General features: G+C 38.1%; 1 protein-coding gene across 1 annotated transcript; it reads left to right on the forward strand.

Annotated features, from left to right (window-relative positions):
* The first annotated feature begins 29,783 nt into the window (after nucleotides 1-29,783).
* Nucleotides 29,784-117,520, forward strand: MPDZ (multiple PDZ domain crumbs cell polarity complex component). The gene is made up of 46 exons (XM_030466746.1): nucleotides 29,784-29,865; nucleotides 37,570-37,645; nucleotides 38,223-38,389; nucleotides 46,300-46,518; nucleotides 47,423-47,562; nucleotides 49,482-49,695; nucleotides 51,606-51,734; nucleotides 52,875-53,078; nucleotides 56,163-56,277; nucleotides 58,609-58,697; nucleotides 60,113-60,308; nucleotides 61,636-61,725; nucleotides 63,109-63,188; nucleotides 64,387-64,533; nucleotides 65,141-65,308; nucleotides 66,233-66,418; nucleotides 69,076-69,285; nucleotides 70,818-70,934; nucleotides 73,062-73,220; nucleotides 76,168-76,437; nucleotides 77,357-77,480; nucleotides 79,094-79,292; nucleotides 87,683-87,787; nucleotides 88,556-88,648; nucleotides 89,126-89,303; nucleotides 91,370-91,480; nucleotides 98,661-98,808; nucleotides 99,428-99,624; nucleotides 101,548-101,639; nucleotides 101,918-102,008; nucleotides 102,376-102,456; nucleotides 103,521-103,613; nucleotides 103,713-103,787; nucleotides 105,212-105,389; nucleotides 106,285-106,448; nucleotides 106,788-106,871; nucleotides 106,975-107,168; nucleotides 107,432-107,579; nucleotides 110,236-110,322; nucleotides 111,532-111,628; nucleotides 112,304-112,344; nucleotides 113,406-113,528; nucleotides 114,464-114,568; nucleotides 114,675-114,787; nucleotides 115,796-115,919; nucleotides 116,709-117,520. Exons 2-46 carry the CDS (start codon nucleotides 37,630-37,632, stop codon nucleotides 116,853-116,855), a joined length of 6,108 nt encoding a protein of 2,035 aa, XP_030322606.1. The 5' UTR covers nucleotides 29,784-29,865; nucleotides 37,570-37,629; the 3' UTR covers nucleotides 116,856-117,520.
* Nucleotides 117,521-144,179: the final 26,659 nt, after the last annotated feature.

The following is a 144,179-nucleotide window of genomic DNA, read 5'->3' on the forward strand; positions in this document are numbered from 1 at the left end:
GGACAATCAGAATTACACACTGCTAGAGCTAGAGTTCCAACTATATGCTGTCAGGTTAAGTGCAAAACAAAAATTAAATATAGGAAAAAATTGGGACAAAATTTCCCTGTAAGTTATGTGATTGCAGGAATATTATGAATGATCAAAATAAGAAATTTGCCAGACACATATTTTTCTGTAAAGTATTTTCTTGTTTCTAGTTAGTGCTATAATACTGGCAGGTTCTTGAGCACTTGCCTTTCAAGGTCATGATGCATTATGGACCTGTAAAATGACAGAAAATTACCATCTAGTTAAAGAGACAGATGGAGCACAGGGATTTTTTTTTTTTTCCTTTTCTTTTTATTTTTTCTTTTGTCAAGAAAATGGGTATCCAAATTAAGTGTTCAAATTACCATGACCAACTCACATATACTATTTTCATGACATGCTAACACTTTTGCACATTTCAGGAAATTCATTTGCCTTTAAAAACTGAGGCTGTAGTATTCAAATGAAGTGCCTACCCTTCAGCTCAGTAGGTGCCTGATGGAGCTGAGCAGCTGCAGCAGCTTGAAAAGAGTTGCTGTTGTGCACTGCTCATTATGGTCCTGAGAGCAAGAGCTGACTGCTGCCAGCCAGTGTCTCTCCACATTCACTGCTGATACGTACCTTCAAGTTGAGCAACTGATGCTGCTGAGTATTTTCCTCCGGCTTGTTTTCCCTTATGACATGATATGCAGAAAACTTCTCTCCTGTAGCTATCACCCTGAAGATATGAGAAGTGTAAGGGGTGTTGCTATGTGTGTTACAGATGGAAGACAAAGTGCTGACCTCATGCTTTGTCATTAGCTGTGTCCTTTCTGGTTGTAATTCCTCGGATAGGTAGCATTAAATACTCCTTATTTAGATGGCACTGCAGCCCAATGAGAAAGAGAAGGACAATATATTCCAAGTGCTTACTCATTTTGAATCCCAAATGTAGTATTGCTAGCCACACACACACACACAATATTTAAAAATGCTATATTCAAGTGTATGCCATGTACTCTTCCATATGTGTTCTTTAAGTCTTGCATTCTAACGAGACAGCAGGCTTGTATTTGATAATAACCAGTGCTGGCTTCTCACTCTGCTGCCTGGCAGGTGTAGGCAGTCCTGGGGAGGCAGCACAATTGGCCCCTGTGGCAGAAGGAGTCCTTCATACCACTCAGCAATATCTCCTGCCAGCTAAGGGGATTTGTAGATAAAATCCAAAGGGAATTGCAATCCCTTCGCCTTGGCTGGGAGAATGAAAGCTCTGGTCTGTACAGGCACTGCTGCAAGCAGGGAAAAAAGGAAAAAGCTCTTTGCAAACGGGTACCTACTGGGAGACACAGATGAACTGGACTTGAAAAAAAGCTATATTTTTGAAAGGACAAGGCGATGTTTTTTACCCTTTTTCTTGTGTGAAACTAATGGGCACTTGGGTCAAAGTATGGTGCAACATTTTTAAAGGCCTGTGCCCTGTTATTGTCAGTGAAACATCACTAAAAATTAATACCATTCAGTCACTCTTGCTCACAATGACAGCTTTGACATTCACAACACAAACAGTCTGGGACAAATGCATCACAAGGGGACTGGAAAGCATCAAAATGGATGTCTTGCATGGGAGAGGATGGAGGGAGCAGGGGGAAATCCCATCAGACTCAGGTTGCAGGGGCCTGCCTGCTGTACTTTCCACTATCTGACAGGAACAAATGAATGGGATATGCATGGGATATCAGCCAGAAAAGTTGCCAATAATATCTTCAGAACCACTCTTCTGCTTCTCAGTGGTAGAGGTGCAGCATTGTAGATCTTCTTGGGTAACATCTGGGGCTGAGTTAAACCCACTAGATAGAGAAGAAAGACTATCCCTGTCTAAAATCAGAAACCTTATCCCTCCTTCTTTTTTCAAGAGCCTGGGTTAGTCACACAAGGGAGGCTGTTCTGCAGTGCTGATCTGTGACAGATCAAATGGCATTACTATTTCATATTTTAGAGAAACCTGAGTTTTGAGACCATCAGCTCACAGCAGTCACAACAAAACGGGCATAAGCGTGGCCATTTTTCCATTAATTTTTTTTTTTTTTTGCTTTAAAAGACAGTAGGTAAGGCTCATTTATCATGAGTCGTTGTACCCACATAGGCCTTCCCTTATGCACAGCCCAGCCATCAAACTACTCTCTCTTGTTGTTAGAAAAAGTCAGTGTAAGAAATTAATGTGTCCATGGTAAAACGGTTCCTAAAGAACATGAAGTTGTTCTGTTGCTCATTGGCAACATTACCATGTGACTGCGAATGAAAGAAGTAAGGACATGACCTGTTAGTAGTATGCAGGTTAGTTCTACAGGAAGTGTTACCAAAATAACACTTCAGCATCTTTTCTGAACAGATTTAATTTTCACAGTGAGGAGTGGTGACATAAAAATAAAGTTTCAGAGAGTAAATCATACTCACATATCTCTGTTGCCTCCAGGCACTGGCAGAATTATGTCTTGTGTTATGCTTCTATAGTATTATCTCTTGGCTTCTAAGAAAAATTATAATTTGTATTTCTGCATTAAGAAATAGGATATCCTCATGCAGGACCTGTAAAAATCTCTGGACTGCTCGAGGATATGCCTGTACACAGCAATACTGCATAGTAAACACACATATTCAGTTCCCCAAAAATTCCTACACAGTGGTCTTTAAATGCTGCCCTCTTTCTTCACACCTCTATCCTCAAGTATGAGAAAACGAGCAGGAGTGGTTTTATTTTATTTTATTTTTTTAACATGGTGATGCAATGTTAATTACAGGATTATTCTGGCCATTTCAGGACATGTATCCAGCTGGTCTCACTTCTGTGTGCAGGTAATAAACACCATGCACATTTCCTGTTTCCTGATCTCACACTGAGTATATTTATATGTACGTAGATTTGATGGTTGATTTCAGTATTTATCACTGTTTACCAGATCATTTCCGGCTTTCCTTCTCCCCAAAGCACACTCCTTCCTGAACTGTATCAAAGCAAAGTACATTTCTGGATGGCAAACAGTTGTTTCCGGACAGGTAACACCCAGCAGAAGCAGATAACTCGAGAGGGATGATGTTTCAGCATGCAGACATGTTTTGCAGAGCTCCTAGATCCCAACACAGCTCCCGCACATCCTACTGAAGCTGGCAAAAAGCAGCTCTTTGCCAGCTGGTATGGATCATACTTTTCCTCACCCTTTATTTTACTTTGAGCTATGTACCATATGGCAGTTGGTGATATTCCTATATGTAAAGGAAGAATAGAGCTGAATCCAAACAGTGAAGTTAAATCTAGTCTCATATCTTTGCCTGTGTATATTTCCAGTGCTTCATCCAGTCTTATTTCATGCCTAGCATGCATGTGATGGCTGGCTGTTGAATATAAGATAATGTCTTTGGCATTAACAGGAGCTGAGAAGTTTTATTTCATAGACAACGTTGTTGTTATAAGGTCTGTATATTAGTTGCTGATTCTTTTATTCTTGTTTTGGATAGGCTATTTTATTGCTTTTCAGGCTTGTCTTAAGAAGTTCCTTATATTTAAAGGATTAAATGGTTATATTTTTTTCTAAATAACCTCCTGTTTCTGTTCAAAAATCTCAACGTCTGCAGAAGATGACATTTCGATGTAACATAAACAGAAATCTCCTCTTTCCCCAGTTAACTCTCCCAGCATTGCTGGGAGCCCGATCTGTGCAAATCCACTAGTTTGAGTTGGCAGGTGCAGCTCTCAGAAAGAACTTTGTCCTCACAACTGCTCACATTTGTTCTGGACCTTCTGCAGGGGTGCCATTTAAAACAGGTTTTTGATTATCTGGGAGAACTGAGAAAAGACCATTTCATGAAAGTTACTGATGCAACTTTTATTCAACACTGTATTCTGTTTTCAAAGATCTGTTTACCTCCACATAAAGGAGTTTTTAGGCCATTAGTTTTCTCATACCCTTAAACCAACATTCAGCCAACCTGTCTCCTTCCATTTTTCCCAAGAAAATCCTTTGTGTTTATGTAACTCTTAACTGTTCTCTCCAGAAATTACATAAGTAGCATAACAAATTTTTCTGTGGTGACTTTTCAATAAGTGATGTTGGGGTTTTGCCTCATGTTGCTTACTAAATGTTCTGAGCTATATGACTAACTCAGAAATTAATTTAAAGTTTAAGGAACAATTAGAATCAACAGATATGTATCAAGAGCAAAGAGAACTTATCCTAACTGGAAGGGTATTGGTCTGGGGCATATTTAAGTGAACTGGACATGCACTCGTGAAAGGCAGATCCTGTCTTTCTATGACAAAGTGAGACACTTAATGGATGAGGGAAAGGCTGTGAATGTTGTTTACCTGGGCCTTAGTAAAATTTCTGACACTTCTTCTCACAGCATTATCCTGGACAAACTGGCTACATATGGTGTACATCAGTGTACTCTTCATTTAGCAAAAAACTGTCTGGATGGGCAGGCCCAAACAGTTGCTGTGAATGGAGTTAAATCCAGCAGGTGAATGGTCACAAGTGGTGCTCACCATGGCTCAATTTTGGGGCCAGTAATCTTTAATATATTTATCAATGCTCATGGTGAGGGGATGGGGATCAAGTGTACCCTCAGGAGCTTTGGAGATGACACCAAGCTGGGAGGAAGTGTTGATCTTCCAGAGAGTAGAAAACAGAGGACCCTGGATACTCTGGGTTAATGTGCTGAAGTCAGCTTAACAAGGCCAAGTAACTAGGGTAACAATAATCCCATGCAATGCTACAAGCTTGGGGAAGAGTGTCTGGACCTGTGGCTGCTGAATATGTGCAATGTGCACAGGTTGTCAAGGCAGTCAACAGCATCCTGGTTTTTATCAGGATTATGCTATTCCTGATACAAGTCAGCCGGAAGAGGGAAGTGATTAGCCCCCCGTATGCAGCACTGGTGAGGCCTCATCTTGAATGCTGTACAGTTTTGGGTTCCCACTACAAAAAAGAAATTCAGGTGATGGAGCAAGTCAAAAGAAAGACAACAAAACCAGTGAAAGGTCTGGAGAGTAAGTCTCATAAGGACTGCGTGAGGGAACTAGGACTGATCAGTCTGGAGAAAATGGGGCTGAAGGGAGACCTTATCACTCTCTGCAACTCAGAGTGCTCTCTGCAACTACCTGAAAGGAGGTTGTGGGCAAGTGGATGTTGGCCTGACTAGTGAGTAGTTCTCACCAGTAGCAAACAACAGGACAAGAGGAAATGTTTTCTAGTTTTATCAGGAGAGGTTTAGATTATATATTAGGAAAAACTTCTTCACTGAAAGAGTTATCAGAGACTAGAACAGGCTGTCCAATGAGGTGGTTGAATCACCATCCCTGAAGGCGTTTGAAAGACATGTAGATTTAGTGCTTAGGAATATGGTTCAGCACTGGACTCAGAAGAGTTAGGTTAACAGTTGGACTTGATGATCTTAACGGTCTTTTTCCAACCGGAATGACTCTGTGATTATGTGATACATAAGCTCCCAGGACCTCACAGGATGCAGCTAAAAGGGCTGAGGTGGAAGGTCCAGGTAATTGTGAATTCATTCTTGGCTGTCTCTGAAAGGACACAGTGATCAGGGCAGATCACTGATGACTGGAAGGCAGCAAATGTCACTCCTGTCTTCACAAAGAGAAAGAGCATCTAGGGAACTACTGAATGATCAGGTGCACCTTAGTCCCTGGAAAAGCTGTGGAACAAATAATCCTAAAACAATTTTGGAACATACTGAGGAAAGGAAGGGGATTAGAAGAATTCAACTTCTGAAGAGAAGATCATGTCTGACCATTCTCATAGTCTTCTAAAATGGGGTAACTGGCTCAGTTGAATGGGGGGCAAGAAGTGGATGCTGTTTATCTTGACTTTAGCAAGGCTTTTGTCACTGTCTCCCATAATGTCATCATAGACAAACTGATGAGGTGTGGGCTAGGTAAGTGCACAGTGAGGTGGATCAAAAGATGTTGGAATACATGGCTGAGAACACAGTCCAGCCAAAGCCCAGTCACTATGGTTTAGAGCAGGGGTCAATATTGGGTCCAAAATAGTTTAAAGCCTTCTTGAATTGTATGAATGATTTGACAAAGTTCACCTTCAGCAAATTTGCTGACAGTACAAAACCAGGAGGAGTGTCTTTTATATTAGCTGGTGGTGTTGTCATTCAGAGGGACCTGGCCATGCTGGAGAAATGGGATTACAGGAACTCCAGGAAATTCATCAGATTGAAATTCAATGTCTCCATCTGATGAGGAATAATTCATGCACTCAGCACAGACTGGGGGAAAACTGGCTGGAAAGCAGCTTTGAAGAAGAAGTCTAAGATGTCCTAGTGGACACCAACTTGACTATGAGACAGTAATGTGCCCTTCCCACAGATAAGTTCAAGCATCACTGGGACTGAATTGGAAGTGATCCTTTCACAAAGCACAGGTGAGGCCATACCTGGTGTGCTGGTTCCAGTGCTGTCTCCAGTACAACAGGGACAGGAACATACTCCAGTGAGTCCAGAGAAGGATCATTTAAAAATGTTGAGAGGACTGGAACATCTGTCACACAAAGGCAGGTTGAGATTGCTGGGACTCTTTCACCTGGAGAAGACTCAGGAGGATCTTATCTAAGTATTGAATATCTGATGGGGCAACTGAAGACCAAGGAGTCAGACTCTACTAAGTGACAGGATTAGAAGCAAAGGATACAAACAGAAATGTAGTAGATGGGTTTTTAAACAATAGAAAAAACTTTCTTTTTTATTGCAATGGCAATCAAGCATTTGAGCAGAGCCCAGAGAGACTGTGGAGTTTCCATCCTTGAAAAAATCAAATCCAACTGGACATGTCCCTGAGCAACCTTCTGTAGATCACATTGCTCTGAGCAGAGGTGGTACCAGGCAATCTCAAGAGGTGCTGGCCAATCTCAGTTACACTGTGGTTCTATGATTCAGTGACTGAGACAATTAAATACAATGAAAAATATGTTTTCTTTATATTTCCATTAAACAAAAGACAATAAATTTTAAGGGATGGTGTAGCTGTGTAAAAAAATGATTTATGCAAGAGTTGGCATTCTTCTTCCATTTTGGAAGTTGTTCCAAAACAGATTAGCTTGAGTGAGACAGAGGGAAGTCAATAAATAGCAATACCAACTCCAAATGTGTATAGATTCTTATTGAACTGGTGAAAAATACTTCATTCCATAGAGAGTACTTCTTAAGACTTTGAAGTTTTTCATTTGAGACCAAAAGATATCACATACAAAATAGAAGAGTTATTGTATATCTTTTTAGCAACTCTTCCCAAGATGTTCACTGAATATGTTTAAAAACTAGATTACATGATACTGGTAGATTACACCTGGGCCAATGCCAGCAAGTTACACACTCCAAGAAAGGTGAAAATCTCCCTGAACTACAGTGAAATTAATGCTGCCAAAACTGGCTTGAACACTTTCCAGAAGTATTTCCAAATAAAACTCCTCTGTTACTCAGTTGGGTGCCAATAAACAGGTCAACTGTAAACTTTGCAACTTTAAATGTAGAGAAAGCCAAGAGCTCATTTACTACATTTTCTTGACAAGCAGGGTTTTGTTGTTTTTTTTTTTTTTTAATTTGATCTACTAGAGGACACTTTCTATATTAACAAACAATTGCTTGTCCTGGCTTTATTTAAGTTAGTGACTTTTTGTGATCTTACATGGAAGAAAAGAACTGCAAAAAAAGTTCTTAAATTAATTCCTTTTTCAATTCAACTGGTGCAAATAAAGAGTCATCATTTTCATCTGTATCACTGTAATTGAAGAGATGACACATGTGACATTTATTTATTGTGAGTTCTTAGCAATCTAGACATTCCTTCATGCAATTCTTCCTTCTTTTTTTAATAGTTAAAGTTGGTCTAATATTTAAATATCTAGCAAATTAACTCATTATACTTCCTGTATCAAATCCAAATTATCAGGCTCTCATTTTTGTAACTCCCTAATTCGAACATCCTACTGAGCAAGTGCAACAATAAAATATGAAAGTATAAACACAAATTAAATAATTAGAAAAAAGTATCCAGTTATGCATGTAATTATTTTTTATTTTCAACATTCACTATACTTTATATATTTAGAGCTCTTATGGGTCTTTCCTCTCTACCAGTGAGACTGGGGTCAGATTTCACATTTGTGTTACTCCAGTATCTGTTGTGCAGCTACATCAGTGATGCATTTGATTGTCTGTGTGGCCCCTTTGGGGACTGAGAGCAGCTGACTTTACAATCATGCACATTTAACTGGGAAATTTTCATGTATCCACCACTATGCCACATTATACAAAGTCATACATGTATACAAATACAGGTTTAATGTATCTGTGGGTGTTTATGGTATCTGCTGCAGACCATTAGATTTCTTATTGAAAGTTCTGTACACAGGGATTGATTTTATCTTTCCCTTTCAGTGTGTGTATATGCATTCTCTTCACTAAGTGATCTCTAGACAGGCATTTTAATGGTAAAAACTGTAAGACTTTGAAGACAACAATGGGGAAGGCAAAGAACAGAGACGAAACTGACTTGCTTTCAGAAACAGAATTGAAATGGGGAAAAGGTCTTTGCAGAAAAAAATAATTCTGTAAAATCTCAAAACACTTCAGAGAAAAGGCTAATGAAGCAAAATGATTCACCACTATTTAAGAAGTGAAAAAACAAAGTAGATTCAAACAAACAGGTATTAGGAACAGAAAAGTAGGATGAAGAATAATGTCCTTACTAAAATTAATTGCAAACAAAAATTGAATAAAAATTTCAGATAAGTAGCTAAAGGAAAGACACAGCAAAAAAAAAAAAAAGCAAACAAAAGCAAACAAAAAACCCCAAACAAAAACAAACCCAAAACCAAAACAAAAAAACAAAATAAAACAAAACCCCCAAAACAAACAAATAAAACTAAAAAGAACCCCACCAAAACAAAGGATTAAGCTTGTTATAGCACTCAGACACACATTCTACTATTGTTTTATAGCATGATCACAGAGAAAAAAACTGAATTTCACCTGTGCAGTGAACCCACCAGAGAGATTCCAGATCTAAATTTCATGTAAGATCCTAACTACAGAAAGATTTTATAAAATTTTCCTTCTACCTATTATATTCTTATTATATGCTGTACATCAAGTGGCATTTTAGATATGCAGGTACAAAGGGGGGAAAAAATCCTGAAGTATTGCTATTTTTTCCTTCCCCTTGCCCCTAGAAAATGCTGGTATAGCTTTTTGAATGGCTGAGATGATAGCTTATGATCAAGTTTACTGTCTTAGTTTAGCTGTGCTGCAAAAGAAAACTTCTCTGTGTTTTGGGGTAGAAACGGAAAAGTGTATGGTCTCAAGTTGTGCCAGGGGAGGTTTAGGTTGGATATTAGAAAGAATTTCTTTATGGAGAGGGTGATCAGACATTGGAATGGGCTGCCCAGGGAGGAGGTGGATTCTCCATCTCTGGAGGTTTTTAAGAAGAGACTGATGTGGCACTCAGTGCCATGGTCTGGGAACCACGGTGGGAGTGGATCAATGGTTGGACTTGATGATCTCAGAGGTCCCTTCCAACCCAGATGATTCTATAATTCTATGATTCTAAGAGTGTGAAGAAATGCACTTCCTACAGTGTTGAGCTGGAGAAGGTTTCAGGGTCATCAGAGACTAAACCCCAACAGCAGCAACCCCTCCTATATGGAGTCATCCATGTGCTCTACTGCTGGTTCATCTCTGCAGTCATGCCTGGTTTGGCACATCACTGTTCTTTCTGCTACCTGCACTCTGACTGAGAAATCCCCAACCTGATAGCAGAAAAGGCTCAATGCTCTCAGCTCCTGGCCTACCACCCACCTCTTGCTCTTTTCAAAACTCATGTGGAAACCTGCTTTTTGTAGCCCATATAGTTATTATAAAGAGGACATGAAGTCCTTGGTGTGATGCCAGCAAAACTGTAATGTACCCATGACAGCATCTGTAAACTGGAAGAGGATGGCTGTATGGCTGTAGGAGGAAGCAATGGCAGTGGGGTCAGAAGGATGTGGTAAATGGGGTGGGTAGAGTGTGAGAGATGTGATCAGCTGTGAATGGAAGACTAGGGACAGAAATGCTATATGCTCACAATACCTTCAGTAAATGCCATTTGGTACAAGTATTTTAATAACTGGGTTTTTTGGTGACAGTTTTCTGTTGCTTTTATAGGTGTATTTTGATTATAGATGTTGGGATATACACCCATGTGCTAAGGATACACAGATACATAAAAAGTAGGTTTTGAAATAAAGAGGTTGGTTTGTTTATTTTCTTGTTTTCCAATGTCTTTAAAGACTTCTCCAAATAATTGAGCTTGGTATTTCAAAATATCCCAGTGGACTGATTTACTTTTTACATAAAGATTTTTCTGACTCACATTCCAATCACATTGTCCCTGTTGGCTGTGTCTAAATGCTCACCTCTGCCAGTGCTAATAGTACTGTATATAACTTGGTCCTATGGAAGACAATGGGATATATAAGCAGCTTCTCGGGTCTTTCTTTACCAAGTCTGCCTTGTAAATTTGCCTTCTTCACAGCCCCAGGCTAAGAGAGGGAAAAAAACCACTTGCTTGCTCCCTGTATTGCTCACAGAAAAAAAGAGTAGCGAAGCAATTAATCTGAAAAAAAATTATTGTTGCTATCAGGGCTCTCACGGACAAGTTCTGACTATAGTAAAGATTTAATCGAAAGATCATTCAGCTATGCTGTGAAGTTCCACATACAGAAGAGCACTGAAAACAGAAAGCTAAGCTAAAAAAAGAGCTATCCTTGCAAACCCTTTGTGTTGCTGAAGCATCTGTCTCAGCCATACCAGCCAGTAGAGACCTCTAGAGGCAGCTCATGGCTAAATCACCCTGCACATTGGCATCCATCACGCAGGAGATCCATCTAAATACCCCACCATCTGTGGGACAGCCATTTGCTCCCATGGTGAGTACATGAAAGTCCCACAGCTTTCCCATTTCTGGACCATATGCTGCTCTCATTTATATCCCATGGATTTGGAACTGAGGCATAATGTAAATGGGGAAGCCTAGTTATTGGGATCTGCTGTTTAACTTATGCAAAACTGGGGTGTTGTCATTCTGCAAATCGTCACAACCGCACACAATTTAGGAATCCATAATTTACATAAAGATGGGGGTGTTCTTAAAAGTAGTATGGGTTTGAAGGCACATATCTGAATCACAGAATTCACACCCAGATTTCTATTACTACCTCATTTCTAGACTCTGTGATTATCATTTCTCACTTTTAGGCCAGACAATTGCAGACACAAAGACAAAATATGCATCTGGGCTATGTTTCCAAATGCCTTCAATATTTAGTTGCATTTGCAGTTTTCAGTCAGCCAATCACTATTTATAAAAAACCTAATTTTCCTCAAAACTCCATAAAGACTCTTATTTCTGTCTGTTAAATGCACTTTTTTACAAATTTAATCTTTGAATAACTTGGTCCCCTTGATATACTTTATTCAGTGTTTAGTGAGCTAAGTTACTGAGTTGGCTCTGCCATGGACATGAAATCTGAAAGCTGTGTAGCAAGTCAGATGATTTTTTAGAATTTTTTTTTTTTTTAATTTGCCTCATGGATCTGACAAGCATTAACAGTGGAACCCATCATATTTCCATCAATGCATACTCAAATGCAATTCTATTATTTTTGTGATACATACTTCTAGTATGTTGGATTCCAAGTATTTAGAAGTGTTGTGAGCCTTTAGTTGATGCCAAGCTTTTGGGGCCATGGCAGTCTTGAGGGTGTCAACAAGTAGTGCAAAAGAAAACTGAACTTTGACTAAGCTGATCCAGCTCACCCTTGTGTGTGCCAGTCGTGATTAGCTGGGCATCCAGTATTGCTTAGAAAAAGGAGTGGACAGATTACAGGGCAAAAGGGCAGATTATTCAAAGTGTTTCTACTAATTTGTATGCCCTTGTGCTTTTCTCAAGTGATGGGTTTTTTTCCATTGGCCTGACTGAAGGCCAGCTGCACAATTCTAAAAAGAGTTGAAGGTTTGGAGTCAGGTGCTTAAATGCTTTGTGGATTTGAACTTCACTGCCTTCCTTCTGGTACCATAAGACTGCTGCCTTTGCCATAAGCCACTGTACCACTGAGGAAAACCACTGAAAAACCACTGGTGACACCAGAGGGCTTTTTTATTTCTATGTTACTCTGAAGACATTTATTATGGTAAGCTACTTTTAAAGTTCCATATGTGAGTCTCTCTCATAACTCTCCCTAATGAAGACCCCCTTCAACAGAAGGAGCAGTCTAGTAGTCCTCAAAAGTGAGAAAAAGATGGGAGTGAAGAGCTTCTGCATTCCTTATGCTACTCATTTACCCTTCCATTACCTTTTGCAACACTACCATGCAGTATATAGGGTAGGAAAACACATGGTGTCCTCTCCAACTTAGCCACGGAGTTCTGTCAAGTATTCATGACAAAGCTACAGAAACTGGAGCATCTTGCTATCTTGTGGCAGTGCAGAACCAGTATACTGGGCTCAACTGGTACTTACCGAATTCCTGTAAAGAAGTAGGATGAAGGAGGGTTTAGCCAAGCTGCATATGTTGTTAAGTAATGCCACCATCTGGTGAGCTATCATTATTCACAGCAAATTGTCCTGACACCCTCCATCAGCTGAGCAGACACTTCAAAGGCTAGGGTTTGAACCCAGCTCACCTGTGTCTGGACAGATGTCTCTTTAGGGACAAGCTCAGGGTCGCTGTCTTAGGGTCAGCCAGAGTGTGTGAAGGAAAGCATTCACTACAGCAGTGAGCAGAGGAGATGTGTCACAGTGAGATTGTAGCTGGATATTCTCTGCATGTCCCTTGGACTTTATGATTTCCCCTCTAAGGGGAATTTTGTTAGCAAGCAACCTAAGGGTTATTAAAGCACTGAAAGCTCTTGCTTATGCTTGGAAGATCTTGCACCTCTTGTATGTCAAAAGTATGACAAAGTGAACACTCAGCCAGGAGATACTAGCAAGGTCTAAAAGATTATGTAGCCTGGAAATTTAAGACAAGCAGTCTCTTATGACTTTTGAAAGTTACTTTTAAGTTAAAGAAAAATGCAGCAGCACTTAACTAAATATAACGCCCTTTCCCAGAGAGTCTGCACTTACTATGTTTTATTGTCTGAAATTTATCTTCTGCCTGATGGTTATAGACCTTCATCTCTCTTTTCAATTGTAGCTACTGAGGTGATCAATGTTCACCAATTTTCCCTTGCATTTTGTCAAAATATGTGACTAATTTTAGATATTTGGATCTTCAGAGAGCAACCAGTGGGAATTTTATTTCTCTTTCACAAGTTCTTCTCAGGTACTACCTATTGCTATCTGATTGATAGAAGTACTGGAGAAATGGATGAAAGGCTTTGCAGTATTGCATGTTATTTTCCACTTGCTTTCAGTGATCTGTTGATCTGGGGAGGTTGATCCATCCTATAATACTGAGTATCTATTTTTCTCCCTCTTTGATCCTAAACGTATTTTCTAGCTTGCATGTTATGGACATTGCCCTGAGTTCCTGATTTGATCTCCCTTGCTTATCTCAAATATCTGGTCAGGGACTTTATTGTCACAGAGATGTATTCATCCCAAGCCCTGTAACCATCCTCCTGTACTGGGTAGTATGTACTTTATACATCTTAATGCCAGCTGTCCGGTAACAATCAGCAATGTGGAATGGATTATTGACTTTCAGAAGAACAGTGGAGGTTGTAAGTAATAGTGTGTTAAGTTTGACATAGAGATATTAAACTTTCTATAATTTGTGTAGCCAAGAAACATACTAGTCAAGAACAGACCTGTTGCTGATTACCCTGGCATCTTCAGAGAACAATGTGTGAAGTATTCCACCTAACTGTAGAAAGCTCACATTTGTGCATAGTCAAGACACAGATAACAGAAGTCAGAGGGAGGAGGAACATGTGCATTGATGAAATTCCTTTATTTCAATGTATTTTGATCTGCGTTCCAATTTGAGGGTTCTTCTATGAGTTTCAACAACTCTAAAGAAGTGGAGCATTTTGCCCATAATGACTTTGTTTAACTTGATAGGAGTATGTCCAAATTTCCTTAAAAATGTTCACTTACTTTTTTTTTCTTTGCTCTGTTTCTCCTTCTTTTGTTTCAGCTAAACGTATCAAGTGATTCAATTCTACATAATGGCCATGGACTTGGGGTTTTGGAATGAGTTTTGTGTTTCACTCTCAGTACTTAATGACATCGCTAACACCTAAATAATCACAGAGAATTTAACTTTCTGTTTTGCTTTAGATGTCAGGATTAACACTAACTAGTTCACAAAATATCACAGTCTTGGCATATGAAAACTTAAAATAAGGAAAACAGTATCATGAGCTATTTCAATTTTTCATGAGATTATAGATCTATCTATTCAACAAATCTGGTCCCATCAACATAACTGTCTATATAAACCACTGTATACACTCATATTTGTGAGAGAAAGATAGATGTGTATATAAGTATAACAAGAATGTGAAATATGTGTGTGGGGTTCAAACCAAAACAAATTCTTTCTGCTTAGCTTGGATCTCATGATTTGCATGAATAAAATGTCTCTGCAAATTCCTCCATGAGACAAAACAGGGCTTAACCATGACTTTGGTAGCATTTGTTTTTACCTCCAGTCTGTAAAATACTTTGCTACCTTCAGCTGACAAAGTAGCAGTAAGGCATATACCTGTCAGAGAAGTTCAAATCCAGAGACAGAAGCCAAGTCTTTGTATTTACAGTCTAATGTACTGTGGAGCATCTTGCTACCTGTGCGAGAACATCTAAAGAGTCAATGAAAGTGTATCTGCTGCACATGGAGGAACAAAGCAGAAAACCAGGGAACTGCCTCATGTTAAGTGCAAGTGTTCCTCTGGACAGATGTCCAAGGGTGCCCCAAAGCAAACAGTCATACATATAATACATGTCCCACTGCAGGGCAGTTAAAAGCAGGTACAATAAAAGTAGCCAGACTGGCACAAAAGAAGTCCATTACAACACTGCTGAATCAATATTCACCAGACAGGAGGAAGGATGGCACCAGCCCAAAACTGAGATCCTGTGCTATCTCCTTGGCTTCCTCGTCTTTCTTAATATCAGCCCACACTCTGCCTCAGGGTACTGTGTCAGGGAGACCCAGGCACCCACTACACTCTCCCCAACCTCTCCACATTCCTTCTGCTCCATTTTCAGGGCAAGGAAATGTCCTCTCAGGAAAGTGACCACGCCAAGAAACACCAAGGCACCAGGAAGTCAGCTTAGCCATGACTTTCATCTCTTTGGGCTTATTTCGGCATGTCTATGGAGGGAGATGAGAATAAGCACGTCAGTTGTAAAAGGAAAAATGTAAGACACATGAAACTGGAACTTGGCATTGTGTGAACTGATATCTGCTATCTCTGACCAGCCATCAGTTTGTCTAGGTGGCATTTGAAAGCCTTGAAAAAGAATTAACTGTTTGCAGCAGCTAAAACAGCTGGCTCTTCAAGAAGGTACAACTCATTTTTTATTTTTTATTTGTATGGATCATACAGCTTGTGTTAGCAAAACCAAGCTGTGCCAAGGATTCAGTTTTCGGAGTATAGACACTTGATAATGCTTGTACCCAGGATACAGACTGGTCTCATTAGCAGGGTCACATATGATTGAGTGTGTGTGCATTGTATACCTTGGGAAATATCCTTTTTCAGGGTCATATGCTGTTGTAGCTATTAGATTATCAGAACCGGTGGGGTGAGTATGGTATACTGTCCCAAATATAGACTTCTGGTTATTTTGGTTCTCCTCATGGTGTTAATTCTGCAGCTTCAGGATTCCTGGAAGATAGGGATTAGTCTGCATTTCATCCACAGAGGAAGGACATTGAAAAGGTAATGACAGCAGATGAAACAGCATCAAAAAATGTGGAAAAATAACCTAGATATAATAATATCAGACTAGATATGATCAATGAGTTTGCCATTCCACTGCACATAGATCTGATGTAGAGACAGTCAAGTTCTACACTTGTTAAGGTTATTATCATGTCATTCCTACCTCCTCTTTGCTTTGAGGGTTAACCAGTGCCAGGTTTCTTCTCACTGGTTACCTCAAACTCTATTCAGACTTTCCCATCCCCTTGAAAGTGAGAGGCAACTTTTGTATATCAGGCTTAATGGGATAAGAGTTGTGGTCCTCCCACCTCTGATCTTGTCCCAGAAAGTTCAGTGAAAACTACAGTATTCCTTGATAAGTTTTAGGCATGCCTTCAGATGGATTTCTGCCCCCAGGTTCTGTTTGGAAATAGCCAAGTCCCAATACCTGTATCTGTAAATGCTATGAATTAATCAGTGGATGAACAAATGGTGGTGGAAAGAAAATGGTAAATTAGATTTTATATTCAGCAAGTAAAGAAGGTGCCGAGAAAATACCATTGAAATTTTTAGCACTGAAAATCTCTTTGAGCTTTTGACACTATAAATTAATCAAAATAAAATTATGGATTCAATCTTTTCCAAAACTGTTGGGCTGCTTCATGATATACTAACTTTTATCAGTATACTTTAATTTTTCTGCAGATGTGATATGAAGAATATACTCTGCTATACTGTAGTTGAGTTCAGTGATTGTACTGACATCTACTGGTATAACAACATTTTTAACATTTATGTGTAATATGTGTGGTAATAAAATGGGAAGGTTTTTATCACTCCCTGCAGGTACCCATTTTACTTTTTTATTTTTGCATTAAAACAACTATGTTAATGTGTTCACAACTTACTAATAATGCAATATATTTTCAGGAACTGCATTTCCACTGAAATGAAATATATCATTACAAGGATTGCAATTCAAGTGATTTGGTTGGTATTTTGGTTGTTATATCAACCAATTTGGTGCTTGTTTTACCTCTCTTAGTGATGCATTGAAAGGAACTGGGGACACTACAAGCTTATTCAGTACTAAACAAATGTCAGTACAACTACATAAAAAGGACAGAACACATATTTAGCGGCAGGCACAGGTTCTCTATGTCAGAGTTTTAATAGCCCTAATATTGCTGAATTATCACTCTGACTGTGCAGATGTCCTGAAGTATGGCATCTGTCTGAGGGCAGAGAGACACACAACTCCCTCCTGCAGTCCAGTCAGCTCTGACTGAAATTACTTTGACACTTCTTGGAGGAGTGCTTAATTTATAGTTAGCCAACCACATCATGAAATAGAATGGAATCCCATTATAAATGAATGTGCTAAAAAAGCTAATGGGCAGGGAGCTGTATACGTATTATTGCTCTTCCTTCATGCCTTTAAAATACAAAAAGGCAAACAATCAAGAAATTTTAATGGTTCAGTAATAAATTAAAAATATAATTAAAGTAATAGCATTTTCAATGCAATATGCCCTCAGTCACTGAACACTTAAAGGAGGTAATGTCAGTCTTTTTTCACAAATCAGTCTGTAATCCTCAATAGATAACTTTTGCTGTATTTTAGATGTTTCTTTTCCTCAAAATCTGAGGAAGAAAAAGGTATGGTAAGATGCTACCTTTTAAACAATCTTTCATTGCTAGATTTCAAGTCATGTATCACAAAATGAGAATGTTCTCTTGAATTTTGGTTGTCTGGTTGCAGAGCAACATTTTTATCTTGACCAGAAGAGAAAGACACAATGCCAGTGGATAAATGGAAAAAACAAAGACTAGGAAATGAGATCCTCTGAGACCGAGCAAAAAACTTGTATGTTCTATCTTTCCAAGGATCTTTGAAATAGTCTGTAAAATTATTAATAAAGAAATAAAGAAATAATAATAATAATAAAGAAATTATCAGGGTATGTATAGCTGCTTTTGCTTGAGTTCTGTCTATGCGCATTATTGAATCTACTTCATTAACATGATGAGCAAAACACCAATGTAAGACACTTTAGGATGGTGCTAGGTTGAACAGAGCAACCCTTGAAAAGGTTGTTTTATATTTTACCTGCATTCAGATAGGAAGTACAGTTTTACTCACTTCTTAAATGTGATTATATTTTCTGTCTCAGGTTTTGAACTTACCAAAACAATAAGAAAATGCTAAGTTTAGGAGGGAGCAGCAGTATTCTTTGTAAGTGATTAAAAGCCTAATTTGGGAAGTGAAAATATTGGCAGTTATCTTGATTATCAGTAGCTTTGGATATGAGGATATTTTGTACGTGTTAAGATCTCATATTCTTTGTAAATTAAACATCTTAATTACCTTAGATAAATCCTTTTTTTGCTTCACTCATTATAACAATACATATCTCTCTACAGTTTGCTCAGAAAAATGGCTGATCAAGAACCATTTTAAATGCTTTCCCTCTACTAAGGTAAATCCCTCTAAAAATACAAAACCAATCTTGTTCTGAAAATATAACCAATCTTGCTCAATCTAATCATCTTGACATGACATGTTCCCTGTGTGGCATAAGTGTAAGGCATTAGGAATACAAAATAATTTACAACAAATGGTTATTATTTAAAAAGATATTTATAAGAGTATTTGAGAAGGTATTTTAAAGACAAATTTATTGTTACATACAAAAACAATATGAAAAGCAGCTTTTAGCTGGGCCTCTTCCAACTGAGTCTCGCACAAATATTAGGAAAAATCATATTTCTTTTGCAGTGTTGATTTCTGAGAATTACATTTCTTTTATATTTTTCAATACAAAATAATACTTGCATATCATTCAAGCCCTAAGGCTGTAGTAGTGGAAAATCTAAACTGATATTCAAGGCTACAAATAGTGAATTACTTAAGATATTAGGGAAATGCTGCTGAAACTAGAAAATATATGTATTTCAAAATAAGAATTCAGTGCTCCTAATCAGGCTTAGAGCTAACCTCTTATTTTCCAACTCTGAAAGCACAGCAGTAGTTTGCTCTGTTGTAAAAAGAGATGAAGGTTACGGTACTGGTAAGTTGCTACAGATGCTTTTAGAAACTTTTCATGTAATTAGACATCACACTTAAATGTCAGTATGACAACATTTTCCATCATATGCCTTCTGTATTGAAAAAATTTGAAAAAATCTATCATATACTTTGTGACAGCAGACTCAGCACCCGCCTTTGACTGTCACTGAGCAAAGCAAGGGTTCTAGCATGGACTTACCAATTCCCTGTTGCTGTGACGATGAAGGTAACCTTAGGCAATCCAGTGTAGCTTTCTCGTAGTCTGGGGCATCAGATTTTAGGTCAGTTAGAGTGAGTCCATAGTAAAGCCACAAAACTGATCAGAGAGCTGGAACACCTCTCCTGTGAAGACAGCCTGAGAGAGTTGGGGTAGTTTAGCCTGGAGAACAGAAGGTTCTTACTGCAGCCTTCCAGAAGTTAAAGTGGGGTTTATAATAAAGACTGAGAGAGACCTTTTTACCATGGCCTGTAGCAACAGGACAAGAGGAAACAGTTTTGAACTGGAAGAGGCTAAGTTTAGATTAGACAAAAGGAAGATATTATTTACAATGAGGATGGTGGAGCAAGTTACCTGGAGCAGTTGTGGATGTCCCATCCTTGGAAGTGTTCAAGACCAGGCTGGATGGGGCTTTGAGAAACCTGGTCTAGTAAAAGACATCTTTGTCCATGGCAGAGCGTAGGACTAGGTGATCTTCAAAAGTCCTTTCCAAAACAAACTGTTCCACAATTCTATGACTTTCCATAGGGCATTATTATTTTTTTAAAGAGTGTTGGTATAGAGGAGAATATACTTTCTAGCTAACCACTGCACTTCTTCTAGCAAGGCATCCAGGCACTATCTGACTGTTTCTAATGAAGAATATGAAAAAATTATGGTCATTGATATAATGAATATTTTGTATCTGTATTATTGTTCATGTCTTCATACTTAAGTCCTGAATAGGTTTTCTTTCATATTTTTTTTCTAAACTTGTACGGGTGCTATGCAAGCTTCTGTGGTATGGAGCTCCACATGTTTCACAAAGAATAGTACCCTTCTGCTTTAATTAGTAACTTTTAGTTTAATTTGAGGTATCCTAGTGCTTGCAGTGAAAGAAACAATTAGCTTTTATTTTTCCCTCTTTGTCCCATTTTTTGCTCCACGGTGTCCTTCAGTCAGTCTTGGATTCCTGTAAGCAAAGACTGCAGCAGATATTACATCATCTGTTGTGGAAAAATGTTTGATGTTGCACCAGTAGACTAATTTGTACATCATCAGTTGTAATCTTGTCCACTAAAAACCTTGCCTGTATTTTATTGAATTGTAAAACAGCAATAAATATTAATCATCTGCATGTGCTGTGGTTTGTTCATTCCCTGTAGCGTATATTTGATAATCATGTGTGTCTACATGATGCAGCCACAGGGGTACCATGAGCAGGATAGCAACATCAGCACAGTGTCCACTTGGGATAAAATGCTCTACTGCTCAGAACCAATTAGCTGAGTCAAGGTACTGAATTAATGTGTATCTAGTGTTTCTGGTATCCAAGTAACTTCTGAACACCTGAAGCTAGCTTGCCTATCTCTACAGCAGTGAATCATGCCACACGGGTGTATCTGAAGGGATGGAGAGTAACAAGAAGTCAGGGCTAGTCCCAGCTGCAGCTTGAACCACCCTAGGGTCCAGTTGTGCATAGAAGCTACTAGGGAAATTATGCCTTTCCTGCTTTTTGACCTTTTAATACATTCAGCAAGACGCAGTGATGGGTAACAGATTACAATATACATCTCTCCTCACCTGACATTTGGTAAATGTAGTCCTTGAATTTCTCTCAATTTCTCTTGTGTGTTCAGCTGATTTATTTACAATTTTGAAGAGAAATTAAGAAACCTTTTTTTTTTTGAGCCATCTGCCAAATTAATTTGAAGTGTAAACCTCTTGTCGATTCTCTCCAAGTTTCTGTGCTGAAAGTTGTCAGATTTATTATTTCACTCATTGGAGAAATACTTACTGAATTTAAACAGATGTTCAAATTCTTTCATTTCTACTGTTTGAGATTCCTGCCTGGTCTTAATGAGTGTCTTCAGTACCTCTGAGTTACAAGTTGTTTATGTTCCCACAGAAAATTTAGTTTTTCACATCTACCATCCAGGTTGAAAAATCACTTCCCCTTGCAGCCCTGCTACAATTGTAAGGCAAAAACTCCTGTAAGCAATGCATAACTGTCACTTCTGTACGTGGTACACACTCCTCTATCAAGCTGCTGGTGCTTATGGCTTAGTGAAAGCTTGTGGCTCTTGAAAGCCAGAAGGCAAAACCAGTATATAGATACATATTTTTTCAAAACTCTTTATAATTGAATATACACATACTGGTTTTGAATGAAACTGCAGAGGTCAAGTAAGTCTTATTGCATTATTTGGAAAATACGTTTTCCTGTTCAAAGTATTTCCTTTACAATTCATAAAATAGGATTAAAATAAAGACATTGCCAAAATTCACAGCTTTATATGGAGAAAGAGACCTGTCTGCAGGTTCCCATGAGACAAAAAGTAGAAGGAATTTGGACTGGGATCCAAAGCAACTGTGATTAGTCCAGCTTAGCATAGGTTTCCAAATACTTAGATGACTACGCCTTGTTATGGTTTTTAGGGCCTTCTTGGGAATACTGAGAAGAGAACTTTTGCCATCTTATGAAATCATGCTGTGCCAAAAGCTGCCTTAGCAAGGAAGACCATTGACAAAGGTACTCAAATCTTTCTCACTCCTGGCACTGAGGCACTTCCCATCACGTAAGGTTTACTCATCATGAAGTTCTCTGGTCAGATGATACTTGAAACAAAAACATTCTCACTTTCATGCAGTGTAGAGATGTCCACATTTAGTCAAAAGTTTGGTGGGCAGACTCTCCACCTGAAGCGAAGCAAATCTTGATTCTATTTTCATTCCTCCCTTTGTTTGGACTAAGGGCCTTCTTGATCAAGGACACTACTATGAATTTCCTGGAGTGAGCCAAGTTAGCAACTTCTGTTTTAAGTAACAATGATGCAATGTATGAGGGAAACAGTCCTGGGGCCAAATGCAGGGACTATGCCTAAATTAGCTGGGATAATCTAGGTTATTTTTGCAAGAAATGTGAGTATAAATCCATTCCAAGAGGGATCCCAATTAATTCTCAAATTCTTCCTTAAAAAAAATGAAGAAGCAGGGTACTCTTTGATCCTTGTGGTACCTGGACAGGAAGGTCTTTTCTAACATGGAGGTCTGTGTACAGTCCTTCAAATCAGATAGAAATTTATGCATTCTATCAAGGCTTACCTAAGGGTAGATGAAAAGTGCATCAGAAGATAAAGATGCAGTCATCTAGGTAAACTCATTGTCACAAACATATTGCTGATGGATCTCCAGGCATGAAAATCCAGGCAGCAGACATGGACAGAGCCGAGTGTTGGGAATAACAATACTGGTAGCATTCTCCAGGTATTTACACATTAAGAGTGTGGAGAATGTCTTTTTTACCTCTCCAGCTGGGGAAAATTCTGTAAGAACTGTTTCTCTCTAACTTTTCTGAGGATAGTTTCAAAACTCAGGTCCAACATCTATTCCTCTACAAAGGAATGAACAGTGGCATTATTAGAAAAAGAATCTGCAGATGTCTGCTGTGAGGATGTCACTGCAGGCACAGATGTCTAAAGGCACCAGCAGCGTCCCTGCAGTGTAGTCCATGTGAGCTGTCATGCATTAAGTCCCAGAAAAGAACACACACAGCAACCTGGAACAGGGAAGAAGGAAGGCTGCTTGTAGCCACAGGAGCAGGGATGATGGGCTCTGTGCTGCAGGGAAGAGGATTGTAAGCAAATTAGTGGTCTCAATTTGGGTACAGATAATTCCAGCTAGTTTATGGAAAGAGAAGTCCTAAAAACTACAAGGGTTGTTCTTCTGCTGGCTTCCTTTCTGTCTCTCCTGTCAAGTCTTTCCTACTGAAAAACATTCAGTTGGGGGATGTGGAAACATCTATTTTGCTGCCTGAAGCAGTTCCTTTCTTTTGTTCAAGTAGTATTTTAGAAAACAGATATTAATTTTGGAACTTTTTCATGTTCAAATGTCAGTGTATGTTGAGGTAATATATGGTTATGAGATTTAAAAAGTTCAAAATTTTTGTCCCCTTTATCTTCCCATGTTTTTGTATTTTCCTGGGCATTTACAATTCTGTTTTTTAAAGCTCAAATTCTCAAATTATTTGGACATGAGAGAGAAGAGGGTGGGAGGGAAAGAGTGATTTTTATTTAGCTAGGCTTTGTTTATTTTCTTAAAGGACATTATTCTTCATTCCTCCTGTACACAAATTAATTTCAGAGTTCAAATATTATTAAGAGCAGCTTTAAAATTCATCACTTTGCAGTTTTTAAAGCCATTTCCTCTTGGTTTGTCCTCTTGGCAACAAATAATAAAAGGCAACCACATTAAAAAAAAATTGCAGCTCATTTGAGCCTGTCTTTGCGTAACGCATTTTGATTCTGACTCGTTGTAGACTTGATGCTGTCTCAAGCCAGAAAACTAGATGAAATTTTTTGGTGCCTTGAGATCTTATCTGCAGCTTTGAACACTGCATGAATCCTTAAACGTTGGAGAGGGAAAAAAAAACACCTAAGACTATGACAGTGGCAACACCATCTAGCAAGAGAGTGACCTGTTTTCTGCATACAAAGTTGTGAGTACAGATGGCAACTATTTTACTGAAGTGAGGGTTTCAGCTTACTACAGCTCTGTGCCTTAATGTGGAATAGTTGTTTTTACTTGTGGTGGAACTTTCTGGCTCTTGTTGAACAGCTAAGGGCAATTTTTTACAATTCACACCAAAGTCTTTAAGAGCTCCTCATGGCAATACCATGATTAGAAGGAACCCTAACCTATAGAGAAGTAGTTGGCCTAAACCAAAGTGCACTTTTACAGAAAAAAGGGATTTAGTAAATTGGCTTCCTGCTCTAACTCATATCTTCAAGTCTTGGTGAGATTACAGTTGAAGTGGATTTGGTTTTTTTTTTGATGTGACAAAATGATTTTAGTGTTAAGCTTCTGTTTAAAAATGAAGTAAAATGGAGTTTTCAGTTGTTACATACTTCTATAAATGGGCTTATTTAAGAAACAAAACTCCTTTTAAGTTTTTAGCTAGTTCAAATCTCTTTCCTCGGTGTGGTTTTCTAGTACTTTCTTGGTGGCATGTAGGAATGGTGAACTCCTTTGCAGAGGCTGAGCACATACAAATCCAAGTCCAGCACCAGAAAAGCAAGTTGTAAGGCTTTTTACATCAGTGAACCTGCCCGAGACGTTTAAACTTGGACAGTTGCAGACATCCTCGCTCACATCTGGGCAAACAGTCTGTACCACAAAGCACCAGAGGTTTCATTTGTCCATCCAACTCACTGAATAGGAGATATTCTCAATAGGAGAAAGGTTCCCTCCACTCTTCCTATTTTTACAGGTGCTGATCTGCCCATACAAGGTAGCATTGTTATAGGATAACAAAGATAATGAAAAATGAAGCCTTTCTCCTGGGTAGTTACTTCAAGAGATTAGAGCTATTTCCACGGGAGATGTCACCTGCCACCTGCAAATGACTGGGATGATGTGAATGAGCAATGTGTAGATTCCAAGTTCGATGAAGACCATGAAGTGTCTGGATTTTAGAATCAAAACCTCCATACCAACACTAACACTGTGTTGGTAACTCCTTGTTTGTAATAGTCAGACATGCAACTCAACTGCACATTAGTGGTACTGACTACATCTCACAATGCTTGTAATACTAATAGTTTAGTTCTAAACAAAAGTGCAGCTTTGTCACAAATAAGGTTAAAGAAGGTCACAGATTGTACATTGTGGCCTCGTCCCTACACATCTTAAAACTGAGGGAGATAAGGAGAACCATGTGGAAACAGCCCCTTTGGAAAAGCATTTGTGGAAGGTCACAAAGGAGGGTTATTTGCAAGGTCTCTCTGTACACATGGTGACTTGGCAAAGTGATCTTCTGTAAATCTTGCCCTCTCAAACAGGCAAGTCTGATAATGGTCCTTCTCTGAGACTGGGAGATAGCATTTTGATGTGAATTGAAGACAACATATATGCTTAAAGGTAGTCTGTGTCACACGCTCTATAGGACAGGATCTCAGACACACTGATTAGCTAAATAGTGCATGCAGAGGAAAATAAAAGCTATTTGGACAGGGATAAATTGCAGAGTCATATGTCAAACTGATCTATACATACTGCTCTGCTTTACTTTAGTTTATCAATGCATCTCCAAGATAATTTATCCTGGAAATAAATCAAGCTGCCAGAGAAATATTTCCTTTTCTTCCTATAAACATGACTCTTTCCCATCTAATGTACTAAAGTTTATGGGCTGTAAAGCTGGTTAATCACATGGTATTTTTTTCAGATTAGTTTATACAACTGCTCTGATACTCCAACACTTATGGAAGAGGGGCTATCATTTTCAGTATATAACATTTAGATGAGCAGCTGCATACAAACTCCTGAACTAGTCAAGTCAGTCCCTCTCATCCTCAGTTTTTCAAAACTCATGAAAATCTCATGTATGACCTGCCCAATTTCCTAACACAGAATTCATTAATAAAATATTGTCTTGTCTCTTGAAATAGTGGAACAACTGTTGCATGGAAACTATCCCAAATTATATGTCACTCTGGACTGTGTTCCTTGAGGAACTTCTGAAAAAAAAAAGGCTTTTAAAACTGATTTTCTGGGAATGAGGTCTACCAAAGATGTGGCCACCTTTATCAAAAGACTCTGAAAAAAAAAAAAAAAAAAAAAGGAAGCCTTAATCTGACAAAACCAGACTCTCCTTCTTGTAGGTTTAATGAGTCTGAAAAATCTATGATAAGGTTAATATGTTTTGTTGCTTTTTTGACTTCACTGCTCTGCTATGAGCAAGGCCTGTGGTTTTAAGCAATCCTGTTTGTGTGTAAATAAATGCCCTTTCAATTTGCCATAATTTCAAGTATTTTGTTTTGTAGTTATAAAAAATTAACATACCTTTTATGATTTTTTCCTCTCTTTTACCTTGCGGGGCATTCCTTCTTGTCGACGCACATGTGTATCCTCCAATAGCAATAATAACAGTTATGAAGTATGTGCCCAGGGGAGACAATTTCCCTAAAAACCTTTAAAATGTAAATCTATGCAACATTCTTGCCAACATGTATGGTCCAGTAACTGAAACTAATATTCTCTACTTGCCAGCATAACAACCCAAAAATTGAATAAATTCCAAGCACCAAAGTTAAGAAAAAGTTCCTAATTTTCAGCAGTGCATAACATGCTTGGTGTTAACTCCAACTGAATAGTTACTTCTTGCCATCTGCCTTTTAAAGCATAACTTTTATGTCGAGGTGATGGAGAAGAAGAGTGTTATATTTAATTTGACTGTATGCTTCTACTGGTATAACTTCTGAAAAATGTAGTACAAAATACTACAGAGATAGACTTTTTCAAGCATAAAGAAAAAAAATATATATTTCCAAGTCCTTCCTGGGTCCCTAAAATACATATTCTGCATTAGGGTATGTAATACCCATGTCCATATTAAACCAGAATAGCCACAGTTATATAACTAAACAATTACTGTTGTCAATACATCTTTTTTGTTAGAAAATAAATTGACTTGTGCCATAAATGTTGTCAAATATGTTTCAGAGGCAATGTCCTTCTCACAGTGAAGTCAATGTTTGTGGCTCAGATAGAGCAGGATTGGACTCTCATTTCATTTGTTAGATCCTGTTCCCATTACTATTTTAAAAGACTGCATTCCCAGCAGTGGTCTAATGAATGATTTAATAGACACAGAGCCTTGTTTTCATGGCCCTGATATTTTTGTGAAGACACTTTTTCAAAGTAAACATCTCCCTCATGTTTTCTAACAAATCTAAGCAGTACATCATTAATACTAATTGCTGATATTTTACCAGCAGTAGCTCAATCAGGAAGGCAGATATCTCATCCAATATTGATACTTCTACCATGATCATGTTATAAATTCGCCTGAAAAATGAAATATTACTGGTGACTAATACTGAGAACATAAAACTAGTACTTTTTTGTTCCCCTTCATCTCCTCATTATGAGTCCTTTTTGCTGGAAAACAGTATTTTGTGGTCACAATAAGCCTTTTGAAGAAAGCCTAAATTTGACAAAACTCCTTGCAGTTTTTATTTAAAATCAAATGGATAAATTAATGTAAATGTATCAATTATTTTTTAGTTTGTAAACCCATTTAGACATGAAATACAAAGCAGATTCACTTTCCTCGTATTTTAAGAACATTTTAAGGGCAGCATCTCCCAAACTTGCAAAACATTAATGGCCATACTACTTATGCTAATGAAGCCATGCCATAATTTAAACAATGTGTGTCACTGTCCATCACCTAATCCACTCTAGGAAATCATTAATACTTTGAGACCTTCCTTTTCTGGGAAAGGGCTGCTGAGCCAACATGGTTTCCTCATTGTAGCATCAGTGAAATTACTACATTCTTGTCATATTATATAACACTTCCATCAAAAAGAATAAATGAGTATACACTAATTGCTGATGTCTTTCTAGTTATCTTTCTAAACCTATCAGCAGCTGTATCTACAAGACCACTTGAGCAGTTTGCTCCACTTGCTAGAACCATGTTTGCATGATGCTTCCTAAGACTCATCAGCTACTGTACATGGGAGCTCACTATGCTACTGTGATGTAAATTCCCCTTACAGATGTGTTGCACCTTTAGCTGTTTGTGGGTACAGCTATTTTAGCATAATTAAAACATGCAAATATTTTTAACACAGGCATGTAGAATGATGTTTTGAACTTCAGCAGGTATAATCTACGTAATGTATACTTCAAGGGACTTGATAAAACTTGAATATAATTGGAAATGCAAGTAGACTTTAGAATACCAGCTTGCATGTTAAAAATTATCTGAAATATATGCAGTATAAATACAAGTTGCCATGGGAAGAGATGTTACACAGATGATGTTGTTATACTTCAGGAATAAAGTAGCATTGCACCTAATTTTGACCTATGTTTAGCTTGAAATAAATTTAGATTAGAAATAAGATAGATTATTTCAATGGGATGTCATGCCTAAGACTGAACAACAGAAAAATGACAACAGCTGTCTGATTTTGAACTTATCTACTGTGGCCTATTTATTGAACAATGAGACATGCAAACTCGTTGTGCCTTATTTTTAAGAGTTCATTCTGGATTTAAAAAAGGCTCTTGTAACACAGAATGCTGGTGGAACAGTTTATAGAGCTTGTGATGTTCTATCTGTAGCAAACAGAGCCTCTGTATTTGATATAAAAAAGTGAAATAGTCACCAGTGCATGCTGGATGTAACCTGAAAATAAAAACCTTGTTTTCACTCAGTGAAGAAGTGGGAGAATAATTGTTAAGTTTAACTACATGTCTATTCTAACATAAAACAGAGTAAAAAAGGTAGCTAATAATTTGGAGTTCTTCAATCTGTCAACAGTAATAAGCAAGAGAAATATTGTTTGAAGGGTCAGCTTTTTTCAGAAGTTTCAGGGTTTGTACCAGGAATACTCCGGTCTATCTCCAGAACAGTACCTTTCTTTAAATCGTTCGTGGGACAAAAACAAAACCAAAACCCACCCCAACCATCTATCACTTCATTATGATGATGCTCCCAGTTAAAATCCATTTGGCACCTAAGGCAGAGAACCAAGCCCTAAAGCAAACCGGAATAGAGCGGGCCGAGCCCCGGAGGGCTGGGGATGTGGGGTGCTCGCAGGGCAGCCCGGGGTCCCCTCCCTGAGCGGTCATCTACAGCGAAGAGTGATCTCCTGACAAGGAGAAGGAGAAACCGTGATCCCGGCAATGTTTCCAGGGTGAAACAAAGTCAACAAACAGCAAAATACTTCCATTTCTTCCAGAACTAGATTTTTTTTTTTTTTTACGGCCGTTGCAAACTCTCCTGCGTCACACGCGTTATTCCTACGGTGGCTATCGAGACGTGAACACAGTACACGACACCTTCCTTCACTGGTGGGTGAGGCACTAGCCAGCTGTTGCTTAGCGGTAAAATCATCCTTTCATTAGCCTTATGACTTTCTTAATCATTTTGTCTAACTTCATCGTGGGATGTTCGCTGTCCTAAGCGTTTCTTTTTAACATTTCCAAGCACTTCCCTTTTCATCCCTACCAGCCCAGGCTTATGTCGCTGAAGCCGAGGGGGGAAAGGAGGCTGGGGGCAGCGGGGAAGCACGAATGGGCAGCCCCTGGCCTCACGGCAGGGTCCGGCCCAGCCGGGGAGGCAGAGGCGAGCCCGACTGTCAAGAACGAACCGTCGGCCCGGGAAGCCGAGGAGGGAGAACCAGGGTAGCCGGGCTCCGCGGAGACATTCCCGCCAAGCCGTGCGATCTGCCCCATCTGCCTCCTCGGCCGCAGCCGGAGGGACAAAAACTTTCCTGGGAGAGCAGCGACGCGACAGGCCGGGAAGGAGCGGGCCAGGATTCCCTCAAGCGAGCCCCCCAGCCTGCCTCATACTCCCGCCCCTTGTCCCAAGATGCGCCCGCAGTCCCGCTCCGCACTGCGGGCGGCCGCCCGAGCCAGCCCACGGGGGGGCTCGGCACCCGGAGTCCTTCCACCGGAGTAGCCGCGCCGAGCCGGGCCGGGCCGGGCTGGGCTGGGCGGGGGGGGGCTGCAGGGCCCAGGATTAGGTTTCAGGCCGCCGGGGCGTGCCTGAGTGCGCTTCCCCCGCGGCGCGGCTCGGCGCCGTTACTTGGGGGCGGGAAGGGCGAAGACGGAGAGCGGGGCCCGCTGAGCCGCTGGGGTAAGCGGGGCGCCGGGGTGGGCCTCGGGGAGCGGGACAAGCCTGCCGGTGTCGTCGTCTGGGGATGCGGGAAAGGCAGGGAGGGGCCCGCGGTGCCACAGGAGTTTCTGAGCTGCCTTTTAAAACGTGTTTATCTCTAGAAGTTGTTTTTATTATTGTTGTGTTGATCCGGTGTGTTTTGCGGGGGCCGGGGAGGCGGCTGGAGGAGGTGAGGACCGTGGAACCGGAGGAGGGAGGGGAGTGAGAGGTGAGGGGGGGCATAAGCCTGTTGCTTGTTCCACGTCCATCTCGACCCGAGCGGAGATGTCCGCGGGCGGCGGAGAGCGACGCTGGGGGCCGGGCCGGGCCGCGGCTCCGGCCTGCGGCAGGGGAGCGGTCCGCGGGCTCGGGCGGCCTGGCGGGGAGTCGTCCTCATGTAAACAAAAGCCGAGCCTTGCCCGGCTGCCGCAGGGAGCCCCGCTCGCCGCCTCTGCTCCCCCCCCCGCGTTTTGTTTGTCACCCTAGCGGGAGTGTTTAGTGCCTCACCTGCTGCCGCCTCGGCTCCCCGGTCGGCCGCAGCCCGGTCCTCGCCCAGCGCTTGCAGTCGGCGGCGGTGAGACTCGCTGGGAGACACGGCTGGCCCGAAGGCCCGGGTGAGACCGGCGCTTTCCGCCACGGCGGTGTACAGGCTCCTGGCGAAGCCGTCATCCGAGTCCTCGAGTGCCCGTGTCGGTACCTGTTGCAGTGCTGGTGTTGGCTATTCTGGCAGGTCCGGACCCAGCTGCGGTTGTCTGGCATCCCTGGGTCCGCATGACAGCGTGAGCCTTCTGGCACGGTGGAAGTAGAGGGGCGAGGCGCAAGCTTCGGTTGTGCCCTTTGGCGGGTCTGGCTGTGCAATAGAAAGGGTCTGCTTGTTGCGGGGATTGTTTCTCGTGTGGTGTTCCCTCTTGCTGCCCGTACCTCCCTACGTTACTGGAAAGAGTAATAGTAAGAGAGAAGGTAAAAGAAAAAAAAAATAAAAAAGCCCACCACTTGAACTCCCTGTACCACATTTAGGGGATTTGATTTGCCATTTGGCTGAAGAATACTCTATTTTTTCCTTTTCTTTCTCTTTTCTAAAAAATGCCTCCTCCCTTTGTAGTTATACTTCTTAACACGTGCAGAAGATTTTGTTTTTATAAGCTGTTGAACAGAAAACGTCATTACTCGCTGTGGTGCCAGAAAGGGTAGCAGGAGTCTTCTGCCGTAGCAGAGCAGTGATTTACTGTGATCAAGCTTGAAGGGGCTGAACTGTGCCGTTGCAGAAGTCTGTCGTGTATGCCTTGTGGGTTTCCCTGTCAGCACTGCATTTTCCAAGATAACAGCAACAATCTAGGAGGGAATTACCTAAACTGGAAAAGAAGGAAGTGGTGAAGTATTTTTGGGAAATGTTATTTGGTGCTCCTGTGGGAAAGGATGTTAATGTAATATTACCAGAAAACAATATGGAATGAAAATATCTGAGGACATATCCGGCTTAAGTAGCAACATTATATGAGACGGAGTACTTCACCTTCATTTTTTTTTCGCCTTCAAAACTGTTACCCATTTTTAGTATACAGATTTTTTTATCTTCTATCTTGTTAACAGTATCGCACATGTAACCTGTAGTGATTAGCAAGGGTGTTTCCAGTGGCTTCCTTTTTGCTTTCAAGAAGTTTCTCCATCTGTGACTACACAATCTCCCCTCTGCGTAAAAGTGCACTGGGAAAGTTAGATCAGTACTAGGGAAGGGAGAAGTGCATTACTTACATACTGATAGGTGATGTTTATAGTCCATCTGGTCCTGTCTCTGTGAATTCTTCAGAGAGGAATGTCCAGTGCAACTTCTTATTTGTGCAAATTTCTGTAAATCGTTTTGTTTTAATAGGTAAGACTTCAATCATTGGGAACCATTATAAAGAGCTTTTAAATCATCTGCTCCATGTTTCATGTAAGGAAATTAAAAATTCTGTGTTGTGTATTCAGTAAATTTTCTTTTAAATTTGCTTTCTATTTTGGCACCCTGCTGAAGCATTTTAAGCCAATCCAATGCCATGATGTACTGTATAAACACTTGTAAGGATGATTTTCCTTTACCAGTGGCATTCCCAGCGGGTCAATATATAAATATGCCATTTTGTTTTCAGTGCCTTCTTTTCATGTATAAATTGCTTTGGCAGAGGGTTTGTTGCTGATTATTGAATAATTAGAGTATTGCAGACCTGGTCTTTGCATCTGAGACACCTTGCAGTTGTGTCACATGCTGTTAAATGTTCTTTTACTCGCTTGTTGCTATCAAAAAACACCGAAGTTTGGGTTTTCAGTTTTTAAGGAAAATGGTGACTCTGTGTTGAAGCTTGCTGTTCAGTGGGGCATCTTACATATTTCTGTACACTGTTGTCACCTTTGTGAAGAATCCAGTAGACATGGAGGTGCAACTGTTTTCAGAATGTATTTCATCAAGTTTGTGTTTAATGATTCTGGCAATCAGTTGCCAGTGCTGAAAACATGAAGAGACAATGTTAATCATGCCTGGTTTTGTACATTAATTCGGTTTATATATTCTGCATATACTAAGATTTTCTTTTTGATTGCTTTTTTTCTGAAGCTAATCCTGTATTTCAGAAGCTAGATGATAGCAATTACATTTAATCTCAGTTTAAAATATTTACTGAGGTTTTTTTTTTTTTTTGTAAACAAATGATTTAGTTAGTTTCCTTAACCAAAAACAAAAAACAAACAAAAAAAAAAACCCCAAAACCACCCCACTATAAAAAGTTCCTGTAATGTGTTGTTTTTGCAGAACTTATTACAAATTACTTTTGAATATCCTGGATCATAGACATTTCATAGGTAAAAGTAGAATTTAGGCACATTTCCAAGTAACCATTATAAGCTTCAGGTCAGCTAACATGGATACTACTCTCATGTTCGGCCCTTTACTGTATTACAAAACATTAATTAAACACATGGAAACAGATTGCTTTTTCTATAGAAAAGCACTTTGAATTTTTTAATAAATTTGTGTGGTGTATGCAGAAGCTTAAGAATAAGCTGAATGTTCAAAATCCTATTTTCATAATTTTTCCAAAATACATAATGCTGCAGCTGTATCACAGTACTTTTCTCTAACGTAGATATTGCTTTCATCTTTTTACATCTTTTTGATGCATTCTGAATTATGCTAGATTTCAGGAGGCTACTTATGTCACTTTTCAAACAACACTTATTTTAATACAGGCTATTTCTGAACTGCCTTTTTATTCCTGCATTTAATGTTTCAGGACAGTTTCTCATTAGCATAGCTTTTAAATGTAAATGTTAGGATTCTTGTGCTGGTTACATTTTCTGTTCCCTTCCCTTCCTTTCCTTTCCTTTCCCTTCACTTCTCTTCCTTTCCCTTCTCCCTTTCCTCAACACCAGACAGTCTACAGTTCTTGTAATAGTTCCTATTATCTAGAAAGTGCTGCATACAACAGAAAAATCCCATTTGTGACAGAGGAAGAATACATCAAAAAGTGTAAGATCGTTCACTTTGCTATGAATGGTTTCAGCTGCATTTATACTGACAGAAATCACGACTTTACTTTTCTTTGTGGAGTTGGTAGCCAGTGTGGGTGAGGTAACTTCGTGAAGCAGTAGAGCTCTTGGAAATAGCATGCAAAGTGTATGATTTAGCAGCTATTGGTATCTTCCTGCGTGGTTTGGTTTCCATTCTGGTGACAAGCAGTGCCAGCACAATATGCTTATTTGAGTGATAGAAAGTAGGGGGGAGAAATGATGCAGGGTGAAAATCAGGAACAAAAGGATATCTGGAGCCAAGCGAAATCCATGCCCAGGTGCTGAAATTTAGATGAGAAGTTTTGAAATACTCTTTTTAGCAATTCTAAAATGCATGCTGTGATTACCATGCTGCTTAATTGAAACATTTAATTGTACACCTAAGCAGCTCCTAGCCAAAATTTTGTCCTTTAGATAGACATTTTCTGTGTATCCTCAAAGTGCTTCCAAGTAATGCATGAGCTACAGGGCAAAGCCTATTACTGTGTTTTCTATCTTTGGCATCACATCTCTGTTAATCCAGTGCTGTGAGCATTAATTTCCAGGATATTATCTGAAGGACTTTGTGAAGTAGTAGGTGGAGTATTTGTCAGTGAAACAGAGTAAGGTTTGCTCTAAGAACTACATGATCAGGTGTGAAAGACTAATAGTTGGAAGTGGATTTTCTTTCCCTTTCCATTAATCTCTTGACTATTTAGGTATGTAGCTTGTGTTGATACTATGGGAAGGATGTGATCAACATAAGTTTAATCACTGTTCTTTTAAAATCCTGACACCTGTGGATTTTACTGTTTTAGGAATGGGCACAAAGAAGCCAGAGCTGCAGCATGCCAACTGTTTTCTGGCAATTGAACTTACAGAAGAATGGCAGCATAAAGAGTGGAAAAATGTGTATAGAACACAGTTTTGTTCCTTAGCATGGAAAGAATCAGATTTTAGAGTGCAAGTTTGAAAGGCATGATCTGTTTTGTATGCTTAGTATAATGTGATGTGCTTCTTAACATGCAGCTATCTTATGACCTATGTTTTCTGCATCCCTGTTAAAAAAGAGAAGGAAAAAGAGAAGGTTCTTTTTTGTGTTTGTTTTTATGGCCACATCTTTCAGGTACCTGTGTCTCTAAAAACTCGAAAGTGAATTTAACTTGCTGTTGTTCAACAGTGTTTCTCTTTAAGTTGCCAATAGAAAAATCTAACTCAGTCAGTCTGACTTATTACTGTGAAGAAATTGGTGAGCCTCAGCACTGAAATACAAAAATAGTTAAATCTACTTTGAGCTAAGCTAGTAATCTCTTCGAGGCGTGAACAATATTTATAACGTGTAAAGAAGAGCTGGTTTTGGCTTCAGACTCATGTGATACAGTCTGCCAGGAGTATGCAAAATGAATCTGAACTAAACTTCCCAGTTTCGTATCTAGAAGTCTGATGGCATTACAAAAATATTCACTATAGCTGATAGTAGACTTAGGCCTTTCAGCAAGTAATTGTCTCTGCTTCAGTACTTCTCCTCAGCATGTCATTGTTAAAATACCTAGAAGGAAGATGGTTTAAAGGTGAGGAGTTGCAGCTGTAGTGGGTGGTGGTGGATATGGATATGTCTCTGTGGGCATTTTGAACAGATGTTTGCTTGTTTCCTCTGTACTTTGACTATTAATGTTGTACTAAGCTGGTGCTGACAGATCCCAGCACCTAGCAGGGATTGTGGCACAGCAAGAGCACAGACACATGGCTTTTTGACATTCAGAGTGTGGGCAGAGCAAACAGGGTTCATCTTGGACTGAAGCGTGTAGCAATGCTGGTGAGTCCCAGTGCGTTGTTTCTTTGTCAGAGGAAGTGTCCTACAGCAAAACATCCTGTTGGCAGTTTCAGTCTTGCTCACACTTAGTGCTGCAGTCAACAAAAGCATTAAGTTGGTCAGCTGAGGAGGGATTCCCCTCTAATATAAACACAAAATAAGGAGAATTAAACTGAGAGTTAAAACCAAGTTTGCTGATGCTAATATATCTCTGGAGCAGCATTTCTACTTCTAAAGCATGAGGTAAATGCAAAGTATATCTTGAGTTTCTTAGAGCTAGGGACTTATTTTCACTGCAAATATGATATGATCATCTCCATCCATAGAATATATTTAGGATATGTGTGAATGCGTTTAGAGAGCTTCTGCTATAAATCATCAGAGATCATATCTCAGGTAGTGCATGAACACAGTGGTGGCCTTGTCTGTGCTGGCATTTGTAAAACACACCTTTCACTGCACAACAAGAAGGAGATTTTAGACAACTTGGATCACAATATAAAGCAATATCCTGACACTCCAAAAGATAAGGACTTTTTACAGCTGCATCTCTTCTTGATGTACTCAGGGAGCTAAGGCAGAGGAACAGTTAGCCTATATTTTTCCTTACTAGTTTCTTCAGAAGATGATGTGTGGAACATATACAGTGCTATGTGGTTGTGTATATAATACCATACTAAACAAGATCATGGCATTAAAATGACTGCCAAATACTCTGAATAGAAGAAATTATAGTAGTTTATTAATGCAGAAGGAAAAGCTATGAGTGATACAGGTTTGGGGGAGACAGCCTCCTTCACGATGTTTAAATATTGTCATCCAGCTCTTCCCCTGGGAAACAGACATTTTTTTGTCTAATTTTTGTGGGGTAACAACACAAAAAGGTGACAACACAAGGTTTGATTTCCAGTTCTGGAAATAATTTGCTGGAATTGCCTTGCCAAATGAGAAAAAAAAATAGTAAGAGCTTGTTTTTACTTATTACTGGTAGGCATAGTTTGGATCATGGATTACGGTTACTCTGGCAAAGTCAGATTCAAGGGATTTGAATGTCTGCACCTAAGTGGTACATTGTCCTAAAAAAGTTGGTCAGTGATCTTTACCAATGTATTGGGAAGTTCAAATGCAATAAAATAAACTGATGTGAAGCCTCAAGCATATTGAAACTAGGGAAATAGTAGCACAGGATCTTGAAACCATTTTAAACTTACTTGATTCGGGTTTTATGGACAAATGGCAAATAATATAGCCTTGTCAAAATGTTCATCCTGGCTTGTGTTCCTTCAAAGTGAATCTATGTTAATAGCCGTTTTCTTGCTTTTATTTGGAGAATTAATCAATGCTTGTCCTGCTCAGGTTCTATGACTAAAAGTCTTGCTGAATTTTAGTGAGAGCCTCTTACACAGAGATGTATAAACACCATTCTTTCACTCATTTCACTCTCATTTTTCCTGAGTCCCTAGAGATCACAGCTCTGCATAGTTGTAAACTCAACAGATTCAAGCCAAAATGCAATGCTAAAGCGTTCTATTACCAAGAAATGAATGAAAGGCAGAGTGATAGAGATAAGATGATAAAATGTATAGCTCTATTCATACACCTAAAAATTCAAACTCTTCATTTCTCCTCAGCTATACATCTGAATCAAAAATATTCTGCCACTACAAATTTCTCAGCAATTGTAAATAGTGTTGGAAAAAAGCCAACAAAAAAGAATAAATGAAGCAGTTTCAGAATTTTTTCCCCACAGTGTAGAACTTCTTGCCTGGAAAACTTCACTGGTGAAAACCTAGCCATCACCAGCTCTGAGTCTCAATTCCAGTAGGGATTAATTGTGGAGGCTGTAGTATGAGAGTCCTGCAAGCCTCTGCTGGGTGAAGAGTTTGCGACTTCTGTGATTTTCTGTTTAAAAGGTGACTTTCAGGTGCATGAACCATAGCACATTTTTAAAATTGTCAATATTGGACTTGAAAAGTGGTCCTGCAGGGAAAGTTTTTTTGAATCACTGAAAAAGAAGGCAGTGAAAACATGCAAAGTATCACTGACAGCTGTGATTCATATAACTTCTGATTAAAGCTGTGGAGGACATGTTGAGCAACAGCATGCAGACAGCAGCTTTGATATGGAAATGCAAAAAAGTGACAAGGTGTATTCCTAAAAGCAGTTTTTTGGAAGTTTTTGAGCTCCAGAGTGACTCAGAATATGGTCACCTCTAAGGTTATTTTAATTATACAAGGATATACGAATTTTGTGGATTGTTATTTTGCTGGATTGTTTCGAATTTTCAAACAGGCTTTTTTCTCCTTAATGCTTCTATAAATGTGACCCATTTCCCTTTCTGTATTTTTCAGGGAAATACTGTATTTGCTGGCTCTTACTGTTATTGGAACAGAAGCTGAGAAGCAGAAAACATGTTGGAAACGATTGGTAATCTTTTTTTTAATTGTATTACTGTGTTTTTGTGGCCAGATCAAGTGTGCATGAGAGACTCAGAACATTGGTACATACTGATGAGAGAGGTACAGTGAAAAATATATACTGTGCATAGAAATAATGTTGTTTTTTTTTTATTTGAAAACAAAATGTGTAGCATCATTTTTTTAGTATATTTAATTTTTAGCCTGCTGTCTTGATTCCATTGTATTAATCTTTATTAGAGTTAAAGAAGTATATATGAAAAAGAAATGTTTTCTGTTCTGGCAGTTTTTGTCACTACTTACAGTTGTCTGTAATTGTCTGAATTTTAATGAAGGCTCTTTCATTTGGTAACCCAATTTTTGACGGACAAAAACCTACTTTTCAGTTGTTCCAGTTTTGTCATTGCTCTTTAACTTCCTAATTCATTAGGAATAATTCATTAGATAAGTTTGTATTTTTTGTTGAGAACTGTACCATTCAAGTCCTCTGTAGTTTGAGTAGTAGAGAGGCATACATATGAACTTGTTACCTGCTTGTATCTAATAATTTCTAAACTGCTACTGACTAGGAATGGTTATCACTACAGACACACATCGGGCCCTCCAGGCCATGGAGCGCTTACAGGCAAAACTTCGGGATCGAGGTGACGTTGCAAATGAGGAGAAACTGAGCTTATTAAAATCAGTGCTGCAGAGTCCTCTCTTCAACCAAATTCTCAACCTTCAGACTTCCGTTCAACAGCTAAGAGATCAGGTAGGAAAAACGGGCTCCCAGGCACAAAAGAAAAATTACCAAGAAGATACAAAAATATGTCTGTCTTGTTCAATAGTGAAATAAAATAACCTAAGTTAAATGTTGATCCCAAGCAGAGAACTGAGGGGGATGTATCCCTTGACTTTTGTGGGCTTTGTTGACACCCATAGTTTGTGTATGCATTTTTTATTTCTGTGCTTGTTACTTATGTGCATGATAGGGAAATGGTGATAAAGGGTGGGAAGTTAATATAAGGCTTTCTGTATCTGTATTTCAAAAGGGCATGTTTTCTATGAGATTGTGGAATTTTTTTCCTAGGAGCCTTTCATTGTGGTCTTGTGTCTCACCCTGCTAAAATGAGTATAAATAAAGGAAGCTATGGAATGTTGACTTCATAAGGAAATGAAGATCTATATTGTTTGTATAGGAATGAAAGATCAAAGGAAAGCAAGAGCTCCTACCTCCTTTTTCCTTGGTCAGGGTACTACTTGTCTTCATGTCTTCAGTGAGGATGAGAAAAGGGGCAGCAACTCAGCTCTATGGAGCTGATTATTTATTGCTATAATTAGAGTTCCTTGTCAGGAGGATAAGAACTTGAAGAATATAAGTAGTTCAGTAAGTGAATTATGCCTAAATTGTGAATCTGGTTTTGGCAAATAGTTGTTCTTTTGACTCCGGCCAGATGGGCAGCTCTGTGGCTGGTATGCAGAAGTGCTGAATAGGAAGGCTGCAGCCCCTGAACACTGACCTTATCAGCAACGTGATGCCACACCTGATCTCTGACTGGACACAGGGCTGGTCAGGAGCCCTCAGGAACTTGATGCTACTACAGCTGTGTGGCAGAGAGCACAATATGCCCTTTATTGCTTCTTGTAGATCATCCTGCAAAGAAAAGACTGAGAGAACTGGGGCTGTGTAGCGTTGAGAACAGAAGGCTGAGAGGGGATCGGCCTATATACTGTCTATAAATATCTGTCAAGAGGATGAGGACAATCTCTTTTCAGTGGTACCCAGTAATAGGACAAGGAATAATGGGTTTAAACTGGAATATAGAAGCTACACCTCGACATGAGGAGAAACTTCTTTACTGTGAGCGTGACGAAGCACTTGAACAGGCTTCCCAGGGAGGTTGTGCAGTTTCATTATCTGGAGACCTAGGAAGCCCTCCTGGATGTGTTCCTGTGTGTCGTGCCTTAGGTTATCCTGCTCTGGCAGGGGGGGTTTGGACTAGATGATCTTTCAAGGTTCTGTTCAACCCCTAACATTCTGTGATTCTATGATTGTATAATTAAGGTCTAAACTAGACAAGCAGATTTCTTTGTATTTTTCCAACAAATAAATCATCTTCCCAGCACCTAAAGATGTGACACAGTGTGTATCTGCATGCATGGAGGTGATCTTGATATGCAGTTCCATTTCCTTAAAGCTTCTGCATGTTAATTGGAAATGCTCATTTTTGTTGGTGTGTGATTAATGAGAGCCTCTTGAGTCTGCATTTGTGTTAAATGGATATAATGTGGACTGAGTGATATGGTGCCTCGGATGCTGATGAGGCATGATGTTAAGGTGAGCAAATTTGGTGCTTATTGGTAGGTGCTTTAAAGTTTCTTCCTGGGGTGCATCAGAAAGGGTGTGGTTAGTAGGTCAAGACAGGTTCTCCTCCCCCTCTATTCTGCATTGGTGAGGCCGCACCTGGAGTATTGTGTCCAGTTCTGGGCCCCTCAGTTCAAGAAGGACAGGGAAGTGCTTGAAAGAGTCCAGCGCAGAGCTACTAAGATGATTAAGGGAGTGGAACATCTCCCTTATGAGGAAAGGCTGAGGGAGCTGGGTCTCTTTAGTTTGGAGAAAAGGAGACTGAGGGGTGACCTCATCAATGTTTTCAAATATGTAAGGAGTGTCAGGGAGATGGAGTTAGGCTTTTCTCAGTGATGACCAGTGATAGGACAAGGGGTAATGGGTGTAAATCGGAGCACAGGAGGTTCAAGTTGAATATTCGAAAAAATTTTTTTACTGTAAGGGTGACAGAGCCCTGGAACAGGCTGCCCAGGGAGGTTGTGGAGTCTCCTTCACTGGAGACATTCAAAACCCACTTGGACACGTTCCTGCGCGATGTACTCTAGGTGGCCCTGCTCTGGCAGGGGGGGTTGGACTAGATGATCTTTCGAGGTCCCTTCTAACCCCTAGGATTCTATGATTCTATGATTCTATGAAATGAGCAGGAAGGATTTATTTATACTACAAGTCTGTCCTTTGGAAGTTAAGAAATGGAGAAGGAAAAGTCTAAGGACAGCAAGGGGATATTTTTTGAGACTTGCTATTCTGACTTCACTTGTCACTTGAGCTGCACTCAAGAACCATTTTTTTCCTGCCTCTTCATATCCTTACTCTTGTTAATGCTTGTTTTTTTATGCTGAAGAGCAGTCTCGTTGTTTGCAGATAAGGGAGTGATAGAGAAGAAAAATAGAGATTGTGATGTTTTTAACTTTTCAGTACTGTTTTCTCTTCTTTGTAAAATATTTTAAAGAAGATACCAGACTGCTGGCTCCCATTTCTCTTCTTTGTAAAATATTTTAAAGAAGATATCAGACTGCTGGAGTGCCTCCTTCCTTTTTGTCTCTCCCTTGTCTACCTCCTCATCTTCTCCACCTCCCACCTCCATTCAATTTAGGGCCCTGCCAAAACAAAACACACTTTCGTTTGCTGGGCAACATTCCTGAGATTTTATTTGCTTGTGAGTTTGATGGTAGCTTTTGAAGTGAGGACGAGTCCCCCTGCAGTGCAGCACTGGGTTGCACAGAATAGCTGGATGTCAGCACTACAGTGGATCTAGGGGTGGAGCAGGGAAATTCTTGGGTTTGCATACTGCCTGTCACTTAATTCTGTGGTTCGACCCAGTAGAGGAGACCTTTTGTTCCTGTCTTAAACCCTTTTCTACGACGATGTTTTTTTCTGTGTTTTGAATCAAAATGCTTCTAAGAAACCTACAGGGAGTGCCCGGCACTGCTCATGGCTGCTTCCCTGCAGGACTTGCTCTTTGTCACTGAAGTGCTGTCGCCCTTGCAGTCAGTGTTGTCATCACTCACACACTTGCACTCGGCTCAAGTACTGCCCTGTGCTGCTTGTGGTCTCCGAGGGCTGAGGCTCAGTGGCTGGAATGCAGAAATGCCAAGAATTTGTTCTTGTCAAGGTTGAGACGGATTGCATTGCTCTGAGTGTTGATACACTGCAGACATAGCTTGCATATCTCCTTCTTTATTAAAAAAATAACTTGTGCAACTTCATGTAAGCACTACTTGATTGCATTTATTACCTAATTGTGCAGCTGTAGCCTAAGTTTTATCATTCTTGATGGTATTTATGAATTTTTCTTTTTGTTTTCTACCAAATTATGTCCTCATTGCAGATGTTACATACAGAGATGAGAAAGCCAATAAAGGGAAATTAGCAGAAGCCAAATTATAAAATAAAGCTCTATTTTTTCATATGATACTCACACAATCACTGAGCTCTATAGCTGCTTTCTTCCTAGAATTAGAGTGATTTTGTTACTACAAAGCAGTACAGTTTATGTGTTGTGAAAAATATTTCACACAACCACAAGAGCATCATCTTTGTAAGATTTCCACTTGTGGTTTATTACTCCTGGAATGACCCGTAGTTCTGTGGTTGAGAAGACTAAACACCGGTTTTGACTGAAGTTTTTTTTACGTGTTGTAAGTCTGTATTTCAGGGGTGACAAGAAAGAGAGTGGTTGTCTTTGCTGATAATTTGCCTGGGGATTCTGGGCTTCTACCTTTGAATCATTACAAATGTAATTATTAACCAGAAATGTTTTTAAGTTTTATGTGTGTGTTTGTTTGTGATTGAGGAAACACACCATCCTGGAGTTTATTTTTTGCCCATACACAGACACCAGACTTTATTCTTTTAGCGGTTTGCCATTTCTCCTTAGAGTTTAATTTTTTTCTTTGAGTTTTGCATGTCAGAGGCCACTTTAAGTTTGGAAGGCTTCCTTTACTAAACACATCCTCTATTGAGGGATGAGCTATGTTTGTTTAAAAATGTGTCATGAAAGTGAGATGTTGGTATCAGTTGTTACTGAAGAGGTGGTGCTTGATACCGTGTTGTAGCTGTGCTGTAATCCCAGTTTTATGGAAGATTTGAGGTGGAGCTTTTTAAAATTCTAGTTAAATTGGTGTGGATTTGAGGGTTATTTTTACCTTTTCTTGCTATACATAGTATGCAACACTTCTTTTCAGTGATATTTCAGCCATCATGCAAACAAAAATCATCCAGAGTCTTCAGAATAATAGAGTTAATTATTAATTATAAAATATGTCATAGAAAACCATGAACAACTTGTATCTTCTGGTTTGGAAGACAGAAGAAATGTGAGAGGTCAGCCAGTTCCTTTATGTTTGCAGTAATGTCCCAGTTCATACAAGTGTGCAGAAGGGATGAAATGTCAGACGGAGAAGATGGACGTAGTATTGCTGGTCTGAACAGGATTTCTTTATTAAAACATACAATGTAAAGTCAAAATATAAATTGGCCTGGTGCTAGTTCTATTTTAGCATGGGGATGTGCGAGTTCTTTACCAGAGATCAAAACATAAACCCCTAAGGAGGCTGTCATACCATAGCTGAAGAACTCCTGCCAACTTGCCTAGAGAAGAAAATACTGGGCACATGTTCAGATGGAAGTCTGTGTGTCCTTGATGATTAGTGTGCTGTTTGAACATTACAAACAGTGAAATGAGCTGCCTGAAGGAATCCTCTGTTAAGCACTACTAGCAGAACACATACAGAACAAAGCAGGCACAGAGCTCCTGTGGGTAATGAAGGTTGTGCAGTATGGGATATTGAATGGTACATGAAGGATTTTAGATTCAGAGAAGGCATGTAATTCAGTTCGTAGTAAGGACAACATGCCATACTCTGTAACGTTATTTTGCTGCTTGTGCATACAGGAAAGTGTTTTACTACGTATTAGAGAAAAACAGTAATGATGTAAATACCATTTGTATCATCATACTCTTCTAAAAATCCCACAGTATCTTGGGATTACTGTGTTTGCTTGATCTGATTTTTTGTGATTTTCATGATTTTTCCAGTGGTGTAACTTGCTCCCTACACATTTCTGTGTAAAGGAGCATTCCAGTTACAGGGAAGACATTGACTTATTATCCAGAAGGAGGTTTCACAGACTGGGATTGTCTGTGTAGCGCCAGTCTGCACATCATGTGGTAGCTGGAAAATCTTGAAGTCAAATTTACAAAAGAAAGGTAAAAGAGAAATAGATAGTGGGGTGGGCACAGCAGCAGTTTCTCAGCTGCAGTCAGTTTCTATGCCTTAAGATACTGTTTCTTTCCTTTTCGCCCACATGGGTCTTTCTTTGTAGAGAGGAAAGAGTTCTAGCTTTCTGTATATTGTCTCTTTTTTCAGAATTTTCCTTCTTCTTGATCTTTGTTGTGGAAGGTATAGACTGCACACTCCATTCAAAGTGGAGAATTCACACACAGCTGTTTTTTTTAAGGGCTATCAGTAACACCAGTGAACCTGGAAGGGTGAAATGTCAGAATGTTCTGCTACATTAAAAAGATCCAGATAGAGCAGTGCTTTGCTTAGAATGATGCTGCATTAAATTGAAGGCATTCAGTGGAATCTCCTCTAGGTTACCTGGAGTCATTATCACTCCAAGCTCCTGAGCCTTGCTTGCTTAGTTTGAGGTTACCACTCCAAAGGCTACACTGTAGAGGTGATGTGAGCTCTCACCAATCTAACTTGGGCAAAATCATTAGTTTTTTCTCATACTCTTCTGTCACTTCTGAGGCTAACCTTACTGGCCTTGCCTGAGTAGGTCATAAATTCCCCAGGGACTCCTTTCATCAGGCAGTCTCTGAGGATGTTAATCTTCGGCTGTTTGGTGCTATTTTCTACACTGATCACTGCAATTTAGAGGATGAATGTATAGATCTGTGACTTACTAACATTTGTGATGTCAGACCCATATACTCTGGCTTTTGAGTGCACATGAAAATAGTTTGGTTTGCATCTCATATACTCTTCAAGCTGCTTTGTCTTGCTGTGGAAGTGTAAAAAAAGTGTTTTAAATAAAGCAGCACAAGATTAGCTAGTTACAGTAGTTTTAGATACTCTTACAAATAATAATTTGACCTGTGTAAGTTTTTTTGTGGAAAGGAATGTGACAATGTGGTGCATAAGACGATTTGAAGATGGAGGAGAGCATGAAATGAAGCTCATCAGTTGACTAAGTTCAGTGGTGTATTTTTATACATTGAAATGGATGACATGGGGAAGGTGGAGGTGAATTAACTTACTGTGTAGATTAATTTAGATAAGAAACGCAGTATGGCATAGATTTTATTGGTTTCAAATAATGCATATAAGTGCAAGTCTTGTTTTCAGGGAAGGGCAGAATTTGTGTATGTCTCTGGGTGTTGTTACATTTAATGAAGAGCAAAATAAAATTTATCTACATGCACCTTACAGCCTTGCTAACATGACTGGATCTGGTTAAAGAAAGTGCATGTGTGCACACAATGTGTGATGGAAAGCGCTGAGTACCAAACACCCAAACATTCCAGATCTGTATGTCAGATCAGGCAAAATACTGTTTAGGACTTACCTTTTCTGTGCTGTCTTGTATTTTTTCTGTAACTTGTGGTTCTTCCAGGCACATAAGGTGTTCAACAAATTACATTTTTTCTAGTATATTTTCCTAAATTGTCCACCTAAGGAGTGGGATGGTGGAGATTGATACTGACCTTAAAATGACCAGACTGTTGGGAAACAGTAGAGACTGGTGCAGTGGATGTTTTAGAATACATTTACAGTTTTTAATTTTTTTGTTAATACTTGAAGTTTAAAAATAATGCTTTAAGGAAGGGGAATCCCAGTCTTATGTATTGTTATTCAGAGCGCTATAAAATTTGCACTGTAAAACTGTGAAAAATATTTGAGGTTGCAATATTGTGGTTCTGTGTTTTGGTTAGTGTGCCAGGCAAGTAGGAAACAGATTGATGTGGAGCAAAACAATGCCTGCTGAGAGTCAATAAGCAAGTGGGACAGCTGCCAAATGAGGGCTTCTGCTTCACCTGAGCTCTCAACATTTGTATAAAGTGGTGTCTCTGTTTCCCAGCACCAGCCATTAGACCCATCAGCAGAGACCTACTTGCAAGTGGGTCACTTACTATGGCTGGGCAAAGTGGAGAATTTTCTTTTCTGCTTTAAAAAAAGTGTATTGTCAGGGCTCTCTGTGTAAAAATATGGCTGTGCTTTTCAGATGAACTTGGTCATTTTAGACTTGTTCAGTAATTTTGCATTTCATTCTAGCTCGTACAGAGAGTCATAGTGGCAGCCATAGTGCATAATGAAGCAGAAATGCTGATAATTGAAATTTTTTTCTAGCCCATGAGGTTTCTTAATTTTTTCATCAAAGTACACATCTATTTTTCTTTTACTGTTTTCTTATGAAATAACTGATAATTTATTTTTTAAAATTCTGATACTGTAGAAGAAGTTTTTTCATACTTATTCACCTCTATCATTGTGTTGTATTACTGTATTAGCTACTATGCTGATTTGAACAAAAGAATTTTAGGTAAAGTATGGAAAATAATTTTGGATTATTTTAATAAACTCCTTCTGTGTTTAGTGCTGATATTTCACTTATTTACATTGATTATAAATATTAAATATGTTTTCTTTTTAAAATTGCAATTTGGTATTTAAAATATTTTTAAGAAGCGATTGGCCTATCATAATGCTCCTTGGTAACAAAGAGGTTTCTGTTGTGCTCCTTGATAAGAAAAAAGGTTTCTGTTGTGCTCCTTGATAAGAAAAAAGGTTTCTGTTGTGACTATCTATCTTGCCATCAATCTTTCACAGGTAAATATTACACCCTCCATACATTCCACTGGTGAATTCCCCCAGCTTCTCCGTCATGGTCTGAACATGGGGTCCTTGCCACATAATGAGTCATATTTGTTGGCTCAGCAGAATGGCAGCCCAGCTAATGTGCTGGAAGCATCAATGAGATCCATTACTCAAATTAATGGGAAATCCCCTAATGATGACTTCGAGCAGCTGATCAGAAATATGTCCCAGGTAAGCATGTTGTCTGGTAATCACAAAATGTGAGTCACTGATTAAGTGGAAAATATATGTATGTTTATGTAAAAGCAAATGAGTTATTAAGCAAGCCAGAGATTGCTTGCTCTGTAAGGAACAATTGGTAAATGTGGAAACAGCTGGAAAAGTAGCTGTCACTTCTGAGTTAGTGTCCTTATCTGGACAGTGTGCCTCTCACAGATCAGCATTACCTTCCTGTGATCATTGTAGTGCTGCTGCTTTGTGTGTGAGGGAGGTGCTTTGTTGGACCATGCATAACTAATGAAAGCTAGTTCTGTGACCTTCTTGGAAATAAGACACAGAATTCCTTTTTGGTCTTGCTGTGAGTTATTCTGTAATCTCACTGCCTTTCTGTGGTAGGCAGAAGTGGTGTCTGAGTCCCTTCAGTAGCTAGAGCAAAGAATGGCCAGGCATCTATATTGTAGCATTTTTCTAATTCACCTCCAATAGAGCCAGGTAGGGGAATTCTTCTACAGTTTTCCTGGTGAGCCTTTTGCACAGTCCTGCTTACTTGTGGAATTCATCCTCTTTTTCTAGTTCTGCTTGAGAGTTGACCTGTACCCTCTAAAATTTTATAAATGCATATATCCTAGATTTATTCATTAAAGGGCCTAAATGTAGTATATTTAGCTGCTGTCTCCTGATTTTGTCTTCTGGGCTACAGTAATCTTTATATCTCAGATCTTCCTTAATTGTCACTTTTCTGTAAAACAGATTGAAACTGGAACTAAACAACTGTTTCAGTTTTTAGCTAGCTAAGCCTTGTCCAGCTGTAGCTGTCTAATTAGAAGATAATTTCCAAGTTGTTTACCACACTTACTAATGCTGCTTTTCAACATTTTAAATGGATTTACCCTTGTTTTTTTTTCTTACTGAACAGGGTCGTCTTGTTGAGACCATTGAGCTTGTTAAACCTTCAAGTGGTGGATTGGGTTTCAGTGTCGTGGGACTCAAGAGTGAAAACAGGGGAGAACTAGGAATATTTGTGCAAGAAATCCAGGAGGGAAGTGTAGCTCATAGGTAAGATTAATACTGGAGTATTTTACTGTACCCAGTCTTAACATTTGTGGAACAAAGGCATGTTTCCCCCATATTCAGAGCAAAAAGAAGCAGATCTAAGACTGCTGTTCACTACAGTTTATATAATGTTGGAACAGGGCAACGTATTATCTGTCCCAAATTTCTAGAAACTACAAATGTAGTTTCTCTGTGGTTTGTTTAGAATATCAGCTTTCCAACAAGGGAAATGGGGAGGTTAACTTTCAGTGTCATGACTTTTAAAGCTGAAATACAGATTTTGCCATCCTTGAATGCACTGAAGAACAATTTGGTGGAAAAAAATACTGGTTGTAACTAGCAGCGTTGTTTGCTAGGTAGGGTTGCACTGAGCAGGTGTAAAACCTAGCTTTTAAGTCAAGCAGGGCTTGACCTAAAATTGGTGGACTTTTAAATTAAAACAGATACTCAGGCGAATATCTCAGAAACTCAACAACAGTTATAAATTAAGGCATGCTTTAGACTTTAATCCTGATTCCACAAGTAGTGGTGAGAGAAATTGATTTCTTCTATAGAATAGCCTGATAGAACAAAAGAACGCAGTGGTGAATGACAGCAGCACTGGCTTACTGCAGACTGGTGGGATGTGTTATTCACTATGTGTAGATTTGCTCATGAAGATCCTGGACAGCACTGCTCTGTGTTGTAGGTGTACTCTATGTCACGTGGGCTGGCTGAATCATCTCAGTGGTATTTCTCACTGAGTTTAGGGAGGGCAGAGCATGGCCTACAGAGTTAATTTACTTACGCAAAGTGATGTGTTCTTTGTCATTACAATAATTTTTAATCTGCTTGAATTACACTTTTTTTTTTTTTTTCCCCTTCAAGAGTTCTTACCTCTTACTTCTGTTCCATGAAGCTGAGACATGTCTTTACTCAGTCAGAGCCTGGCAGGAAGAGAAACATGAACGTTCAACTGCTATAGCGTTTTTAAATCAGTAACCATGTCTTTGAAAACACTCTGAAAAACAGTTTGACTTTACCAGAAAAATATTATGGGTTGAAGCAAAATAGTGTTTTTCCTGAATGCTGTTGAGTGCCTTGGCTTCTGCACTGTAGGCACTCACAGCAGCTGGTGTAATAGGGATCCTGGGTTTTGTTGCTGCCCTTTGTTTTTAAAGCATTGCCACTTTGGAGGCTCTGGAGTTTTTGCTGATTTATTGCAGATGCAATAGATGTAGTGGAGGAGACAGAGGTTAACTCATCTGTGTAGGCTTCATACATTTCCTTTTGAAGTAGGTCTGAGGCTCAGTATATAATTTTACAGTAGTGCTTCCTTTGTCAGAAAGTAACTTATTTTTAAAATTTGTTCAGAGCTTCTTGCCCGCTTCTTTAAAAGGCATCTACTTTATAATTCCTTCTGATTCTATCTCTACCTCTCTTTTTTTTTCTTTTTTCTTGATTTTTTGAGAAACAAAATTTGTTACTGTAACATCCTGATGAAAGCGTGTTCCACTCCATGGTTTGATGAATATTCAGAGAGGGTGCAGTGAACAAAGTGGAGCACTTGGTCTGTTAAGCAAGAGGCTCAAATTCAAGAATAAAAATAAGTTCCCAGGCTATGGTTGGGAGCGGCTGAGATCTAATATGCTTAGTCTCGGATGGGGGTACATGGAGAAGAAAGCTAGCTAGAGGGTTGTAGCTGGGGGATAGTGGCAGTGGGATTAGCTTCAAAGGAAGCGATCACCAGGGTGCTGCATCAGCTCCTTTCAGCAAAACTGCAGGGAGAGATTAAAAAGTGGGGGAAATAGAGAACAGGTTATTAGAAATATTGGAAAAATATCAAAATATTGTAATTTCTGATGCAGCACTTCTTCAGTCTTTTCTACTTGTTTTTTGTTTGTTTTTTTTTTCCCCCTTCCCTGTTCACATGTTTGTAACAGAGATGGAAAGCTGAAGGAAGCAGATCAAATCCTTGCTATTAATGGACAAGCCCTTGATCAGACAATTACACATCAACAGGCTATCAGCATCCTGCAGAAAGCAAAAGATAATGTCCAGCTAGTTGTGGCTAGAGGCACTTTCCCTCAGCTCATCAGTCCTGTAGTTTCCCGGTCTCCATCTGCTGCTAGCACAATTTCAGCCCATTCTAACCCGGTGAGTATACCACAAACAGCTATGTATTCAGTTCCAGGCTTGTGTGTACTTGCTCCATCTAGCATTTTGAGATTTTTTTTGTAGCTTCTACATACATATCCTTCACAGTTCTTGAGGGATTTCTACTGTTTATCTTTGTTGTACCTTTTCCCACGCAAACTGTAGAAAATACTCGGGCTTGTTGGGATGGAAGTCTTCATCATGGCAGTATTTTATCTTTCCATTTACAAACCTTTCTGCATCCACCAATGCAAATACAGTATGTTTACCTTATTTAATGAAGCTTTATTTTGGGATAGCAGTAAACAGTGTCTTTTTTCCTCTTTCCCTTTTTCCAGGGCAGACAAATTTTTCGAGGCATTGTAATCTGATCTGCACCACCACCTAAATGGGTGCTCCTCTGTTTGTTTCTCTGTCGTCTGTTAGCTGTGGGGCTCAAGTAAAGCAACAAGAGACCCATCAAACTGTCATGTGTAGGGACACACTGTAGGACTCCCAGAAAACACCTCTGCTACATTTCATTTTTTTAGAAAACTTTTGCACACCTGAATGTAGAGAACGTAGTTCAGAATCATGGTGATACTAACTGTACTTTCTCTTCCTGTTAAATTCCTCATGTATGGAGGATAGATGGTCCTGGGATGAAAAAGTCTGTCTGGTTTCCATAGGTTTTGCTGTTCAGTCATCACTATCTCTTCAAGGGAGTCAGTAATCAGAAATATACAGAGCAATCAATCTGAAAAAAAGCAGCTACTTTACTGTTTATGTAATCATTAGCATAAAACTTTTAGTGGAGAAATCTCAGCATTATTTTTTTCTTCTGTGTGCAGGAATAAAGCTGATTGTCTGAATTTTTCCCTTCTGGCAACTGGGGAGGCCTGTATTCTTTCAGTATTCCTGCAACACTCTTCTTTCTCTATGTGATTACCTCTCTATTCCCTGAACTGCTTCCCTCGCTTGAAAATGTTCCTTTTAAACCTGCCATAGCTTCTGTTTTTCTATGCATGCCTTTCCCAGTTCTTGTGTTCCCATTACATTCAAATGCTGGAGCTAAGCAGCTTAACTGGAGCCACTCTTTTCCTGTGGGCTTTGCTTGATCATTGTTGGTTTATGTTAAGACTGCGGATACCAAAACAGGTACTACAGGGCTTTGAATTTACAGATTATTCCAAAATAAGGGCAGATTTTCAAGATTCCACCTGATGGAGTACCAGTTGTGGTTTTAAATTTCAGATTAATTTGAAGCAATACCAGGAGCTTCCAATTTTTCTTCAGGACTGCCCCATGCAAGTCAGCTAGGTTTTGTCTTACATTCAGAGCAGTTTTGCTTCTATCAGAACATGAAACCTGCCATCAGACCTGCTTCATTCTTGTGCTGTTGACATGAGTCAACTTGGAAATCTTTGTTCATTACACAGGAGGTAGATCTGATAATGCAAATCTCACAGTACCTCGTGCTGCTTTCAGCTTTAATCTCTGAATTGGGTTTATGCTTTCTCCTGTGCTTTGTTATAAAGGCTGATGTGAACATGCACTTATCTCAAGATTTTAATTTTCAGTCTTGTGAGATTTTGTATCAGCAGTGTTTCTCATTGAATTGAATGTGGCATGGAGGTGTACAGTTCTAGGTTGCTGCTTGTATTCACTCAGGGACTTCTTAAAAGGCTTGAAGCACTACCCAGCTCTGTTTTCAACCAGAGAAATTCCAGCTTATGCAGAACAAGCACTTTATTGCCAAACTATTATATAATCATATACCTAATAGTAAATATTTTAAGAGTCCCATATTTGTACCTTTCCCCCCCTTTCCTTTACTCTTAAACATACTCAAGAAATTAGATAAAATATTTTGCAAGTTTTAGTGTGTGTTCTTACTTTGATCATTGCAAGCTGATATCCATTCCTTTTAGGTTCACTGGCAGCATGTGGAAACCATTGAGTTGGTGAATGACGGCTCAGGTTTGGGATTTGGGATAGTGGGAGGGAAGTCAACCGGAGTCATTGTCAAAACCATCCTCCCAGGAGGTGTGGCTGATCAGGTAAATTCAACCTATCCTTCCATTTACCATTCAGTAAGGTGTGAAGTTACCCTTTAACTTTATACTCATGCTAAGTAATACTTTTTTCTTCAGTGGTGTAAAAGAGAGCAGGTGATGAAATTCATCCTAACTAAAGGCAGGCTTCATGCAGGGGATCTGTGCAATTGAATGTGAAAACTGGATTAGGCTCTAAATCTCTTTTCCAAATGTTTTGTATTATGCATGTTTGATGTGGATACCTTTAGACTCCTAATTATTTCATTAATATACTGGTTCTAATGCAGGGGTGGGAGTAACACCAAATACTTATCTGCTGTGCCCTGACAGTACTGGGCTCACTGCAACTTGGATCAGGCATGTGGCTTCATGTGTCTGTTTCAGGACACAGGGTCTGCTCCTGCCTGAAGTACTCGTTTAAGTTGAATTTGGTGATCACAACCCATTTCAAGGTTGTCTGCTGAAAAAGTATCTATGACTTCATTGATGATGGTCAGGGACGGAATAGGAAAGGAGACTGGAGACACAGGAGTGGTGGAAAGGAGACACAGGAATGGTGGCCTGGTAACAGGGTCTGGAGATGCATGAACAGGATTTACTGCAAAACTCTTTCCCCGTAGTAGGTAGATGAGTTCCTTTTACAGACCTGTCTTGTTAAAGCTTTTCCTATGGGCTAAGTTTGTATGAAGCTTTTTTACTGGTTATAAGGAAATCATTAGGAAAGTAAACCAGTATAAAGCAATATAAATAACTGGATCACAGTAAGGGAGAAATTTATTATATTTTGAAATTATGCTTCACCCTGATGAGTATTTTTAAAATAGCAGTGTGAAGCTGCACGTACATTTTTATGCTGTCTTTTGGAAGTGGTTTTTGGAAATAAACCTGAAGTTCTCTAATATACATTGCACTTTTTTAATGTGCTTCAGTAACTTGAAAAAGGGATATTTCTGGGGAAGTTTGTAGTAAAATTAGTGTACCACTAGGCAAACTACTTTTTCTTCTCCATGTTATCAGGACAGGTCACCTTGTTCATACATCTTAAGAGTGACTTGAAGCTGTGTTGTCTTTTTCTAACTGTATGATATGTGGGAGAAAAAGCAGGATATAACTAGATTTTTTTCATCATTGTCCATTCTCCAGCATGGTAGATTATGCAGTGGAGACCACATCTTGAAAATCGGTGATACGGACCTAGCTGGAATGAGCAGTGAGCAGGTGGCACAAGTTCTGAGGCAGTGTGGAAATCGAGTGAAGCTGGTAATTGCCAGAGGTCCTATTGAGGAGCCACCTCCACCAGCAGTCCCTCCTGGTACACCAGTACCCATCACCACACCAGAGAAACAGGTAAGCAGCAGTGAATATACTTAACTCAAGGCAAACTTTTACTTCAAACTTTGTCTTTTAACAGTTATTTGAATGTCTTTCATGCTTATATTCTCAAAAGCTAGGGTTTTCATTCCTATAGCAGGGTGGGAGAATCTGAACATCATGTATCCATTATGCAAGGAACTATATACCTAAAGCCTTTTTTTAGACCAAGGCTTAGGACTTCTGTAAGTGGTTCCTGGTTCCTTGTGATGGTGCAAGAACACATTGGTAACAGCTGAAGCCCTGCAGTCTTTTCTGCAGACAATGCAGATTGGCTTTAGCATTTTCCTGTCTTCCAGTCCTTTACGTCTCCAGGAACATTTCTTATTTCCTTATTACTGCAGCCATCCATTGGACACTTCCTCCCTGTGCCAAGCACCACACATATGTTCCTTCACTACATCACCTGGCACTACTAATTTTCTAGACATCTTCCAAAAAAAATCAGCCAGCTGCTATTCTTATTCCCCTGCTGATGGTTGTACTCCCGGTGATGTTACAACTGTCTGCCACTTAAAAAATGCTGTAAATTTTTTTAATGTCCTGTCAGCTGAAAAGTCTCTACAAAATGTGTCATCTGCATGCTTGCAACAAGGCCTGGTTGTGCAGGAACCAGGAACTAGCACTGCTTTTTCATATATAGTTGTGACCAGATAGATACAAATGTGAATACATGGAATAAGTGAATGAGAGAAGAAAAAGGTGCTTGTTTTTGAACCTATAAGTAGAAGAATTTATGCTTTACAATGAATTTTTTTATTTACTTTTCCCTGTTGTTTTTCTAGACACTTTCTTACTGGTTACAAATTACATTTCAGATAGGTGACTTTGAAAGAAAAAGAAAACTTCTACATTTTTTGCAAGACTACCGTTATTTTGTCCACTGCAGTGGTATCTGTCAAAAACAAGTATATATTTATACCTTTCATTGTGGCAATAAGGCAAACAAGGTTAATCATAATATGGAGTCTCCTGAGCAGCTAAGAGGAGAGACGGACTGGGACTTTATGTCTCTACAGCACTGAAAGACATGAAAGCCTGCCTATATTTCAAACAAAGGGATCAATGCTTAATCCAAATATTTACCTGAAAAACAGCAGTCTCAGAGTCTGAATTTTATTATTTCATCTGTGTATATTCAGTATTTGCCCTTCTGAGGTTTTCACAGACGACCTTCAACAAGACAAGAGGACACAGTCTTAAGTTGTGCCAGGGGAGGTTTAGGTTAGATATTAGAAAGAACTTCTTCACAGAGAGGGTGATCAGGCTATGGAATGGACTGCCCGGTGAGGTGGTAGATTCTCCGTCCCTGGAGACATTTAAAAAAAGACTGGATGTGGCACTCAGTGCCATGGTCTAGCAACTGCTCCGGTGGGTCAAGGGTTGGACTAGATGATCTCTGAGGTCCCTTCCAACCCGGCTAATTCTATGATTCTATGATTCTATGTAATGTTGAAGGCTATCTGCTGTGGGATATATACTTTTTCTAGTACTGAGGGAATAGCTTAAAGCAACCACATAGCAAAATCTGACCCCTTTGCTACCTTCCTTCCATTTCCATCCTTTTCAATATATTGCTCTGGTACATCTCTGGTGGCAGGAGGCAGGCTATTATTAAACTGCTTCTGCCTGCACAAAATCTTGTTCTTGGAGGGAGCATGCAGTTTATGGTGCTACTGTAAGCCTTATAAATTCATGCCAGGAGTGAAGATGATGATGAAAACAACTCAGTTTGTCTTTTTCTTCTGGGCAATTAGATAGTGGATGAAGACTTCATGATACTCCTAAAGCTATTAGTGATGGCAGGATAGCAGGATGGCACTTCCGAAATGGGCACTTCTTATCATGTCTGCTGTTATCCATATTATACTAATCCCTGAAGTTACTGGAATTGGAGCAGTTTTTTTGTGACATTACCTGTGGCCAGAACAGTCCTGCACTAAAAAGCAGAGAAGTAGTTAAAAGAGCAGAAGTAGATTTTATTCTTTTTATTGCATTTGATTTTGGTTTTGGATGATGTTGTTCAAATGAAGAACCAAAGCCAAATTCTCTTTTTGTAAATAGTATCATAGCCCTCTTGAAGTTGTCTATTTTTTCACACATGCATGCTCATCTAGTCAAACTAAGTTTAGTTAGTATCTGCCTGTTTGATGTGTTGTCACTCTTTAAAAATATTAGTGGAATACAGACCAGTCAGAATAAAATAGGACAGTAGCAGGATTTCAATAAATTTGTATGAAATTTATGAATTCCCAATTTAAATACATACATCAATATCAATTTCCATATAAATACAACGAAATTGAAGCCTGGTATGCGTAATCGTATACTAATACATTTCAGCTATGGAAGTGGCTTGTAAGTATCTGCTATGAAAATAGCTTATAAGTATCTGCCATGGACAACTGGAAGAAAAATTGTTTTCTAAAAACTTTTTGAAAGTTGAAATTAAGTCTTCTAAGTTGACTTCTTTAAAGAAGAAGTTCTCTTTAAAGAAGAAGAAGTTCTCTTTAAAGAAGAAGAAGTTTAAAGAAGAAGAAGTTGACTTCATTAAAGAAGTTGAGCTTCTTTAATGTGTTAAAATTGACATGCATATGAAAAAATAGCTGTCATTATTGAACAGGAATTAAAAATGAGTAAAATACAAAATACAATTTTGATTTTTTTTCTTCTTTTAAATAACGCAGCAGTCTAAAGCTGGTTCAGAAGAAGTCGCAGAAGGGCAGCAAGCTACATATTCTGATATTTAAGCATGCTTTGTGTAATTTACAGTACAAAAAGTTCATTTTCAATTTCATCAAATTTTAGTAGTAATCTTAGTCATCAAATATTGATTTGGTAGGTTAGAGGGTAATGTCCTAGGGGCATGACCTGCATTGCTTTACAGTGAGGAATGCTACCTATGTCTGGTTTCTTTGCTGAATACCAAATCAGAGCAGAGGCAAAGTTGATACTTTCTGTTTTGCATTGGTGTTTAATTTTACATGTTAATTACAGCAAAGAATCAAGTGGATCTTTAAAGAAAAAAATACTGCTTTCTAATCCTACTTTTCTTATTAGGCAGATGCTTCTGTTGATAGCTGTGAAGATGGTGAGAAATACAGCGTTGAACTCACTAAAAATACGCAGGGATTGGGAATAACCATTGCTGGTTACATTGGAGACAAAACATCAGGTAATGTTAGATTCATGCAGTTCACTTTACAGTCTGTGATGTACTGAGCTTTGTGTGCATCAAAGACCTATTTAGTTTTGGTGAAGCATCGCTGAAAAATCTTTGATCCTCTTAAATATATTCAAAGTTTGTAAAGAAAAAGAAAGGGTTTTCCTCTTGTGAGAAGGACATTCAGATTAGAAGCAACCAGTATTATAAAATCCCACAGCAGATTTTTTTAAACAGTTTTTATAATTACTCTGGGTTAGAGCTTGTACTTGTATGTTTTCTAAAATAGACTGAGCCATTTCTGTTAGAACTGGATGGGCTTTTAAAATTACATTTCCATTTGAGTAGTTTTAAGTTACATTATTATTTTTACCAAAGTGTATAGTACTGCTTGCAGATGAAGAGTGCCTTTGTGACTTCTGAATACAGTAAATGTTTTTTCACCTCTAGGCTGTTCCAACCAATAGAAAAGTTAATTTAGATAATTAAATGCAACAGTGTTCTTGTACAGCTGTGTTTTTGCTTCATGATTTCCACTATGATACAGACCTCTTCTAGGCCTTAGTAGGGCGTATTCTGCTAATACAATACTGCTAGGAAAGGAGAGTTGTCTGATGTGTGGTAAAGCTTCTCAAAGAGTTGTTGGTTTTATTTTTTACCCATGTAGATATTGTTAAAAAAATACATGGACAGATGTATTCTGTGTTACTGGTAGCGTATAGAAATAATTTGTTTGCTTTGAAAAAATGGACTAAATTTTAATAATCGGTTCAATAGGACAGACTGGTCACTGTTTGTGTAAGTTCACTCTCTAGCAGCTTCCTGTTGAATCTTTAAAAGGCAAATTACATTGTAGATAGCACACATGATAGATCTGATAGTGTATTTTAACTGGAGTATCACTTCATCTTTAAATTACTGTGCTGCACGTAACTGCATTAGAAAATATTCTTGCCTTAGGAAATATTTGGGCATCTCACTTTATTTGTTACTTAACACCTAGTTAAAGCACAACTTTGCTGCCAGAGAAGTGGCCATAAACTACTGGACAACAAAATCAGCAACTGAATCTTTCATGAATGACAAACAGCAGCTTGTTGTGTTACCATAGAGCAGTCACAGGGTATGAAAATACTTCGAAGTGAGTAGAACCATCCATTTAATTATTCACAAAACTGGAGAAAGCAAAAAATTAAGAAAAAAACAAAAAAGACTTCTCAGTGTAATGACTTAATTATATTTATGGTCTTACTCTTCCTCAGCTGAATATAATCACTAGAGCAAAACATAGATTTTGCTTCCTGCTAACTCTTGTCATATTGACATCCAGTGAAATATGTGTTTTGGGTCTTCAAAGGCACTGGGGTGCCTTCACAGCTGTTAAAATCCATTTTATAGAGGATTACCTTCCCATGGAATGTATTCATTTAACAGAGTTGGAACATTTTTTGAGAGAAAGTAGATTCTTTTCAGATTTCTTATCACTGATGATACAGGCCTCTTACTTTCAAACCTGATTTCATGCCACTTCATGCTAGCATTTGTCTCGATTTCATGTATATTATGCAAAGTGTGCGTGTAGGAACTCCACAGATTTTTATTTCACTTAGCTGTTGAGGCAAATTCCAGTGTGCTTTTCCTGAAATTTATATCATTTTGTAAAATGTCTTTTCTGTAAGTGTTTTATATAGATGACTTTTCCTTCTGATTCAAAATCAATATGTGTCTAAAATGTTTTTGTCGTGGGGTTTGGATTTCTTTTCTTCTGCATCTCCCTTTTTTTTTGAATTGGCTCAAATACTGACTTGCAGCTGTAGTTAAAAGCTGTTTCAACTGTCAGTTGTAGTCCTATCTGCTTATAATTTTCTGCATGCATATTAGCATTTATTTTCTTAACTATTTACTAATTACCTAGAAAACAGAGAACTTCCCAGATTGGTATACTCAAACTGTATTTTCTGTGCTGCCTAATTTTAAATCTGGCCAAGGGTCAGAGACAAGTTGTCAGTGTTGGTTTCAACAATTAGAGTATAATACATTACTATATTTCTTATTTTTGTAGCAAGAATTGATAATTAAGCATTGTAGGATTTTGTATGAAATCTCATCCAGTGCAAGATAACATTAACCATACTCATCCTTAAAGAAAATAGTAACATAATGTTTTACCTAAAGCATATACTTAGTTATTCTTTCCTTTTCTTACCTGGAGATGGTGGGGTTTTTTGTTTGGTTTTTTTTTTTTTTTCTCTTTGGCTGCTGGCGTTAGTTAGATTGCTGCATTATCTAAATTGTTTCTTAATAAATTAGTTAATTTAATTTTCTCTGTTTTTTTCATCCCAGAACCTTCTGGTATCTTTGTGAAAAGCATTACAAAAGGCAGTGCTGTTGAACATGATGGCAGAATCCATGTGGGAGATCAAATTATAGTTGTAAGTAAACATAGAAATTAAATCACTTCTGTGCAAAACTACTTCTTTGGGTTCTAAAGAAATGCTTGTGTAATTACTTTTTTAAAACATTTAGGACTGGTGTTGAAATGGTGAGTCCTTTTTTTGACTATTTTGTTAGATTATCTTTCTCACTTTCAGTCTGTGTGTAACCTGTGTTTCTTAAGAAAATCTGTTTCGTATGTGTGTATCTTCCTAGTAAGTGCTTTGAGGTTTAGTAAAGTTTCAAAGTTTGATTCAAATTAAGCAGCTGCTTTCAAAATTATTTTTTAAAGCATGTCACTGAAGTTTTAGATGCTCAGTGAAAGAAGAAACTGTTCTGATGCGTACAGTTTTTTTTTCTGCGGTGAAAATCAGGTCATAAATGCAGGTTTTGTGGCTGTCATAGATACAGCTTTGCATATGTGTGAAGGTAGCATTCACAAGTTAATGTCTCCAAATAAAAAAGTGTGTCCATGTTTGTATGTAGAAGTATATGTGGTTTCAGTAATGATTTACATGCTGAATGCAAGTAGCAAATATTGATTATGCCAAAGTTTGATTTCCTCTTCTACTGTGGATGCAAAGGGAGAAAAAGATTTGAGTGACCTCAGACAGAAGAATAATAAACATACAGTTTGGTCAAGTGTGATGGAAAAATTAAATAACCTTAGGTCATGGCTAATTAATTTTTATTTAGAATAACACTGTAGTTGGAAGCAGAAAATGGCAGTAAAATCATTAAATGTCTGGGGGTGTGTGTCATTATGAAAGAGGATTTAAAATAATGGAATATGTGTCTGCTATAGATAGACTGACACAGCTACAGGAATCAAGGATTATTGTTAGAAATATTTCAGAAATAAAAGGTACTGAGGAGTGAGATGGAGAAAGAATAGATTAATATGGAGTTTGCAGGGAGAAGGAGAATAAAAAATGGTATGTACTAGGGGCAATAGAATGAAATTGAGCAATGCCAAGGTCTTGAGTTTCAGAAAAAAAGCCCTAGATTGGTGAGGTAATGAGGTAGCTTCAAACAGAAGAGGCCACAATCAGATTCTTTAAAGTATTGAATTGATGCACCATATCTAATATCTGGCTGGTTGGTGTAGTGTTTGAGTTGGACACTGGACTTCATGGTGTTCAGTAGTAGATTTCACTCTGTTTGATGTTAGTTGGCCTAAGAGCTGCTCTCTCTAGTTACTTGTAATACAGTGGATGGATGTTTCTCTCCTTACCCTCCACTTCACAGCTCTCCCAGTGATGGCTGTGTTGGTTTATTCATGCAGTATTTTTTTCTAGGAGGTGGAAATGGCTGTAGCTATCAAACATTTACTTTGCCCAAGCCTTTTTTTTTTTCTTTTTTTTCTTTTTTTTGAGTGGTGTCTTGTGGGCTGAAAAGCTTTTTAATCCTGCAGGTAGATGGAACAAATCTTCAGGGTTTTACTAACCAGCAAGCAGTTGATGTTTTGCGGCACACGGGACAAACAGTTCGTCTCACTTTGATCAGAAGAGGGCTTAAGCAGGAAAATCATATTCAGCCTCAGGAGGACTTCAGTGCTGCTGTTGAAAAGGACTTACTGTTCCAAACAATGGATAGTAGCACAGCAAAAGGTAATGAAAACTGGCTTTGCTTTAAAGTTGGCTTCAAACATTTTTCTTCTGAATTGAAAACTGGAAATAAAGCAGGCCAGATGCATTTTGTGTAGCTTTTACTGACAGCAGATCTGGTGTACGTGAGGGGACGATTTGGTCTACTACAGTTTGATTAATCTTTTAGACGCAGTGGTATTATTTCCTGCCTTTTCAAAGTGAGTGCTGAAAGCTCTGTGCTTCATTGCACCTCTGGTTGAATTGCTTCAAGACTTTGATCCTGCAAATCTTCAGTTGGTAAGAAGGCAGTGAGTGTTTTATTTCTGCTCACGGGTGAGAGCTGCATTTGAGAGCAGGCAAAGAGATACCCCCCACAAGTCTCAGTTCATACAGTCATGCCTGTCAGTGTCACAGGCTTGTGGTACAAGAGAAGTGGCCTTTAGCTGGAGGTTAATAATAATCTGATAGGTCAATATCAGGCTTGTATATTTATTTGTATATACAAAGTTCAGAAGCCAATGACCAATAGTAATTTTGCTGCTGATGAGGCGGGAATAGTGAAGCTTATACTGTGCATGTCTTGAAGTGTACACTCCAGATCTTGAAAGTTGGTGTATTTGAACAGAACATCTGCACAGAGGCTGGATGCACAAACAGATTTTTTTCAGATACTTGTGTTATAGGTTGGCATCACCAGATACATATTACAATTCATAGACTGAGGCATAATCCCCACCTTGCTCAAGATGTTGAAAGATGCAGTAGTGTGTTGTCTCAGTGGCATTTTTTCATTCCCACGTTTTACAGAAATCACAGAGTAAATGCTTAGAAAGTGCTGTTTCTCCAGCCAAAAGGTGTTCCAAGACAGCTGACAGGCAACAAGGCACCTAACAGAACTCTGTGATAAAAGAGGCTTTCTACAAGTGAAAAGTCTGCCAAGTATGCAGGTCTCCATGTATGTAGCACTTTCATTTTTAAGTATCAGCTTCCTAAATTGCACATAGAAGGGGAAGGAAAAAAGAAAAAAAGGTAACATAAGAGTGCTGAATTGTGTTATATTTAATGTTTTCCATTAACTTTTCTTTCAGTCGTAAAGATAGTGTTACTGATAGTTGTGTTTTGGTTTTTTTTCTTGTTTCATGGTAAAAAATTACTGAAGAAAGTAAATCATCAACAGAAGACAATTTCTGTAAAACATGGCATTTCTTTAAGGCCCCTGATGCCGTATTCCATTTGCAAAATAGGGATCTTCTGAAGTTCAGTTTAATACAGTTAGTGCCCTAAGGCAATCCCAGGAGCTCAATATGTATTACTAAAAAATAGCTGAAAAGGCTTCTTCTTTTTCCAGATAACAGTGAAACAGAACAGGGATCTCCGTCACTGCCCTCCAGTATCAGTGTGGTAAATGCTGGAGAGGACACGAAACAACAGGAAACAGGTTCATGATGTTTAATATTTTGTTCTGTGAAAATGCACTTTGGTGTGTTTACAGAAAGATCAAGTGATTTGTGTGCCTTCTCATACCCTGTGTAATGTGCAGCTGATGTACAGCTGTCAAGTGAAAGTAATTGTACATATGAGAATAAGTCTGTGTTCCCTGATAATGGGTAAAATTCAGTCAGTTCTGGTGCTCTTGCATGATCTGACATTTCCCATACTCTTACTTGCCAATGGTATTTTCCTTTCCCTCTTGAACTTTTAGAGCACTGTGCTGCATTTCAGAAGTCATATGTGAAAATACATTCTCCAGACTGAGATAGCACTTGAAGTGTTTTCTAACATTTCCCTGCTTCCAGAGCAAGAGGGGTCATCCATACGAGTTCTGCTTTGTACAAAGAATTGCCATATTTGAATATCACACAACATTTGGCTTTGTTTTTAATGATGCTTATTAGCAGTGACTAGATTAAAAATCCTTTCTGAGGCCTTTAGTCACTTCAAATTCTTACTAAAAGTCAGTGGGAGTTGGGAATGTGATTGTATAACGAGGATTTTGGTCTTCACCTCTGATGAGCATTCAGTTCTGAAGAGCTAGTGATGCTGTAGGCACGGCACAAACCATGGACCTTGAATATGTAGAGTCCTCTTAAAACTCTGTGTTTGCTGGCTGTTGTATCCAACTACTGCTTTTTATTACTTTCTGCCCTGGAATCTGATCAGTGTGAATGAAAGGAAAATGATCAGGAGGAAAGTATTCCTTTGGTGTTTTTTTCAGATGGCAGATAAACTTTCAGTCAAGTTCAGAGCTGCTGCATTTTGCTGCCTAGCCTGTCGTAGTATTTTTTCACAGCATCATTCCTTTTCTCCCCTCCTTACCAGTTTCATTTCTGCTCTTTAACTGTTAGAAGTCTTTGCTTTTTTAATTTGTGTATGTATGTGGATCTAATCTAAAAAAAAAAAAAAAAAAAAAAGTTTTGCAACTGTGCTTAGTTTTAAAAGTACAAAATATCCAGATTTTTTTTTTAAATCTTTCCTTGCATACTCTCCGTAAAATGCAGTCTCTCCAAAGTAGTATCCAGCTATTTATTTATCTATTTGATCAGTCCATTTTAACAAATACCCATGCATGTAACTTTTTCGTATGCTTTAAAAATGCAGTTAATTTTGCAGGAGTGGGTTGTAATACTATTTTTGTAAATTTTTAATCTGTTAAAAACAAGTCTGGTGAGCCAAACTTGCCAACTTTGTAGTCATATTTAAGAGAATTCTGGCATAAGGAAAATGGTTGCATAGTCTTGCATGGTCCTTGTACTTTATCAGTTTTAGGAATAGACAAGACCTTTTACTTTTTGTCACAGTAATCTCAGACATAACTTTCTAGATTTCCAGCTAAATGCTACAGAAGAAGCAGCTATGAAGGCGAAGTGGCAGAGGATTATGGGTTCGAATTATGAAATAGTGGTAGGTAAAATTATTAAATGCCCTTTGAACTGTCCACCTATTAGGTTGCTAACATGCAGGCACAAATATTTGTGTTTGTTGTTCCTTTTTTTCATAAATCATACTTATATTTCTTAATCAGTTGAGATTATTTTAATTATGAATTGTGAATGTAGGTATGTAGGTATATATTGCTTCGTATTTATTTTAGCAAAGTAGCTGTAGGTTTCTTAATTTACTGTGCCTATGAATATTTTTTAGCTTCAAGAAGATAAATGCTTATCAAAGAGAAAATTAATACCTAAGGTTAGCTTCAAAGCTAACCCTTCATTAATCAGAATTTGAAGCTAGTCGTACCCATTCTGCATACTGAATAGTTTGATGTAATGATCTAAATGATGCATAGGGCATTACTGTTGGTACAGTTGAAAATCAGTATATGAGCTAAGAATGTTATTTCTAAATTGTAGTCCAGAGATGTAGTCGCTGCAAAAGTACATATTATGAGATATGTTGTGGTTGTACACTGCTCTCATTTGTTTAGGCTGAAGTGGTATTGGATCAAAGTTTCAAGATCAAGATTTCAATTTTTACCTGTCTGTCCCCTGATCTAAGCATTTGCCACATTTTTACACAAAAGTAATGCAGAGCCTCCTTCTCATCTGGCACTGAGCATATTGGATTGGACTGTGTTTCGGTTTATGTGCTCATGGAGCTTTTCATGTTGTTCTTGCGTGATAGCCTGAAGCATCTCATAAAAGGCAGGTAGAGCAGGTCTGTGATGCTGACTTCCTATCCACATTCATGGGGTAACGTAGTCCTGTTACTCCAGGCAGGGTGTTCTGCTCTGTTGTGGTTCCTGGATAACACTTAGTAATGGTAGTTTCCTTTCCAGAGTACTCTACCATTTTGTCACTGTGTAACTTTCATGAAAGTATTTTCGTTTTTCTCTTGTATTTCTTTTTCCCCCTCAATGCTTTTCATCATATTGGGAATCTGAAGCTTTCTTTTAGCTACAGGCTTTTTTTTCCTACAGTGCTGGAAAAACTAAGCTTGTAATTTTGGATGCTTTTCCTGTCTGAAAGCCTGCATTACATATGACAATATTTCTGGTTTCTCACTTTGGGAATATTCCCCTCATTGCATGTAAATTTAAATGGAAAGTAACAGGTACATCTATGAATATGTCAAAAGTAATAACTTCTCAATCTTACTGTAGGTGGCTGTAGTTAACAAATATAGTGAAAGCAGTGGGTTAGGGATAAGCCTTGAAGCCACGGTGGGACATCACTTCATCAGATCTATCTTACCAGAGGGGCCAGTTGGACGAAGTGGCAAGCTTTTCAGTGGAGATGAACTGCTGGAAGTAAGAAAAAAGGTTACTTTATCTTAGTCTTCATACAATTAAGATTTTTGAGCAGTGACTTGCTTGTTACAGGTTATTACTTAGGGAATGTAGTATATCTAACTGCATACCAATCTTAACCAGAAGTGCTTGAGCAGTCTCTTCATATGTACTTACAGATGTTTAGGTGATTGCATATGCTTACATGCATTTCTCAGCTGACAGCTGATTTTTTCAGACATGGTTCAAGGTTGTGGAAAAAGAATTAAAAGTATTAAGATTTATTCTAAAGTATTAAGATTTAATAAGAAACTCCTTACTCATTGAAGAACTAAATACCTGTTTGCTTTTGTGAATAGTTTTCTTAAAATTAAAATTTGATTTTGGTTCACATGAATACAAGATACACATAGTAGCAGAGCATGTGGTATTTATAGAGTGGCATGATGCTGTGAAACTATCCATTCAGTTTAAAACTTACCTTGTGAGCTCCAAATTCAGTAGAAAATAAGACTTGACCATATTGATTACTATAGATAATTTTTCTTTTAATCAGTTGAAAAGTAATTTTTTTTCCCCATATTTGCTTTGTATTCTTCTAAATATTGTGTGTTCTTTCTTTGTTGAGGTGAATGAGATCTCTTTGCTTGGAGAAAACCACAAGGATGTAGTCAATATCTTGAAAGAACTGCCTATTAAAGTTACAATGGTGTGTTGTCGTCCAGTAGCTCCTCTGGTTACTCACCCAGAAGTACTGGAGAGTCTAAGTCTTTCTGAGGTTCAGCTCACAGAAAAGGTATTTTGTCTTTAAAATCACTGAGAAAATGACTGTTTTGTTGACAAAAAAAGCATATAATGTTCTTGTACAAGATGAGAAATACATTCCATTTTTTACGATCCTGTAGGTCATAGACAGAAATATTTCGGGATTCAAGTCTGTCTACCCAACTACTTAAATTCTTTTAAGTGGGGCCCTGGGAGTATGGCAGACAGAACTGTGTTTTTTAGAATCTGAATGTCTTGAATCTGGTTTTGAACTTTGCTTTCTGGGTTTGCATTGCATGGAATTGCATGTGCATTCATTGGCAGAAGCATTTCTGTCACCTATAAGTGCAAAGCTCTGGGCAACCTGCTGTACATGTACATAACATGTAGGAATAATCTGCCATGCAGTATTCAAAGCAATAGGATTTGTAGGAAAAGAGACATGGAGAATTCTGAGTTCTCTGCAATGGACCAAATTCAGCTTATCATTGCTAAGCTTTTCTATGAAATCAAGGGAAGAGAACAAATCATGTGCGTGTGTATGTTTATGTGTGTGTCTCTTCCATTAAATGTTCTGACTACTATCAGTGCTACTGTGTTTAGATTAAGGCATATTTTTAGACATACCATTCAATAACAACTATTTCATCTATATTCAAATACATGTAATAATGACATTCTCCAAAGCTTGTAGTTTGACAGAAATTCTACTTTGTAAATATTTTTACCAGTGAATACTTCTGTATGCTTGCAGCACAGGTATTTTGTTACAAGGATACCTACAATATCTGCTAGATTTATCTGACTAGTTTGTTAACTCCTGTGTGCTTGCACTTTATTTGTGTGTAGAGAATTATTTTAGTTTTTATATTGTTCTTTTTGAATGGCTTTGTTTCTGCAAGTTAACAAATGTTCACTTTTTTGGGGGGGGGGGAACATTCACTCTTTTTCCTAGTCTCATATAGAACTTGGATTCATTGGATCCTCAGACACAGAGGGAACAGCTTTGAAAATTGTTGATGAAGGTCAGAGTATGGAAGAGGTGCAGAGCTCATCTTTGGCGATGTGGGAAACAGAAGTACAGCACATTGAGCTGGAGAAAGGCAGTATGGGACTTGGATTTAGCATATTGGACTACCAGGTAACTTTGCAGTCCTTTGAGTAGAGGACTGAATACTTTATATTGTTTGAATCTCACAATGTGATCTGAATACATATTTTAAGGGTATATGCTAACAGAAAGCAGGCAATACTGTATAGTTAAGTGGATGCCACTATGGTAGGCATCCCATTAAGCTACCTTACTTATTCCTTTTAATGTATTAAGTTTAAAGGTTCTAACAGTAATGGTAATATTGGCCAAGAAAAATAGATAATCTGTATAATAGAGTCTTTACAAAGCTCATCTGCTAGTGCCCCAGGGGCAGTGAATGATATAGTCAGAATATTCAAACATTTAGTTGTGTATTTTGTGCCTACAGTGAGGTGCTTAGGGGACTTTGAGGACTTTGGTGGTTAAAGCAGGATTTACTAAAATCCAGAAAAGCAATCTCAAAATCACTTACTTAGCTGTTGTCTGTCCAGGATGTGCCTAAAACCCCCATTCATTTTGCGTTTCACTTGGAAATTCCTGGCTATCTCACACTGTGATTTTTGGTTTGTCCTGGTGAACAACTCAGTGTCTGTCTCCTGCATGTGTTATGCTAGAGCGAATGCCCCTCCTGTTCCTAGTTATCACTCACATACAAGGAGATAATTTTTAATCTGTTTAAAGTCAAGTAATTTCTTTTTGTGGTCATTGTTGGCTTTTGTAGGACCTCGTCTCCTCCCAGGTCCTTGCTGGATGTTGTCCCTAAGAGTATATATGCATTATGAATTTGCATCTGGAGGTCACTTCCAGGTGGAAGGGATGCCCACAGGGCACTGCTTCAAATTAATGTATACCTCAGTGGTATTTTGCATTTGCACACAAATAATGGTGAAATATTAATTAGTTTAATAATCTGAAGGATAAAGGCCAGGTATGTGTTTTATGAAACAGTGATTACTCCTTAATGTGTTATTCAGGATGCTCTGCAGTGAGACATCACTTAGATACTTGGAGTCCACATCAGCATGAAGTAAAGTGCATTTTTGCTTCAGCCTCTTCTGAAGCATTTAAAAGCAGGTGGTTGCTTATGTGGTAGTTACCAACTTTTGATTGTGGATGGTAATACTTAAAGGTTTGTGAGAAGTACCATAAATTCTTTAATAGAGTTTGCAAATGAGAGTTGGATTCTATCCTACAGTTGCAGTCAGCTTTCTGAAAGTTACCTTTTTTATGTTATATTTGTGATTTTTTTCCTATGTCCTCTTCTTTAAAATGTGCTTAAAGCATTTCATTGCTGAAGTTTCTGCTCTAGGACTGTGATGAATAACTTTACAGTGAGTTTTATCTTTTTATTTTTCTTTTTACATCAAATTCTCAATTTTCAATAAACAGTTACCAAAATTAAGGACAGGTATGTTCACAGTAATATATTTCTCTTGCTTTATACAATGGAAGGCCTGTAAGAGAATCTGCATAATTTTGTACTGCAGGGAAGGCTATCTCATGCACTAGAGAGGTGAATTTTTCAAAGATGTGTCATGCGGCATCATCTAGAGTAGCACTGTAAATGCTTGTTAAAATACTGAGGAAGATGTCAGTGTTCAGGCTTAAGCACCATCTCCAGCAGTGCTAGTTGTATTTCCACTTTTGAGTTTCCTATTTCTCTGTGGCATTCTTCTTACTGCATTAACTGACATGAAATGTAAGGGCTGGTCTTTGTGTCCTTCCCACCCTCCATTAACACTTCCCTCTCAGCCTGTCTTTCATCAATACTGCCCTGATGGTGTGCATCCTTTCAGGTGCATCTTGGTGTGGGAACTTGTTAGTTTCATGCCAGTTTGCAAATATTTGCTTTTCTCCTCCTTTTGCTATCAGTAAAGCTGGTACATTATTACATTTCTTTTTTTTTTCTGTGCATGCACTCAAGTGAATTGCCATGTTTTGGAGGTATTAACATGTAATGTTGTTACTTCTGAATTCAGTCCTATGTGAATCAAGCAAATGTGTGCACCTGTGATATTTGCTATAGCAGAATCTTATGTTCCTGTTCTGAGAGTTTGATGCCAGCTTTTTTATAATAATAAGTGTGTTGAAGGATGGGGCCTTCAAGGCAATTTTCTTTTATAAAAGGAAACACCGCTTGGTTGTGTCTTATTGATTAGAGTGCTATTGATTGATCTGTTGATTGATAAGTTCCTCTCTCCCACAGAGTGTTTAATTATACATGCACAAGGACCTGCCTCTTAAAAAGTGCTTTCTTAGATAAGCAAGATCTGATGCCATGAAGTAGAAGAGAGTTACTGAAAGTAAACCCTTTGTTCTACCAAGTGCATGTGTTAATTTTGCCCCAGGCTGCACAACCCACCTGTAATTCCAAACCACTGATTTTAAGGGAGGATGAAGTTTGCAGTGCTGTCATTGCAGTAGGAAATATTTGAATTTTGGTGTGCAATTACTTTTTACAGTATGAACAGCAGTCTGCAATTTAGCAGTATTTTTATACTGGAGGTACATGATGAGACATCACCTAAAAAAGGAGTAATAATTTTCACATTCAAGAATTAATGTCTAAATGTATGGGCATTATAGACAGGCAGGTGTATTCCTGTGGAGTATTCATCTGAAGGACAGCTCCAGCTTTTTAATCATCCTTTCAAGACACAAAAGAGTAAATAAAATGAAATGTTTTTCTTCATCTTATTTATTAGGATCCTGTTGATCCAGCAAACACCGTAATTGTGATTCGCTCATTGGTTCCTGGGGGTGTGGCAGAGCAAGATGGCAGACTTCTTCCTGGGGATCGGCTTATGTTTGTCAATGATATCAACTTGGAAAATGGCAGCCTGGAGGAAGCAGTGCAAGCACTGAAAGGAGCCCCAGCAGGAACAGTTAAAATAGGAGTCGCCAAGCCACTTCCTGTAAGTATTTGGGAATTCATTGGGTACTTTTCATGTTCTTTAAGCAGATAGATGAGATTGGGTTCTACGTACACTTTGTGTGCTTTGGGATTCAGCTAGGTGGCTCTAAATGTCCAGAAACTGTCTTTTCCTGGATAGATTCCTGTATTCGTTGGATATAGGAGTGACCTGTGTGGTCTGTGACTGGTGTAGTGATTGCAGGACCCACACTTGTCTTGCAGCTGAGAAAGCAGCAAAGCATCCTTCAGTCAGCACATTCTTTCAGGGCTGCAGGTTGCCAGACTTAATTTTGTACACTTTATGAAGTTCTCTGAATGTGTGAAGTGGTGACAAAGTCAGTTTTTTGTGGTTTGCTTGGAATTTTCCCATGTCTTTACTTTTCAAGGTATAGTACATATGCAGTCTTTGTATATAGACTATGCACTTTTATGTTCAAAGAATGCTGAGTACCTTTCAGGTCATATGCCTCAAACTGGTTTCAGTCTTGTTTATAGAGGATGGTCTGTAACAATTAGATGAATGAGGCTGAAGGAGACCTAAGGTTACTGAGACAGTATGTGAGTAGGGATGCTGGAGGACTAGTGTCCTTGCTGTGTTAAATTCAAATCAGTAGAATGGCATCAGTTTATAGGTACAATGAAGATTCCTTTCAATGTATGTGTAAGACAAAGAGCAGCCTTTGGAGTTAATTTTTGCTTTTAATGAAATTATAGTCTTGTAATACAGAAATAAAATTTTCAGTTTTACTGAAACTTAGGGGAATTGGTGAGAGAGGGATGGCTGATGTTTAAGTTACTTGAAAACTTCATTTTCATAGCAAGAGGGTACTTCTTAACTTACTTTGTTAGATTTTTTTTTTTTTGTAGTGCAGAATCAATGTTAATGAAATGTCTTGCAAATCAACACTTTCATGTGTAAGATGATGTCTTTTTAAAAGAGAAAATATGGGAGGTTTTGTTTCTGTTCCCAGCATTTTGCTAGCATTCAGCGTTTGCAAGTGTATATTTCACATGTGCTTGCCAATTATTTAACGATTGAAAATAATCACTGGCTTCTTTGAAAGAAGAATGCACCTAGCATCAAATTATTCTGGGAAAAGCTAGTGATTGTAGTCATAATTATGTTTTGTCCTCTTGAGCCTGTTCTGCACTGGTTGTTGTCCTCCTAGCATGATTACTCTGTGCCTAGTAAGGTTGTAAAGACCTCTGCTGTTAAGCTCTTTTCCTGGTGACAGCTCTGATTGCAGTTTTAGCATATGTTTAGTAAGAGCAGAAACTGAAAATTGTTTTAGACTAAGCTGTAGGCTCTGTGGCATAGCTGGATAGGCCTTTTTCATTACGTGGGGATTCAAAATGAGATGTGAATCTTAATCAGTTTAGGTGTCTCTTTACCTACCCCTGTGATGATGGTTGAAATGAACTCATTGCTGCATTTGAAATTAATTTGCCTTTCTAAACCCCCACACATTAACGCACTGTGCACGTCCTGTGTCATGGCCACTCATCCAACTCAGAGCTTCGTTCTTTCTGCAGCTTTCACCAGAGGAGGGCTATGTCTCTGCTAAGGAAGATTGCTTTTTCTACACTGCCCAGTCACTTGAGGAGGAAGGGCCAGCTGATTCAGCCCTCTTCCATGCTGAGCTGGCTCTGGTTAGTGGCCCAACTTACCAAAGATTTCTTAAGTCTGCACTTTGTAATGAAGGGGGTTGCTTTGTCACTGTTCATGCTTGTTTAGTGTTACTGTCACTACGTTCCTCATCCACCATAGCAGGGATGGATCCCTACTTGTTAGAAACTGGCATCTAGACATTTTGGCTGCTTGCATAAGCTGTGAATCTCATGTGTGTTATTCTGGTTGCTGGGGGAAAAAAAAAAAAAAAGAAAAAAATTTTGCTGATATTTTCAGAAGTGCATGCCTACCCAATTCTCCTTGCATGCACTAAGTATCCCTTTGAAAATCTTACTTTGTGTAGTGAAATTCTCATGTGTTTATTTTGAAAAAAAACAACCCTGTTTGCCTGTATGTCATAATATATCACTTTACTTTGGAAAAGCTTTTTGAACTCTCTTTTTGCATGTTAGCCAGTCCTTAAAGAAATACTGTCTGTTTTCAAAAGCTGCCAAGGCTTCCTCTTAAGAGTATTCTTTAGACTTCAGCATCAATCAGTGATTATGAGATTTGCAAGGTCAAACAGTGTTCACTTGTACAAACAATACAGCTCATCCGTAGCATTCAGTGTCTTATATAGCACAGAAGTTACAAATAAGAACTTAGATTAAAAAGACAAAGGAAATGGGACTCTACAAAGAACAAAAAACCCAGAAAAACAACCAGAAAGCAGGACACAGATATTTTCTAAGTGTGTCTTCTTATGGTTTTTATTCTTCAGTTACCCTGGTTAGATAATAGGATTTGCCTTATTTCGCTCATAGAGAAAAGTGTGAAGAAGTCAGGTTATATATTGCAAATATCCTTTAATTAAAGATGTGCTGAAAAGGTCAGATTGAAACTTCAAATATTTAAATTTAACTTCTGTCTGTTATTCATGCAAAAAAAATGAAAATTCTGAAAGAACACTGAAAATATATGGCAGGTAATATGGTTAAAATGTAAGCTCTGCCAGCTACTTAAGTAGATGCACAGAATATCAAATTGACTGTGAAGTCACACAGTTAAAGATGTGTTTGCAGATTGTGCTCATTAAATACTGTTCTCCTCAGGTAAATCTGCAGTCAGATTCTACAGGTCTGTCCCCATTTTTCACAGTAGTTTGTTTTTTTTTTAGGGCATAGCTTCAGTAGCGGTTGCCTGCATTTTCCAGAAGGTGGGCTGAGAGAAAGTGACACTAAAGGAACAATTTGAATTAGTTTTTAAGTCCTAAAGGTTGAGACAATAAAAAGCTGATCATTTGTACCCCAGAAAGGAATCAATATATTGAATCACTGCAGATTGTTGAATCAGATGTAATGAATTCATAGTGTAATTAAACACAGAGGCTGAAAAAACAGCATTTAGATCCCATCTCTGCAGATGAATACACTTGGCTGCTTCATACAAGTCTGCAGTATGGTCATGGCTCTGAACTCACTAATCATTTTTGTTAGCATACGCTTCTTTCTTGAGTTTGCCAAGGGAGATGAAATGATAATCAAAGCTGAGTATGTAAAGCACCATAAATGAGGTCTTCAGGACTTAATGTTATTACAGTATTTGAAAGGATATGAGTTTTGAAAAAAAAATCTTTCTTTTTTAGAAAAAAAAAAAAGGCAAAAAATACTGCCCATGTCTGTGTCTTGAACTCTTTAAAATTTTATTTCTCAGGTAAGACAGGAGAATTAATGAATAAATCTTGTGAAGCTCATTGTGTTTTCAGTGCTAATTAATGTAAAAGCAAATTAAAAAACAAAAAAGCTCTAAACAATTAAAAATGTATATTACCAGGGAGTGCAGGAGAATTCATCCAACACCTTATACTTCTATAAACAGTCTGCCTCATGCCTGCCTCAGCCCTGCAACTCATTCTAGTTGAGACTCTTAACTTTACTCTATTTATTCTCTGCAACCTCTGAAGATGTCATAGAAATACGAGTTCTTACTGGAAGCAGAAATTTTCCTTCTGTGCTGTGCAAATACATCCTCCATGTAAAGCATGGAGGGAAGATTTTAAAAAAAAGAAGGAAAGTGTCAATCTGTATATAACATGTGGGCTCCATGTGTTTGAGGCTTATGTTGTGTGAAGGTAACAGCCTGGCTGATTGAATTGATTTTGTTGTTAGGTGGACTCCGGCGAGGCAGATCTGGTGGATGAGTCCACATTTGAATCTCAGTACTCTCTAGAGAGTGACATCTTCCAGGCTTCAATGATAGCTATGCATGGCAGTGCCTGCAGCGGTGAGCTGAACTGCAGCTTCTCTCTTCCATTGTCAACTCCCAAGGTAAAAAGGAGGATGTTTCTGTTGATGACAAACTTCAATTATGTGTGTGAAATTGCTGGATTATTACATATGTGTTTTATGTCACCCATGTTCAAACTGCACTGTTTGTTACCAGATTAAAGTGCAGTTTTGGTTAGGGTAGTGCTGGTGTATTTCAGACTTCTGTGTTGAAGAGAGATGCAGCTAGGACGTCGAAAGCTTGTATTTTGTGTAGGCAGATAAAATATGGTGAGATGTTTGTAGTGATAAAGATGTGGTTAGCAGCCGGTTACAAAAACTTGTTACTACTTGATAGCACAGTAAAGAGTGATAGCACAAATTAACTGCATTATCCTACAGTATTTTATCTATCAAAAGCAAGAGTAAATTTTCATCATAAGCTTTTTGAAGCTTTTATGTTTCATAGTGAGTTCGCTCATTCATTTGCTGTGTGCTTGAATTAAATGTTAGTAATTATGCTATAATTAAAAGTAAATCTGTATATCTCAAATCTCTGGTTACTAGTAATTTCTATTTAAAGTCAATAAATTAATATATAAGTTCTTTAAAAGTATTACAAAGATCAGAATGCTTTTTCTTGATGGTCACATACCCATAATGACTTGATTGTTTTTATCAGAGGTTGTGTTTAGTTTCTCTCCAAAGTTTTTAATGCTCCTTTTTCTTAGCAATTTATCAATTTATTTGCTGATCCAGAGTCTTCCAAGTATTTTCTCCTAGTAGACATCTTTCGAAGCAGTATTACAGGTGTTTCTTTCTAGAGTGTGTAGTCTGTGGTCTTGTAAAGAGTAGCTGCTGCTTTTTCCTCCACACCTGAGCTGAAATAAACCCCTTTATCCCTTTTGGAATACGTTCAGCCCTTACAAGGCACTGGTTGGAAAGCTAAATTAATCTTGTAATGGTTTCTCCTAATCCACAGAGCAGCAAATCTCTGCTGTGCCACTGGGACAGATTGCGTTGTATAACTCTGTAATTGTTACTTAAACGGATTATGCATTTTCCATGCTGAGAAGCGTTTTATGAGATAGAGGCTGGATTTACATTATATATCACACTGAGGCTTTAAAAAGTCTTAAGTTATTTTTATCATTGACTTAAAGATAGCTTTCATTTACATGTCTTTTTAAAGATTATGGTCTTGATTTCTCAGTGTTCCTCAGTGTCTCAGTTTCTTCATATGCCAGTATGAAGTGACTATTAAGTTCCTGTTAAGTAACATTTTTTTGCTTTGCAGTTGTGAGGGATTTGACAAAGTAAACATAGAAAGACATTTTTAAAGACTCATAAAAGAATTTTGAAGCAAGAAAAATGGAATAAAAATGAAAAAAAAAATCCCTATTAGATATTACGAGGAATACAGAGATAATTTTGCTTACTTCTGACTGTGTAACAAGGAACGGTTTCTCAGTGCCTTTGGTATCACTTTGGCATCACTACTATAGTTACAAATTCTTGAAACCAAAAATTACGGCATTGGCTTTTTGTTAAGTGAGGCAAAAATAAAAAGGGGCACGTCCAGCAATGCTAATGGCACATGGAATAAATGTTAAATATAATCTGAGTCGTTTTTTCACTGATTTGGTTATGGACACGAGTCAGACTTAAAAGTTGAAATCCCAGCTTTATTTGAAACCTAATGAAATAACAGATTTTTAGTCCTGGTCTTCTGCTCTTCAAAAGCTAGGAAATTATTTCTTTAATTAAATTATATAGATTAGTTGCATTTAGGGTTTGCTCTGTCTGAATTGTCTTCTGAAATGTAGCTTAAAACGAGTGTTTACAGGTCAACCTTTTTTTTATGGCTGGGGACAGAACAAGCAGATATGCATTTCATGCAGCATGAGGACAATGAATTCCGAAGGCCCATTCTAGAAAATGTTGTGAAATAACCCAAAATCCAGGGAAACATGTTTTTCCCACATTTTGTAAGAGGAAAGAAGTATTAATTAGTAGGATCTGTGGATAACAGTTAAGAGGGATAGAGATAGATGCTCTTGTGACTATGTTTAGTACATCAGAGAGAATTTCATAATAGTGATAGAGCCCTAAGTCCAACCTCTAAACAGTTCATCCATCTCTCTAATATCTCATGGTGTACCTGTTTTTAAAATGACTTATTCTGAAAGCTCAGCTAGAGAATATTTGAAGGCTTGGTGGTGGGTTTTTTTGTCTTTTTGTTTTGTTTGCTTGGTGTTTTTTTTTCTTGTTGTTTGATTGGGTTTTTTCCCAGAAGGTTGTGATTACTGAAATCTCTTAAAATATTTGAATGCAGTATCTTGTAATCTTGAAATGCTGAACACATTTTCTGTCCAGAATTTAATCCTAGTTCTGCAGCCATAATAGATACACTTGCAGTTAAGTACTTATTGCTAAGATTCTGTAATTGCATCACTGTTTTTTAATTGTAGACACAGTTGAAAATTTCCATGCTATTTTTCTTTTCTGATAAATTACTTACTTTTCCCTCTTCTTGTGGAAGGAATATCTAAATATGTTTCTACTTAGTTAAATGGACTGTTAGTTTGCATGCCTATTGTTTGAGCTGCTAAGTGTTTTGAAAGTAAACACTTTGGTCTTGTGAAGTTCTGCCTGAGAAAGGCAATTGGATGTTTTCAAAACTTGCTGAAGTTACATTTAATTTGAGAATAGATGTCACTTTGCTGAAGCTAATGGATATTTATTGATAAATATCAAATTAGAATTTGGCTGTCTGCAGTAACTTTATTTTCATTGATTTTTGGTATTTTAAACCAGAATAAATTGTCTGAGGAATCAAGTAGATTTTATAGTAAAATGCCTGTAGGGATTTACTGAAGACACTGCTTTTGCAACAAATGTGTTTAAGCTATGTGAGATTAATTTCTGTGTAAGATTTTTATTATGAATTATACTTTTAAATTATACTACAAAAGAATATTGCTTGTTCATTGTATCCTGTGTTTAACAGTCTGTTGAAGTGGAATATTCAAATGCTACAGCTGATCTCCCAGTATCTGACAAGAATCTGTTCAACATGGATCCAAGTCAGAGAGTGACAGAGCAGAAGTCCGTGGTGGGCAATAATTTGGAAACTGCAGCTGAAAAGGATAATCTGCCTCTGGATGTTTCAGATTTCAACCAAAATGAAAGTGAAAATGTAGCAACATGGACTGGATCTGAGACAACAGCAGAAATTGCACTAAATGAAACCACCATGCAGCTTGATCCCAATGGAAAAGTAAAGATTTTTTTTTTGTTTTCAAATAATAATTAAAAAATACTATGGAAAGGCCATACTAAACCATGGAATCTCCTACAGAAATTGACCCTGGCTAACATCCATGCATGTTTCTTTGTTTATAAATGTCCATCGTAAGTGATAGCTCATGTCAAAATGTAGATTTAGACCTATCTAAAGCAGGAGGTGAGTTACAGTGTCAGCATAGTCATCTCTTAGAGACCGGTGGTAGAGGGATTTATAGAAGTCTGCTCGTGACTCAGAGCAGCAGACACTGCTGGAGCACAACTGTACCTGTTGGGCAGTGAGGGGGACATTTCTTATCCCTGTTAACCTCTGCAGAGGCATGGATGCAAGGAGGAGTGGCACAGTAGGAAACAAGGTCTGGGAAGCCAAGGGAGAGTGGTGTGAAAGACTTGCATCCTGGTGCTCATGCAAGCCTGTGCACTCCAGCTCACAAACTGGGCTATGATGCCATAGTGTGCAAGCATAAAATCCCTTCATATGACAGTGAGTGCAACAGGTTTCTTTTTTCTTCCATTCAAAGATTTATTAAGTAGTTCTTAAACGAGCTGCAATTCCTTACAAAATTTGTTACTTCAGCACTGGCAGATTGTTATATGTCTGTGGTGAACTGGTCTGAGAGCCCTTGGATTCATCCCACTAGTTTTGAGAGCATAACTGATGTTCTGAAATTAAGTGTGTACGTTGTGGTAGATCTGCTACATTACCTGTTAAGACAGAAACTTCATGTAAATTGGTTTGATCTTCAATAGAATGACTTTCCCAATGTCTGTGGAAGAAGTCTGTATTAATTATGTGCCTGGCTTTGTATAAGGTATGATGCGTTAAGGTCAGTATGTCCAATCTTCTTTTTTATCTTAGTTTTCTGAATTGATGTTATTTTCCCTTCTGTTAGGATCAAGTGCTTTTAATGGAAAAGAGATGCCCGTTATCTTTGCAAGGAAATTCCACAACTCCAAATTCAGTCAAAAATATGTACGAGAAGACCATAACTATTGCAAAAGGAAACTCAAGTCTAGGTAAAGTAGCTAAGATTTTTTTGTAGCTTGCTCAGGAATGTGGTTTTCTGGTTTTCTCAAACATTTCTTACTTTCTCACTGAAGACTAACCACTTTTGATTTACTGGGGAAAGTGTAACAGGATATTAATTCCTTGCTGTTCTTGCCCTGTTTGGCTTTGATGGTAGTGGGTCCATATACTGTCACTATAAACGCATAACTATACAGTCTTACTGAGAACTTTTTTCCCTAAAGGAGTTCAGTCACTCATAAATGTTTAAATTAAATTTTACTATCATTTTTAGTGTCTATGTTTATATAGTATGGTCGAAGAAAAAGATCTGGCCAAGAAATGCTTTAGAAGAGCACTTTGGTCAAAGAACTTCAGACCAGTCTTTCTCACATATATAAGCACAAAATTATGTTGCATTCTGAGGGTGGTCAAAAAGATCTAAACAAGCTGTTTACTTCCTTGCTATGTATTTGTAATTGTATCTTAAGTGCCTCAGTTTTTTTAACAATCTGAAAATGTATTAAAATACACTTAATAGGTAGTGTTTTTAGCTCAATTGTTTTATAATTTTGTAGAGTATCTCAGACTTTTAAATATCTGTAATCTGCTGTTTCCTGAGAATACCGAATAGAGACACATTTCGGGGTAAACGGGCACAACAGGTGGAAACATATTTCTGTGTCCACTCCTGGGAGCAGCCAGTAGTGATGAAAAACAGTAGACAGTGTGATGAAAAACACAGGGGTAGTAATAGTCTTTTTCTAACAGCCTGTGTGTGCTCTGGCCTGGGAAGCTGCCTGGGCAGCGACCAATTCACTCACATGATTACACTGCTTTTAAATTTTATTTTTAGAAGAGGACCTAAATCAAGATCCGTGAATGTTGTTGAAAGCTGCAGCTGCATCTGTTATTTGCACTGAGAACTGGCACTTCTTTTTCCTTTTAAAGATGTCACCTATAGCTTGCAACAGGGTTTCAAATCCAGCCACAGCTGGAGCTCTAACTTCCTGATAGTGATTTTTAAAAGGGAAGAGGATAGAGCACCCTCACGCAAGAAGAGCTGCAAATGCCATTGTTCTGTGTGATTCAGTTGGCAACTCGACAGCGGCATTTGCATTTTTAACCTGAAACTGTAGCTGTCTAAATTTTGATGACAGCCTTGCAACTTGTTTTAATGAGAATGTCAGCACTGAAATGGAAGGTGATGATTTTGTGCAATTACACAAGCCTCACTGATACTGTTGTTTATTACTGGCTTAACCAAGCAGCAAAGTTTGTGTATAAAGTGATGTATAAAGGCAGTGAATCATCAAGAAGAGTGGTAAATTTGACTGCCTTTAAGCAATTTTATTATCTTTTTTGTTTCTGCTTCAATTTTCCACTGTCTTAGGTTTTTGGTTTTTTTTTTATATTGAGCCTAAATGATGCAAGGTAGAGATAGTTGTGCCCTACTGGAGAAAAGGAAGTGCAAGTGAGAATAAGACCAATGTTTATAGGCTTGCTGACACTGGCAGATGAGCTGGCTGGCTTTTACATTCCATGCCCCAGGTTACCTTTCTTCTTCTTGGCACTCAGAGATGGAGCTCGAAGAAATTATTAATTGTTTTGTTTTTCACTATAGGGATGACAGTAAGTTCCAATAAAGATGGCTCAGGAATGATAGTCCGCAGTGTCATCCACGGAGGCTCAATAAGTCGTGATGGACGAATCGGTGTGGGGGACTGCATCCTGTCCATTAATGAAGAGTCAACCACTAATTTAACCAATGCACAAGCCCGGGCTATGCTAAGAAGGCATTCACTCATAGGACCAGAGATAAAGTAAGTAAAGCAAGATGATTATTTCTATTATAATGAGGCTAATAATCAAAATCTTTTTACCTAGGTGTGCATTTAAAATGAAAAATCTGTTTGCTTATACAACATGAATTTAACTTTTAATTACAGATTCAGATAGATAATTCAACTTCTGATTACTGCTTCCTGGGTTTGAAAGATTCAGTTGTGTGGGAAGCTTTGCATATTCTTAGAAAAGTTATTCCTATTACTAGTAGCATCAGTGTTATTGCCTTTCCTGATTTTGTTGGAGGAATGGGATTAGTCAAGTGTTCTGCATTCCTAGTATGACTCTTCTAGAAGATATAAGGATTTCCTCAAGGTGTTTGTGCTTGTCCAGGGTGGACTGTACTGGCCACTGCACAAGTAATTTCATTTGATGGAGATCTTTGTTGTGGATTTTAGTTTTGTCTGCCAGAGAGAAAGTGTAACCCATGGTGTTAATGCAATAAACTAATACTTTAAAGATTTTTAGTACATCTGTGACAAACAGCAGAAATAGTTTGTTTCATGAAATCACTTCCAAGGTTTTATTAGCACATACAAAGGACCTGTTGCTATAGTACATGAGTATCTGGTCTTGGGAGAACTACTTGAAACTTTCAGTAATTAATAGGAGTATTGAAAAATCTGCTCTCGTGATGATAAAATTTTTTCTCAAATTCATCCAATTTACAGAATTTTAACTTACCTTAAAGTACAATTTCTTTCTGGCTCTTGTGTTTGCAGAATTGACTTTGTCCATGTGCACCAGCTAGAAATGTGGTGGTTCCTAAGCTAGCACACCCACTCTCTGTTAACAGCTTCAAAAAATCTAGTAGCTGTTTTTTCTTAAAGCCATGGTAATATGCACTGGGTCAGATCTTCAAATGAGATGAACTGAATTGTTGATTACAGAAGCCTCTTATTTGAGACAATGGCCTCGAAAAGGATCTGTTCAGTCCCAGCACAGATGCAGGTGGCTGTACGGTTTCTGTCCTTTCAAAATGGACTGCAGAGCATTTTGTTCTTCCCCAGAGGTATTCCAGCTTTTAAGAGATCTGGCATTTTGGGAACAAGGAGGCAAAGTATCTTCACTGTGGGATGGTTGGTTTAATTGGCTGCCCCATAACTGTCCCTGTTCAAGATTATGATTTAATGCAAGCTGGTTAAGGTAATGGGATATGCTCATATAGTGAATCACATTATTTTCAATGCTGTTACCAATATGGATGAGTTAGTGTTGACAAAATGTAACAGTGATTATCATTGTAGGTTTTCAAACTGTAATATAATCCCAACTGCCACTACTGAAATCAGTTGATATGTATGCATGCATGCTGTCTGTATGTCTGCTTAGATACGCAAATGCTACAGCACCAGTCTTCTGTGAGGAGTCGTTTATTAATGCTGTAGTTAAATGACCAAACACACATGTGTTCATTATTTGTGTTTATCCTTTTATAGCTCTGACTATATATTTTGTTTTGTAGTCTTAGTCTTTTGCAGATATGTCATAAATACCAAAATTTTGTCTTAGACTTGAATATTCAGATTTTCCAGAGAAAAGTGCATCCCCTTTCTGAAAGATCTCACAGAAAAGGGGCAGTTTATTTTTATATTCTTACTTAAGACTTTTGTCTTATATTTTATATTTTTGTTCTTCAATGCATTCATGTAACACGGTCCAAAGTGAGCCACCTTCTGCACTTCAAAGAACCTGAAGACCAAATTGTTTGGTAGCTTCTAAAGGACTCTTGTATGAATAAGGACAATATTTGGGAGCCCACATAGATTTGATAAAAACTAATCAACATAATTAAACTTTTCTGTAACTTGTACTTTCAGGAGCAATACAGCATTCCAGAAAAATACTATGATGCAGACCTTTGGGTAATATCCCAAGTCAGAAGCTTGGGCAATACAAAACATTATTTTACGTTAGGGATTCCTTTTTGCTGAGAGGAGTGCATAGCTATGTAGATGTCATTTCAGAGTCAATGTGGTGCACCACGAGATAGGACTTGAAATTTATGGGCCAACATTTCAAACAAGCAAGTTGAATCTGTTTCTTGTCTTCTTTGGGAAACAAGGGTGCACAAGCATATCATTCCTCTTTACTCATTCAGGAGTGCAAAATTGTCAGCTTTCAGACACAGCATTTTTTGGGTAGCAGGGTGCCCACAAAAGTAATTACTCAGAAGCGTTTTAATTTCAATTGTGAATTTTAGTGGCAAACTTTGTTTGTTGAGAAAACATAAAACTCTCTGTACTTTCACGTAAGAACTTTGTTTTATTTTATTAAAGGAAATCTAATTTTTAATTATTCAGGAAACAATACTCTCAGTTTCAGACTTAGGTATTTAGGTTTTTCCACTTTCTGTGTGGAAAATCAGATGTGTGGCTTTACCAGAGTGCATTCTTTTATTGCATCTTGCCAAGAGCTCTTATATTTCTGTAATAATAGCCAGGGGTTTGTGCCTAGCAGCAGCTGCTTGTAACATCTGTCAGGTAATTACAGAGATGAATCAGAATTCACCTGCCTAAAATGTGAGGATGAATTCCTAATCAAGAAATGCAAGATATATTGCAATTCCATTTCTCATGCTTGCTAATAATCACTACTATAAACAATAATAAAGAGCAGATGCATTCTGGGGGAGGTGTATATGAAGCAGAAGTGTAATGGGGAAAGAAAAAAGGAGAAAAAAGAAAAAAAAAAAAAAAAGACTTCTCACACTTTAACTACTTAAGTATGCCTCTCGCATTCAGCATGACACATTGACATTTGTTAACACCATTGTAAAAAGATGCTGCATCATATGCTTCACATTCTAGATCTTCTCCAGCACCTGCTGATGATCAGGCCCTCTGTTATGTGTGAGTATTGGAGATTCAGAAACTCATTATGGCTCTGTGTTGCAATTTGTCTGTACAATCATTCCATGCTTCTATGACATTTGTAGTAATTTCAGGGATATATCCAGATATAGGTACATATTATCTCTCTATGTGTGTTTGCATGCATATAGATACATAAATATATGACTATTTAAAAAGGTATGGGTGTGTGTATCTATGTGTATATATATGGCTTTACACTTGAAGATTGGAGCATACTTCCTAAGACTGAAATGAAAACACCCATTTTCTAAAAAATTATTGCTAATATTTTTAAATTTGTCTATGATAATCACCCTAGATGTTCCCAGAATGTGCACATGTGTGTGTATGTGTGTGTATGTGTGTGTATGTGTGTGTGTGTGTACAAAGTTCAATGATAGAATTGACATGAGTGAGATGTACTGATATCTGGATTAATCTCAGTATCCTATTTTCTGTGGCAATTACATTTTACTTCATGTATCAAAAGGTTTAAATTCTATCTTAAATGTTAATGACAATAATTTGTCTCGAACATTTTCTGTACTTTGTTATTTGGTTTGTTGATGTTTTAAGGTTTTGTGTGGCTGTTCAGTCAAGCATGTGATACATGTTCCTCCTTACTGCATGCCATGTTGTGTTCACAAGGTATTTTCATATGTACACTCTTTGGTGTTTTCATTGTCACTGCTTTCATTACTAGTGTGTTTCTGTGGGGGAAGGAAAGTGGTTGTAGCTCTCAAGAAAGAAAACCAGAGCACTTCCTCCTTAAAGTTTTACAGCTATCAAACACAGGAAATTATTAAACCCTGCTTATATTTTCCCTGAAATTGCTGAACTTTACTTTCTCTCACATATAAGAAATTCAACACAATACTGGAGCAGTCATTTACTTCTTTCCTGTTTTCTGTGTTTTCATCCCTATTTCTTGGTACTTGTTTCTCTTACTCTCTTAAGATTAATTAAGGCAATTAAAAGTACTCTTTGCAGATGAAGCAGTTAGGTACCTGAGTGGATTTTTATTTCCACTTTATAGTGTAGGGTCAACAGAGCTGTCCAGAGAAGCCCAACGCCTGTCTTGTTCTGAGCCCTTCATCACACTCTTGAGCTGTTCAGGGTGGTACAGGATGTCTTCAGACCTTACTGTAACTTCCAAGAAGGGAGGTATTAGTGATCCAGCAAGTGATGATGAATTTGGTAACTGTGGGATGTCTGTCCATGAAGCACTAAAAAAGGAAAAAAATTATTGGCACATAAAAATCCAAGGTCGTCAGTACAATATGCCTTTGTGATGTGTCACAGAAGGCAGGATAGAGAGCTACATAGCAAAAATTACTTACTGATATATATATTTTCTAAACCTAATTTTAGAAGAAATAGGTTTTTGCTCAACTTTGTTTTTCAGTAATAATGTGCAAAGGAGAGAGAGGAGGAGGAGATTCACATAAGTAATACAGCTTAGCTAATGTGAGCACCAATGGGAAGCGTTTGCAGTTAACTGAACTTTGGAAATCATGAGCAAGATGCAAAGGTGAACTCTTAAACAGAATATACCTTTTCATGCATCTGATTAATGTATTTTAGTTTTCTTTTCTATGCTATTTTTTCCAAAATGCAACTGAGTGTTCTTATTTATATTTATGAAGGAGCTGAAGCATTGTTAAGGTTTAGCTGCAGATAAGAATGAACAATTAAAAACACCTTGAATGTTCTATGACTGCAATTAGGCAATTAGAACTGTAATTAAGCACTATAATAGAAATAATACGATTTTTCCCAAGAGCTGAAATGTAACAGCTCCCATTGATATAATCTAAATTTTACTACATCTGTGGAAAGCAATTAGGTAATTAACTTGCTCAGTTTTAGATACATGTTAAAAAATAGTGTAGTGAACCTCTTTTCTTCTCAGTTTCTGAGCTGTACACAGAAAAGGAAGCTTACCTACCTAAGAGACCTATTGGGAGATGTTTGTAAGTAGCATAAAAGACTTCTTGAGAGCATCCTTTGAGCTATACCTCTTGAATGCCCCAGCACAGTGTCAATTATTCATTCATATAATGAAAAAGGACAGGGTATCCCAGAAACTGGACTGAATATGGTTTACCTCCTCCTTATCAGATCTCTTAACACTGATGTTGCCCAGAAATATGAGGTAAGGACTACTACAACCTTTAGGCCTTTGGACCCTGTCTGACATGTGCTCCTTGCACAAAAGGACTGGACAAAAGTTGTAAGTTGTTGAACACTCTGCTGTCAGTGATCACACTCTACTGTCTACATCCAAGCCGAATCTAGGCATAGCTGTTTCCTTTTTAGAAGCCTGCCATTCTCCTTTCAGTACTTTGAACACTAACTTTTGGCTGCAGTTTAGCATAAAGCCCAAGCCTTATATTCAGCAGAGTTGCTTGCAGTTTTGGGATCTTTACTCCATGTGTCTTTGAGAGAAAAGTACATTATTTCCTCCTTATTTTTATAGGTTGAAAATTAATTAATTTGATTGGGATGAAACTATTTAATATAATTGGATGATTGGTATATTTCCTTTAATTGAAATGCATCTTGTAGCTTTTGTAGAGGTTGTGATACTGCAGCAGTATTTGCCCCATGAGAGTTTTGTGATATGATACTAGCACTTCTCTATAGTTTGATGCATTTGGAGTTATATATACATACTGAGAAGAAGTAGTGGTTATTTTTTAAAGCTCTTTCTACTCTTGCCTTTCTCTGTTTCACCGCTAGGCCTTTGCAGAATGGCTGCTTTGTCTTGCGTGTTTCCCATTGCTGAAATGCTTCCAAGACAGATAAGAGTCAGTGACCTTCTGCTGTTCCCTAGTGTAGTTAACTCCCCAGTACTTCAAAATTGAAACACTTTGTTAAGCACATAACACTTACGTGTTTGATAAGAGGCCAAAGCAGAAGAGAGAAGAGATGTAAGGAAGACAAGAAGCTGGTGATAATATGGATGATTTAGGAATTTTCCTTAAAAGAACTGGAGAGTTCTTCCTGTTCAGCACCCTAGACACCTCCTTAATGACCATTTTTGTGTTTTTCTGAATAGGGTAGATGTGACAGAAAGTAGGGAACATTGTTTAGGACAGATGAAGACAACAAATATAGTCCTTATGAAAATTTTGGTAGAATGGTTTAGACAGACAGGGTAGTCATACAAAAGTTTATTTGCTCTTCATTCTGCTGCTTTCTGTACTCAGTAGAGAACCAATGAAAGGGAGAATTAGTGGCAGTCAGGTAATGACAGACAAGAAGACTGACAGACAGGAGATGACTCCAAATAAATGAGAGACTCGAGATAAAGGAGTCTGTGCTCAACAGCTTGTATGTCCCTGTGAAGTGGCCAAGATCATAGAATCATAGAATCATAGAATTGGCTGGGTTGGAAGGGACCTCAGAGATCATCGAGTCCAACCCTTGAACCACCGCTGCGGTTGCTAGACCATGGCACTGAGTGCCACATCCAGTCTTTTTTTAAATATCTCCATCCAGTCTTTTTTTAAATATCTCCAGGGACGGAGAATCCACCACTTCAGTGGGCAGCCCATTCCAATGACGGATCACTCTTTCCGTAAAGAAATTCTTTCTAATATCTAACCTAAACTTCCCCTGGCACAACTTAAGTCCATGCCCTCTTGTCTTGTTGAAAGTCGTTTGGTAAAAGAGACCAACCCCCACCTGGCTACTCCCTCCTTTCAGGTAGTTGTAGAGAGCGATGAGGTCTCCCCTGAGCCGCCTCTTCTTTAGGCTGAACAACCCCAGTTCTCTCAGCCTCTCCTTGTAGGGTCTATGCTCGAGTCCCTTCACCAGCCTGGTTGCCCTCCTTTGGACCTGCTCCAGGACCTCGATATCCTTCCTGAACTGGGGGGCCCAGAACTGGACACAGTACTCAAGGTGTGGCCTCACGAGGGCTGAGTACAGGGGCAGAATCACTTCCTTGGACCTGCTGGCAATGCTGTTCCGGATACAGGCCAGGATGCCATTGGCTTTCTTGGCCACCTGGGCACACTGCTGGCTCATGTTCAGTTTCTTGTCAATCCAGACTCCCAGGTCCCTTTCTGCCTGGCTGCTCTCCAGCCACTCTGTCCCCAGCCTGTAGCGCTGCATGGGGTTGTTGTGGCCAAAGTGCAGGACCCGGCACTTGGCCGTGTTAAACCTCATCCCGTTGGAATCAGCCCAACTCTCCAGTCTGTCCAGGTCCCTCTGCAGAGCCCTCCTGCCTTCTAGTTGATCAACACTCCCCCCCAGCTTAGTGTCGTCTGCGAATTTGCTGATGATGGACTCAATCCCCTCATCTAAATCATCAATGAAGATGTTGAACAGAACTGGGCCCAACACTGATCCCTGGGGGACACCACTAGTGACCGGCCGCCAACTGGATGCAGCCCCGTTCAGCACCACTCTCTGGGCCCGGCCCTCCAGCCAGTTCCTAACCCAGCACAGGGTGCTCCTGTCCAAGCTGCGGGCTGACAGCTTTTTCAGGAGGATGCTGTGGGATCTGCTCTGTTCTGCTCTGTGGAGCAGTATGTTCATATTTCTTTTAATCATGTGGTGGGTGGGAGGCCAACCATTTTATGTTATTTTTTTGTCAGCCTTGCTTCTTGGCAGACTTGGATCCAATAGCTGAGCTGCTTATCAAACAACTGAAGGCTTTTAAGAAGACAAAACATTGTTAAAGGAGAGCCATCTGAGTAGCACTGTTTAGATCTTGGTGTCCTTTTGCTGCAGAGAGAATTTTTTTAAGAAATATTATTCATTCCTTAATTTTTTTTTCCTCTTATTTTTGCTTCTTCCTGTGCAGTCTGTTGGGCTCTTTCTGTCATTCAGACATGATCAGGTTACAGCAAGTGTTCAGGCGTCTGCATGTCATTTGGCTGATAATAAATGACACTGACTGTCTCAAGCTGTCCGGAAGTGCATGAAGGGGTGGAGGGAGGTGCTGAGCAGGGGATTGGTCCCTGTTGCAGAGCTGGTATGCTGTAACACAGCATGTTTATGTCCAAACCTATGCAGTATATTTCACCAAAATCAGAGAAAGCTAAACTAGACTCAGAACACCTCAGGGAAGCACAAAATATTTTTCAAGCCAACTTCCAGGAGAATTTTCAGAGGCATTTAGGATTCTAATTGTACTTCACACCTCACCTTTGGTCTTTGTCTTTGCACAAGGCATCTTCTTTTTGACTGAAGATGGATTTTCACTATTGAACTCCTGTTGCTGTTCAAGCACCATTTGCTTAAAATGGAGTTTCTAGCCTGTAGAAAACTGTGCTGTACAGCTATCTAATTTGACCATGACTGCATATTGTTTGCAGAATCAGAAAGGATTCATGTAACTGCCATTGTACCAGCATTGTGGCTCTGAAATCAATAACTGTATGAGGTAGTCTTTAACTGTATGAGGTAGTCTTGAGTGGCTTCGTCATATCCCTTCCTCTCACCCACCAAAGGTAGGACCAGCAGGCCTCAGGCTACTTTAATCATGTCCCATTTTATTGCAGTATTACCTATGTGCCAGCAGAAAATTTAGACGAATACAGGGCCTGTTTGGGACAACAGATGGAGGGATCTGTGCCACTTGAACTTTTTCCTTCACACACTGTCAGGTGAGTCAAATGACTTAATATCTTCTCCTGTAGAGCTCTCAGATATAACTCTTTCCATACACTTTGCATGGTTCAGGAAGGTAAGTTTTCTTTTAGAAGATCTGAAAGGTGGATGATTTTCTTCAGACCAGCAGCTATTACAATAAAAAGCTGTTCAGAATACAATTTTTGCTTTGGCTAACATTTTTTCCTGGCATTTTGTAAAGCTGCTTTATATGTCTACCCAAAAAGAGACTGAATACTGTCTTGTCCTAAACTTCTCTTAAAAACCAGGGAAATTGATTTATTCATCTCCACAAATACTCAGTACATCCAACATGAGATTTTGGGATTGATGGTCTTGCCAGAACGTATACTGGAAATAATTAATGATGCTTTTCTTTTCCTTGCATCTCAAACTTCATCACTGTTATATTATGTTTTCTTGAAATTGATCTCCAAAAGCAGTAACTGTTTTTTAATGCAATTTATTTCGTTTTGGAAATAATAAATAATTACCATCAGCTTTGATTAGGTTCTGGTTCCAAAATGCAGAGGCTTTTACTCTGGTTGTCAGTTGATAACAACTTACTTTAGAGGCAAGTTGACAGGGAATCGCCAAACACAATATGTATTCTAACAGATGTCTAAGAAAATAAAGTCCTCACATGAATCCTGTGTGCAAATTCTAATGCTTACAGGGTGATCCAGTACTTGAAATTTTCTAGTGAAATCTAGCTATGGTATAGGTTCTATAAAAACTGCTTGCGTATTCCTGTTCATCAGCAGGGAGCTTCCAGAGCTTCCAGAACGTGAAGAGGGTGAGGGAGAAGAAAGTGAACTTCAAAATGCAGCTTTCAGTAACTGGAACCAGCCAAGAAAGTAAGTGCAAATCCAGTTGCTTAGTATAAAATCTCATCTGAAATTCAACTATTTTGAAAGCTGTAATGTATTTTAAGGGCAAGAAGAAAATAATAGAATTGCTGCATGTATATATGTTGTGCATTGCAGCAATGTTTCACTGTTTTGTTTTTTTACTGCCACTGGGATAGATCTCTGCAATTTAATAGTTTCTTGAATTTTTAGTAATTTATCTACAGGCTGACTCTCTGGGACCTAGTAAGAGGAGATGAAGAGAAAGATTCCAAGTTTTGATTAGAATTCAAAATAAAGTAATCAGTAGACACAATTACGTACTATCTGAGCAATTCTGTAGATAACTTCCACTTAAAAAACCAAAGAACTTTGTAAGGAGGGGTTATTTCTGAATGTTTTTAAGCCATTGGTCAGATTCAGATGTCTTCAGTGTTTAGGTTTTACATAATCACAACAGATTTTCATTTGTTCTGGCCCCAACAGGGTTGAACTCTGGAGAGAGCCTAGCAAGTCACTGGGGATCAGCATTGTTGGAGGACGAGGGATGGGGAGCCGCCTGAGTAACGGAGAAGTGATGAGAGGTATCTTTATCAAGCACATCCTGGAAGATAGCCCAGCTGGAAAAAATGGAACATTGAAAACTGGAGATCGGATTGTAGAGGTACCAGCCAAGTGCCTTTTGCTTGCAATACTCCCAGCATCTCAGGAGCTGATGAGGTGGTTGTGTGGTCCTGGGCTGACAGCTGTGTAATTGCTCCAGCTGGGTCCACTTGATCTGTACAGAGTGTAGTACCATCTGATGATGTTTTAGTGGCAGACAGCTATAAGCTGAATATGCAACATAAAGCACAGATGTCTGACTGTGTGAGTCTGCAAAGCCAGCAATCCTACCTGCCTGTTTCAAAGTCAGTATGTTTAGGAAAAAACTAATGTTTGGTGCAGATGAAAGGTTTTACTTTTACATATTGTATAAAACCAGAAGTGACCGGTAAATAGCAAATCCTGCAAATAAATGCCTAGCTTGTTTCCCACTTAAATTTGGACCAGATCACGTTACTCATGTGCATTTTGTGCAGGAATTAAGGGAGACGATTTTTTTTTTCTGCTGACATGAAGAAACCTGGATTTGAGGGGAAGTTAAGAGCATTTCCTGGGAATAGGGTAGCCAGTGCGGTTGCAGGGGGGGAAATGTCTAGATTTCTTCTTAGACAATCCTTTGTTCATGCAGCCACTCTGGCATTCGTACATAAAGATTTTGAAGAATAACATACTGAAAGGAATGTGTCTTTCTTGTGATAATTATCAATGAGTCAGACATTGCCCAGTCTTCAGTGTCAGGGTATTGCAAACTGCACTTATCTTCACCCTGCTGGATATCCTTAACTGATTGTGTATCAGTAAGGATGTAACAAGCTGGGTGAAATAGAATAGTGATTCTTTCCCTGGATCAGACTGGGCTTGCTCAATGTGGCAAATGTAAAACATTCAAGATATAAGATCTGTAGAAAGGATTTTGAAATAATACCTTCAGTATAGGTAGCACATAACAGCATGGAGGAATTTTCAGTATACAGCAAGTTGGGAGGCAGAGTTTGCTTGATGGCCATAAAGTTAAAAAACATTAATTGTATCTCATTACCTGGATTTCTATGAACAGAATGGCTGTCTCTGACAATGACACTTGCAGAAATTGGAGTGAGTGAGTGAAATTAAGTAACAAAATGTTGTGTTCATGTGGCTGTTTCTCAAGAGATCACTTTCTCACGTTGTGTGTCTAGGCTTTTCTGGCTACTAGTGCATATGTTATTTCAGACATGGGTCTGAGAGTCTTAGTGTTGCTATTAAGTTCCTCAGATTTAGAGATTTCTCAGATTGTTTTTTTCTCTTTTTATTTACATTGGATCATTAAGTTTAAGGTAGAGTTCGACAATTAAAAAGGTAGGGGTAATCTCATTATATAACTGTGTGCAAGAATTGCCACTAACAAATAACCTTTGTGTGTTAGCTTCTAGCTTTTACTGTGTTCATTGTGAGAATGCTTCACTGATGCTAACCTCACCATAACATGGTTCCTACTTGGATCACAAGACAAACTGTTTTACCTACCAATAAATACAAAGGCATGAAGAAAAGCAGCCAGAACTACAATCCATCCATTGTAAATGCTTTCTTCTAGAAAAGGGAAAGTTTTCAGCCCTTACCTAAAAATATAAGTTCTGGATTAAGTGTCTTGAAGCTAGAATTTGTCTTAACTTGCTTCATAAAAATCAAACGTTAGAAAACTAGTACACAGAACTGACATAATACTCCATAATGAAAAACCCTGCAGCACCTAACAAGTTTCAATTTGTATATCTCATGAAATCTTGGGAGGTAGGTTATTCTGAGATAGGCTTTACAGGAAGCAGTATTTGGCTCTGTTCAGGCTACCTTACCTCTTCTTATTGTTGTATCTCTTCTATTACATTGCCTGGAGGAAAACATATATAGAATCTTAATCAAGAATGTCGAAAAACTTGTTTTAAAAACAATAGAGAGTATTTATTGCTGTCCTTTCAGTGCTCTTGGAAATCTCAAATCTATATTTGAGGAGACCAAGTCTATAGAAACCTTTCCACCAGTAGTGGAGGCTTGGACTTAGCTGTTAGTCAAGGTTCCCTTAACCAAAACCCAGAGCTGACTCATGGTAGCTTTTTGCAATGTTAAGATGAGGCCTTCCAATTACAGGTGGATGGAATTGACCTCAGAGATGCCAGCCACGAACAAGCTGTGGAAGCCATACGGAAGGCAGGCAATCCTGTAGTCTTTATGGTACAGAGCATTATAAACAAACCAAGGGTAAGCATAAAGAGTAAGAAAAGAGTTGTAATACATAGTAATAGATGAAACAAATGTTCTAGGTGATGGTGTTTGGGAATGGGATGTTTAATCCTGAAAGTTCCATCTTGGCCATTTTAGGAACAAAGATGTGATTTAAGTATTATTTCCATTTAGAATGAAAGCGATTTGGATTTGGAATTACGCTCCAGCACGCCGTCCTCAAACTATTTTGAAAAGACTCAAGAAAGATAATTTTTTGGGGGGGCAGAGTAGGAATCTTAACTAAAACCAGCTCTTAGAGATTGACAGCATGTCTGAGGAGCGCATGCAGAAATACAGGACCTGTTAAAAAAATTCATTGGACATTAATGAAAGGACTTAGAACTGTGCGAAAGTTTTCTGTCTCTAATGTGCATGGACATTGCAGACAAAAGTTACTGACCTTTAGTATCAGTTGCTTGCATCACTAGAAACTAAACTTCCTCATTTCAGTCTGTGTAAGCTGCATGTTTATTTACGAGTTGTCTTATAACTCTTGTTCCCCAGCCAGAGTCTGTTTATAGCCCTTCTTCAGCTTCTGCTCCCTGTGGGCAGAAGACTACTAACCCATTTTATCATCAGTCATCTAAGGTAAAGTTGCATGAAAAAGCTCTGTTGAGTGTTGGTTATTGATACTAAAGCTACCAAAGTAAGGCTTTTGCGTTTGCTGTGATGTGAACAAAAGAGCCACTGCTGAATGTTTGGGATGGGGATGATACCATTACTTTATCACAACTTACTTTTATTTTAAGAATGTTCCTGTGTTATTTTTAACTGTAGTTCTTGGTTCTCTTTATTTTCCAGCTATTAAGCTTGTTGGGTATTCCTTGACTGTTTTATTAACAAGCCCTTGTTTCTCTGTAAGCAGAAACATTGCAAATTCTCTTACTGTACACATGCATTGTGTTGTGGTCTTTGGAAATGGCATTATGTTTATTGTCTTCGTCTTTTGAAACTTGCATCTGTACTTTACAATAAGATCTTATAAGGCAATTTCCTGCTGTCATTCATGTGCAGTCACCCAGGTAACTAACTGCCTGCACATAGTAGCTATACTTACAACATGGTACTGCCATGTATGTCTGCAAGTTTCAAGTGACCTATTGCTAACAAGTCAGTTTCTTCCTATTTGTTTTTCGTTCAGACTGCTGTAGTAGTTAAATCCTACTCCAGAGTAGCCCGAATCATGCAGATGGGCTCTGAAAAGCTGGTTGTTAGTTTTGATAGGAAGCAGGTATCCATCAGATCTATTTCGTACAGATGCTGCTTGGGGTATTTCTAAGTAAGGATTAATATGTAACCATGGTTAGGGTTCCAAATAATTTGTAGGATTACAGCATTGTACTATATGTAATGCTAGCTAGTTTCTGATAGCTTAGAATCCTTAATATTTCTAAAGTGATAAACAAAAGTTACTTGCAAAAAAAAATTAAAAAACACTAAAATAAATAAATAAAATTTAGTTTTGAAAATAAACAACAAAAGGAAAAATACCCTTTATTTTAGTGTTTGTTTTTCTTCTTCTAGACTGTGCAGGAAATCATGCTAAGCCTAAATGTTTAGTCAGAATTCCAGTGCTCCATATTTTGATGATGGTAGTTTGCCCATATTTATACAATGCTGTTTCATGGATAAGAATTTGAACTACCAGTATTATTTTATGTGCTTTAGCATCATGATTAAAAACAACATTTTGAATTAGTATGGCCAATCTTTTGTTTTCTCTTTTACTAGGATTTCACTTTTTATTTACAAAATGTTTGTGATTCTTATCTAATTGCTTAAAAATTTATCAATAATCAATTTAAAATATTATGCAGGTAATTTAATGGTTAAAGTGTGATAGGATCACTACACTGGCACATTATTTTCCCAAAATTCTCTTTATAAAAGAAAAAATCAAATGTGAATCATATGTGTAAACAACAAACCTTATTCTGTAGGGAAACTTAACTTCAAGTGGCTTGCCAGTGAAGAAACTTTGTTTATACACAGCGCTTCTCATTGCTGAAGATACTGTAGAACCAAGACATACATTGTCTTACCAAATTACACTACTTTTTGTTTCACAAAATGTTTAGGCATGCCTTTTCTCTTTTCAGGAACATTAAAAAAAAACAAAATGCTTTAGGAATTTTTTTTAACCAGCAACATGGATCTGCATTGAGTTACCATAATATAAATGTTGGTCCTGTGCAAAAGTCTTTCACATTCCTTTCCAGTTACTCTGCTTCTCATTTTCCAGCAATGTTAAGCTTAAAGCCCTCAGACATTTAAGTAATTGTGAGATGGATACACCTAGTGTAGAAATTGCTCCTAAGTACATGCTGAACAGTGCTTTCAACATATTATGCAAAATCAGAGCTATACCCTCTTTATTAAATAGGTTCTAATCTCAAAATAGAACCCAGTGTAAAAACTGTGTTAGGAATATAACTGCCCCAATTACATCCTTCAGTTTCGTCTAAATATACAAACTCTTTTTGTGTTAAATAAGGAAGTACCTTGTATTGTTTAAGAAGAAGACCAGATAATTTAGTTTCAGTAAACTATAAATTCAGAAAATTACAGATGCACACACATACACAAAGTGATCTGTAAAAGTTTTTCACGATAAGAAGTCTGTTTGGGTGCCTGATATTGCTAAATACACAGTGAGTATGTTACCACAAGAGGCTGAATACAATTATAAGAATTAGTCTCTGGTTTTCAAAATAAAACTAAACGTGACTGCATTGTTACAAATAACATGCTTATTCCAATGCAGAAATCCACTATTTTATAGTTAACTAATGTGTAACATTACCCCATATTCTGAGATCATCGAACAAAATGGTACAAATGTCATGGCAGGTAAATTTTCTGCTCTTCATTCTCATGAATTCTGCACTTAAAACACTTTGAAGTCTAGAACACCCATAAGAATGCATTCTTTTCCTCTGCACACTCCTGAATGTAGCTGATATGAACACAGGGCAAATACAGTTTAGCTTACCTTCACATATCTATAGCAAAGTGCAGGAAGTGGACCTTTTTTGATTAGTAAAAACTGCTAAATAAATATATTTTGTTTCATGACATAAAAAAGGTTAATTTTAAATTATTTTTGCTTAGTTTCTATTATGTTTTCCTTTTAGAACCCTTCCTTGCCTTTCCTGCAGAACAATCTTTTACAATCTTGTAGGCCAGCTGTCTTCAGTAGCACTAACCCGTTTGCTGATTCTTCTCAGTTCAACACTAACAAGGTTGGGTGGTGACACACTGCCTGCTTTTGACTCACCAAACGCGTGTGCTTCTTTTTATTAGTGTCTCTCTGCTCTTAAATTCTTTTATACCTATTTGGGTAAAATATTTTGCTGATGAGAGTGGAAATCCTGTGTTATTAATTAAAAGGACACAGACATAGTCGCATATACAAAAGATTGAAAGAAGTTAAAAAAAATACCAGCTCCGTTATTTCTAACTGCTAAATCTGGTCCACAGATAGTTCTGAATTACAAAATTGGCCCATTGGTATATGTTGATATTTCCACCTAACTGGAACTCTCTCATCAGCATCAGGTGTTTTGCTGCTATGTACTTCATTTTCTTTTTATGTGCATAGGACTTTTCAGCTTTGAATTCTCATTTTTTCTCCTGCATGAAAAAAATATATTTGCAGCTTTTGGTTTATGATGATGAAAATATTTTCCCACTTCTTCTTGAAATTTCTTCCAATGCACCATGAACAGAATGCTGACATCTTTGGGGGAAAAAAAAAAAGTAGATCTGCTTAGTGCTTACTGCATGTTATTCATACTGGGAACAGAGGAAACCTCCAGCACAATAATAAATAAAGATTTAAAACTTATGTGCATGCTTTTCTGATTTAATATATTATTTCTAGCTGGTTATACATCCTGGAAGTGATTGTTGCTCTTTTTCTGTTTTGCTGTGTTGTCAAACATATTGAATGTACAACAAGCATTTGTGATATGATATGTAATCTATAATTGCATGTGTTTTTGAAATCTATCTTTGTGTTTGTTACAGTTCTGAGGAAGTGGAGTAGAAGTGTAACATAAATTATGGCTTGCATGTTTTTATTTTCTAAAAGTGTTTCTGAAAAAAATTGCACTTATTTTTAGGGAAAACCTAATGTTTTTGCATTTGCTTCATAATGCCTGTTTTAATAGTGAGATAAGAATAGCCTTGTGTCATCTCTCTCTGCTTCTGCTGACCTAGCATTCACTTGCAGTTAAGAAACTTTACTTAGTGAGGGTCTGTAATAACCCATTAAATATTTCTTCCTGTTTATAAATTGAGTGAAAGAAGCTGCTTCAGTTAGTAAAATGGATCCATAATTGAAGACTAATTGTTCATTAATAATGCTGTGTATTGCCAAAGGTGCTGTAACGTGGATTGCTGTTTTCTGTTACTGTAGGAGGTATCGAATCCAGTTAGGGTTACCTTCCGTTGTTCCCCAACTAACCCTTTTGCTCCCACACCATTCAAGGTTTGTCTTGATTCCAGTGAGTGGGTCCTACTCTATGTGTGTTGTACATGGCCTGTGATGCCTTCCAGAGTACTGCTTCCTCCTCTGTGTGTGTGCCTCCTTTGTGGAAAGTGATTCTGCTCCCTACTTGCTGCTGTTTTTGATATTTGCTTGCCTGTGGTTGGGGTGACCCTGGTAGCCAGATGGGCTCATGCACTGTCTGATGCTTTGCATTTTAAATGAAATACTGTGCCATGGCACACTGAAAGTATTTCATGAATTAAAGCATTTTAGGGTTTTTTGTGTGTGTGGCCCGATTCAGGGAGCAAAAGTCTTATGTGTGTGAAAACTCTGATGCTGGCACTGTATCTATGACATTCTGAGTTCTGGAAGATGGGGGTGGCCCCGTCTCTCAAATGCCATTGTAACACCTTTTTTATTCTTCTCACAAAGGATCTTTGCTTTTATTTTCAATTCAGCATTTTCTTAAGCATCAGACATGTTCAGATTTATGTGCATATGCACAGAGGTAAAGAAACAAGCATTTTTTTGTGAGTCAGTTTATGGTGCCTGCAGTTTGTAAGTGCAGATCTGTCTGGATGCAGCGATACATCTGCATAGATCTTCCAGAGGACTTGACAGCAATTTTTAGTTCCTTTTTTTGGGTCATGTTTCCTTAAATTTTGCAAATGTCTGTCATTTAGCAAGAGTGCCACTAATATGTGATGCAAATTTGGACTTTAAAACACAGAGACTGCTGTAAGGTATGCTGATCTGGTCCGCTTTCATGCTCTATTTTCTAATTTTTTTCAGTATGCTATTTAGCTTTCAAGGTGGAACTCTAGGAAGCACTCTGAAAAATTAGTGTTTCTAAAACTACTCTCCCCTTGCTTTGACACCAACTTTTCTCCATGGTGGATACATTTTGGAATTTTTGATTATGAAAAGTTGCTGTGAATGTTATTAAGTCATGTTTCCACCCTACTGTGATTCTGATGGATAACAATGTCTTTGCTAGAATTTTGCTGCTTTGGTTGAGGCTTATGTCTGCCCTGTAACTGTTAGCCTGTTCTATAGCATGTTTAATCTGCATAAACTGTAAATAATTTGTACATTAACTTCAGTGATAGAAGATATAATCTTGGCAGAATAACATTATCTTATATTTGAAGCGCAGATAAATGTACTAATAAGTTATGAAAAATAATATGCTGTTTATGTGAATTTTTCCTAAAAATCATTGGCTTGTGTGCCATATTAAAACTTTACAAAGTTTAGACTTGTAATGACTTCGTAGTTCAACTCCTAGAACAAGTTCCTGAATGAGAGGAGAATCTTTTTCAAGCAGAAGGTGGACAAGGGAACTGAAATAGGGCATTTTCATTTTCTTTAAATATTTGAAGTCTACAGAGAATGCAAGTAACTGATTTTTCCCTGAGAGATGGGACCTTCATGAAATTTCAGTATCACTAAATTGGTAACATTCTGTATTTTTCAATACTTTCAATTTAAAGTAGACTGAATTCTCCTAAGGTATATGATGCTACCTGTTTCACTGTTGCCTCATGAAAAAAACGTCTCAGTGGTTTTGACTGCCAGTGAGGTAGCATCCGAGATAACTGGTCAGAGTTTTCTTAATGGAGATTATGAAAGCTGAAATGATGTGAGCAGGGCTATGGACATAGGGCAACACCTGAAAATCCTAGTGTTGGAAAAATACTGGAGTTTTATGTGGGATTTTTGTTGTTTACATCAGCAGCTATCTGCCAAGTATCAGAGTCTCTTGAGTTACAGAATTATGATATTCAGACACAAGTTTGTTGCCTACATGTTTAGTTAGCAAGCCAAAATTATGTAAATTATAAACACTTAGCCAAATCCTTGATCAGAGTCCATATTCCTCTGGGAAACAGACTTGAATAGAGGCTTGCCAGATTTCGGATTTAGATATTTAATCATTATACTGCAGTAGTCGTGTGTTTGTACTTTTTAGCTTTTTGTGAATACAAATAGGCCACATACATAAAAAACAAAATTATTTTTCTCCTTTGTGTTTTAATTTGCATCCTCCCTTATTTGATCTCCTCTTTGCAGCTTATAGGAAATCAGAACATAAGACTGAAAAAGTCCAGTTATTGTGGATTTCTTCAGTTTCTCTATTTAATTTTGTTTTTAAATTGTCCTTTCATCTAATAGGCAAGGTTTTTGGTTGTTTTGCTTTTTGTTTTCTTCTGAATGTATTTTTGAAAGCATGAATTTCTTTATTTCCTTTCCCTTTCCTCATATTTGGCTTCCAAAACATATGATAGGAAGAAACTATATGTGGTGGCTTTTAAAAATAAAATTGAATAGAAGTCTTCAACAGATACAACTTTAAAAAAAAATTAATCAGTCTTCATAAAAGACTTCTAAAATGTAAAGTGGCACATAAAACTTTACTGAATTGGGTTTCTTTTGTGAGTTCTGTTTGCTTTTGAATGCATAATTTTCCTGGTGTTTGTTTCTATCTTTGATCTCTTGTAGCCTTTCTGTGCCATGTTATTATTTTAGTATTGCATCTGCTTGGTATTTAAACTTCAAAGCCATAGTTGTTGCCATTTCAACATTTCTGTATACTGTATTATGTTTTACCCTACATAGAATCTGCATCTGCTTAGCCACTGCATTTTTTCTTATTCTCCAAAGGCATTTGGACAGTCTGATTTAGAACCAGAAAAGACTTCATTGCCCCGTCCTTCAGCATTTTCAGGAATGAGCTGTGACATTGCACGGGCATCATGTAGCAGAGTTGCAGGGGATGTGGAAAAGGAGGATGAGTTCCGCTACAGCTGGAGTAAGTCTGTCCTATGTGATAAAGCTTGAAGTATTTGTTCTTGAAAATGGCACTGTAGCAGAAGAAACGGGGAACCGAGTCTGAACGACTTCATTCTTCTGTGCTTTATGTTTTGGGTGTTAAGTGTTGCTGTCAGCTTTCAATTGTGTGTCCGATGCACACGTTGAAGTAAAAAGCTAAGTTGTTCTTCATGACACTCCATTCTCTGTTTTCCTCCATGGTGCAAATTCACTGTGTACTCCAATTTTAATGTGTAGGACTACTTGAAGAGTTTCAGTTTACTCTAGATTAACTAATGGCAGTGATATCATAGCTAATGATATACTGGAGGTAAATTAAAAGTATTACTGGAGGGAGAATTACTGCTTTCATGTGTGAAAAGTATTTTTAATGTTTTCCAAAGTTGGAAGGAAAATAAGCAACTAGAAATGTTGTAATAAATCACCTAAGGCTTAGCTTTAAGCAAAGTGTGGTGTACACTTAAAGTTTTCTTATTCAGTTTTGGACTCTTCTGTCAGATACTGCCCACTGGACACTGATCTTGACTCTCACAATGATGACTTGTGAAACTACTGTCTAATGTAAATCCAACCTCTGCTGCCCATGCTTTTACATTTAGAAAAGATCGTGCAGCGCTATGGAAATCTACCAGGGGAGCTCCACATGATTGAGTTGGAAAAAGGAAGGACAGGTCTGGGACTTAGTCTTGCTGGTAACAAAGACCGATCCAGGATGAGTGTCTTTATAGTGGGAATTGATCCAAATGGAGCAGCTGGCAAAGATGGCAGGTTACAGATTGCAGATGAGTTACTAGAGGTGAGTTTTTGCAGCTTACATTGAAAGCAAATATTACTGACTTAAAATGCATTAAAATACTTTATTCTTGCTGCCATATAATTTTTCCTCAATGGACTTTGAAATCTTCCTGTTACATCACTGTCCTATGAGATTTTCATTCTGATGTTTGCTAAGTAGTTGCAGCTGGGATTTTTTTTCCTGCTTATAGCAGTACTAAGTAAAGGTGTGTTTACAATTAAAATTAATAGACTAAAGGACTTCAGTATTTTTCATGGTCTGCAGTGCACGACCCTTCTATAAATCTCTGTAACCCAGAAGCTTTTTTCATCCCTCATTTTTATTCATCTGTGGAGCATTCCAAAGTTGCTAATTATTCCTCTGTTGGAACTGTTATAATATCGGAATACCTTTTATGTGTGTAACATACAAAAAGGAAATATAAAATTGGGGAAACAGTGACAGATCCGATTGCATTATGGAGCTCGATCTCATGACGTGTTTGGACTGTTTTCTAGTGGCTTTGTGGAGAGATCCAGCCACTGTATGTGCAGCTAACATTCCCAACATGTGTATGAGCATAAGGTATATTTTTATATTAACACAAGCTCAGTTGTGCTGTTTGCTGATGTATTCTCTGCTATTTGCTTTTCCTATTCATTCTTCTCACTGAAGGTAACATTTCCCTCACAGAAATGCTTTGTGTAACTTCAAAACATTGTGTGGAGTTGTTTTCAGGTGCACAGGGGAGATGCACAGGGAGGAATGGTGAGACAGGATGAGTGGACATAATAGAGAGTAAATGAGGACATAGTAGAAAGTAAATGATGTAGGCTGGCAGTTGTATTCTAGGAGAAAAACAAAGATATTTGTGGCACAGTGGACCTAGCTCCATGGAGGGACTTGTTACAGTCTGATGTTACCTGTTGGATAGTTCTCTTGAGTCAGTTAAAATGTCTGGTGTTGGAACCTTGGTGTCTCGTATGCTGAGTGTTCCCAGAACACACTGAAACACATCTGTCTGAGTCTGCCCTCGTGATTTCTTACTTACTGTTCACACTGTGAACCTGCAAACTGATGATAGGAGATTGTCTCAACCTCTTCTGAGCAGAGAAAGCTCAGCTTGCTCCTTGTATTCTCAAGTATCTGCCCATCAGCTGTGCCAGGCCATGCCCTGTCTTCCAGCTGTTAGCCTAAGCTTGGTTCTTCTCAAGCCCATGGCAAAAACAAGAAGTAGTGCTGCACCTAGATTCTGTAAACAGCATGGTTCAGTATCCCTGTGGCCATGCCTGGTTAACATAGCCTGTATTACTCTCTTAGAGTTAACTTCTGCACTATATTTTTCCATTTCCATAAGCAAATACAACAAAATGTGGGTGAATAATGACCTTATTCTGCAAATTCACACTGACACCACCAATCACATCTGAATCAGAGGAGCTTCAAAGGGTTTCATTGAGTATGCTCTGCCAATCAAGGCCAATGATTGTCAGGTCAGATCTTCAGATTGTAAGTGCATCATTGTTCAGACTCCAGTGTATAACGTGTCTGGCTCAGAGCTGAGAGTTGATAAATAATAGCAACCTAATTGCTGGATAAAATGATAAATTTATTTATTATGGTTAGAATTTCCCATGACCCTGCTTTATCAGCACATCAGTCATGAGGTGATCAGTGGCAAGTGAGAATTGATTACATGCCAAGTCCACCCAATATAATTCAGAAAATGATGGTTTTAGCCCTAAGACAGTATTTATCAGAAATCAAAATACGAAGATTTTTTTTAAGTAAAGAAGGGAATGAAAGAAGACACAACATACTCCATTGTCTAATGCAACTGCTGCTTTAGCCAGGGATGTGGGATATGTATTTTTTAAAGTCTTAAAAAGTAGTTTAAGGGAATTAATTTTTTTAGATAATTAATTTCTGCTTTCCTTTACATAGATAAATGGGCAAGTACTCTATGGAAGGACTCATCAGAATGCTTCCTCAATAATCAAATGTGCACCATCTAAAGTAAAAATAATTTTTATCAGGTAAGTCCTGGTTAAATGTTTGGCTAAAAAGGTTTATTTTTAATATGCTCAAGCTTTTTGAAGGATATTTCTGTTTTATTTATGATTTTGATTAGGTATATGTGCTTTTGAGTCTAGTTTGTAGTAGTTGATAAGTATGTCTTGAGTTTTCTGATTTGATATTTGTATTGTGAGTTCCAGAAATAGAGTAAAAAAGTATGAGAATTTGAATTTGTCTTGAAAAATACAGTGCTGTATTACTACATTCTTACTACACTATTCAACTGAATCTATTGTAGAAATAAAGATGCAGTAAATCAGATGGCTGTTTGCCCTACAAAGACAGCAGAGGCTTCACAGTGTACTTCAGGGACACTTCATCATCAAGAGGTTAAGTAAACTAAGTAAATTTTTGTTGTTCTCATTTGACTGAAGTACTAACATTGTCCTGGATGTTCATAATGTGCTGTCTACCTTGCAAATACTGAAAAAAAAAAAAAAAAAAAAGAAAAATTGAATGAAAAAGCAAATGACATTTTAATAAAGCTGCTAAATTTGATACAGCTGGGCTACATTTTGATTTATTTTATGTTTATCTAAAAAATGAAATAAATCTAACAGTCCCATGAATAGGATTGTAGTAGTTTAAATAAAGCAAAAAATCATTAAGCCCTCTTTAAATGTTTGTTTGCTAACTTCATTTTGATGCAAAATGTTTAATACAGTTGCTCACAGTTATGATTTAATTTTCTATTAGGCTGATACTAATGCTGCAAACTCCAGTGCTTGTTCTGACTTCAGCTCTTGCAAAAACATTCAGTACGTGGAACTCCCTAAGGTAAGTGCTAAGAATCAAACTTACATCAGCCACATTTGTGTTCACTAGCTTGGTGTTTTGTTTTGGTTTGGTTTTTTTTTTGTGATGTAGTCCCTCTAATGGCGAACAAACTTTGTCTCATATTTACTGGAAGTCAAAAATTTCTTGTGATCTTCTCTTCATGATTGGATCTCAGAGTTTTCCTGATGTAATTGCTGGCTTTGGCAATGTCATGAATCTCTTTAACTTCATGTTAGCTGGCCAGCTGTTTTATAATATGTAAATACATAATAAGTCTCTGGAATAAGTCACCTTTTGTCTTGTTTACCAAGCTGGTAACCAGTTTCTGGTGGTACCTCAGGTAAGATCATTGCCTTCATTATTTAAAGTAAATGAATTAGCAATTTATAAGCAACTTTGAAGCAATTTTTAAATCCTCTCAGACAACAGACATATTTAGCAGAGATTCTCCAGCTGGGATAGGAGAGGATAAGCCAGGATTCTGTAACTATGAAGCTGCCAAGTAAGGGTGTAAAAATTTCTTCTGCTTGGTGACTTGGAGAAGACAGTTAAATGAAATTCAGTGAACGTAAGGATAGACTTGTGGATTCTTGATGATTTTTTTTTCTTGGAAGGCATCTAGCTTTCCATTATTAGGCAGGGGAAAATTTATAATACCTGGATGATTTAAATCTACGTGAAAGCATTAGGAAGATCTCACTTTACCACAAACATAGATCAACGTCACAGGAAGAGTATACGTTTTCTCAGCCTCTGTTTTTTGTGGTTTCAGATAATGAATTTAAGCTACACCATGAAGTTTTGTTTACCTCACTTTCTACTCTCTAAACACTTTGAGTGGATTTCCACTTCGAAGTGTTTCAATTTTATCTTAGTAGCCAGTATACTGTTGGTAGGTTGACAGAATTTGTTATAGAAATAGATTTGTTTCAAACAAAAATATTGATGCATTGTGAAAATGCGAACTTCTTTTGTGTCTGCAGTCTTCGTTAGTCTTCAGAGAATAGTTTTTAGCATTTCATGAACACAGTACCTAAGCATCTGCATTTTTCTCTTTGCACTAGGATCAAGGTGGCTTTGGAATTGCCATTAGTGAAGAAGACACAGTTAATGGAGTAGTTATTAAGAGCTTAACAGATCATGGTGCAGCAGCAAAGGTGTGATAACATTTAAAATCCAAATAGGGAATGAAAATGTTCTTTGGAATAGCATTAAGGACTCATATTTTGTTTGTTTGGTTTTTTGTTTGTTTCCAGGATGGACGAATCAAAGTTGGAGATCAGATCCTGGCAGTGGATGATGAAATTGTTGTGGGATATCCAGTAGAAAAGGTGCTTCTGAAGTTTCAGAAATGTTGCAGAAATCACCCCACTTAATGTAGGGGGTGATGATATTTCAAACAAACCAGTGAGCGTTTTTGTGACTATACTGTGACTTAATTTTCAAAGCTGCCTGAAGAACCTAAGATTTGCAGGCATTTAAAGAAGCTACTGCAGAATAAGCTAAAACCTGAATTTAAAGCTCAGCTGCCATTTTGCATTAATGTACTACGTGATCATGTCTTCCTACTACAAATACATTTTTCTTTTTTCTGTGTTACACAAACATGAGGACTGAGAGGAACTTAGTTGTGGAATAAAAAGTATGAGTTCAATAATAGCTCTTCTTAGCTATTCCACTTAAAAAGTATTAGAACCAGTGAAGCTAATACGTGTAAATTTACATGGGTGAGTTGCATCACTAGTAAATCAGGTCATGAACTGTGCTTGTACATGAGGACTGTCTGTAATAATGGCCTCATTATATTCTGAGACTGGTATTTCAACCCTTGGAGAAAACTTACCTTCATTCCTAAGTAACAAGATTTATTGCTAACTTCTAGTTCTGCAGACTCATTATAGGCTCTGTAATGAATCAAGGAGGGCTTTTCCTAGCACCTGCCTTGCTACCATGAAGAGTGATTCTTTAGGCATAAGAAGATTACTTTCTGCTTGTTAATGGGCAATTAGGAGAGCATCCATCTTACTGTGTGATGTGCTGCTATCTCTGAAAGCAGTAAATGAGTAAGAGATAGTGAAGTTGTCTGCGGAGAGGTAGGCAGGCTTTGCAAGAAGAGCGAGATAGAGTAAATAGTTGCAGAAAATGCTTCTAATTCTACTTACAGAAATGTAAAAGCTTGGGAGGATTCTGTGTCAGCTGTGAGGTGGCAATTCATTTAAAAGGTTTTTGGTATCCCTTTACACTAGATTTTATGTTTCATCCTAGTGTCCTTGTCTCCATCTCATAGTTCAGATAATATTTTTGGGTTTTCTTTTCAGCTGTGCATCTGATTAAGGAACTAGAATGGCTGTAGCACATTTATTTGAATCAGTAGATTTTGGCATTAACATTTTGGCCTTAGTGTGCTGAGAATTCAGCTCCATTCAAAGATAAAAAGGCTTAGGTGGCTTTCTTTCCAAGTTTTGAAGTAATTGGTATACAGACAGGATTTTGTCCAGAGAAGCCATTGAAAGACTGCACATTCTTATCTGGCATAGTTTGATGAAGTTTCATGGAAGTGACTACCAACATTAGCCTGATACAGTCCACAGTTAACTCTTGCTGTTACTTATAAAAAGCATCATTATTTGTCTGATTTGTATTTGCCACAAAACTGTGGCTTGCAGATCCAATTGACAAGACTTGTGCTTTGTTTTTATTTTATAACTGAACACTACAGTTACACTCTTCCCCAGCTTTTCTCTTTATCGTTCAGTTTATTAGTCTGCTGAAAACATCCAAATCTATGGTGAGGCTTACAATCAACTCAGCAGAGACGGATAGCCCACCTGGAGCACCAGTCCTTTCCAACACTGCCCCAGTGGACAGGAGGAATATACAGCCACCAGCAACTGCCCCCTCTTCCAGCTCACCAGAACCAGAAGCAGTTAAAAGTAAGGTTCTTGTGTGTCAACCTTTACTGGGGTTGTGACATAAAAATGGAGACCCAGCTTTACTTTTCTGTACGTACTCATCTGTCTTCCGAATTGTATTTTCGAGTACTTTTGGATTAGAGACCCACCTAAGTTTGAACTAAGCATGAGCAGTTGCTGATGATATACACAAAGAGCTTGCTTAACAGAGCAGAGGGCTAACCTGTATTATTGCCATTCAGAGGCCAAGACACTTAGTTTTGAGGGTTATTGTTACCTCACGGGATTGCCCACAATATAGCCAAGTATTTGTCTAATCCGTATTTTTGTCTGGTGAAATTATTTGTGAGTTTCAGTGGAACATTTAATCAGTAACCTTATAAAGTGCCTCAAAAGGATTTATATGCCTGTTTCTACCTTTTTTTTTAAAAAAAGGGAATTTGTTTCTTATAGAAGACATCAGTTGAAGAGATAATCTGAACATCCCAGACATTTCAATTGCTGGTTCTTCTCTTTAGGTACTACAATATCACCTCCTAGTATTTGGCATGACCCAGTGCAAAAGTACAGGGCTGATTTGAATCTATTTATTAATTTATAAATTAATATCCATGCAATGTACTTCAGTTGTCTCTGATCTAAATCACATAATTGCTGGTATAAATGTTTAAATTAAATTCTATCCCAAATAGAATCTGTTACTTGTGATAGCTTCTTTGCCTATCCAGGCTGTGATCCTGGTACTTAATGGTATAAGTGCAATTAAAACTATGGGATAGTTCTTTTCGGAGGGGAAGGGAAAGCTGGCAGCATCATTCTTTAGGCTGCTTATCTCTCACTGCAAAGCTGTCAGTGTACTTTCAGAATGCTGTTTTAAAGTCATTTTTCTAATATCAAACCCTCTTACTATAATCAGGATGTTCAGTTGTTTCAGACACAAGCAGATCTTCCACTCCAGCCACATTAGCCTCTGACCCAGCTACTTGTCCCATCATTCCTGGATGTGAAACAACGATCGATATCTCCAAAGGGAGGACTGGGCTTGGTCTGAGCATTGTTGGAGGAGCAGACACTTTACTGGTTGGTTGAAAAAATATATGTCACTCAAATGAACTAAAAAAAATGAAATTAAGATGTCTGACAGAAGAGATCTTTTTTTCCTTAGTTTTTGTGGCATTTATAGAAAGATAAGAAATCTACAAGTTTGGGGGGGGGTAAAAAGAAAAATAAAGAAAAAAGCACCTTTAATACTGAAAGTATAAATCAATTTCTTAAGTGTTTTGGTAGCTTATTCATCATACAATCTCACTATTTTGTTTATCACTGGTGAATTATAGTAGTTATTTTCAGTTGCTCTTGCTTCAAAGTGGGGGCATGTTCTTTCAGCATGCAATTTATTTTTGTTTTCTTAATCTACAGGGAGCAATCATTATCCATGAAGTGTATGAAGAAGGAGCAGCATCTAAGGATGGGAGACTTTGGGCTGGTGATCAAATATTAGAGGTGTGGTGGTTTCTTTACTTTTATTGTCATTTACTACTTAAGCATCATCTGTTTGTCTCCTGGAAGGTCCTGCACACTTTATCTTTGTATGCTTCCATAACAGGTGAACGGAATCGACCTCAGGAATGCCACACATGATGAAGCAATACATGTCCTTCGGCAGACTCCTCAAAAAGTCCGTCTGACTGTGTACAGAGATGAGGCCCAGTACAAGGAGGAAGACATGTATGATGTACTCAATATAGAGCTCCAAAAGAAGCCTGGCAAAGGTCTGGGACTGAGTATTGTTGGGAAAAGGTAGGAATGTACCTGGAGAGTCAATATTTGGGATTTCCTGAGCATGCTCATGTTTCTGTTCAGGGTCTGATGCTCAGATCCTGTGGGCTTGAAGGCCATAATTGTGATTTTTGTGTCTAACCTAACTGGGCGTTCCTAGATGAACTAGCCCAATATTACTCAACAGAAAAAAACCAAATAATGTTGACTGTGTTCCAAATAGCAAGCCATAAAAATGACCCTCAAGCAATACTGTAATACAAAATCCATGTGTGTATTTGCAGAAATGATACAGGGGTGTTCGTGTCAGACATTGTCAAAGGAGGAATTGCTGATACTGATGGGAGATTGATGCAAGGAGACCAGATATTGACAGTGAATGGAGAAGATGTTCGAAATGCTAACCAGGAGGCTGTTGCAGCTTTGCTGAAGGTATGGGGCAGAAAAGAAGGTGGATAAAAGTAAAGAATTTAAATCTGAATTTTTTTAAAGCTTCAATTTCATCAGATTGAGTTCAGACTATTACTGAGATGCAAATAAGAATGAGGTTTTTAAATTTAAGCTTCCTGAAGTCTAGAGCTCTTAGATTTTGTTACTTTGCTTGATGAAAGGGGAAGTAGTGGTAGTGCAGAGTGTTATATTTTTGTGGGGCAATATATTAAAATGTATTGATTATACAGAACAACCTAGAACTTAACACTGTATTTTCTTCAACAAACTGATAACTGACTTGCTATCTTACATTTTTAGAAAGGTACACAGGAAAGTAAAGCCAGAAAGGGCTGACTTTAAATGATTAAAAATTCCTTGGACTAATTGTGCCAAAAAATACTTACTTTTATAGTTGATAATATTTTTTTCTGTGTATGTCTAGTGTCACCTTACATCCATTAAATACCTCAATGCATATCCACCCCCTGTTTCCAAATTAGAAAGATGTCAGATACACAGCATTTTCTGTGGTCTGTCAGGAAGTCCAGTTGCTCAGCTAGCTTGTCTGTCTTCCATCAAGGGTTTTGATGGAAGTAATTCTTACTTACCACTTGATTTAATAAAAAGACAGTGCATTTCTTCTCCATATGCTACACAATTTTACATCTTCTCTCAATTAGGATGCGAGTTCATGTGGAAAGTTTCTTACATTTTGGCAAGTGTTTTGTAGTATCTAGTTGAAGAAGATTCTTAGTTTCCACTTACCATTCATATATTCATGTTTTAAATACTCCCTACAGTCCTTGGCACTTGCAATTGATTTTCCTAGTGCTGAGAAATGAGACTTTAAAAATACCTCAGTTATATTATTGTTAGTGGTTGTATTTTGTTCACGCAGTATAAATGGTGTAAAACATGGTCACTCGCATGTGAGCAGTCACCATTTTTACTTCTGATGTCAGTTCTGTTTTCATTGACAAGAGTGAAATCTAGGAGTGAGTTGTCCTGAACTTCCTGAAATTCTATTGCTAGAAAATTATACATAACCTTTGGAAAATCCCAATATATTTTAAGTAACATAAGACTACTAGAATGTGTTTTCAGGTTGAGTAATCATTTGATTTATGGGTTTGTCAAATGTGAGACTTCCGCAGGAGAAAGTTTTAACAAAACTAAATGTGAATTGATTCATTCACAAGTTAGCTGGAAAGAATTAAGTCTTACTTTGGGAAATTATAACATTTAAATCTTGTTTGTGAGTTTACATTATATATGAGGATGTGGTAATTTTAGTTGCATAGATGACTTCCTCAGTGTTCTATTTTGGGTAAGTGTTGTCCATGTATTTTATCTCCAGTCAATTCATACAAGCAGGAGAGTGCTTTTGCCCAAACTTTGTCAAGTCTTGGGATAGAGAGAAATTAACATTATTTAAAAATAAAAATCAATTTAGTAATAAATCTCTTTTAATGTCACGCCTAAAAGAATAACAGCAGGTATGATATATGTAAGCCCTATTTGAATGTCTGTGTCCTGTTGTGGGTATTGATATATTGGCTTATTTTTTACTGTGAATTTTCTGACAAATGCATGAAGCTCTCTTAGACTAATACAGCTAAAATGTGATAAATAAAGGCAAACTTAGGTAATATTAAGTTCTTTGGATACTTGAGTTCAAATTAACGTCCCAGTTAGTAGAAAAGCAAAATGAAACAGGAAAAGGTTACTTCCTTAGAAAAGGAAAAACAAAATAGTACCCCTCAGATTTCTGTATTTGAATATGTTGCATAGGGTCTTCCTTTGACACTACTTGTATTATTTCAAAAGTCTAGTTTTCTAAATGCTGTTTTTGTGAATAGCTTATCTCCCTGTTTCCAAAATCAGTGTAATGTCTTTGTTTCTAAATATTTGATTGCAGGGTGAGTTTTCTTCTGAAACTTGGATTTTATACTGATGTGTAAATACTTAATTGTGTACTTAAAAGCTTACAGAGTAGTGAAAGGATTTTTCATTGTGCTAACAGTCCACATCACCAAGCTTCCTGCTGGCACTTGGATGAAGAAAGATCATTTAAACTACAGATGCATGTTTGGAAAATGTCCTGCCCAAAATATTTCAGTTATTTTGGTAGGGATCCAGAGCTACAGATAGTTTCAAGAGCAGGAGAGAGGTGACTAACTGCCAGGTTAAATAGCAAGTTCTCAGTCATGTCTACAGAAACAATGATTGCTACTTTGAGTTGTCACCCTATTTTTGGTGCTTATTGTGGAAATAGTCAATTTCACTGTTCCTTGAAAGTGCCATCTTGAAAATGTATGTTAACATTACAATTAAGAAACCCAAACTGTTCTTTGTTAAGTTAAAGGTAACTCTGTTAGCCTTCTTGTGTATTTTTCACATCTTTATTGTAGCACCTGTTAATCACAAGAGTACCCTGCTCAGTATTGAATATTATGGTATACTTAGCTTATGTGGCTCTGATCCTGCCATGAGCTCTGTCTGCTCAGTGCTCATCACAAGGCTGTTAGCCCATTTTTTTCCCTCTGTCCATAGTTTTCTCTTCTTCTTCTGTCTAATAAGTAGCCTAAATATTGTCAGAGGCTTTAATGTTGTAGATGGGAAAGATGTGTTCTAAATGACTGGTCTGGTTCTTTAGTGTTCACTAGGTACAGTAAGATTAGAGGTGGGAAGAATAAAAGCTGGTCCCTTCCACTCTGAGAGAAGAACATCCCAGAGCAGTCAGGTATGTACCTAATAATCCAATATGAAGAAAAGTAGTTCTTATCTACTTGGCAGATTCTTGGTAGCTGTTTTATATGTTCACTTTAGCATATTGTATCTGTTACAGACATGCAGGCAAAAATGCGTTCCAGGAATGGCTCTACAATGTTGCTTAGTCTGGTTTCAGACAATGATCTGATTCTCATTATTAACACAAGAAGTTGGAGTGCTTTATTACTTAAGGAGTGCTTGGCATGCAGAGGAGTATATTTTCAGTAAACTTAGTGAATTTCTGCACTCCTTGCATATTATTACTGTAGTAATGGTCATTCTTCTTGGTCAGCAGAAGCAATAAACCTTCATGCTTTCCATCAGGCTTTTCTCAGGTTTACTTATTATTGGTCTAATGGTGGTGTGTTATAAACTTGGAACAGTTGCTGAATTTGAATGCATCCTTCACATGGTAGCAGCTCACAGACTGTCTCCAGTAGGAATTCATAGCTTACCTTAGAACTTTCTTTGGTAATAAACTGGGTGTACCAAAAATCAAATACTGAAGAATAATAGTTTAAAGGAAAATCATAATTTAATATTTTCAAAGTGAATAGGTTAAGACTGGATATGACTGAAGTGTTAAGCTTTCCTCAGCATAGGTAATGCAAAACAGGATGAACTCATGCAAGCTCTGGGCAATCTTAATCTAAGTCTTTATGTAAGAAGAAGCTTACAGTGTTGAATGGTTTGAGAAATCTGTAAGTAAACTAGTCTCACTGGGAGCCATGTTGTTTGTTCCTTTACATTGCTCTGTGGGCACAGAAAAGATCCATCTGGGAATTGTGCAGGTGAATGTGAGAGGAGGACCCAGTCTTAGTTTTAGCTGATACAGTTGGTGAACATGAGAGTCCCTACCTTGATAATTGTGGCTAACTTTTGAACTAGCAGACCTCTATGAGGTGGTAGAAGGAAAATACAAGGATACGGTCTGACCCTCAGAAGCAGCACTTCAGAGTGTTATATGGTGCTGGAGGCATGCAATCTCTATTGGTCTAAGGGTGTTTCAAACCCCTTTAGAGTCAACAAGAAATATGTGGAAGTTCATTGTGTTGGCTTTAACTCGGCACAGAAAAAGTAAAATACTGCTAAATCTGTGGAATATAGTGAGTTATGGTTTTACTTTTTTCAAATGGATATCTGAATCTACCCTTTAATCCCATTGTAACACTGTATTTAGGTCAGTGAAGGAAGCAGCAGTCTGTCATCGTTCAGCTTCCCAGTTTCTGGGGCCAGTGCACCAGACATCTTTGAAAGTGGTCTGAAGAAGAATACCAGTAAGGTTACTTTTGTGCTTTCAGTATTTGATGTATGTGGACTGGTAGCTGAGATCTTTCACTTTGTCTAAAATGGTGTCATTATGTGCTGTAGGCTTGAAAGTGATTCCTTAGTCATTAATACGCTACAGGGGTGGTTACTGTACAGTACATCATATGTATCTTTAAATAGCTTTTTTTAGAGGAAACTATCATCTTGCTATACCGGCAGTTTAGATATTGAGAATCTAAACTGAGCCATAATTTTCTGTTTAATCTAAATAAATCTTCAGTTAAGATATTTCTTTCATAAAACTCCAGATACTGTATAGTTACACTATAATAGCTGTCTCATGCTCAAACTTAGAACAAGGTTGCTTCTGACCAATTTCTTGGTATTGCTAGCAAGTATTAATTTTTTTTCTATTCTGTTTGAGTATGCTTACCAGTCTTATTCCACAACTTATTTAAATTGGGAGCACAAATGACTTTTTCACCCATTCTAGAAGTATTTCAATCTGGATAATCTAATGTCAGGCACATTCAAAATCTTCTTGAAGCATATGTAGTATATTTTATACTATAATAAACCAGCAGTAAGTCAGAGTCATCATAGTGGTTTGGATAACTGTGATGGAAAAGTTTCCTAAAAATGCTAGCTTAACTTTTTTTTTTTTTTTTTTTTTTTAACTACAGCTTCTGAAATACAGGGGCTAAGAACAGTTGAAATAAAAAAGGTAAGCTACAGCATGGTATGTATCAGGAAAAGATTTTCTACATGTTGTCTGTAGTTATGTTTACAGAAAGGAAGTCTGTCCTTCTTAATTGTTTTGAGAGTGGAATTGATGTGGCAATTGCTAAATGGCTTGCTGGTCTTCACAGCTGAATATTGTGTGATACCCACTGCCTATATTTTTGTGTAAAATTAGTGTGCTTTATGCTATCACATTTTGTGACCTGCTTTGAAAACAAAAGGAAAAAGGATTAATAACAAATAATGAGGTCTAGTTTTAATGTTGTCAGGTAGTTAAATCGAGATCTGTTTTCATGAAGCCAAGGGAATTGTACCAAAGTTGCAAGCCCATTGTTCTGTATTTCACCTTCTTCTTCACATAGTTTTATTAGTAGGCTTTTCCATGACCCCTGCCAGGTGTACAACTGTTAAGTTCAGTTTTCTTTTTTAATAGAAGCATGACATCTGTGTCAAAGATTCCCTCTGTTTGTCTGAAGTGCCTGCCATGTAGTTCCCTTGATTACATCAATTGCATTAAGACAGTCTCTTTCCACAGTATATTCTGCAAATACCATTTTACCATAGCAGTTTTTGCAGCTAGGTAGTAGGGTGTTGTACAGTAGTAAGCATCTAGTTTTGTGTTTCAACAATTGGGCACTAGGGGGAGCATAAAGACTAATTCTGGTTTTATTGAGATTCATAGAAGGAGATTGATACAATATTAAGGGCAAGCAATTTCATCTGTCCAGTTTTGCTTGCCCAGAATCTCTATGCTGACTGTAAGGGTCTGACACTTAATTATGTATGTATTTAGTTCAGTTAAGATAAAACATACAACTTAATCAGCAAATCATTACCTACCACTGATAGGAAGAAACGAATCTTGTGGTCGCTGGGCTTTCTCAAAATAATGCAAAGTGTATTAGCTTAAAAATTGTCTTGAGACATAGGAATTCTAATTTTCATAAGACAGAGGCCTTAGTAAGTTTTTTGAGATAAGCCTACAATTTTCTGTATGTGTTTAGCTTTCCAGAATTTTCTAATCTTTTTACATAACAACAACAGGGTCCTGCAGATTCACTAGGAGTGAGCATTGCTGGTGGTGTAGGAAGTCCTCTTGGAGATGTTCCTATATTTATTGCCATGATGAACCCAAATGGAGTTGCTGCACAGACTCAGAAACTCAGAGTAAGTTACTTGTTAGGAAGGTTATGAATACTGCACAAGTAATGCACAGTATTTACTCTGGGCAGGCAATAAATGAGTAGGTTAATTGTATAGTCATAAGTGATTTGGGCAATGAGAAGAATTTTTATTGTTTGGGTTGATATAACAGTAACTCAGATTGGTATCATGATAGCATGCCGAAGGGCACAGTGGGAAGGAAGTCCTGAAGTAATTTTGGGTCACTGAGGTAGTCAGCTTGTGAAAGTGAAAAGTAGTGAGAGTGGTTCAGAATGATGCATTCTCTAAGTGAGCTACACTGATGAGCATGGTGTTTATTCCTGAAACCATATGTATGCAGTCGTTTTTATCTCTCAAATTTTCTAGCTTTTCTGTCTTTAGACAGATAGTCCTCAGAACATTCTAGTTTCTGAGCTTAAGTGGCAATTCATATGTGTTACGCACTTGATGTGCATGTGGTATCCAGTTGGTACCAGAGGTGACTGAATTTCAGGTGATTGTGCTTCTTGGAAGATGGGCAATGCTATTTTAGGATGCATTCAAACATTCTGATGATAAATTACCATTTCAGTCTGTCTGTGTTCAAGTGACATGTAAAATGTATCTCTCTTTTTACATGCTGTGTATTTCTAGAGCATTATTATCAATTCTGTAAAGTGTCGTTACTTTTTTTACACTGAATATACTAAGCCAGTGTAACTTTTAATTGTGATATTTAGATTTCCAATTTTTTAATTGTATTGTTTTGTAGTTGAAAAATTATTGGATTTTGAGAAAAAATGCATAGTGAACAGCTGCTAATTTCCTTCTTCCTGCTCTATATTACTGATAAAATCTGACTAAATGCAAATTTGTAGATCTGCTATTGTTAAAAAAAAGTGGCAAATCTATCTAACTACATGTATTGTTAGTTAGATTTTCTGCATTTTTTTTCTCAGGTTGGGGACAGGATTGTTAGCATCTGTGGAACACCTACTGAGGGCATGACTCACTCTCAAGCTGTTAGTCTCTTAAAAAATGCTTCAGGCACAATTGAGTTGCAGGTAAAGAATCTTCAGTGACATTTTGAATATTTTCTATGTGCTATTTTGCCAGCTGCTACAACAAATTATTTTAGCATCAGCATTCTCAATTTACTTCTGTTCCTAGGTTGTCGCTGGAGGAGAAGTGAGTGTCATAACTGGTCAGCAGCAGGATACAGCTACATCCAGTCTTTCATTTGCGGGACTAACTTCAACCAGCATTTTTCAGGATGACTTAGGGTCAGTAACTGTAGAAAATACAACCTCTGTAGTCTGTTGGTTTACATTAAAAACCTTCAAAATTCTAGCAAATAATGGATGAATTGTTTGATTTAACCATGACTTACACATTTGGCATTCATGGAACCAACAGGCCTTTGGCATTTTTCATTATAAGATTATTTTTTTTTTAATGCTTTATTTTTCCTTCTGTAGAGTTCTGATGTGATGTGATTTCTTTGTAAATACATGCTGTTGTTTCACTGAGACTTGGTAACTGGACTAACTGACACACCCAAAATGTTTATTTCTCAGACTTAAATACTTCCACAGTGGTACCTTGTGTTTCCATAATGAGCTTTCTAGTACTGACCTATCAGGAGCATAGAACTTTTCTGGTATACAAGATATACTGCTTCTGGTATCCTGTTTAGTACAGCTGTGTCAAGAAGTTTTGCCTCAAACTCTGTCATAAACATGAGGAATTTTTCTTCTAGAAGAAGGAAAGAGAATAGGGTTCTTTAGCCACACAGGTCTACTTCAAAAGATAGAATTCCAAAACTTCTTATACTCAAACTGTATGTTAGGAAATGTATCTATAAATGGTCTGTACAAACACATACATAAAAATATACAGTCATATATTAGGGGAGGAGAAAAGCAGTAAAACTTGTGGATAATATTAGACCTTTTTTAGGAGGTGTAAGAGATTACAGGACTTTTAAAGTTGGTGTTTTTTACAGAGATTTCAGGCACTTACATTGCATCTGTTCTTCATGAATAAGCACTGTTAGTAGGAGATAGCAACCGTAACTGTGCCCTGAGCTGAATGGCAGAGATTTTGAAAAGGCTACAGTATTTTTACACAAACTAAAACAGCCAGTTCATTGTAGTAAAAGCATCTGTAGTTATGGTGGAAAGGAAATGTATTGTTTCGCTTGAAAGGAAAAATGGGGTTTTTTTTACTATTCTACAGGTTGGATTATTAATTCAGACAACACTGTAGTACTCTTTTTTTCGTTTTCTTAGACCTCCACAGTACAAGACCATTATGCTGGACAGAGGACCAGATGGCTTAGGCTTCAGCATTGTGGGTGGTTATGGCAGTCCTCATGGAGACTTACCCATCTATGTGAAGACAGTGTTTGCAAAGGTAAATGTAGATTTGTTCAGGCAATCCATTTTTTGGTTCACAGCAGCTACTATCTTAAATCAGGACCTGAGTTTGAAGCCAAGGAATTGTTACAGTTTCTCATAGCTTTTTTTCCTTAGTACAAGTGCTGATCAAAATGTGCTTGCAGCATTTCCAAATGCATGTGACTGTATATGGCAGAGTCTTTAACTCTCAAAACTGGAAGTTTCCTCATACTTAGAAAAACAGCCCCCTTGCTTATGTTGAGAGTGTATTTGCTTCAGGTAGTAGAAGGGACTGAGCTTTTTGACTGAGCATCCAAAATGTAGACCAAGATGAAATCATGTAAGTCAGTCTAGACCTCTGGAGAATTTAAATTACTGACCTGGATTTGATAGTTTGGATTGCCTTGGGAAACAGTCCTCAGTCAGAGAAAACTAGAATCAAGAATCCCAGACTTTTGTGGTCAGTCAAAGTGCAGAGCTAGGTTTTGATTACTGCATTTCTTACACCAGTTACTGAAAACCTCAGGTCTTCAGAATCTTACTTCTAGGATAGTACAGTTTAAATGTTGGACAAACAGGCTTAAGGGAGTATAAAACTCCTGTTGGTCTGGTTTGTAGATTTTGTGAAACTTAGAGCTGAGCATACTGCAACACTTGCAGGCTGTACTGCAGTTGGATGGATTTGATTCACTGAAAGTAAGAATAGTTTGAAGGGGTTTTGTGCATTGAACCCAGACCATCAGGACAGTGTGACAGGAAGAAAAAGAAATGCCTGAGTCTGCAGTTACATGTTATATCGTTTCAGGGTGCAGCAGCAGAAGATGGACGCCTGAAGAGGGGGGATCAAATAATTGCTGTCAATGGGCAGAGTTTAGAAGGAGTGACCCATGAGGAAGCAGTTGCCATTCTGAAACGGACAAAAGGAACAGTGACTCTGACTGTTTTGTCGTGAACTGCCCAAAGGGGTAGGGTCAGTAAGACTATATTATTTACATTCCACATAGCAAAGAGAGTGGAAATGTTTATATAGCCTTCCTGCTCTTCCATATTCACAGGACTCTGTTACAACACCGAAGAAAAGCAACTTTTAACCATGTATTTGTATACAGTAAGAGTATCATGAAGTCCAACCATCAATCTAACACCACCATGCCCACTAAACCAGGTCCTGAAGTATTCGTATTGTTGTCAAACCACTGGGATGGAGTTATAGCAGCTATGGAAAGACAAATTTTTTTCCTGTTAGTATTATAATGAGTGCTTGCAAGCCACCAAAAAAATCCCCAAACCCACAAAAAATGGAATTTTTGCATTTATAGCCATACAACAAAACTGGGTATTTTGGTAAGAGGCTTTGAGTATTTGAAATATGCTGCAAAAATTAAATTCACCAAGTCAGCAAGAGGGTGACATGGGCAGCAGTAGTCAGAGAACAAATAAGATTATTGAAGAAAAAAGGTATTAACGATATACAGGAAAAGAAGGAAAAATATGTAATCATAATTTGTATTGTTTTATTGTTTCACGATGCACAAGTGGAAGGAACTGCATTGATTTTTTTTTCTGTTTGTAGGCTTGAACTTCCTAACTCATAGTGTGTCCAGGACAAAAACTTGTGTTTAAGTTCAGCTTAGATTTGAGGGTTTGGTTAGTCTTTTTTTTTTTCTTTTTGTGTTCTTTTCTTTTTTCTTTCTTTTTTTTTTTTTTCTTTTTTCTTTCCTTTTTCTTCTTTTTTCTTTCTGTTTTCCCTTTTTCTTTTTCTTTCCTTTTTTCTTTGTTTCTTTTTTTTTTCTTTTTTTTCTTTTTTTTCTCTTTTTAGGTTTTTTTCCTTCTTTGTTTTTTTTTGAGGCACAGGTGTCTGCACTTTTGTTTTCACAGAGTCATAGTTTTGTTTGAAAGGGACTTAAAGAGGTCATCTAGTCCAACCCATCTGCAATGAGCAGGTCCATCTTCAGCTACATCAGGTTTCTTAGAGACATGTGCAGCCTGACCTTGAGTGTTTCCTGGGATGGGGCATTTACCACCTCTCTGGCCTATTTATACAGTGGCTCACCACTCTCCTTATAAAAAGTTCTTCCTTATAGCCAGTCTATATCTAGACTAACATCTAGTCTGAATCTACCCTCTTTTAGTTTTAAAACATTACCTCTTGTCCTGTAGTAGCAGGGCCTGCTAATATGTTCTCTCCTGTCTTTCTTAAAAGCCTCCTTTTAAGTACTGAAAAACTGTAACAGGTCCTCTTGGAGCCTTTTCTTCTCCAGGATGAACAAGCCCAACTCTCTGAGCCTGTCCCCACAGGAGAGGTGTTTCATTTTTGTGGCCCTTCTCTGGATCCACTCCAACAGGTCTATTTCTTTCTTAAGAAAGAAGAGGACTTGTGCTTAGGGCTGAAAAATCCATTTGCTAGAGGAAGCTATACCTGGTGAATGAGAGTGCCCACCAACTTGAGTGTTAGAAGCAGACTTTTAAAATAGTAGTGCTTCCAGGCCTCAGTAGGTGCAAGCAACCTTCCCAGTATGAAATGTTTGTATGTGAACATTGTCCTCTTCCAACATAAAAGATTAACCACAGCCACAGTGCATAAGTTTCTGCAAGCTGCTTTAATTAGAGCCACAAACAAACTGCTCAGGGCAGATTTACTTAGCTGTAGACAGAGGCCTGGGGATACTGGTTAAGCCAAGGTGGAAGAAGTTGATGTTACAGTGTTATTTTCTGTATCAGCAAAGGTGGAGTCCGCGTTGGTCTGTGGAGGCCTAAAACCAGAAGTTGAGGTTGTATAAAAGGCTGAAAATCCTTCCCAGTGGTGGTGCGTAGTAAGACAGCAGTGGAGGTCTTTCTACATAAGCAGAAGAGGAGATTTGAGGGCCATAAGTACTATTTTGGGGATATTTTAATTTTAGAGGCACAAAGACCAGAGAGTTTCTAGTAAGTTACGTAGAACCATGGAGCTATTCTTTGTCAGCAGTGTTGTCAGTAAATTAATCAAAATCATCGGTTTCCTAACTTGGGTTCCTCACTAAAACTTTATTCAGAAACCATAGTGTCTGAAGCCAGTACCTCATTATATCTTGCTTTTGTGTCTCTGTTCCTTCAAACTGGTTATTAGGAATCTGGTAGATAAAACATATTAGCCCATTACTTACTTCACTGCAGATAGATTTCACCAAGTCTTTTGAAGGAGAGAGATACATAGCTCATTAGCATGCTAATTAGCAGCAACACCTTTTGTGTCAATTAGCAAAAAAACCCTTAGTACTAGTAGTAGGAAGAAGGCCACTAAATCAGTTGTCATTTAAGAGAAATCAACTGAAAATGCAAACAATAGTCAGGCCATTGATAGAGGAAGAAGTAAAGACTAGCATTTGTTTTAGTGGAACACAAAAACAGTATTAGAAACATCTGTGAAATAGTATGAACAAATTTAATAGCTGAGTCTACATGAATTAACTGAAAAAAACCCTTCATAATCTTTTTAGCCTTATTAGAAGTTAGGCCAGGGTAGACTAATACAAAAGGAAACATGATACCATTACTGACTGCTGTTGTTATTCAGTTGTTCTTCTACTGTCACTCCATGGTTAGAATGAGAAATGCCTATATTAGAATACTTAAAGTCACTTTAAGCAGTATCTATATTTGTAACAGATGTAGTGTACAGGTATTTTGTTACTGTTGTTGTGTCTAAATAGAGCATTTACCAGAATAAATATGAAACTGTCATAATGAAGAAATAAAGTATATGTATTTGTTTTGCTTTACAATGGCATGCTTGCAGTATTTGTTGTGTTGTGAAAGGTTAATTCAGAACAATTTAGACTAATTTTACAAGAAAAGGCATTACTCTTTATGTGAACCTTAAAGCATCTCCTAAAAATTTCTTTATTTAGCTTTTAAGATTGTGTCTTTGCTTGCAAAGACTGTTAGCAGATCTGTGACACCAGGTGTTAAAACCATCTAGTAATGAACATGAAGCCATCTTGATTTTTTGGAACAGACAGCACTGATAATTGTTAAGTCTGTTTAAAAAGCATTCCTTCAGGCATGGGAGTTGGCATGAGGGATAAAAACAGTGAGTCATGGAGCCTGGGGCTTTGCTTCAGTGCACAGGATCTCTGCCAGCCCCCACGCTGGAAAAGCTGTTGCGTTATCCCTGCTTAGTGGCTGCCCTGTGCTGGACCAGGACGTGCAATAAGCTTTGCAGGCTGGTTTTCTTTATCATTTGGTATTCACTGTAACTTTCGTATCACAGAAGTTAGGTCCTGTAAGGTGCTAGGTGCTGCAGTCCCAGTTCTACCAAGTTTTTTGTTATGCTTCTCCTATGTAATTGCATTAAATATGGGGCTTGAGAGACCTGAAGGTTCTGGTATCTCTTAACTCTGCTTACCTCTCACCTACTCAAAACTCATAATCATAGAGTGGTATTAATGAAAAAGACTCACTTCTTGTAAGTATGGGTCTATACAAAGGACAGCATACCTTATTGGAATGTGCATATTTCATTTCTTGGTAGTGTTCAGGTATCATCGGCATTGCTGCTTTCTTAGTTGGAAAAATGAGTGAAATTTAGTAGCCATTGAGGATCATGTTCCCTTCACTCTATCTAGCCTCTTTTTAAAAGGAAAAAACAAACAAAACAAAACCCCCAAAATTTTGTAGGCCTGGACATGGACTTGTCTAAAAAACTCACACCAAACCTAAAAGAAGAAAGGGGCTATTCTTAAGTGGCTAAAATACGGCAGTTTCCCACAGTCTTTGCTTGTTTTTAAGAAGATACTCTGAAGCATCATGTGTGAGGAGCACTTCTGTCTTAGGCATCCCTTGAAACAATGAAGAATAAGTACGAATTTTTACTTTTTTATATGTGCTGTTAAAGCTGTTAATACTGTTATTCTTAGTATATTCAGCACCTGTTGTTTATATACAAGCTGTATTTTTTATTTCGTTCTGAAGCAGAGATCATACATCTTCCTCAACAGCTTCATAAAACTTGCTTTTAATGCATTTTTGTTCCTAGCCACTGTAACAGTGTTATATGGAAGTTTGTGAAATGGTGCCACTGTCATTCAGGATAATGCTGCTAGGTTTAGCTTAGACTGACCCATTTCACCACTTGAGAACAGTACCTACTCTAATGGAAGATGGTGCCTAAGTAAATCAGGACTAAAGGTTGCTAACTTTTTGCCATGCTTTTCATTCTCTTGCAGTAAAATCTTCCACCATTACTGTACATTCTATTCCCAGTCAAGATGGTCATGTAAAAAAAAATAAATTGGTGTTTCTTCTCTCACTTCAGTAGAGAGAAGAATAATTTCTGATAAACTACTAATCGTGAAAGCTGCATACATCACAACTGAAGGGAAGAGGATTACACAAACTGGATTATTGATTTCTAACGACATTGTGTTAAGTGACAGCAGCAAATTTTTTTTAGAAGGTGAATTAAGTAGGCTTTACTTAGTTTCTTTTTCATCAAAATGCTTTCTGGTGAGTCCGCTTTTTTTCATCTTCAGATAGTTTAAATATATATTTGTTTTTAATTATAATTACATAAGGGAGTGATTGAATCACATAAATAAGTTCTATCTGTGTTCTTAGCTAAGTGGTAGATGGGCTATCTTAAGTGCTTGCACTTATATATCTCGTTTACCCATAAGATGAATTTGTCAGCACTTCTTAATGTTTTCTGGTATTTCAGCCTTTGGCAGTTTAATACCTAAGATTACACTTTGTCAAGTGTAGTTCGGTTTAGTTAAAAGTACATTTTGACAGAGCAAGGCATACATTATAGCTAAAAGTTTGTGAATGTTCTGCATGACTTTTTCAGTGGAATAAGGGATATCTCTTTGAGACTTTCAGCACTAGTCAGCAACAGTATCACAGTTTGATGTGTTTTTGTGGCTCTTTTTTATGATGCTTACTCTTCATAGCCACAGAAGGATGCATGATACCAGGACTGGAAGGACTGAGACTGCAGGGGACGATTTCAGGATGCCTTTTTAGGTTTCCACTGCTGCACATCAGAGATAAGGGACTCTGAGTTTGTTGGGCACCTCACATGAGCACGTAGGCTGAAGCACACTAAAGGTACTTGCAGTCTGTAATTTTTAAATGGTTCCTCCTCACAGGGTTGCCATAGCCACAAGTCCATTTTACATTATTGGGGATTTTATAAAAGAGTAACAGCAGCAGCATCTAGTAGTTAATAGGAAATTAGTTACTTGCTTTTGGGACAGTCTTGGAAAAAAATTTATTCATTACTCAGTGTTAAAAGAGAGTATGTCTGATGGGAGTAGAAAGGTCAGTGTTGCAAATTATTTTTATAATATAATGGTTAAAGCAGCAAATATTCACTGGAATTCCTGTTTGTGACAGGAACCACTGATTAGAGATGATAATAAAGATTGTCATATGGGGGAAGCATTAACCTTTGTTACTGTCACCGTGTTGATAAGATGGTTTGAAGTGATAGTATTCATATTTTGTCATGCTTTTTCACTAAGTTCCCACCAACACTTTAACACTTTTTCCTAGATATGCTTTTTCCAAAGTGTAAAGGGCCTGCAAACAGCTAATAAGGTGTTGATTTTCTGTTACTCCTTGAATGAAATAAACTTAACCAGTCATTTTTCAGATATGTGATTTTTGTTGGTTTTGATGAAAACATAAAAATAGAGGTAACGAAGGAAAATACTGCTCTTATGTTAGAATTTTCTTGTGAAATGCAAGCAAATCCAAACCTAGACCGTGGGCAGGAAACTTCATTTTTGGTAGCTGGAGATTTAAATATGACAAGAGAAGCATTTAATGTAGTAAATTAGTGTTGTTTCATGATGATCTTAAATGCTGGATAATACCAGCTGAATCTACAGCTGCTTCTTTTTACATACACCTAGATGTATGAATTCTTTGAACTGCTTTGAATTCCCACATCCTGGGAAAGTTCCTGTAAAGAAAAGGCTTAGGTTCTATCATTTCCCATACAAGTCCTGTTTTATTGGAACATGAGGTCCATGAGCATTTTGGAAGAATAGCTGTAAGTTTCTGTCTGTATAAGAAATTCTGAATTTTGGGTTCCAGGAGACAGAAACTCTGATGCTATTCCTCATGGACTTGCTCTCTGTGAGATGTGGTGGTTAGAAACCCACCCCTGGCCCTACCTCTTTCCAGGGTCACTCTCGTGACATGATGATGCATACTCAACACATACAGGTGTGTGCCATAAATCTGAAAGACTTCACATGCAGTTCTAGAAGTTTAAGATTTTGTACTTGGCTCATTGTGGGGTTTTAAAAGATCTGGCCTTGAATTTCTGTAATTTAAAGGTCATGCAAAGGACCTGCATTTGTACTACTTTTATCTCGGTTTCTATCACATACTTTCCTTTTTAAGCATACATATATGTGGAGAAGTAGTCTACTCAAATGTCCAGTAACTGTAGAGGTTTTAGCAAAGATGTGTGGTAATTACTTAACAAAAATACTTGTAGACACAGTCTACTGGTGAGGCTTTCACAATACTGAATGGCAGCAAGTGAGTCCCTTTGTGTTAAATTGCATGTCTAACAAAGCCTTTGCAGTAAGTATGAATCTCTCTTGGCCAGGAAGGTCATTTGCTCAAACAACATGGGAACCTCCTGGACTGAGCTGAGTTTCCTTATATGACTAAGCATAGTCTCTTTTTTTCAATCTGTGCCATATCTGCCTAGGAACAATTTGGCTTTTGTTCATGTCAAATGACAGCTGACCATCAGAATTCTGTCTATAGTCTCTTTGGCTGTGGAAAAGGCCCTTTTCCTATTGCAGTTGCTAGACCTGGAGGGAAAAATAAAACAGGTGTTATGCCTCTATGTGCAGATTATGGAATACTTGCATTTAATAGAAGTAACTCATTAACATTTTTGGTATCATGTTGTGTCCTTACCACCCTAAGAAGTCAGAGATCAAACCTGCCAGCAGCTAAACCACTTCTGTCTGCACTTTCTTGTCACCCATTATTTTTTGGTTTGTGTGTGTATTGGGAGGTGGTATTGTGTGTGAGATGAGGATGTCAAATGCTCTCTGTCTGTGCATTGTGTAAGCGTAGGTATTGTGTATACATATTGTACATATGCGTGTGTATATGCATAGGTATCTGTAATTTGGGTAGTAGTACTATGTAAATGCACAGTACTAAACAGTGTAAACTATTAGCATGCAGGTATTTTGTTCTAGGCATTTTTTTTTTCATGGATCCATTTTAATGTCAGGAAAAATTGCAGCAGGGGGATTTTCTGTTTTTTCTCCATTAGCATATGGTGATCGTGATTTATGATGAACCTTTTTCTAATGTGAGTATATACCTTTCCTGTTAGGCTTGTATATTTAAGAATGGAGTGAGTTACATTTTGTGCTTTCAGGACAACGAAATTCCATTTGAATTTTAGCAATGTCTGGATCTAGGCTACTGATTCAGTATTTGTGTGGCTAAGAGTATGCCATGAAGTATGAACACACTCCAGGCTTCCTCACTGCTAAAACCTTTTTATTTAGGCCCATGTCAAAGATCTTGTGTTCATTGGACTGTTCCTTTTATATATTGGATTTTTATTCAATTTCACACAATTTATAGTTTGAGCTCAGGGACCTGTATGCATTATTGATACTCAGACTTAAGCTTAGCCTTAAATCTAAAGCTTGAGCTAAACCTTAAATCTGTTGGCCAAACCTCTCTGACCAAGCCCAAGCCCAAAACTGGAAACTATGAGTTAGATTGATTTCCTCGCCAATGTCAGGGAGAAGATGAACCAAAAAAACCCCCTAAAAAACCAAAAAGCCAAAAAAACCCAAACCAAACCACCTCAGGCAACAAGCAGCAAGGAGAGAAATACATTTCTGGGGGCCTGGAAGCCTGTTCACTTATCTCCTAGTGAAAAAGTGCCTGGAACTGCCCTAATCTGAAGTTCCACTTCAAAAGTGAATGGAAACAGGAGAGAGAGGAAGTGCTCATCCATTTAGGCACAAATTGGTCTGGAGGCAGCCACCAGCAACCAAGGGAGCTTTGCCTGCCTGCCTTCCTGCCTGCTTCTTTGGTATTCCAGGACATCCCAGTGTTGATGCAGTCAGCAGGCTGCACCTTGGGCACTCAGCCTGGGAGTTGGAGGTGCGAAAGTTTCGTGGGAGGGGCTGCTTATCCACAGTATGCAGTATCTGAAGTCAAAACGAGCCATGAAAGGGACCTAGATCTGTCAGTCCGTAACGTTGTCTTTTCAGTAGCTGCATTTCCACACCTTAAACATTTTCAGTACTGGCCGCTAGATAGCACTAGAGAATCAAGGTAAGTCTCAAACAGCGTCGTTTGCAAAGACTTAAATGTAATCAAGTGCTCCTGAACTAACAACCAGCAGAGTCTGTGCTTGTTAAGCTCTGATCGGCAGCCTAATGGAAGCTGTTCGATCAGCAGAAATCAGGTGTTAACTTTTCTTATATATTTCAAATGTTTGCACTGGTTTATTCCCAAGGGAAAAACAAACAAATGAACAAAGCCACACAGGAGCAGCATGAACAGTAACTCTGCTCCAGCTCTCTTTTTATTGCTTTTGATCTTTATTGAAAGCCAAAAACTTCAATAAAATATGCATTAAATCCAAACGATGTCATATAGGCCATTGGAAAATGAATGCTTTAAAACTGAATTAAAAATAAGCCTCTAAAAATATCTGCAGGGATATATGCTTTCCAAAATTATTCCTCAAAAAAACACATCCTCAACAGAACTCATATGCAGAGGAGGTAAATAGTTGTCTGTACCAGTCACTTTGTTGAAGTTTACTCTATCCCTTGCAAAATTATTTGGCATTTTTAACTTCCCAGGAATAGTTTTAAGATTTTGAGGAAATCACCATTTCTATGAGAAGACAAGAACTTCTGGTTTTAATCTTTGCTATGAAAAGCAATGAGTGAATTTTTTTTTTTAAATGGGATTAGGAGATACAGAAATGTCAGGAGAAAGGAATGGGTTGGCTGCCTGCTTGTGTTGTGCATTTTCATAGGTATTGCAGCCATCTTGCAAACTATACAATTAGTGCATCTAAGCACTTTTGACTTGCACGTTCATTAACAATTCTTCTGGCAGTTTGAGAAATATATGTATGTATGTATAGTGCTGGGCAACATAAGAAACTTGTTAATCTCTGAAAACTGCATTCCTGACTTTGGTCTCAAAATACTGTGTAGGTGTTCACAAATTCTGCTATTAATTAACAGAGTTGATAACACCCAAAGTCCACATCCTACTTTGGTAACATCTCATCAGTCTTTGGCAAGGACCTAAATGTGAAGTTCAAAGGTCTTGGATGTCCTAAAGTAATGGTTCCTATTGCTATAGGCATGCTTCATCTTAGGTACAGGGACGTCAAGGACTGAATTCTTTCTTGATCCTAGAAGTGTGCAGGAACTCCCAGCACTCTAGGCTGATGCATGTGTGAACTCTTTAAGCCAGTAGGCAGTTTCTTGCAGAAATTACATGTGACGCTTGCTTACAGTTACAGTATATCCAGAATACCATTTCCTACAATTTCTATAGAATTTCACCTTTTGCCATCAGTGTGCAGGAGGCATATGTTTAAATGAGATAGATTTAACAGCACTGAAGGTTGATTGTCTGTTTCTCCACAATTTGGATGAAGATTTTGCAGCTCTCCTTTTCTGTCCCCTGCCACACCCTCAGCTGTGTCTTGAAGGGACTGAACTTCGGTGATATGGGTCAATTATGTGAACTCTGAGCTGAGTAAGTTTTATCAACCACACTTCCAGCCTGCTTCATGCATCCTTTACAATTTGCCCCCTGTTTGCAGCTGGCAGGTTGGTGAAGCAATTATCTACAGGACTGGAAGGTGAACTAGCATTGTAGTGCCACAGAAGCAAGATCAGTGACTGACATTGTACCACGTAGCCTTCCAGCCCCTTTCGGGCCTTACTTATTTATTTCACATATTAAACTACTCGAAGCATGTCCAGACTGCTACCATACTTCATTCTCAAAAGCAGCAGATGATTTTACAGTTTGTTCTGTGATTTGTTTTGCTTCAAGTGGCAGTGGCAGGGAAGCTGTTTTTGTAAGTGCTTTGAAAACAAGTTCCAGCAAAACTGATCATTATCAGATCCCTCTGGAAAGGCTGTACATACTGAGTACTGAAACAGACCAGTTAAATTTTAATCTGGGTTGCATAAAAAATTGTTTTTTGAAGTGGCACATACTGATGTTCTCACACCCATTACCTTGCAGCTAGAAAAAGAAAAGGCCAAAAGACATGTAAAACCTCTGTGGGCGTATGTCTTTGTGTGTATGTATAGCTTGTAGGTAAGTTATATTAGAATCGCAGGAACCTTTCTGCAGCATCTTGTCTGCTGTGATGCTCTGCTTTTTCCTCCTGGAGTAAGGGGACAATGTCTTGCAGACTGAGAGTTATATAACTCAACAGCTCTTTCAGGGGAAGAGTCCTGGTTTTGAGGACTTGCTGTCAGTGCACTGAGGATCATTTTCATGTAAGTTTAGAGGAGTCATGAGGTTGTGCCCAGCTGTGGCCAGAGCTGGGAAGATTCCTAAATCAGAGCAGAGGTATACAACACAAATAGTCAGGCAAAAGATGGCATTCAGCTTATTACAGGTGCTAAAATTTAGTTAAATTGCCACATACAATTCTATTTTTTTAAGTATTCACTGTTCAATGCTGTTCTTTGGGAAGGAGCTGCAGGTGCTCTGAGGCAGGAAAAGACACACATGCCTACATAAACCAAACCATCACTCCTGAGAGCTTTAGGGTTGCACCAGTGCAGCCTAGGAAAAATCATAAGATAATCTGATTTAGTCCTTTTTTATGTGGATTTCTAATTGTATTTCTTACCTGTAGTGAAACTTGAAGCAAGAATTTTTTCAAATAAGTAACCTCTGATCTGTAATACTAGTTTTAAGGTAAACTCTCATCTTTCATGTTCATTTTAAAGTACTTACAAGGTTTCTCTTCCAAGTAACTTTATTTTAAAAAGTACATGGAGTTTTTGTAGAGAATTAAGAACTGATTTTCTGTGCTGTAAAGCTGCACTTCAGGATATTTTAAGATCTAAAAAAAAGTTACTTCTATACTGTGCTAAAGTCAGAGGTTGTTGATATGCCTGTGATGACTAGTCATCCATGTAGAATCACAGGATCACAGAATCAGAGAAAGTCAGGGGTTGGAAGGGACCTCAAAAGATCATCGTGTCCAACCCCCCTGCCAGAGCAGGGTCACCTACAGGAGGTGACACAGGAACACGTCCAGGTGGGCTTTGAATATCTCCAGGGAAGGAGACTCCACAACCTCCCTGGGCAGCCTGCTCTAGTGCCCTGTTACCCTCACAGTAGAAAATTTTTCCTCATGTTTATATGGAACCTCCTGTGCTCGAGTTATAGCCTATGCTTCTTGTCTTGTCATTGGGCGTAATTGTGAAGAGCCTGGCACCATCTTCCTGGCTCTCTCCCTTTACATATTTATAAGCATTAATGAGGTCACCCCTCATTCTCCTCCAAACTGAAGAGACCTGGCTCCCTCAGTGTTTCCTCATAAGGAATCTGGGAAAATCGTGCTGTATCACTTGAGGATCAGTGGGGACATCTGCTAAGTAGCCTTCTGCTGTTTTCATTAAATAGCAAACTTTGTCTTTCACACAGCTTGCTGACAGATCAGAGATTCAGATTTTTGTATTTTTGTCTCTGAAACCCAGTTAAGATTAAGCAGGGACACCACCAAAGTAAAACAAAAGGTATATTTTGCAAATTGCAGCTACTCCAAGAAACTCTCTTCAGTTTATGCTATGGCATTCAGACAAGAATGCAGCAGCCTGAGAGATGGCTAATGTTTAAAGCCAAGCTGGGTTCTAGAGAGAAGTAGTGTATGTATTGTGTGCTTCATTGATAGGGTCCTAAGTTAGATGATGTGGGAAAACAAATCTGAACTTCAGCTGGGAAATTTTTTCTCTATATCTTTATAATTTTTTCCTGCCCTTTTTTTTCTTTTTCCTTTTTTTTTTTTTTTTTTTTTTTTTTTTCCCCCGAAGACCTATAATTGCCCTATAATTGCTACATTAGGAGATAAAACCTGTAACTGGTGTTAAGGTAACTATAGCAAGCAGCTGTCTTTGCATAAGTGATTAAATCAAGCAGAGCAGACCTGAATCAGATTTGTAAAGCATAAATTCACCTCGTCGCCAAACTAAGAGTAACATAACCCCTTACCATCTGCTCAATAAATGTTTACAGCAGTCATGCTGTAACATCCTCTGGAACTACTGTTACGGAAAAGTGACTGACAAAAGGAACAAATGTTTTAAAAGATGGTCAGTTCAGTGGGTTCAGGGTTCTATGGCATTCAAGGGGCCCATATGACATTTTGCATAACGATGTATATTTTAAAGCCAAAATGTAGTTGTGATGTAAATCCAGCTACATGATTCCACCCATTAAAGGTATAAATTAATCAACTTTATGAAAAAACCTGTTCAAATACCCCAGCATATTATAAAGAAAATCCTTACAAAAACCTATTTATTTGGGACAAATAGGACGTAAATTGCCAGAAAAGTCTTGCCATATATTAAAGGACTCTGTGCTGTTCCGAACAATGTGGTAGGATTCAAGAGTTTATATCAGTTTGATAAGAGACTTCAACTATCATCCTGAGAAAATCATACTGTTAAATATAAGCACAGCAACCAGTTCAGGTTATTACAATGGCTTGAATTTGCTGAGATCTACCTGCCACAATGCTGCTTAGTAACAGCTTGATTATTCCAGGAGAGGCACACGGGCAGGAGATAGATGCAAGTGTACTGGAGACTGCATTTACAGGGTTCATGGTATCAAAGAAAAGAACTTGTAGGGCAGAAGTGTTTTTTCTCAAAATATCCATCTTACTTATTTTTCACTGTAGTTATGCTCAACTTAATTCTCGCATGGTTCCATCTGCTGACTGCTGTGCCACAGCTTCAGCTTTAGTGTCCTCCAAAGGTGTCCGTTCTGCATCATCCACTATATGAGGTGAATTAATATGATGAAACACATACTTTAGGAGTAACCTCCTGATTATATTTAAATGCTAATGCAGGGACTCCCAGACAAAATACATATACTTGCAATAAAGTGTTGACCATAAGAGGTAGTTAGCAATCAAAATTTTTTATATTTGTTAGAAATTTTTTTAAACAACAGATTTGTTATTATAATACCTGTGATAAAGAGAGGTAGCATTCATCTGAGGTTGAAGTCCAGTGATTTTCAAGTGAAGGATACGATCATTGTGCTTTCATGTAAGTGTTGGGTGCAACTGGTCTTAGGGTAAGGTTGTACATTCTTATGCAGAAGAGCATAGAGGTGATGGAATTTAAGTATGTACTTTAGTCTCTTCCACAACATAGAAGCTTCCATGTTTTGTGGCCAGAAAAAAAAAAAGTCCTTTTTCCTTGCATATGTTTTAGGAAGGAAAAATTACATGGTTGATATTCAGGAAATGACCTTGAAATAATAATTTGTACAGCATGTAGTTTTTCTTTCCAAGCTACTGCTTGGCCACTGAAGTTCCACATCAGTCCTCAGCTTAATGTATTAAGACAGTATGATAAATCACAAATAGGATCTGGGAAGTGACATTTCTAGCTTTTTGCCAGACATTAATCACCTTCTCTTTTAAGGCCCCAGGACTTAACACTTAATACCAGTTCCACTGAGTCCATCAACAATTCTAGCTTGTATAGGGACTTATGTATAAGTCCTTGTATAAGGACTCTACAGACTACTACCACATGCACTACTGTAACGCAGAACTTCTGAGCAGTGCTAAAGGAAGGAACAGCTGGAAAATCAGGAAAGCCTAGATTTGATTTAGAGCTTTCTTTGTGGGTCAGAACCAGTACCATTTGCTGTAGCCAGAGTCAGTGATGGTGAATGAATATGAGGTTCAGGCAGCTGAAGTTAGCAGCAGTGGTTTTGCCCACTGTAGGTAGCAGTAAATGCAGGTGTCAAATGCTGCTGAAGTCTGGAACTCGGTGTTTGTCCAGGAGGGTTGAATGCCATACTGCTCTTAGCCAAGAACTCTTTCCAAGAACTCTGCTCCTGCCCAGCCCTGCCTTGCTCTGCGTTTCACATCCTGCTCAGACAATGGGCTTTGCACTCAGACAAATGGCAGCATTTCACAGATCAGAAGTGCAGATGTGTAAGGTAGGTGCCAGGGCTCTTGTTAGGTTAATACAAATTTTGGCTTTCTTACCCTCCCCTTCTTCTGTGTGCTTTTCCACAGCTCCTGAATATGACCTCAATAGTTTTTCAACTGTTGTTAGCTCTCTGTGTCACTTTGCCCTGACTAGCTGTGGAGGTATTACTTTGACCCAGCTGGAGCTGTTTAGGGAAGATCTAGTGAAGTGGAACAATCTTCACTAGATTTCTGTCTTTGTGATCAGTAGCCTCTGATGTTGCATATTATGCTTCATTTATTTAGCGCAGATATTGTGGGAATAGACTAGATGTTCTTCTTTTTTCTCTTGTTTCTCTGTGAGTAGTCACAAAATCACAGGTTACTCTTATGAGCTTATGCTTCAGTATTTTTAAGGTAGTAAAATATTAATACTGAATTAGGTTTTTGAGTCAGAGACATGAGATTTATTACTATACACTATATACAGTATGATAGTATACAGTGAATATTTAATATACATTTATAACTATATATAGTATATAGTGTATATTTAACATGCACAGAGTACGCATATAGTGTATATAAGGACACTAAAGTATCCTATACTGTAGTCTGCATATAATGCCTATATATATATATAGTATATATCTAATGTATACACATGTATACACACTATATATAATGTCTTCATATAATGTATATATATGTATAAATAGAAAATGTACCAATACACTGTATCTATACGAGCAAATAGAGTATATGTATATCATTTTATATGGTTTTATAGATAAATACTGTTTTAATTGTATTTAGCTTCATTTGGTTGGCGTTGGATGTGACATTTAGAAACATGGAGCCACGTGAAGCAGACTGCATTGTCTCATTCTAAAGTCTCTTGAACACAAAATGAGTAAGTTATCTCTTCCCTGGTTTAAAGTAGAATGGTCCTCACACACTGGTTACACCAGCCTCCAAGTAATTTCTCCCAGTTCCAAGTACCTTGAAAGTGTTTGCATTCAGCAGTTATCTTAATAGTTTCCTTTTTACTGCCATGGGTACATATTTGCAACTTTATTAAATCTCATTTCCATCTTGTCCTACTACGTAATTATTATTTACTCTACTGCATACAATTACTACATTTTAACACACTGTGGCAACTCAAAAATTATAATGATAATTCAAAGCCTGAATCTCTATTATATACACTTGGTGCTTTAGGGAAATTACAAGACCAGATAACAGCCTCTGCCTGCCATGTGTGGGCCACTTGCTTCTGTTTAAAAGGCGTTACATCTCACTTTGGAGAAACAGGACTGGTCTGTTGCATAAGCTGGTGCATGTTTGCCATTAATAGCATTGTTATTTTGGTGTCAGGAGAGACCCCATCCTGTGGTGCTCTGCATTGCACAGTACAGCAGAGCTAAGGCTGCTTGACCAGGAGTACCAGGGAGAGATGATAAACAGAGTCTACTGAGTCATGGGTTTGATATGTTGTTGGACGGCTCATTCAGACTTGGAAGAACTCCAGGCAGTGACTGCTGGCATTTTGGAAATGGCCAGTGACACGTGAATTGAGTTATAAAGAAAGCTGAGCTTGGTTACAGAGTATCTTCTCTCAGGACCCACTCACCTTAGCTCGTCAAAAAACAAGAGACAATAAAACATGTATTATGCACAAGGGTAAACTCACCGTTTGTTGTACTTGATATGCAAGGAGATGTCAACAGGCCCTTCCCACATTTGTTTCAGCCAAAGTGACCAAAGAAACTCCAAAACTATTTCAGCTGTAAAAAGTCTCACAGTATAGTGCTTTTCTGGGTGTACACACACACACACACACAGGTATATACACAAGTAGATTTATACGTAGGTATATACAGATAAACAATGTTTTGGAGGAGGTATTTTGATTGAAATGTCACTTCCTTTGAAGAGCTCTGTCTCACATGATTTTAAATATTTTGTTATTTTCATTTCCATTGACATTGTCACATCTGCACAAAAACATAGGAAAACCCAAATACCCATAAGTAGACCACTTACAAGAAAATCTCATACTAATTAAGAACTTACACTAGTACGCTGAATTTATTTCTTACCCGTTGGCTCATCCTTTACCTCATCTGCACTATTAGCCCCAGTCCTTCCAGGATCTAAAATCTTGAATATTTTCCTTAGGGTAGGCATGTGGTACTCTCCATTCTGGAACATGTTACTTCCCATCACAACAAGGAAGGTGGCTGACCCTAAGATGTTTACCAACAATACCACTGGAGAACATACCAGGGATGTGACAGGTCACAGCTGCCTTAACGACAAAGAATATTATGTCCTGCTATATGCAGTACTGAAACTTCATTTTGTCTGGCAGCTTGTAGAGTGTGAGACTGCTTGTGTTGCTCATTAATTGTATCACTTAGTCTGAAAGACAGAATTATGAAGCTATATCAGTTGTTTAGTGTACCTAAGCTATATAAGACATTTTAACACATCCAGTGAGCGAGGGTACTTAATTCTCCTCCCTTAATAGTTAATAAATAGTAAACTAATAGAACTAGGACTGGCAAGGCTGTAATAACAGAGCCAGTGTGGTTCAATAAAAGCATTCAACTGGAGAATATAGAAGTTTGCAACAACATACTAGATCTGATACAGAGTTGACCAGGGAAGTTGTATTTGGTCTTGAAAATACGATCATAGGATAATTGTCAAAATATTCAAGGAAACCTGAGGCACAGTTTAAAAATTGATGGTAATGTTTGGGATCCTTGAAGACTTTATGACAGCTGCTGACAAACTGAGATAGGAATAGGTTTTGATATGGCTAGCACAGAAAATGGATCACACATATAGGCTGAAAATTCCACTCATAAATTTGAGTGGTGGTTGGAGCTCTAATCTTTTCTGGTTTTCTGGCAATTTTTCAAGTGTTGCTCTTTTCCAATGTGGTCAAACTGCCAGCCCTGGGGGAGCTCCAGTTTGTAATAGCTTCAGGCTGGGAGGAAGGTGGTGGGAACTGACTGTCAGGACCACATCTGAACCTTGTCAGCTGAATGTTTTCTGTTGTCTCACAGCTGTAGTTTTCAACTGGGATTATCCATGCAACCTGCAGAGGTGCACCAAACCTGCCAATCTCTGATGCACCAAAGCTCTGGCAAACCTGAAAAACTAAAAAATCCAACCCTTGTTCTAGGTCCCTCAGCTCTGGGGTATGCAACAGGGCCTGTTAACTCTTCGCATACTCAAAGGGAAGTATCAGTCTCAGCAAAAGAAATCTCGACTGTACTGAACCTGATTGCAACAGTCCAGCAATTCTAAGAGAGGTGGTATTTCAGTGCCAGAAACTGCAGAATCTCAGCAAGAGGAAAATAAAGGCACTTCAGATGAGGCATTCCAAAGAAATAGAAAGTTGTGCCTGAACTGTTCCTATACCCACCCTGAAGATGTGAAATACAGAACCAGGTAAGCAGCAGTATAAGGTGCATTTACAATTGTCATGTTATGATGACTTGGTTATAGTTGCTGAGAACAGTAATCATCTCTTTAATGCAGTATATGTGATTGGTTAATAATTGAAACTCACCACTGCTATTGCAAGGACGTGGTGTTCAGCCTTTTATTCATATCTGGATCTTTGGCTGCTAACTGGATCTTAACCAGTGGGTTTAAGTGTGCACTAGTATCTCTTCTTTTAAAAACCTGGTAATTACACATCCCAGGAAAACCAGAAAAGGTAAATTAGTGGAACAGATTAGGATAGGCGCATGGGATTTTGCTTCAACTAAGGAACGAAATGTAACTCTTCTAAATGGGCTCCTAAAATAAAGATTCAGTTTAGCTGTTCAGAATGGAATTATGGATGTGCTTGCTGTAGAGAAGCAGAATAACCAATGGGATTGTATAATCCCTCTTAGACTCTGATTGAAGGAATATTAATTGGTGCTAAAACAATAGGTCATTTGTGTCCAGCACTGTACAGATGATGAGTTTTTTATATCCAAGGACATTTCACGCAGAGGGAACCTTACAGATTGCATGCAAAAATATCTTGATCTCTGACCTTGTTTGTTGGAGGTTATATAACTTTTCCCAGATAATTATTTTGCTGCATTGATGGAAAGCTATTGAGCTGTTATTTAATGTTTAGCTACTCTACTGTGCTGTAGAAATAAAGGTCATAGAAGGATTCTTTTCTCTCACTCTCATAAAACTGAGTACAACTTTTTTTTTTTGTCCTGAATCTGCTTTCCTTTTTTCAACTGAAGGCCTCAGTGCTTTGGAAATTTGTAGCTTTAGGCCAAACTAAAGAAGTTGCCTACTTCTGAATAATGGAAAAGCATGCTAGCCTGTAGAAAATCAGTGATAAAAAGGTACAGATGGAACTGAGCTGGTTAAACAAAAATGTTCATTGTAACTTAAGGTGCTTTATCTGAAGCATCTCACCTGCTGTGGAACAAACAATTCAGCCCAAGAAAATTAATTTTCTGGGTTTGTTTTGTCCAAGAAGGCCTTGCTGGTCCTTGTGGAAAGGGAAATATTAGTGCTTCCTAACCCTTTTCTTAGAGGCAGAAATCATACTGAATGTTGCTTTGTGAATCTATCTGTTTGTTTCTAACTACATTTCAGAGCAACAGGGCTGGAAGAGAAAGGAAGCTGTGCCTCTGATTTCACAGGCAGTCCGTATGTGCACTCAGTCTGATGGTTTTGGCATTGTAGGATTTGAATCTGAGTTTATGCAGGTCTTCCAGGTTAAAACTGAATCACCACAGGCATCACTAGCTGAAAAATAGTAGCTCCCACCTGGAATCATTCTGAATGTTGGGCCCATTTTCTACATAACACCAATTTCACACTGTTATGTATGCTCAACCTACTGTTGTTGTATTGATCTGGGGATGGAAAAATCTGTAAGGACTGCTTTCCCATTCATTTAAGGGTAATAATTCCTAAGTAAACTGTTTAGGTTCTGGAAATTTGTCTCCACTTCATGAAAGCACTTTAGCTTCACTGAACTCTCTTCACACATTTAGATTTATACGGGTATGCTTTGTTGGGTTTGTTCTTCTTAAATCTTAACTTTAGCAGGTGATTGATTTTCTTCTCTTGCCTTAGTTTAAGTTTCTCTGAGTCTTGATGCAGAACAGAGAACAAAAGGCATGAAAAGCTACAGTGTAGGGCTTTAAAAAAAAAAATCATAAATCAGGAAGTTCAGAGGGTAAAATGAGTCAGTAGAAAGAAATTACAGCCACTCCTACCTCCTAATAATTTTGATTGTGTATTGTTTTTGCAGATTTGATCTCACTTAAACAGAAAGCTCATTTCAGTTTTCAGTATGCTTTTTGGTTGCCAGGTAAGGTAAATAATAACACTGTATTATGCAAAGAACTCCTGCCTTTTTTCTATGGTGTTTATTTTGAAGTTCTTAAGCCTGAGTTCAAGCACTAGGATCATTTTCCTGGATCAGAAAGGCATTACACCGTCAAGCCTGGTTTCTGTAACTTCATATTCTGTTACCAAGGGATTCTCCTGTTGCTCCCAAGTCTTTGACTCCCTCCTAACCTAGTGTAGAAAATTGCAGATAGAATTTCTGGAAGTAAACATTTGGATATGTCTCCACTGATTTTTGTAAGAAAAGTATGATGCTTTCTGGGGACAGGTGCCTGCTGTGGACAAGGAGCTGTGGCTCAGGGTAACCCTTGCAGTTGAGATGGGATCCCTAGGAGATGAGGATACAGCTCTAATCCCTCTCGGTGGCACAACCCTGTCTCAGGGAAATGAGAAGAACTTAAAATGTAAAAGAATGAGCAGAGAGGAAGTTTGCAGAAGGGTAGTAGTATGAGATTCCAGGACTACAGAGAAAGGGAGGGTGATTGGAAGAGGATCATCAGCTGCACAAGGGTCCAGGAAGGAAAAGGTCTCCATGGGAACTGTAAAATCTAAAGAAAGAAGGAGGAGATGTTAATCTAAGGACTGCCTGGTGTCACTAAGTCACCTGGGCAGGACCTGTGGATGGAGCTGGTGGCAGAGAGCAACTCAGCAGCACAGAGGATCTGGCCAGGGGAGCTCCAGACACTGGCTCTTCCCCCCATGTTCACTGATCCTCGCCTCATCAGCAAGGAGTGTTTCAGTGTCATATAGGAGTGGCAAGACTTGGATCCTTTCTCTTGTGTGTGTCAACTGAGAAACAGATGCTTCATATCTTTTAGTTTAGATTTTTAAGCCTGAGGAGTCTTTTCATATGGCTAATGGTGGCCCACTGGACTAAGCCAGAAAAAGGTTGCTTAAAAGGTAAATATCAAATTGAATTTTTTTTATAAATCACTTCTTGTTTGCAAAATTTTTCTGGGCTTGAATTCAGTGGATGCCTCAATGGAGTGACTTCTGAAAACATGTTGCTACATTGCTTGAAGCAAACTGGTAATACATGACTCCAAGGTGGAAACAACAGCAGATGTATTGAGTTAGCAAATACATCAGGAGTTGTTACCTCTGACTAAATTAACAGACAGACTTCTGTAATGAGTCAAATGGCAAAGCCTGCCATTTTTCCTCAAAAATTCCAGTGTGAAAATAGGTTCCCATATATTTTTATTTTTACGCCCCCCTTTTAGCTATTTCATTCTTCAGATTTCTCTCCTCTCCCTCTTGTTAGTACTTTATCAAATATTAACCAATTTTTGCCCAGCTTTATGTATTTAAAACAGCTGGTGTGACTTCAGTGGTCTCTCATGTCATTTGTGAAACTTGCTGATTTACAGATAGAATAGCTTTTATGTTCTTTTTTTCCCCTGGATTATTTTTTTCCTATCAGTTAATATGTAACAGTTATCTAATGATGCACTTATGGTACCTGTGACAGATCAGTCTCATTCATAGACTTGGGAGTTCAGACTGCTGCATCAAGAAAGGTTTCATGCTTGGATTTACTAGGTAGGAAGTCATATATTAATTCTGGTATGGCGCTTCTCAGAATTCAATATGACCTATTCATAAGGATGGATGTCTAACCTTTTCTTTTTCAATCTCACAGACTGAGGAAGAAGAAAAGAGCCACTGGTCTTGAGGAGTTGAGATTCTGGAACCTTAAGAGCAACTCTATGAGATAACTTTACATTTGAACCCATAGCCTGTTTGTGTAAATGCTGAATATTTTACTTCAGATCTTTCAGTCATAGAATCGTAGAATCATAGAATTGGCTGGGTTGGAAGGGACCTCAGAGATCATCAAGTACAACCCTTGAACCACTACTGCTGCAGTTACCAGACCATGGCACTGAGTGCCACATCCAGTCTCTTTTTAAATATCTCCAGGGACGGAGAATCCACTACTTCCCAGGGCAGCCCATTCCAATGCCTGATCACCCTCTCCATAAAGAAATTCTTTCTAATGTCCAACCTAAACCTCCCCCAGCACAACTTAAGACCATGCCCATCTAGCTTGAATTACCTGGCTATCCAGAGAGGCTGTTTACAAACTTCAGTGTTAAAAAAAAATGTTGGTTGACAATGTATCACTAAACATTGTTCCAACAATGTCTGGGACTCAGATCATGTTGTGATCAGTGGGATGCTTGCACTCTGAAAACATCACCTCAGTAACTAATGGGACAGATGGGAGCACTTCTCAGAAAGTTTCTTCTCCATACCTTTGCATATACTTAGTTTTCATTTCCTAGGAAACAGAGAAGTATTTAGTGTTAATACACTTCTGAAACTGTTAAACGTTATTCCTACTACATAACCATACCAATGGAGTTGCTTTTCTTCAAGACTTGTGGCATACCCCCACCATATGTGTTATGCAGTGTTTGTTCATACTGTTGTTAATTGCTGTGATGATCATTTTAGTGTAGGTTGCATACATTTTTCAAAGCAATTACCATGGTTTGTCTTTGTACTAATGGGCTCTTTGCTCAGTCTTTTTCAAAATTCTGTTACATGAACTCCCTTTTTCCTTGCCTGTCAACAACATGGGTCATTTGTATGTTCAACAGTAAATTCTCCCAAAATTCAATATCAGACTGCAGCTGAGCTCCACCAGACATTTTTGAGTAATGAAAAGCAAGTCATATGTTAATTTATGGCTGTTTCATGTGCATAAATATACACAAATGCCTATATATCTGTACACACCTATGTATTTATCTCTCTCTGAACTGTTTATTTTCTGTTTCATTCTTTTAAGAAATAAATGGCTTCTAAGAGACATTACATAGATCTTTTTCTTTTATTCAGGACTGGAGATTTTTTTGGGGAGAAACAGGATTCTCACCTTTAAGAGTTTTTTGGTAGTTTGTATCTATTAAGAAATTGCATCTTCCTTCTTTGGCTTTGTTACATACCATAGGTCAGATCAAGAGAAGGTTTTAGTTTTCACATAGTGAATTGGGCCAACAAAGCCATTGCTGGCATCTGCCAGTGTGTAGGCACTCAGAACTTGATGGAATTTTTTTTTTCCGTTGTCTGCTGTCAAGTGGCTTAATCACCTGTGTAGCATGGTATGTGAGACCAGTATGTGAGTTTGCACATGCAATGCAAGAACAGTACTGTTCTTCTAGGAACTGAATTTATTTCATGCAAGTACTGCAATAGGTGGATTTTTAAAGGAAGCTTTGTTAAGTATTTGCCAAAGCCAACAAAGAAGGAAAGTAGTCTTTCACATAAAAAAGCACTTTTAAAAGAATCAAGCATGCTACTGGTGGCTGTTATACTTTAGCTTAAGGCCACCACATAAATTATATTTGACAAATAACTGGTGACAGGCTGCGCACACCTGTTTGTATTAGTGCTATTAAATATTCATTTCAGTGTGGCTTCTGTTTAACATAACACATTCCCCTCTCAGATTTTAGAATCTGCCTTGTGTCTAGGAATAATAATAATCCTCCATTATCTTGGTTCCCAACTAACTGAGGCATACATATTGTGTTGTGTTATCTTTCCCACTAAAACTATGTCAATGATCACCACTGACAGAATTAGTTAAACTTTCGAAAACTCAGGGGACATTGATTTGTTATTCTACATCAATTACCTTTCATGCTGAGCTTACAGATAGAACACCATTGATTTGTTTATTTGAAATGAAGTTGCAATGCACAATGCATTCCTGTTCACTTGATTTTTTATTTCCTGTGAAATATTTTCAGATAAGCTTTATGTGTTGTACTGTCACTTTTTTTCAGAAATTTGCAAAAATATAAAAATGGCATATGACCATTTGAGTTGAAATGCCATACCTGTGATAAAAAAGCTGGTGCAGTATATCACAACATAGGCATAAACAACTAAATCTTCCTAAATATACATTCCTGTGGCTGTGTTGTTCAGACAATCTGTATCACCATGTCCCAGAAATATCTGGGTTTTTTTAAATTGTTGTTTGTTTGTTGTTTTTTTCTTGTTTGTTTGGTTTTGTTTTTTATTTTTTAATTGTTATTATTTGGGAGTTTGGTTGGTTGGTTTTCTGGGGTTTTTTTTTGGGGGGGTGGTTTGTTTGTGTGTTTTAAAAATGTATTTATAGTCCTACAAACAATGCTAAAAATCTGGAGTTGTAAACATGCTAGTAAATTACTAACAATGATTTATTGTAAATCCATAGTAGAAAGCTGCCCCTGCATTTTACAGCTGGGATAGGTTTAAGCTGTGCTTCTTTCACCCTTCTTTTTGCTGGGCATTTCTCTTGTACTCCCTGTTGCTTTAACAGGTGCAGAAAGATACCAGCGTATTGACTGACCTGCCCTGTCTATCTCACTGCACAAAACAAGAAGGTACCACAATTAAAATATTTGGGTAAATAAAGCCTGGATTTTCTGATTTAATACATTACCCACATGGCTGTGCTGTCTTGAAGCTGGCACTCAAGACTCTGGATTCTGAGTGGTGTTTCTCATTATTAGGTCAAATATGGCAGCAACTCAGTCCAGAATGTGAAGTGTTTCTGTGAGGCTTTGAACTCTGTGAGCAAACGGTAGCATGGGTACTTGGGATCTATCTTAACACATTCATTTTACAGCACAGCTGTGGGTGTTGCCTGAAGCAATGGGAGCCAGACTCAAAGCTGAAGGCAGAAGAGGAATGTAGCTCCAGCTGCTTTTTTTCTGGTGGCCTTGGCCATGTCCGGATGCTGTGTTATTAATTTATAGCCACTGAATGATTTGAAACCCAGCTGATTAGAGTTTGCTTTTTTCATACCTCTGCCTCTCTCACACAGATGATTTGAGTACATGTGATACCAGAATTCAGGAAGCAGAGGAGAAAATATCTTCTCAGGGAAGAGACTTAGTTTAGTTTCTTTGCAGAAAAATCTGATTCTTTTCACTTCTCTGCTGTTTAGATTACTGTGAATCTTGTGCTCGAAGGATGTATTTATATTCTCCTCACTAGGCATGGCCTGAGAGATGTCTTTTCTGGCCTTGTTCCTTGGGAAAATGTCCAAATATTTAACACTCCAGTGTTGTCTTCCTGATCTTGCAGCTGGCCTAAAAAAACAGTAGCAGGAACACTTAACTTTGAATTTTACTGGTAACAACCAGGTGAGGTTAATTCTGGCAAGTTAAAAATGTTTGCCTTTCCTATTGTGAGAATCATTCCTTCTGGAAAGAGAAAAAAGCTTGAACCTTCTTACCTTGAGCTGGAACTGTATTTAAACAGAAGTATTTTAAATAATTTTTCTCCCCAGTTTCTGAGTCATGACCCAGCTCTTGGTTACTGCACAAAATCTCTTAGGAATGACCAGACTGCACCAGGATAAAAATTATGGCATGGGTAATAGTTTCACATGGTAGTACAAAAAAAATTTACACCAAGATTGGATGTAGCAATTAGATAACATTGTTATCAATGATGATGCTCTGTGATTCATCAGTACCCCCTGGTGACAGTGAACAGATGCTGGATGGAGAACACCCGCAAGCATCTCCAGGGCTTAGATGTTGGCAGATGCTAACTTTTGGTAAGAAACAGAAAGAGTAAGCAAATAAATAATGGTGTTTGATTTTTAATAGGACTTGCAAAAACTGCACCTACATGTGGGCGCAGTCGGCCAGCAATAGCTGGCTTTGTGTCCTAACAGTTTAGTAACAAGGGGTGTGGACCACTCTGCCAGCACTACCTGATACAGTGTGGTACTCCTTTTTTCAAGTGGTGAGAATTGGAGGCCTCACTTTTCCCAGTAACTACTTTTTATTTGTAAGATTTGCTTTATTTGTTGGTATCTGGGATCACTGGGTAGGGAAGGGCAGGAGTGAAAGTCTTTGATGAAGAACCTGCTTCTGGTTGAGACAGCCTCTGTGTGAACTCAACACCCAGCTGATGGCTCTCAAGGAGACTCTCTGCAGAGTCTTGGAGAAGAGGAGGGACACAGCTTCCACACTTATCACCAGGATGTGAGTGTCTCTACAGGCGTCTGGTTTTCTCTAGCCCAGCCTCCTGAGATGATGACGCAGTCCCTTGGGCATCTGTTTAAAGGCACAAAAGCCTTTGTGTAGGAGTCTACAAAAGAATACAGAAATCTTTGAGCCAAGATCTGAGATCACCATGTGTATTCCAAATAGCAACAGAGAATGGCCATCTCTAGGGGCAGTCATGACTTAAAAATACTCGTGAGCAGAGCAGTGTGGGAATCAGCTGCAAATAGCTTTTGGCGGTAACCGTGCAGCAGTCTTGGAGTTCTGGAGGCTATTCTATTAGGACTGATTTCAGGGAGTCACTAACTGGTAGCACGCAAGGAATAAAGTATTTAGGCTGAAAAACTCTGCCTCACATATAGAGAGTGTCTTCCAGAATTTTTATTGTTCTCTAGATTTGATTGTCAGTGAAAACAAAATGTATTAATCCCTTCTGCTTTTGGATTTTTTTGTCATTTCTTGTTTCATTTGATTAGTCCCTGCTTATACATATTAACACTTCTGTCTTGGCCTTTATTTACTCTAAACTACCGTTGAAGTTTCAGGGAATTTTTTTTGAGAAAAATTAAAACTATTGGTGCTGCATATTCCTATGCAGATATCCAGAATAATGACATCATGTACCATAGTCAAGATCTAAGGTAAAAAAAGATTGTAGGTAGAGAAACATACATTTTTCATTAATCTGAGCAGTCATGCCTGTTCCCATTATTCACAGGATAGTCTCCTTCCAATGTGCAAGTGAAATAAAAAAGTAAATTTCCAAGCTAATAACTTTTTTCCTTTCTTTTCTCTTTCAGAAGTTATTGCTTACAAAGGGACACTGATAGAGATTGCTTGTGGTATAAAAATAAGTGCTTAAGGAGCCAAAAGATCTGTTTCTTATGACCAGTAACCAAATGGATGTATTGAAGAGTTGATGGGCTGATGTTTAAGACACTGGATCAGCACTCAGAAACAAATGGCCCAAGTTTTTCACACTCTTAGATTTTCTGTACATTGAACATCCACAGTTGTTTAATTTCATGGTGCCTTTATTTTTTGTGTTAAATTAAAAGATGAGGAATGTTTTTATCCTTGAGCACTTTGAAGGTACTTAGAGGTATTATTGAGCACACATGTTCCTCTTGGCTCCTCATGTGTTCCTAAGGTCTTGAATTCTGCTTGTGTGACACAACAGCCTTGGCCTTGCAAACAAAGATAGGTTACTATTAGAGAAAGGGTATATCAAATCACTGAGAATGTTGAAAATAGCCTCACAAGAACAGAGGTTCTGTGGAATAATCCTATAAATGGCTTGTAATTGTGGAAGTGGACATAGTCATGGTCTGTCTCAGTCTTCTAAAATGAGCTGAAGAGGCTCTTATGCTGCACTTTCCTAGATCAGTACCTCTCCCAAGACACTCGTCTGGCAAGGTTCAATCCTGTATGTCCTTGCTAGATGGAAAAGGGCTCTGCTTGATTAGTTTCATCTTATTCCCGTATGATTCCTGTCTGTAGCTTTCAAAAATGCATTGAACTTACTATAAGAAAGAGAGATAATTTTCATTCTTGCTTTCAGGAGTGCAGGAAATCATTAATGGTAAACCCTGTAAACAGGAGTTTATATTCATACTGAGTGTGGCAGTCCAAACTCTCCCACTCCCAGTGCTCTTCATAGAGTACT

This window comes from Calypte anna, chromosome Z, assembly GCF_003957555.1.
Source record: "Calypte anna isolate BGI_N300 chromosome Z, bCalAnn1_v1.p, whole genome shotgun sequence".
In the NCBI taxonomy this organism is placed as follows: domain Eukaryota; kingdom Metazoa; phylum Chordata; class Aves; order Apodiformes; family Trochilidae; genus Calypte; species Calypte anna.

Excerpts from the sequence above, each read along its gene's own strand:
- MPDZ (XM_030466746.1), top strand. Across the intron at positions 91,481-98,660 it reads GCATTATAAACAAACCAAGG|GCATTTGGACAGTCTGATTT; the intron begins GTAAGCATAAAG and ends TATTCTCCAAAG. Across the intron at positions 107,169-107,431 it reads CTGAGTATTGTTGGGAAAAG|AAATGATACAGGGGTGTTCG; the intron begins GTAGGAATGTAC and ends GTGTATTTGCAG.